At 30.2% G+C, this 133576-nt stretch overlaps 3 protein-coding genes across 8 annotated transcripts; 1 reads left to right on the top strand and 2 right to left on the bottom strand.

Moving 5' to 3' along the window:
• Positions 1-18228: 18228 nt before the first annotated feature.
• Rfx (regulatory transcription factor Rfx) lies at positions 18229-80189 on the bottom strand. The gene is made up of 17 exons (XM_075380184.1): positions 80150-80189; positions 64305-64489; positions 59644-59824; positions 53583-53691; positions 53187-53289; positions 50394-50534; positions 42067-42234; positions 34778-34959; positions 33041-33263; positions 31449-31592; positions 30741-30859; positions 29460-29581; positions 27540-27637; positions 26536-26691; positions 24408-24610; positions 20278-20431; positions 18229-19149 (listed from the first exon to the last, which is right to left on the bottom strand). The coding sequence occupies exons 2-17, from the start codon at positions 64461-64463 to the stop codon at positions 18982-18984; spliced, it is 2430 nt and encodes an 809-aa protein (XP_075236299.1). The 5' UTR covers positions 64464-64489; positions 80150-80189; the 3' UTR covers positions 18229-18981.
• Positions 80190-81401: 1212 nt separating this feature from the next.
• Positions 81402-84129, top strand: LOC142333068 (U11/U12 small nuclear ribonucleoprotein 25 kDa protein). The gene is made up of 2 exons (XM_075379890.1): positions 81402-81959; positions 83078-84129. The coding sequence occupies exons 1-2, from the start codon at positions 81666-81668 to the stop codon at positions 83327-83329; spliced, it is 546 nt and encodes a 181-aa protein (XP_075236005.1). The 5' UTR covers positions 81402-81665; the 3' UTR covers positions 83330-84129.
• Positions 84130-89271: 5142 nt separating this feature from the next.
• Positions 89272-131650, bottom strand: LOC142333153 (uncharacterized). Of its 6 annotated transcripts, none has more exons than XM_075380092.1 (11): positions 131290-131650; positions 127784-127921; positions 124060-124287; positions 120134-120250; positions 115509-115726; positions 114088-114149; positions 110996-111114; positions 105183-105345; positions 97395-97446; positions 95129-95251; positions 89272-89500 (listed from the first exon to the last, which is right to left on the bottom strand). In XM_075380092.1, the coding sequence occupies exons 1-11, from the start codon at positions 131335-131337 to the stop codon at positions 89329-89331; spliced, it is 1440 nt and encodes a 479-aa protein (XP_075236207.1). In that variant the 5' UTR covers positions 131338-131650; the 3' UTR covers positions 89272-89328. The 6 variants fall into 6 exon arrangements, with proteins under 6 accessions (XP_075236207.1, XP_075236209.1, XP_075236210.1 ...); XM_075380094.1 differs by having other exon boundaries at positions 105198-105345; XM_075380098.1 differs by having other exon boundaries at positions 89361-89500; positions 95125-95251.
• Positions 131651-133576: the final 1926 nt, after the last annotated feature.

Here is a 133576-nt window from a genome sequence, read left to right as displayed (position 1 = left end):
ATGAACAAAAAATTTGTTGTTTTAAGCTTCATATTAATTTTCCATTATAAATGGTTTCTGTTTTTTAATACAAGCACATTTGTAATGTTTAAATATGGAAGTAATAAAAAAAGTTGTAAGGCCTGAATCTTCAAACAGAATCCTTTCAAATTCTTTTTATTGATTTTTAACAGTATAATCGAGTAAGGTTATAGAAAAAACTTATGCAACAATACTATTTTTTTTTTCAATTTTAATAACAAAGTGCTTTTATAAATAAATAATAAATATATAAGACCACTTTACAAATACAACTAATACACTTTTCTTTTAAAAATGAACATATATTTTATAATCGTTAAAACATACACGTGCACACAATATAACATTCATACACATTTAACACACCGAAGGCTGATGATTTATACTTATTATTATGGTAACAAAAATCAAAATGTGCTAATAAAAAAATTATAAAAAGAAAATCTGTATCAGTACCAAAAATTTATTCAATTACAATTTAATCGTAATAATTTACCAACTTATGTTAAAAGTGTTTGCAGAGATGGAAGCAATCATAAATAATGAAAACATTTATTTTTAATACAACTATAAAAAAAAGGAATAGATGTTTCTGAATTTTCCCCATGTATTTGTTCGTTTATTGTAATTATTATTAATGGATCTGAATGACCAGTATCACACCATTTGATATAAAATTCATAAACAGTTCTATAAATGACCGACAGGTAGAATTAGAATAGGTGAAAGCATACAAAATACAGGTGTCCTGTAACAAATCATTGTGCCAAGACTTCAGAACACTTTTTTTTTGTGTAACACCATCAGCCATTTAGCTGAATTTATACTTAAAAGTGATTACTTTAATTATAAACAATGATTTAACCACTTATTTAGATCTACTAGAGATATTTATAATGGTCAACCAACAACAGTTGCTGATCTTGACAGACATGAACAGTGGCTCGAGTTACAATCACTAAAACTTGTGACAATAATTGCTTGGAATTATCGTTTCTAAACATAAATCAGATGACGATGATCAGCTATTCAGTCGTATTTGACCATTAACGATTCCATAGGTGAATGTTCTCCATGATTGTCGATCATGTACGGCTGCTTTAAGATGTGCTATCGTGCTGCTGGTGTTGCTTTTGATGAAGTCAAACCAATGCATCCATGGTCGTCCTGTTTTTATTTTTCCACTGACCATAATTGAAGTTTTTAAGCAGTTTGTGCACTTGACATGGCCAAAGTATGTCAGTTTAAGTCTTGTGATTTTAGCTTTGAGTGAAATTTTCCGGACACATTCTAGGACTTTGAGAACAGTCTTTGCCGGCACTACAACTCCAATGTATTGATTTTCTGCCATTCTGATTTCCTGAGAGTCCAGCTCTCACAACCGTACATGGTAATTGAAAAAACTATCACCTGCATGCGACTGCAATTTGTGTCCAATTTGACATCTCTACTTTTCCAAACCTTCTTCATACTAAGCATTGCAATTCATCCATGTGCTATATGGTGCTTAATTTCAGGTGCCAATTCTGCATCATGGTTGATGTTGACACCAAACAGATATATTTTTTTATAATTGGATGTTCTTGATCGGATTAAACTCAAAACTATGTACACTTTGCTCAATGATTAAGTTTAAATTACAGTAAAAAACCATTTACAAGCTTTTACAGGTCAGTTAAAAAAGTATACTAACTATATAGTATATTAACTATTTTGGTGTCAAATGAATAATATAACTACTTAACCCTTTCATACTAGCTAAATAACTATATGGGCATCTAAGAACCAGATTGGAGGACAAGTTCCACTGGACCACATGTTACTACAGTTCTCTCTCTTATTTTTAATTAATTAATTCAACTAAAAGTGGAATATCCTATTATACACAAAAGATGATGGCATGATGTGGAGAGCATTTTTTTAAAACATATTTGATATTTTTAACAGTAATCTCTCAAGATAAAATTTTAATTAACTGAGATGCTGAGTTCAGTCAAACAAATGCACTTGTTTTCATAAATTCTGAATAAATAACAGTACAATGATTAAAATGTTTGCGAAAAACCAGGTTATTATTACCTGAGAAACAAACAGTAGAATATAATTGCATTTTATTAAACTATGGTTTTTAGGGGTAAAATTTTCAAGTTTGTTGTTATTTTTAATACCAACTGTTTATTTTACTGCAAAATCAATTATTTGTTCACAAAATTTGATGTTTTAAAATTACATTTTTCTACCTAAAAGATGCTAATACCACATAGTAAAAGGTATACAAATGTTTTATCAATAAATGAAACTTCTTCATAAAATAAATTCGGCAACTGTATTATAAAATATTTTCTTGACAAATACAATAAAGATCTCAGCTGCAATCTAATTTTATTCAAATAAAGGAAGTTTCCACTTTTAGTTAGAATATATTATAATACATACTGTAAACTATTCTGATCAAGATTAAACATTTTTCACTGAAAAACCATTTTATTTAGCTTCTAAATATCTCAAGTTAAGTTAGCTTAATAACAATTATTGCTACTAAAATAGATAACTATTTATAAATGGATAATTTATATGATCCACTTATTATTTTTTCTTACAGCATCAAAAAATTTTACAAGTTACAGTGAAAAAAAAGAAAATTTAACACTATATGAAGAATCAAAATATTTTTTAAATCTACAATAATTTTCGGAGCACTGGTACCAATACATATAATAGGATGGAATCAATAAATATACATAACAACAACAATAATAAAAATAATAATCACCAGGAAACTAATTTGTACAAACATATAAACATTCAAAAAAGACACATAGATATATACAGCTGTGGATGGAATATATTTAAAGAAAAGCCTCTCTCCAGTAATGCAGTGAAATTTATCATCTAAATTTATGTTTAGGCCAATAAAGTATATATATATATATATATATTAGCATTCTTTTTCACTAAACAATTTTTACCTATTAAAAAAAAGACAAATTTCAAAATCTTTAAGAGAAACTTGTCAAAAAATGTGGGGTTCAAAAAATTAATAGTAGTTAATTTCTTCAGATACTCTGAAGAAATTAACTATTAATTTCTTCAGAGTGTCTTAAGAGGATTAAATTATTTTTTTTGTTCCAAAGGACCTTTAAGTAAATTTTTTAAATTTACACTTGGGATTTTATTGATAATGTGAGTTAAAATCAAATTCACATTTTTATGTATAAAATGTGATCAGAGGAGTCACACTTGAAACAAAATATAATAAATTTCCTGTTTTATACACGATAATAATTATGTTTGAATTTTAGAATTTTTATTGAAACATAAGGGTCATAAAAGTAACTCTTCAATTCATATTGTGTTGATTTTATTATTAAAATTTTATACTTTTTTTGAGTAATTCTTTTTTGTTTCTATTGGTTGTGAAAAGATGGAATTTTTATAATTTAAAAAAAAAAATTATAACAGGGTGGGAGGAAACATTCTTTGTATTTTACTGGTATATGGATTTAGGATTACATAACTTCGATAATGTTAATCAAATCTGGTAAAACTTGCGTGCCTTTGAAAGGTTTTTGGTGCTATAACTGAGTATTTTTAAAGTATATTTTTAAGTATACTGAGTATATTTAGCTGTATGTACACAGCTAAAATGTCCATTTTAGCTGTGTACAGTTATCTTGGTAAATAAAGTATATGTCAGTTCAAGTAAAGTAGTAACTAATTTTTTTTTACTTCCCTCATGTAATACAAACATTTTTAGTAATTTGCAAGAGTCAAAAATATAAATGACAGTTAGTTATTCATAACTTTTATTGAAAATTCATGTATTATTTAACAGTTCAAAGTTTAACCTGTGAATATATTATTTTACCATAATTAATTTGTTAGATGTTTATGTATTAATGGAGGGCTGCTTGGTTTTGTAAAAAAAGGTTTTGTTATTTAGCCCTTACAAACAGCTGCATCTGTAAATTAAGCAAATGAGATGTTCTAATATTGTAATACATGCTGAAAAGTTTAGTGGAATTTATAATTAAACATCTTTCCTGCAAATTATTATTGACTGACACCTTAGAACATTAATGGATGGCATAAATCAAAACCAATATTAAGGAAGAATTTATTATTTATCCTTATTTATATATTCTTGGTGCACTACCACATTTAAAACAGATGAAGTCTAATACTCCAAACATCTAAAAAGCAGAATGTTAGAACAAAACGCAAGACATAATAATATAAAATTTTGATTTTGTGGAGTTCCAATGACAGCAGTAAATAATGGATGATTCTTTTATGGAGAACCTTCATGTGATTTAAATTTCTGGTCATCACCAGTCAACAATAATATAAATAAATGACAAAGTAACGTAATTATAAATTCAATTTACAAAAGCAATTATACAATACACTTAAGGGGAAAATAGCCTCTTGTTAATACATTCAACAATTATATTAAATAGTTTGTTTACGTTCAAAAATCCAAACAAAAAATTTGACTTGACCAATTAACTTGAATTATTGACTTTCTACTATATAAATAGAGGTTCGGAATATTGAACTTATTCAAGAGTTGTTTAAATAAAATTTCTTTTAAAATTTTGAGAAAGAAAAAGAAAGCAGTTCATATGTTTATAGCCATAAACTTCCAACCACAGCTTAATATAATAAAAAATTAACCTATTTAATAAAGAAAAACATTACTACACTTATAATACTACAATGCATAAATTTACATATATTCTAATTATAAATATTTATTATATTGACGTCATATAATATTAATTATATTAAATATAAATTAGAAAATAAGCTGCAAAAAATATATATAATCTTTTAAATCTCTTTATAAATAATTTAAAGAACTATATATATATATATATATAATACATCTAGTTATAAATATTTATAAAACTTAAGTCTACCAAATAGTAAATAATTAATAATGTTAAAATTCACTTAAACTTACTTTCTAATATATACTAAATGGTGATAATGTATTACACAATTAATTATATTAACTGAGATCACAAACATAAAAAAAAATAGATTAATTAATTAATGTGCAGTGCAATTTTGGGTTATAATACTAATATTACAACCAGACAACAACAATATTAATAATAAAAAAACAAACAAACAAACTAAAAAATTGTGCAACACTTGCATACTTATTTTGCAAATAAACAGCATATAAATTACAAAAGAACCTCACTTAAAGAAGACTGTAAATGAAGAACTATTACAGGAATATATACCATCTACAAACACTATTTCATCAATTACAAATGAAAAAAAAAAAAATTTAATTAATTATATAAAACTTTTTAAGGCAACTAGATTTGTATTTGAATACTATAAATTATAATTAAATCAAAGTTAGAAATAACACAGTGCAAAACAAAATGAAATATAATTACAAAAAAATTAATTAAGCAGAAAAAAATATTAATAACAAATCTCTAGGAAGTTAAATGATTTCACATACATTATGTATAATAGTGATGTAATAATATGTAACATTTTATAGCATTTTTTATTAGATTTAAAGGAAATCAAATTAATTAAAAGTTTAACCCTGTACCCTTAATATATACGGCAACTTTGGAAAAATAAAAGCACAAATCCAGTGTGGGATTGATGTTTCATGATTTTTAAAAAATTCCCAACAAAGTTACTGATTTACACATTAAACTCTTTACAGCTAAATAATATCCAAATAAAAGGGTTTAAACAAAACATCCCTCACTCGCTACCTGGTTTCTATTTTTTAGCAAGTCAATTAACCCTGATTCCTGAAGTAGTTCATGAATAGGTTGATCAACTGTCTCACATATACATCATCCTGAAGTTTATTCTTATGTTTCTTCAATCTGTTTCTATCAGCTGTTACAATGACTTCATTTTACTACCACTTGATCACTGAGTAGCAGACACTCATTTCAAGGCAGCATTATAACTAAAATAACCAACAGATGGAACCAACGTTTCATAGATATAGCAGACAACATTGTTGGGAGACTAACCTGTTTATCACTACCAGTTTTCATATTAAGGGACCTGCTAGTGGTGCCCCTGCGTAATGTAAATGATCAACCCAAGGTTTATCTTTTAACATGCTACATCAAGATAGCTTCAAAGAACCTTCCACAAACCAAGAGCTCTGACACTAGCCTCAGATTCCTTTATTGGAATGCAGGAGGGCCTTAGCACTAAATTTAAAAATTTTTTTAATTCAAACAAAATGTCTACCATTTAGAAGTGGATTTATTCTTTATTGTTGAAGCAGTAGCTGCCACAGAAACTGCTGAGTTTTGTCAGATAAATGGTTACGCCATCACAACTATGAAAAGATCCTGACAAATCGTCTCTGGTATATATTCATTGTAGTTAAAAAAATGTAACAATGAAAAATGGACAACACTTTAGTGTGATTGGCCTGTACAACCCTCCTGTTAACGTTCCCTCTTGAAGCGGTTGAAACATCAATCCAGGTTGCCAGTATTCTCATCAGAGATTTTAACAGTCCTTCACCAAGATGGGACTATCCAAGACTCACTGTGTCTGGGAGGACCTGGAGGAAATGACTGATGGTAACCAATTAGAGTGGTTTTAGGTACAGCCCCAACTTTCTATCATTTTTAGGTCAAACGTCAAGGTCGGATCTGGTTGTCAGCCACCCTCATATTTCTGGTAAAACAAAAGTTAAACTTCTCGATGGTGCTGGTGGATGTGGCCATAGAGCCATTCTCATTACTTCACTTACAGACAAGACATTTACAATAACTGCCTGGCTCCATGCTAGAACTTCAAGAAGGTTGATTGGTATAAGTTCCAAATGTGGTTCTTTCTGAAGCACTGATATCTGACTTCCCTAAAAAAACTATCGACACAATTTATAAAGCCTTACTGGACTGTGCACAATAGTGCATATCCTGTGGACAGGTGAAAAACTTCAAACTTTTCAGTAACTCCACATTATCCAACCTGAAGAAAAGACGAGAGAACAGCTGCCGAATAGCCAAAAGAACCAAAGCACCCCAGGGACCTCAGGTCACTTAGGAAACACCAAGCTGAGCTTCATGCTGAAATCAAAAAAGCCAAATGCTCTGTTCTCAGGGACTTTATTGCTACATGCATTTCAGGAAGAATGGTACCCAAGCTCACAAATATATCTTCTGGCATAACAATGACAACCCTTCAGTGCTGCAGCAACCCTTGCAGTGTGTCAATCAATCTTTTGCCGACTCAATAGATATAACCAATACCTTATGCAAGCACTACGCAAATGTGAGCTGTGTCCATGGAGATTGGACACAGTGAGCCAGGACACTGACCAAACATCTATTGACCTCATGCTTGGACAAGAGAACGCAGGTGCTGTCTGATGCTCCCTTTACTATCGCTTTATCTCTTGCAGACAAAAAAAGAAAATCAGCAGGAATTGATGGTATTTTCCCCAAGCTTTAATTCACCCTGGCGATGCTGCCAAGAAAACAGTTATAGCCGCTATAAATTTGACTTGGAAAAGGCACGTGGCATAACAATGGAGAAAGGCCGAAATTGTTCCTATACTGAAAAAAGGCAAAGAAGCCAATAAGGTGGAGAGTTATGGACCAATATCGTTGAGTGCTTTCTGTAAAGTGGCAGAAAGGATGTCTGTACACAGTCTAAATCAGTTGGTTGAAGCACAAAAACTCATTGATGATGCTAAGAAGGGATTCCGCAGGCAGGACCACGTAATCAATTTTACACATGTTAAGGATAGATTACACAGGAAAATGTCGACACTGGCAGTACTGGTGAACCTGAAGGCTGTTTATGTCACCGTCTGGCGGCCAATGCTCATACATAAACTTGCTGCACAGGAAATATCTGGAAACCTATTTAGGTGGGTAAAGTCATTCCTGTCTCAAAAACAGATCCAGCTATGGTATTCTAACATCAAGATTTTGCATTCAACAGCACGGACTAGCTCAGGGAGCCGTCTTGAGCTGTTTGCTACTTGATCATGAAAAATGATATCCTGGATGCGATAAGAAGTGTGCCTGACATCCAAGCTCTTCATTATGCAGACGACCTACTTTTTTGGGGAACCAGTGGATCCATTTCTTTCACTTGAGGTCTGTTCACATGAGGCTCTGATAAAACTAGAACAATGGACGAGGCAATACACAATGACAGCGACTGGATCAAAAACTACCTTTTAACTCTGTCAACAAAAATACCACAGATCTACTTCCAGTACGATGGAATAAAGCAATGTATCCAAATATTTAGGGGTTTAACTGGACAGATATTTAATGTGGAAGTCCCATGTGGACCACTGTGTGATAAAAGGCAGTAAAAAGAACCTGCCTACTAAGAAGATTGACAGCCACAGAGTGGGTTGCAAACTAGGTTATTCTCAAGACTGCTTAAAAGTTGTACATAAGACCTGTGCTAGTATATGGTTGTGAAGTGATGCCACAGCCAGCGCTGGCACACTAAGTAACCTAAGTCTACCCCTATTGCAACCACAGAGGCACAGACTAAGATTGAGCCCTACATTCATACCGAGAAAGAGTAGCATTGATATTCTGGAAGCGTTTTAGGCAAGTCTATAAGCATCAATGGACCGACTAACAGCAAATTACTTCTAGGCTGAGGTCACAGATGGCTCCATGCATGTGAAACACTTATAAGGAAATTCCTCTCATGGACACTGCACCCCTGTGCACGAGCCAGGACTTCAACCACTTACCTTGAGCTCGCTACAAAGTCAAGAACCATATTTGATGCCAAAACACACCTCCTACAACATGAATTAAAGGAGCTCGCCCTACAAACCATCCATGAGGAATTTCCGGAGGATGAGTGGATTCATGTCTACACTGACAGATCTTCAATTTCAGATGGTGGAGAAACAGGGGCTGCGTACTACTGCTGTCTTTTTCAGGTATATATAGTTGTAGGTATCCCTCTTAGCATCTATGATGGCAAAGTTGAAGCAATGCATGTTGCTGCGGTTGAACTAGAAAAGCTGGTTTCTCCTTTGAAGGCAGTGTTTTTGGTTGACTCCCAAGCTGCTATACATAATCTACAGTGCAACATCCAAACAGACTGCCAGAGGATGGTTGAGTGTAGAAGGCTTGAACGCCTGGGAAATTGTGGGTTGACATTGACGTTTCAGTGGATACCCAATCATGCCAACATACGTGGAAATGAGGAGGCCAATAAACTAGCCAAGTTAGGAACAACTACCCCAATCTAGTTGCCCCACATCCTTGCGTTCATCCAGGGCACTGGTTAATGTGGCGGTCAACAGATGGAACGAACAGCACCTCTCAAAGATGGGAGACTTTGGTCACCGACATCCTATCAGTGTAGCTGCCTTCCGACTAAAAACTGGCCACAACTATCTTGCTTGTCACCTTCACTGCATTCATGTGCTGCCATCTCTGAGTGTTCTCTGTGTGCTTGCGGGACAATGGATCCTGATCACCTGAAAAATTGTCTGGCCTTAGACACACCCAGCTGGGTAAAAGCCAGAGTTCACAGACACCCATTTTTACTGGTCAGTGCGTCGCCAAATGGCTCAACAGCCAAGGCAGGTGTTGGCTAGTAAGTAAGTTTTCATACTACAATTAAAAACAAAACATCTAAACAGAATGAACTTTTCAGGAAAAATGAAAGATGAAGAAAGAATTTTAACCAACGAAAACTTAATCAAAAGTAGATATCCAGACCAATCTGTTTTCATGTATTCATTCAGCTTGACTGCAAAGAGATTGTTTTTAAGTCTTCTATACATCTAATATTTTTTGTTCAATAATTACAAATAACATTTTTTTAGGAAAACATTTTTTTTAGGAAAACATTTTTTGACAAGTTACATTGTACAAGTTAAATTGTAGAGTAAGGCTGTCCTTCAACTTGCTAAAAATGTTTAAATGGCAAAAATGAGTTTGTAGGAATTAACTGTAAGTGTTTGTTTAAATCAGCAACAAAGGTAAGTTTAATGGATTATAGCAAAAATAATAGTTTTTTACTAACTATAAATATCTCTCACAATCACTTAATACTTTCCACGTAGAGAAATTATTTGATGTCTACTTGAAATTTCTTTAGAAGGTAGGAGATGTCATCTTATGCATTTGAATTTCGCATTAGTTGATTACTGTAAATAGATGTCAACGGAAGTTTCTTTATTGTTTTTAACGTCACTTTGAAGATTTTACTATCAAAATACATTATTACAATACTTGTTCAATGTTTGGGATTTACAAATTGTCATTCTCTTTTAATGTTTTAACAATTAAGTAAGAACCTGTATTTTCTTCCAGTATTCATTCCAAAAAAATTTTAATGAAATTTTTCATTTTATTTTAATATTTATTATTTAAATATTTTTATTATATTTATTTTTAATAAGTTTTCAGTATATAAATTCAAATTGTAAAGATGTAGTACAATTTCTATAAAAAAAGCAGTGGAAATTTTTGTAATTTAAGAATACTTTTTTAAAAGAGGAAAATTATATCGTTGACTTCAGATAAGTGGCTTAATATTTATAATAAAATTTCAAAAAGTGCTTAAATTGCCCAGTACTTTTTTATTTTTTCAGTTTTGCGGTTAAGTGGCCCTGCATACAATAGTAATCAAATGGAACATATTCGTAACTCTACTAAAAATGGTAATGGAGAAAGTGAAATACCCATAATAAAGTTATTAACAATTCAACATTTTGCGAACACTTTTCAATCAAAAAGTCATATAAATACGATCAATTTAAAAAAATACTTTTGTATATATGACATCTGAATGCATAGCTAAATAATGTCAAGTGAGAAAACATCAATGGAATTATTATCAAAAAGGGATATAAAACAGCAGACAGTAAGATATATAACAGATATAAAACAGCAGACAGTAATGTTTAAGGTACATGCTGAAGCAAGATTGAATTGAAATAAAACCACAAAACCTAGTGAAAGATGACATTCGACAAAAAAATAAAAAATGATAATATTTAAACATAAATTAAACAAAAAACAAATTAAATCATATTATAAATCTTAAAACGAGTACATCTAAACATCGTTGTTTTGCTGCAATTATAATCTAACTATATATTTAATGAAATACTTTATACTATCTGTAGTTATAGTTAATTAACCTTAAGAAACTATAAACTGAATTGCTATGATAATCAAACTCTAAACCTAGAAAATCATGATGATTTTAACATTTATTATTGCAGGTTGACAGGACTGTTTCTCCAGGTATTAGTATTATCTCAACTAACAATATTTTTTATACATCTGTAATTTAAATCTACCTATTCCTCAGACGTGACAAGTTTCTCAGTCATATAAATTATGATGATGAAAACTGAAAAATATTTTTAATCATATGTCATTAAATTACAATATACAGTAGCTGAAAATTACAGCAAAAAAACTATGAAATAAATTGAATTTCTAAAAATGTAATTAATTACTCTCTTCTCAATCTGTTAAATTACATTCTTAACATACATATGTAATATAAAGTTACAAACATTAAAAAAAAAGAAGAAATTTAATCAGAAATTTACCTTTTTTATAGTTAAAACCACATTTTTACAGAACTCTGTCTAGCATTTTCATTTACAAATATATTAATTAATTTTATTTTGAATTGTTAATGCATTTCAATGCAAATAAAAAATGTGTTTTGCCAAACTGTCATTAATGATTGTAAAAATGTAGAAGAATCAATTTTGATTTATTTTTGGTAAAATATTATTCACCTAGTTATATGATAATGGTAGATCTACATGGCAAACCTACAATTTTGTATTTACAGAAAAATATTGTAAGTGAAACTCAGGGATGTGAGCAGGGCCATATCAGTATTACACGTGTCAAGAAGGTGATTTAGGGGAATTACCTGGCTATACAGCAGTGGCACTATGGAAGGAACCTGATAATTTAGAAAATTTAATGATTTAAATGTACTGATGTGGTAGAAAACTGAATACTAGGCAATTTTGCATGAGAGTTAAATGTTGATCAGTGTTTAGAGAAAATGATTCCTGTGCTTGGGAGGATTGTCCTCATCGCACAATATTTAGATGGTACTGAAATTTTAGAAGAAGGAATTTTGGACTTGAGGATGCTCAAAGATCAGGTTAACAGTTTCTTAACATTACTGCAGAACAAAAAATGTTCTGTTAAATGGTGCTGTGAAATGATGAAAAAGATTGAAAATTGGAATTTCCTTATGATGAGACATGGCCGATTTATTATACCTTGTATTGATCTGAGCCTTGTTCCCAACCAAGGTGCTCAGAACAAAGTGTGTGTATTCAAAAATAAGAAGACCCTGGGACTGTTTGAAAATTCAGATCAGTGAAGAAGAGAATGATGGCTGTATTTTTTTTAGAATGAGAGTAGTTTTAGAGCAAGTTGTGTTGAAAACTCAGAAGGCAGGTTATAGGGAAGCAGTATATTTGCTTAACTTGTCAAAGCTCTCAAAAAGCTGCACCCAAACTAAAGGATGGATACATGGTTTCTTCATCAAGTTTGCTAGAGTATTTTGGCTAGGCGAGTATTAGGGAGGGTGCTTTAGCAGTTGAATATAAATGCTAAAGCACCCTCCCTACAGTTCTGACCTTCATGACTTCGTTCTGTTCCCCAGGTGAACAGACAAAGTCTGGTTTCAAAGAATGGAGAAATGTATGTGTGGTGGAAATTATATTGAAAAATTAAAAAAAATGTGCCAAACTTTTCTAGTGTACTTTGAATATATATATAATGCAGATGAACAAGTACATAACTAAAGAATTTTGTAGAATATAATTATTATGTTCTCCAAAATTGTAAGGTTAAAAAATGAAATATATTTATGAGATTTGTACCCATACTCTATTAAATTCGTTAGTTGTAATCAGCGATGACAGCCCAGTCTTTCTTGGAATTAAGTCTACTGGGAAAACAGAATAAGCAAGACAATCTATGTAATATAAACACCACATCAAGTTTCTAGTCACAGAATCTAGAACACACAAATAAGAAAAGAATTACTGTGTACATCTGCAAAGTACTGGAACAAGCATGAATGTTTTATTAACCAGAAGCACATGTACCATACTGCTGGTACAATACAGGAGTATCAGAAATGACAAATCCAACAAAGTTTGGTGCAATGATAAATTATGGTCATTACAGTAACACACAAATCATGTATTTCCATTACATTGCTATATGTAAAATGCAGCTATTTTGTTGCTTTTGTAAGGGAAGACATCCACTTCTGTATTAAAATTTCCTTGGCATTAAAATGTAAATTTTGTAAAGATGAGGTTAATTTAACTATAAAACTCAAAATATGAATAAACATTACAATAGAATTAATTTTTTAAACAATGATGAGTTCACAATAGCACTAAAAGTGTAGTGTTTTCTTCAAATCTTGCTAAATCTAATTTTTCTAAAAAATGTATAAATTTGAAACAATATTGAAATAATTATATTCATAAAATGATTTTTATGTATATATTAGTTACATAATTAAATAACTAAAACATTGAAGAGTTACATTGAAGAGTTGAACATTTTAATTACGCATTCTTTTGTTACTTAACTATTAACTAAACCTAATAAATTTTTCTCTGATGGTCAATTATTTAAAAAGCACTATTAATATTAACATTAAAAAAAAATTGAACGCTAATAAGCTCTTTTTACAAGAAAATTTTTCATAGTACAACTTGTAAAAACATATTAAAACTGATCAGTATCATTAAGATGAACTTAAATTCACTAAAGGTACAGAAAAATTTTAATTCACTAATTTACATTTAGATAAAAGATATTTTCAGAACTTCAAGTTGGAAAAAAATAAAAGTTTTTTTCTTGCAATTATGAGTGAAAAAATTGAGGATATGTTAGACAATAAAATCTGAATGAGTCGATCATCTAGTAAATGTTACAAGTCAATAAAGAAATATATAATCCAAATTAAATAACATACATAATGACTATAATATTTTGGTATATAATAAACTCTACTAATAAGTAGATAAAATACAATATAATAAGCTAAATAAACATAATTAGACAAAACATCTGTCCCAGTATATTACTGCTCTCCACATTTAAAAATATTTAACCATTAAAAATTAATAAAATAAATTGTCAGCAACAGTTAAATAAAGATAAATACTAAATGTATAACTGCACTAAAACTTCGATGAGAGACGAAAATTGAACAAGAAATCTGCATGCTAACTAAACAGCATCCTAATCCATCAATGTAGAAGTTAAATGAAGTTTTGTGGAATAAATAATCAAATATAAAACAATAACAGAAAACACTCCAAAACTGTTTAGAAATCTAAAGCTAATTGTATTTTTCACTCTTAAACCATCATAATAAATACAAAGTTTGTTATAGTAAATCACAAATCTCACAAATTAAATTTATATAAACACAAAACTATTATTTGTTCAAGTGGAAAGTTACTATAAATACTGTTCCCAAATATTAATTTTCTTCTATTTATAACTGTTGAACAGCTATGGAAATTTAATTAGGAAATTAAGTCTTTACTTCATTTCCTAATTAAATTTTACAAAAAAAAAACATTGCACTTTTACAATGTTTTTTCTTTGTTTTGCTTTAAACAAGTTAAATACATGATAAAACAATATAAATCTGATCTTTGGATTTAGAATTAAATCAAATTGAGTTTTTTTGATTCTTTGGTAAATATTAAATATGATCTTTTTGCAGACAAAACATTTAGCAAAAAGAAAGTTATCAATTAAAACTGGACTAAAAAAAAATTGGCAAAAAAAAAAATAAGATTCTCTAAATTTTAACTGATTTTTCTTTGCTTACTTTCCTAGCAAGAGATTAAAAAAAAATGTATTAAATATATGTATATGAAACATCATACAGTGTATCCACAAAATAGTGACTTTTTAAATGGTTATAACAAAGCATTGTAGATAAATTGCAATGTAAAATTGAAATTGAAAAGTTTGTGTGTGAAAACTAGAGCATATATGCTGAGTTTCCATTACACACAAGCAGCACGTGTTAAATCATGTTTGCAGTGTAGAAGGTTCAATGTGTGTTGTGGTTTGCTATGTTTGAGTCATATACATATTAGGTGTGAATACAGTCATGTGTACAATGAAGATCTCTCCACATTAACAATCAGTGATATGACAAACCTCTCTACCATGTATGGCAACACAGTACATTGTCTGCACGGAAAATGAAGGGCATATAGAAATCAACAGATAAAAACTTTTTCACTTAGTTCATCTCTCTACAATGCTTTGTTCCAAAGCTATAACAAATTAAAACTCACGTAAATAATTTTTTCCTTGTATGTAACATGTTTACATTTTTTGTAACTGCACCCCTAGATTTCTCCAAATATATTGCACTGTTGACATGAAATTTGCTCCTCAGAATTTATTCCTTATTTAGGCTCTTCAAGCAAATTCTAGGCAATTTCAAGCAAATATGAGATTATATACAGCTACTCTCATAAAACCTTCCTTACTAGATCTGTATGTATATGACAGATTAACATAAAAAAGTACATATATTTGAAAACTGAGTGTTTTAATTATATGCATAATCCATTAAAAATAAATATTACATTAAAGAATGTAAACTCAAAGTAAAAATTATTTGGCTTGAACAACAGGGATGACAAGAATGGACAAACATTTCTCCTGAATCACTAGATTGAAGAATTAGTCCTAACTGTTTTGACAGTTGTTAGAAAATACAGATTGAAAATCCATCACAGCCACAGTGTTTGGATTTTAAGAACCCAGCATTAAAATGGTTTATAAAGATGGGGTAAATACTTTGCTTTTATGTTAAGGAAAAACAGATTTGTATAAAAATTAACTTGCACAGTACAGTGGTTATGTGAAACTACTTACAATGCGCATTAGCAAAGGAATAAAATTTCAATATGAAAGAAATATTTTAAATTCAAAGCTTTTTCCCTATTATCCCTTACTAGAAAAAAAATTTTGTCTGCAAAAAGAAAACAGAAAACAATACTGAAGGTAATTTTTTTCCATGATTTAAAATAATTTATACTTAGATTTATAAGTATACTTAATTTATATTTAGATAATACTGCTAATAAAACCACTTGAAAGGTCATAGTGAATTTCATTTAACTGCTTATTAGTAACTTTTCATCAAAATTATTCATTGTATAATTATTTTTTATAAAATTCCAATCAGCAAATTGGGAATAAATTTGTCTATTTTGGTGACAGAATGGTTTCAGTCTCTGCATTTCATCCAGAGGCTCTGGGCTCCTATCCCAGGTTTGCTATTTTTCATACAAATTCTCATAAACCAGGGTAAATGTAAAAATTTTATAAACACTACAATCATTTTTATCAACAAATTTCCAATAAATAAAATTTAATATTACTGAAATACCACAATAACGCATTTAGTGTTACGCAATGCTGACTTGTCACATGTTCAAGTACATAAATGTGCTGTAATAATAACAATGTTACATTCAGTATACTCTAGAAGTACGTTCAACAAAATTTTTTTACGATTTCATTCATAACAAAAACCTTCAGAGACTAGGACAAAATTTTGTAGAGTATAAAAATTGCCAAGCCCAGATGGGGGTTCAAATTCAGTAAATAAATAAAAATAACAACTGAGGCATGCTGAATATCAATAAAAAAAAACGTATTGTTGGAAAATGAACTTGCTTACTATATAATCACCAAAACTATAAATCACTTATCACAAAATAAAAACTTTCATCATGGCTATTCAATAAAACAGTGGGATGAAATTCTCTAAACCTAAAAAAAAATTAGAAAGGGCTGAGGGAGCCACAAAATGCCCTATTCCAAAATTGTATGAACAAATTGATGTGGTTCTTTAATTACAAGGGTTATTTGTTTTCAAGGTCCAATCGGTCACGAAATAAAAACCCGTGCAAAAATCAGATGAACCTTTGCGCATATGTGTTGCGCAGCATCACTAATATGGCCTTCAATCACGCCACGTCACATTTAGTTCTGAACACACAGCTAGCACGTATGTCTACAACAATAGCATCTCCTGCAAAGTGTGAAGTGCGTGCAGTAATTCAATTTCTTAAGGCTGAGGGGTGTAATGCGGCTGAAGTTCATCAACGAATAAGTAACGTGTACGGTGAAACTTCAATGAGTGACAGCAAAGTGCGACAGTGGTGCGGGAACTTTAAAGCAGGACGTACAAATGTTCATGATGCAGGCAGTCGGGAAGGAAGTGAGTGTCAACCGATCTCGTCGAGCGAGTTGAAGCAATTCGAGAAAATCATCTGTTCAAAATTTCTGTAATGCGAGATTCATTTCCTTAAATTTCAAGGTCAGTTCTCTACACCATTGTGAGAGAGACTTCACAGTACCGCAAACTGTGTGCGTAGAAACATGGCTGAAAACACAGGCGGCTCCGTTCTATGACAGGGATATGGGAAAGTTGGTACTACGCTATGACAAATGTCTAATCAGAGTGGCGACTACGTAGTGAAACAGCATAACTATGCAAATGCCAGTACTTGTTAGAAATAAAAATTTTTTATTTTGACTATGATTTTAATTTTGTGACCAATCAGACCTTGAAAAAAAATAACCCTCTTACATTATGGTTAGGCTAAGCAATCTTAAATCTTGTTATCCAGAATATTTGAGATAAGGTCCATCTTACCTTCATTTTGAGCACTATTAAGTATTTTTCTACTTCAAAACTGGAGGTAAAATAACTGAAGATGCAGAATCCCACCAAAGTACTTTCATGGTAAAAATAAAGGTAAGATAAATCTTATATCAAATTCTGTACTTCGTTGTTTATATTTTTAAACAAATTTATTATTTTTTTTAAATAGAAAAAAATTAACTACATATTAAAATTACATTAAATAAATTTTTACCAAAAAATTTTTATGTTATTTTTAATAAAAATAATTAATTTCTTTGTCTATAAATATATAATATTTTATTTAATATAAAAATAGATTTAAAAATTTAAATGTTATTAATAACTCTGATGTAATAACAATAAGGCATTACAATTAATTTTTTAATAAAATTAAAACAAATTTTTTTTTCTTTTTTTATGTGTTTACTAAATTAATAAATAAAACAAATTAAAAAATAAATAAAATTAATAAAATCAGATTATAAATTAAATGGTAATAAAAAATCAACACCAAAAATATTTTATTATAGATATACACAATGTATATATTATAATATTCTATTATATATCGTTCACTTCCTTATATAGTATGAGAAAAATGTAAATAATTTTGGAAAACATTCACTGTATATCTACGTAATTAATATATACACACACAATATACAATTATTTATTCATTCAATTAAAAAATAATAAAATGGATTAAAGGTAGGCCCCTTTCGTAATGAAATATTTAGATTAAAAAATGCGATAATCTCTTTTGTTATAATTACACTACTCATTCATACATCAATTTTCAAAATATAAAGATTACATTTATTTTTAATTTATTAATTATCTCTCGGTTAATCAATTATTTCTTAACACTCAGAAATTTCTTCTACTGATAGCAACTAAGAGAAAGAACGAAATTTATGTAATATACCATACCTATTCATTTACGACATTGAAACAACAGGAGTTAAAAAAATATTACAATTTTATAGTAATAATAATAGTAATATAAGTAACAATAAAATAAAGTTGTAAAACAGTGTTGTTACATAATAGTTGTGCAATAGTACTACTAATAATATTACTAATTTTACAGTACTACTGACACTAAAGTTTCTTTCTTGTATTTAAAAGTATTCCCTTGAATGAATATTCACTGTGTTATAATACAGCGAACGTATTTAAATTTGCGAGGTCTTCTGCAATAATTATGCACTGGTCAATCGGTGGTAGCGATGAAGTTGCTGGTGGTTAGCTTATTTTTGCTCTTTTCGTTGTCGGCAAATGTAATTCGCTGCATGTAACATATAGTGCACTATGATCTGTAATCGCGATGCCACCGTTACATGCTACAGTACTGGCTCCAGCACTTTGTGCATCTTCAATTTGATAATCCATTAAACCTGGTGACTCACATTTCTGAAAAAAAAAAAAAAATCAAAGAAAGTCAAACATTTTATACCCCACAACCCTCCAATAAATGTAAATCCGAAAAAAGTTTTTGTTTATTTGGGATAAATGAAAGAACTACACCCCCCACTCTAACACTACTAAATTTTTACCCATGTTTCTTGATTTAACTGAGAAGGTTTTTGGATTATATTTTTTCCTCCAAAAAATATATATGTAGTAGTGAAGGTTTGCCAGTTGAAGGTAAAACTAATTAATGAATTTTGAACTGAGAGGGACATCAATATGTGAGCTGGGTTTCAACTGAACATCTAAAAACCAATTTCTAGATTTTTGTGTTAAATTTTTTTAGTTTTGTAACAAATGAGAAGAAATCAACCTGATTTTTGACGAATGTAATCTTCATGTCAAACTAATTTCTAGATTTTTGAAAACATTGTTGAATATCTCAACACTTCTTACTATGGTAAGAGATATTCAGTACGCAAATTAAATATTTGAAAACCATATTCAGGTTTTTTTCAGGAGTGTGAAAGAATATGGTGTGCTGTAGCTCAATCACCACAGCCACTGCCTCATTTACTGTATGTGTGACACCTGCGTCCAGTTACTTTACTCAAGACAAAAAATAAAAAGATTGACAATGTTAAAAGATTGTGGGATACGCAAGTAACCCTACAGCACAAGTGAAGCTGCGACTGACTGGGAGCTAGTCTTCCATCAAAACAGTAACAGAAAATCTAAACACCAATACAAAGTCAAATTCACAGGATATTGCATCATCAGTCTGTACAAAATTCCAAAATTGCGAGATATATATAGAGAGAGATATAGAGAGAGAGTGAGTGAGTGAGAGTGAGTGAGTGAGTGAGTGAGAATGAGAGAGAGAGAGAGAGAGAGAGAGAGTGAGAGAGAGAGAAGGTGTGAGAGAGAGAGAGAGAGTGAGAGACTGTTTTAACAGATGCCAAATTTCAAATGTAGATTCAAAAGTTCAAAATAAACTTTTTTAAAATAGTTTTTTCTTTAATAGAAAAGTATGACAACAGCAGGTAACTGCTGTGGGATCTGTTTTGAGGTTTAATGATTATTCTATTATAAATAGGCAAAAAAAACAATGAACATCAAAATTATAATTACCTCGCCCATTACAGCAATAGGTGTTTCTCCAGTAGCAAGTGCCACTTGATGTTCAATTAAATAAAACATATATTCATCATATAATAACCTAATTAAATGAAATGATCCAAAACTTGCTGCAGATCTTAAAGTTAAGTCTCTGATAACCATAGAACTGAAAACATACAAAATCACAAACATTTTTTCATTTAAATTACGCTAAATAAAGCATAAATATTCAATGCACATATTATGCAACTACAAAATGTACATAATGTACCATTAAACTATCAACAAATACTGATAGTTTGTTTTAAGATCAGCAGTCAAATTTACAAATGAATTTCATTTATGTACATACTGTCGGTTAAAACCACTTGTATCTATCATTGTAAGAAGATATTTATTAAATGTGTTAAAAGATATCAATTTAACATTGTATTATGATCTTACAATCTCATTGTATTATGAACATTTGAAAACTTAGTTTTTTTTTGTTTGTTATAGTGCTCTGAAAAAAAAATCTAAAAGATTCAGAACAAATATCTGTTCAGTCAAGAGAATGAAAAAGTATTACTATTACTATTAATTTATCAATATCTTTGTATGCCAGTTTATATAAAAATAAGAATGTCCCCATCAAATTCTGTTTGCAGATTTATAAAAAATATCCTTAGGAAAAATGGCAATTTCTCCTTTGTTCTCCCCATGTCCGCCATTTTGTTATTTTTATATAAAAATTTATTTCAAGTTCCGCTAGTTGAATCAATATTTGGTAAGCACCAAATATATTTTTTAAAACACTTTTAAATCACGACAAATACTTTTGCAAATTACAAAATGGTAATATGTGTTTTCAATATTAGTTTCAACAAAATTTATGTTTATTTATGTATCTGCTAAAATATTAAGCCTTTTATTTTGAACAAAATGACATTTTATTAATTGATGTGATTTTGTGTGCTTTCATGTCCTCCACTTTACGTTCAATTCGATTAAATATTGTTTTTATTTCTTGTTAATTCTAGTATTGCAAATTAGTATCAAATTAAGTAATAATTTTCTCACAATAGGATTAATATTAAATAATAAAACAATTAAAATTATTCAAAAGTGAAAAATTAATAACAGACTATTACTGTTGATCATGTTAATGTAATAATGAAGCTAAAGAATCCTCATGGTACCTTCCAAAGTAGCAATCACAAAGATTTTCCCTGACATAATTTTTAATTACCATTGAGTCCTGTCATTTTACCAAATTGTTTAAATGGAGAAAATTATCTTGCTCATTTAACCGAAAATATTCTACATTTTTTTGGAAGATCTATCACTACAATGAAGGGGAAATATGTGGTTTCACTTCTACCTGTGGGGCCATTTGAAACATATTACTGTTTTTATTCAACTAAACATTGAGGAACTTCAATAAAGGATCCAAAATGAGTTTAAAGAAATTAGGATTTCACTGAATTTTTGAACAGTTAAGAATTTCTCAGTTTGAGACGTACAATCTCTAATGGTGTACACACTTTGAAAACTTTTTTAACAAAATAAAAGGCTTACTATTTTAGCAAATAAACATTATGGAGTAATTATAAAGAGATATCCAACAATGTATATATTAAATGATATTGTTAATATGTAAATGGTATGGTATTGTATAGGAGTATTTTATACAAATATTTTATTATTATTTATTTATGGTATTAATCTAGTAATGTATGATTTTAATTTAATCAATGATGTAAGATTTCAGTTTATAGTTTATCTTTTTTTTTAAATATTAATTTTTTGGAACCAAAGATTGTTCTATATGAAATTCATATATATATTTTATATTTCATATGAAATATAAAAATATAAATATAAATATGCATATAAATAGAAAAATAAATTTAGACGTAAATATTAAAATAAAAACAACTGAAAAACAATTTTAATGTTAATATGAATTTATTTAAAATTACTTCATGTTCGTTATTTGTAACTGGTTCATACATATAACTAAAATATCATCCACATATCTGAACCGTAATAAAATTTTATGTACGTGATTTATGCCATAGACTTATTCTACTTTCACAATCTCCTGTAGATAAATTTCTGACATTACAGCAGATAAGGGAAATTCCCATGGGTTAAACATTTTCTTGTATATAACAGGTTCCATTAAATTCAAAATAATTATGCTTACATATATTTCTAATTTTTATTATAATAGTAAAGATTTTTGACCTTCACCAGTTTAACTATTATTGAGATTGGGTATATATTTGGGTACACGTTATATATCGAAGCTAATCATTTTAATAAGCTAATTAATTTTTAATTTATTTAAATTATTATATTTTTTTTTTACTTTTTTATTACTTATATCATTTTTTATTTTAATAAATTTTTATCTGCAAACATTCTTATTAAAATTATTTAAGTTGGCATATAAAGATATAAAATATACTGTGAAAACAGTTATTGGAATATTGTTTCAATCTCTTGACAGAACAAATTTTTGTTTTTAAAACTATCACTAAAGATTGTCTAACATTTTAAAGGTATTTATTTACATTTTCTATCTTAAACCACTAAACATTTTCACCCCAAGATAAAAAATATAAATACCTCACTTTTCATACCTTATAAATTCCACTCATAAAAATTTCAATTTCCTTCAATCATTTAAGAACCACTTCAGTTCATCATCATTAAACACTCCCCTCCCAGGTCTCGCTTGACTGTAAAGCAGATGAAACCACACTAACCATTTCAATTTTTGCACATGAGCTGAATGAAGAGTAGTATTGTCATGAAGAAAAATGAGCCCATCGCTTAAGTCTCACAGTAAAATTCAGCATTGATTGTTGTTCCTCAGGGCCTAAATTCAATATAAGCAACTCCCTCAGAATTGAAAAAGGCTGTCCAGCATAACCTGTGGGGATGTTTTTCACTTTTTTTGGCTGTGGCAAATTTTTGTGTTTCCATTCATATGATGCTCATTTAGTCTCATGAGTGTAATGAAGCACCCAAACTCTCATCCCCTATGATGATTGTTTCAAAAACTGATGGTCCTGTCCTGGAATATAGTTGAGAAACAGCAAAACAATGTGGCACTCATTGAGCATGCTCTTAAAGTAGCCAAGTTGATCATGAATAATTGCCAACACACTAACATAACTGATGTTAAATTCACTTGCAATCTCTCTAATTATAATGCACTGTTTACTCAAGTTAATTTCATTCGTGCACTCCGTGTTACCCATCGTGTTTGCAGTTGGACGCCCAGCATGCAGTTCATCACATTTGATCTTCAGCTTCTGAACTTTTGGTACCATTTTGTGATCAAAGGGCATGGACACTGCATTCTCACCATATACCTCAACAATTTGGCGATTAACAACAATTTGACTACTGGATGAACTTCTACACTGGATGAAACCTCTAGAGGACACACCATATATTGATGACACTACTGAATGTCATACCAGAATTGCTGCTGGGAGAGTATGAAGCAGACAACTAGTGCTGCCACCACAAGATATTAATATATTCCTTTCAGTTCCAAGAACATGACAAGGGTGTAACTTATTTTTTGATCCACCTCTCATATGTAGTCCTGTGGATCACATTTCTAGAAATGTTTATTTTGCATTATCAAAGGCATGTTAAAATTTTTGTGAGATGTTTATATAATTTTGTTTCCTATAAAGATTGTTATGGGTTTGTTTATTATTTCAATATTTATGTCAAGGTAAATTAATGCTGCAATTTATATAATGTTCACATAAAAATTAAAAATTTTTGTTATTAATTTTTTGTTTTTAATTATGTTATATTCATTATTTATATTTTCTCATATATAACAATTTTTTTTCCAGCTGTTTTATATACACTTCCAATAATATTGCTGAATCTTCAGTTTGGTTAGTTATTAGGCATTTATTCAAATGCATATTGTTTATATTAAATAAATAATCGTTTAAAATCAATTACAAACAAAAAACATATTAGCAAGAAATGAGGTAAAGGGGATTTTTATCAATGTTCTCAATATTAAAACTATGGAGACAATATGTAATCAACCTTAATTACACTGTAATATCCTCATTATAAAAAATAAACTTATTAAAATAATTTAATACACAAAACTATACCTGTAAAATGACCACTTTAATAGAAACTGTCTGGCCGCCTTTGTGAAATTCGGCTTACCCTGATATGGTTTTAAGACATTAGCAACAACAGTTTTTAACCATGTTGCCCATTCTTCGAGAGAATTCTGCTGTTGTAATGTTACTTTAAAATCAGTTTCCAATCTTTGTACAAGTTCACTATCACACTGGCATACCCATGATGCCTGTAACAAAACAGCATGCTTATTAATAATTTTTACACAAAAAAAAAGTATTTAAACAAAGACAGTTGACAGTTAGCTTTCAGTTTGAAAAAATAATCTTTTGAAGAAAATCTTGATTTTGATTCATTAATTCTCATGAGTGAATTCATTAAGCATGTATGAGTGCATCAAATTGATACTTTCTACTTTAGGAATCTTTAATATACTGATATTTCTTTTTCACTATAAAACTGCTGGAAGAGAGTTATGTCAATGATTCTTATACTGATGCCTATGTAAATAATTCTTTTACTAAGCAAGTTTTAAAACTCATCCTCTTTACACCATCATTTTTCATATTCTGTTTTAGATACGATTCTATTAGAAAAAGAGTATAATTATTCTTGAGATCAATGATTTGATTAATAGTATCTTTATGATTTTTCTAATAGGAAATTTCAATGTAGCAATAATATATATATTTATTACATTATACATACTGAGCTCCAATAATATAAAACCCAACCCTACTAATAAAAAATGATTTTAAAACAATAATAAAACTGGCTCAAAACAATGAAGACAACATGTTAATCCTAGCTAAATATTTCAGCAAACTCCTAAATTGTGAAGAACCAACAGAATTCCTAAAATTCAACGCCAACACCCCAATAACAATAAAGTCTACCAAGCACTGGGTGAAATTAAGAATTACAAAGCGGTGGAAGATCAGGAAATTTGAGGAAGGTTATGTGAAAAAATAGATCTGGAATCATGTAGAATCAGAAAAAATTGCTATTCATTAACAGCTTATTATCTGGATGAGACCAGACCCTGGAGCTGTCCAGACCAGATCTTGAGTCTCCACCTAACAAATAATGGATTACAACAGGAAAAGAAACAGATGTAATGATAACATGTGTAGATTTCAGGAAAGCTTATAACTGCCTCCACAGAGAATCTCTACTAACAATTTTGACACCTTGGCTACATACCAAATTAATCAACATGATAAAATTCAGAGGCAAGCTCTCTGTCTGTTTCGTCGACTTGACACTGCTAGCAAACTACATTGACAAAGCTAAATCACAGATATTAGAACTTCACAAAATTGCAAATAAAATTAGCCTCAAAATATTATTCAAAAATTCAGAAATTATGCCCCAAAAACCAACACAAAAGAAGTAAACTGTAATAAAATCAGAATACCAGATTTAAATACCCTAATAACTAACTCAAAACTAACCTAATAACCTAACTAAAGCTCAAAAAATTAACCTGGCACACTTAAATGGCATGGTTATAGATTGTTTATTCATCAAAGATGTTTTCAGTTACGCAAATATTACTTAATATTACAATACAGTCCATGTATTGTAAGAATAATTATTTTTACAAAAAATTTTACATATAGAATCCAACAAAAAGTTATATTTCTTGGTAAATATTTCAGTATTCGGGGCGAAATTATAATTTAATAACATTTACTGAAGTACAGTTAATCTCTTTACTATAAAAAAATTTGAGTATCAACACTGAATAATGCTTTTTTAAAAATATTTTTTTAAAGACATGCCTTTGTACTTTTTTTATAATGAACAACAAAGGTTCTGGCTGGACAACCATTGAGTACATGCTAAAGATGTAAAGTTACTGCATTCTTTCCATTTGTGTATTCGGTAAGGTAGGTTTGCCTACGTACCAGAAGTTTTGGAACACAGTACTTACCTGTACAAAAGCAAGACCAAGATTTTAGGATTTTTCAAGTTAAGTTTTGACCATAAATAAAATATTAAGTTATGACCGCCAGCTACCAGAGACTTTGCCAGACCATATTTTAAATGCTATGCAATTTTAATTTCATATTTACATTCAAAAGTTTTAATATAAAAATCATGTTTTAAACTAATTATAATTTTATAATTACCAATTACCAAGTTACTTACTTGTTCTTGTACATTATGAAAATCAACTCTATTGAGATCAGTTAACATCTGATTGATCTGTGTAGAGTTCTGTAACACAGCACGTGCAGCTTGTGCTAAATGATTTAATGAGGTATATCTGCGTAATGTTTGTGCAAAAGCACCTACTGCTGTTACCTGACAAAAAAATTGTAATTAACTAAAATCATATTGATAAAAAATTTCAAATAATGTACAATAATATAAACTAAATAAATATATGGAATAACCAACCTTAGGGTTTATCATATCAAAAATATTTAAAACAAAAATAAAGGGAAGATTGTTTATTTTCCTATGAAATTATTACTGGTCAGAAATACTTTCTGTACTAGAAAGTAATTACTAGAAGTAACTAGCAAGTAATTTATTTCTTGATAGTATATGGTACAATTATGTATATAATATATAAATATACATAATTATTATAATATACAATAAATATACATAATTATTATAATATACAATAAATATACATAATTATTATAATATACAATTATTAGGGGTAAGTTTTTATTAAAATTTGACAAAAATTAAAATTTTATCGATTCAGACAATTATCTGGCAAACTCAAAAGTTTCGTTATTAAAATAAATTTGAATGGATTTTTTTTAAAGAAAAATATTTCAACATATAATTCACTTAGAAATAATAAGATCTAATTTATAAATAAAAATCAGCATTTATAAGATTAAGTAATATTATGAATGTCTTATTGAATAATTTATTGCACAAAAATCCAATACATGCACACTACAAAACCTCAGTACAGGCCAATATGCGCTGTAACGAATAGTAGGTAATTTTTACTATATGGCAACATAGTTGCCATTACAGCAGGATGGTTAAGTTCCCTATATTATCTGCTGCAGCAATCTTATTAATTTTAACATCTTACAAACTGCAGTTTGTAAGATGACCTTGAATGTATACAAACATTATGCAATATGTTTTACATAAAACCTAATAAAAAAACAATTTCTCACCTTTACATTAACCATTTCCTGAGGACAACCAACCATAGCTGATGTCAGCCAAGATTCTAAGCCTTTAGCAAAATTTCTAATAGCTTGAGTTAAGGAACCTAAAATAAAAGAACAGTACATTATAAAGAGTTTCATTTATCAGTAGATATCGTTTGTTAATGATGAGAATTTTTAATGATGCTTTAACACTATTATTAAAAGTTTCCATTTCATTCCAACAGATTATCTACATCACACTCAAGTATAAAATATGGGTAAGAGAAAGAGAACATCTCATAAATAATACAATTATTATTTTTGTTACCAGCAGTACAAAGCATTATCTGCTTTGAGACCATATCCTCATATAAGCAAGCAAGTATTTGACTTATACATACATACCATAGAAAAAATATGATTAATCTCTTATAAAAGAAAAATCTGTACACTAGTTCCTTTATTTTTCTATTTTCCAAAACAATCTTCAAAACTGTAATCTTCAGTTTCTTTGTTTTATGTTAACTATCTATTCTTCAAATTTAGCAATGATTTAAAAAGGTCCAGAACTTATGTCTAGCAGCTTCAGAATTTCCATTACAAAATCCATAAAAATTATATTGGCATATTTCTCGTTAGAAAATTTAAACGATATTTTTACACTACAATATGATAGCACTACAATTCCTTTATCTGAATGGTAATTTATGACAGATTCAAACAAAATACTCACTTATATTGTAAACATTTTTTTTAATACTTAAGTAACATAAATTTCAAGTTATTTTTTTATGTAATTATTTTGTTCTTACCAGTGTTTTAATTATTTAATATATACAGCTAAAATATTGTTTTATAAATTTTGTATAATTTAAAATTATTTTCAGTAATTAGCATTTTTGTTTTTAAAAATAATGTTTATTAGGTGGAAAAAGAATAATATACAATTTTCTGTTTATAATTAAATTTTCTACTAGTTTTGCTACTAAATTTTCCACTTATTGTCATTTAACAAAGTTATTGTACTACAAACCTAACCTAACAAAATTGTTGACACTGAAGATTTTGTTTCTAGTTACAGTTATGAATATTTTTTTAATATCATTGCCATCAGTAGAACATTGTCCTGAAAGTTTCTCAGTTTCTTCCTGGGACAACCTGTGGTGTGTGTGTGTGTGAACAAAACTGGTTGTTTACATTTATAGTTTAACCAAAAATATTTTTTTTTTGGACTTATTGCAAGTTCTGTTTAGAAAAGGGAAAATACAGCCGCTACACAGGTTCTTACTCTTGTTTGGATTGTACATGGCATATAAGGTACACCACAATTTTTTTTTTTTAGTAAATTATTCAAATTTTTTAAATGCAGGTGTGATCAATCATCAGTTCAGTTTTTCTGACAGTCTTACAAATAATACACAGATTCCATATTTGTTGCACGTAGAACTTTATATATCATGATGATTTCTTGATACAATGATATAAATCACCATTTGCTTAATCTTTGTTTATAATATATTATTTGTTGCTAGAAAGGACCACTAGTTTGACTGCAATTTTAACTCTGGTGTAAAAGGCTTAAATCTACATTTCACTAACAGAGAGAATCAAATAGGAATAACACAACCTACAAAGGTTTGTGTTGAAACAAATCCTTGTTTCAAAGACGTTCCACAGCAATATAAGAGAGTCCTGCCAGGTTTGTTGCTCATATCATATTTCATAGAAACCACTATGAATTTCTGGTGGGCTTTTTTCAGACATGAAATTTCCATCTAGAAATGCAATCTAGATTGTATACACTTAATTCAAAATGGCATAACACTAAGTAGTAAGTAACACACTTGCAAATACCTTAAGTCTTCCAACTGTAACAATCAAAATTACATAGCAATATTATCTTTCAGTTTACTTTCACTGTTGTTAAAATAAAATATTACTTACTTGGTATGGGCCTGAGTACATCAGGTATAAGCACTTGGACTAGATTTTGATAAAATAGATAATCAACCCTGCGGACAAATTGCTGGATTGGCAGGCACTTACACAAAAGATACAGCTTTGTCCTGGAAAAAAAATTACATTCAAATGTCAAAGTTGGTTGCAAAATTTTGAGTATGAAACCAGCATTTACACACATCAAACCGTTTCAGGGTGTTTGCAACTCCTGAACATTGCTGAACATAATAATGAAGGAGATTAGGTACACTTCTGGCTTTCTGGGCAAGCCAGCTATGGTGACACACATAGATCATAGGACTCAGAAGATTTTTTTAGATGTTTAGACTTATCAATATTGTGAACTGGACTATTAATTTTAGAGTAAGAAATTAGCATTTACAGTTTATACACATCAATTTATTTTAGGATGTATGCAACTACTGAATGCAGTTCGCATGTTAAAAAGTTCCAGCTCAAAAATAAGTGTTATGTTAAGAGCGCAAAAATAATCTTTTACTATGCTTTTAATTCATTAAAAGCAGTTTAATAAGGTTATCATAAAATAATGATAACCATATGCTTCCTAGCTTACACTTGGCACTGTAGCTTCAATAAAATGTTTACATTACACTGCACAAAAACAATTTACAATTATTCAAGGAAATATCTTTCCAAACTATTTCAAGACCATAAGAATGAATTACTGAGTCTTACTATATTACTATTGCTCTTGCAATATTAGCAACATCATCAACACTTGCCCCTAAGTTATCACATGAAAGAAGACATATCCACTATACACACACACACACACACACACACACACACACACACACACACACACACACACACACACACAACACACACATGCACGCGCACGCTGTGTAAGAATGATTAGTCATGATTTTCTCTTAGAGATACTAGTGTCATGCATTGCACAAGCTGTGGAAATTTCTAATTGTATTTATCTTGTATTTTACAAGCATTAAATTAATTTTACAGATGCCCAAAACTTTCTAAGGAGTAAGAAAATGCATTACTGATGGTGGGGGAAAATGCATCACTGATTTCATGTTTACATATAATTGCTTTTCTACAAAGATCATAATACTTCATCCAACCAATGTTGAGTGCATTATAATTGTATAAAGCAAGAATCTTTTTTACAGAACTATCAACAATACAACAAAAACCCAACCAAACAGCAATTCATTTAATAGAAAATGTTGATGAAAGGTCCCATTTTAGCAGGCAAAAAATTAACATTGTATTTGAAAAACTTACTTAGAAAGGTATTTTTCTTCTTCACACTCATCACCGTTATTATCTTGAGATCTCCAAAACTCTCGCCATAATGACTCAACAGTGCCAAACTCCAGATTAAGTATTGCATCCAGAAAAGCCTATATTAAATGCAAATGGTAAAAATAAATTGGCAAAATACGTATAATGAATATTTTTAAAAATAAATGTTAACAAATTTTTAACAGTTTCCACAGCTTTTAGAATTTTATATGGCCTGTTTGTTTTAGCCAAAATTCTCACTTAAAACAAAATACAAAAGTTTATATTTATGCAGCATTTTTGCCCAACATACATGTAATATAAACTGTTGCAACAGTGTATACCGAAACTTCACCCGATTAAAAAAAAAATTAAATTTGGTCTGGTGTAAATATTAACTATATATTTATATATAGTTAATCATATATAGTTTAATCATGATGAATGTTTTCTTTCATCATGATTATCTAACTCATTTGACTTGACATTACTACAATATTACGAAACAAGCAGATTATTAACTGAACCATGTAATCCATTAATTTAGATGGCAAAGCTGAGTATGTCTTTGTAACAACGTTATTAGTTCTACAACAAGCTCAGTCAGTGACATTGCTGATTCATAATTGTATACTGCAGACTCAAAACTAACAATATTTATAATTTCTGGAAAATTAGTTTTACTGATAATGAATGTTATGTACTGACCTCGCAATGTTCCCTATAGATACTTCTCAGAGTATCTACATCATCCACCGTACAATCTTCCGGTAGAATGACGGGATTAATTTCAATTGATGGAAAATCCGGAATGGCTCCAACCCCATCTCCAAGAAACTGGTTGTTGTGAGACTATAAAAACAAACAATAAAACAACTACACCATTTGTAAAACAAACAAAAAATTTAAAAAGTAATTTTATTTCTTCATATAAAATGTAAAGATACAGAAGAAAGTTCTTTTCTTAAAATGAAATAAAGTCTCTTTACATTTACATTAAAACTTAACAATATACATTCAATAAACATTCAGAAAAATGGACTATAAAAAAGTAGGCTGCTGGTGAAACATGGTCATACATCCATTCAAAATGAATGCTCAGGATGTCCAAAAACTGTTACCATCAATTAATCACCAAAATTGCTATATTAAATGATAGTCAACTGATGATAAAATGAAAATGCTGACAAAAACATCGATAGATGTTTTTTATCTGCAGAAGTCACGGATACTTTTTTTTAGGATGTTCGTGGTATGTTGTTCATAGTAACTGGTGAAAGGCAGGATATTATTATGCTTCACTACTGGACTGACTGAAGAATGCCTATTTCATCACGATAATTTGAAATCATCCAGGGAAGTTATCCAGATGATTTCAAATATGACATTAAGGTTGAGACAGCCACTAATTTGTTTACAGAGTTGGAAAATTGAAGCTATACGAGGGGGTATTATGAATTCTCATTCAGGAAGTTGTTTCCAACTTGTTTTTGCGTTTTTTCAGCAAAGAAGGTCCAATAACTCTTCTGTCCAAATGAGCACAGTAAAATCGTAGACACCAGCACGTAAGTAAAACAGATTCAATCTTTGCGACCACAAAACACATTAAACCTTCCTCACACCATAATAATGGTTGACTAATGAACTATGTGGCTATTATAACAAATCATGTATGTAGGTTCTAAAATTATTTACACTCAAAATTTATGCCTGTCATGCTTTGTTCCAAAACAAAAGATTTTAATTTATGTGCAAGTGATTTCATAATGAATTACAGTTTCTTTAGATGGTATCAATACAACCATAGCTTATTAAAATATACAAAGTAAAATGGTTCAACTCTTTGGTGTTAACAACTGATGGATGAATAGTTATCTCTCATCAGTCACAATTTATGAATGCTCATCCCCATTATCTGTTAGAACAATCATTTTTCGCACGCTAAGTATATATAACCACACCTTATTCTGACTTCTTTTCATAAAGAATTTTATTCACTGAATTGTGATTAATAAGGTGCGATTATACTTGGGTGTGACAATGTGGTTGATCATTCATACTGTTTACAACCATAGTTGATTTTTAATCATCTAAAAAAAAATTACAGTATCTGTGAAAGCACTTTCATCACTCAGTTGTGAAGGAAAGACTGTTTTTTATGAAGTGCTTTCACAGATACTGTCATTTTTATTAAGTGCCTTATTTCATAAGAACATACTATTTCAAGCACTAAAACAGTGCTTAAATAATAATTGAACTAATCACAAAAACCATAAATAATTAAATGGTATACCATTCACCTGAGCAGAATTTTGTGTAGGCGTATGATTTTGTTCCATAGTTGAACCAGACTCTTGTCCTCCAGACTCTCCTTTATTTGAAAATTTATACCGTTTCTGTGGATTACCACCTGAACCACTAGAACGACCAATTGGTATAGAGCCTTCATCTGCCATAGATAACTGATTCAATGAGGAGCCAGGTTTCACTCTAATACCGTAATAATGGTATTTGGAATTACCTCTGAAAAAGAAAATTAACTAAATGAACATCAAAGTTTAAAAATAATTTTTAAAAATAGTATACAATTTTTAAAAATAATTGACTCGCATCTAAGATTGCTTAAAAGGTTTTCATACGAACTAGCCTACAATATTATTTTGCAAAGAAAACAAAAAACGATATAACTTTGCATAAAAATTCTAAGAAACACAGATTGTATGATCACAACACAAGTTGTGATCACAATATCACAGTGTCACAGTGATACAAGTTGTATCACTGTGACAAAGTAATACACGGATAAGAAAACTAGAACCTTATTTTGTGCAGAAAACAATAACATTTACTTGAAAATGGTGTAAGACCATGATTAACAATATAACAGCATTTAGTAGCTCCAAGCTGGAATTTTGACACTATACAACTTATCGAGAAACAGTTTTAAAAGTTGCACAAACATCTTCATATGAACTTGATAACTATTTTGTACAACATTGAACACCAACAAGTACTAATTGTGTTTGTCATTTTGCATAATGTAAGTAAGAACAGGACATGTTAATGACTGCTTGATGCTTGTAGTTGCAATGAGCTGGGCAATGAGGGTGACCACTTCCTGATAGCAGTAAGTATATCAAACATATTTTGGCCATTTCTTTATAATTAAAATTATTAAACTTAATTTGAAACAATTTTTTGCAATTTTTCCTGACTTTTACAAAGTTTATAATTACTGACTTTTCCTGCCTGTGGAAACCATGTTTAATTCATTACAGTCTATTTGGCGGTGAAAATGTTTGACGTAAATGATAAGAAAAAAAATTCAAGTTAAGAGGTTACTGAGGCTTTTAAAGAAAGAACCAGAAAAAGATTCTAGATCCTACACTGAAGGTAAGAATTTGAATTAAAAATATACTTCCAATTGTACCAGTGTGTAAAGTAATATCAATTAAGCAAGTAATATTTTTCTCTTAAAAGAAATTAAGACTTTTCAGATTTTTGCTTTGACAGCATTCTCAACAATTAATCACTAAGAATGTAAAACTGGAGGATAATTGTCCAGTGATGAATTTCAAGTTATTGAAAATTCCATGCTTGACCAGAATTGACCTGGTAACTCCAGATGAAACAACTTCATAAGCAATTAATGTGCAACTAAGAAACTTAATTGTAAACTTCAGTGTACATGACACTGAAGAGACACTGACTCAATATGTTGTAATGTTAGCAGATAACTTATCAAAAAGCTAACATTCAGCAGTAGTGGAAAGTCACAGATTTTCAATATAATTAAAAAATTTAATTGCCAAAAAGTCACTTAGATTATAGTTTAATTTTAAGACTTATTTTAGACTTGTTAATGGAATCATCTCCTTAACAGCTACTCTCCATTATAGATTACATGTTATTAGAATCAATAATTAGAGAGATAAGAGTAATTTCTGATTCACTTTGCAGTATTCATCTTAAAATTCCAAATTCAGGTACTCACCTAGTAAAAGAATAACACAGGAATTGGCTGGTAAATTACTGACCTTGTTCCCAGACGCCGTGTACGAAGACCAAGGAAGACAGATCTTATAAGCTTGCCAAAGGATGCTGCATTGACCGGGTCGAGTTTATTATCATAACAATGCCTTAAATAATGATTGTAAAGCGTTGAACGCGGTAGTGAAACACCTTCTGCAGTCTCATAGTTTTCCAAGAGCCACTGAACCTATTCAAATAAATGAAACTGCATGAATAAACTTACAAAATAATTATCTTCATTTGCTTATTTTGTTTTATTCATGAAATGTACAGATTAGTAATTATAACAGAAAAACTGCAATATGTAATCCTACTCGTGTATTCATAGATTAATAATACACCATTTTCATGACACAAAGTCCCAGTATTAATGCTTCATTACACCAGAAAGAAGCAGAGGCAAAAAAGCAATGAGAAGCTGAATCTGTGGAAACAGGGTTCTGATGGTCCATAAAGGTCATCTATAAAATGGTGTGGTTAAGATAAAGTGGGTTGAGAACACCAACCTACCGGGTTGGTCTAGTGGTGAATGCATCTTCCCAATTCAACTGCAAGAGTTCCAGCATTCAAGTCCTAGTAAAGTCAGTTATTTTTATACAGATTTGAATACTAGATAATGGATTACCGGTGTTCTTTAGTGGTAGGATTCAATTAACCAAACATCTCAAGAATGGTCGAACGGACTGCTATTGAATGATTGTCTAAAGAGAAAAACAAGGATATTGGAAGGTTACAGTACAGATTTTTATAAGCCTTGATTTTTTAATAGTTTGGAAGAAGCTTGAGAAGATAAAGAGGCATAAGTAGGAAGAATGGTACAGATGTTCAACACCCGGCTAGGGTGGTGGCCCAAGCCGGTCACAGACATCTGCAGAGGATGGAGTACAGGTCAATGTATGGTACAAGAGGAGAAGAATGCAAAGTACTTCGGCTTATGGCTAGACCGATCTGGCTGCTTTACCCTCTTGGGTAACCCAAGTCCTAGCTGACTTGAGTGGTCTCCTGGCATCCTGACTGGGGCCAGAAGTAAAAGCAGGTGCTGCTGTCCATGGACACAATGATTGTGCTACATGCGGTCCCAGTGTTCCCAGTGTTCCCAGTGTAAGTTAAGCGAAACGCCAACAGGCTGGCTTTTTTACAACGACGCGCCAACATCAGAGTCTTATCTGCATATCGAACCATATCCAGGGTTGCAGCAGAGGTGATAGCTGGTGTCCCGCCAATCCACCTCAAAGCATTGGAGATTAAGAGTTCATGACAGCACACCGAAGGTGGAAGCTAAACTGAGGAGCAATCAAGAGTGGCAATCCGAATGGGAGGCATCGAATAGGTGAGTGGGCTAGGTGACTCGTACTATGCCTCGAGCCATGGCTCTAGAGAGGATTTGGGAAGTAAACTACTACTTTCTGACTACTCCACTCGTGGACATTGGAGATAGGCACTGAAGACTCAGTCAGTGCCTATCTCCAGGTTTGGTAAAAAGATATCCCCAGATAGTGCTTATTGTGGCAGTGAAAACACGCCAGAGCATGGTATTCTTCCAGTGCAGAAGATAGGAGGGAGTTAGAATGCTGCATGGTCTCAGCTGGATAACCCCAGACACTGGTGGAATACATGCTCCAGGGAAGATGCCAGTGGAGTGAAGTTTCTACGCTTGCAACACAAATTCTGAAAGCAAAAGAAAGAAGCTGAGCAAAGTACATCAGGAAGACCATCAGTGGCAGTAAATAAAAAATTACAGGGAGCTGGCAAAAATTACAGGGAGCCAGAGGAGTCAAGCGCAGAACCGTGCAGGACCAGGGAGGAAGTCTTCACAGCATCTAGAGGCAACCAACCAGGAGGGACCCCGATGGGAAGGTCCAGTGAGTGGACAATGCTGAAGGGGGAAGGTCAACCAATGCAACCTCATTTAGGCAGTTACCGGTTGACCTTGTGTGGTTAAAAAAAATGTTACAACACTAACCCATACGGGATATAATGTGAACCTAATTATCATATTCACAAAAAGTATAAATTTTCATATAGATAATGAGTCTAATGATATTCAATCTGGTATAATGATACTACCACGTTGAGACCAAGGATGAAATAATTATTCCAGTTCCAACAAATCAAGTAAGAGAAATATTAAAATGTCTGACATAAAATAAAATTTTATATTCAAGGTGAATATTCAGTTTAACACTAAAATCTGTTACTTCTCTTCTACATACACTCACTCTTTATATACATTTTTTGAAAATTCAAATAATTTATTAACATATTGATCATTGCACTAATAAAAATAAATTAAATTTAAACCACCAAAACGCAGTAAACGGATAAGTTAAACTTACCACCATATTAATCCCAGAATTGATTTTTACAGGATCATGCATCTTTAGTTAGTGTGATACCCAAGTGTTTCATTAGGTAATAATTTTTTTTTTTCATTTTAGTCCATAAATTTTTAAGTTATGAATGAACTAATAATGGACAGCAGTATTAATAATATATATATGTGTGTGGTCAAAATTTGCTTTAGTAACAGAAAATAAAAATTTGTTTGCGATACCCCTTCACTTCCTTTTGAAAAAATAATAAACAATGAAAATGTTCTGTATATGCTTTGTTTTCAGCTCTTTTAACAAAAAGAAGCCCTATTGCAATTTTTGGTGTGAAGTTGGTGGTTTCTAATGTAATTTGAGCTGGTGAATAGGATAGAACAGGTCTCAGAACTTGAATATACTATTGGAGTCAAAACAGGTATCAGAAGTAACTCTGAATTTTGTGTTTTTAGTTTGATTCAGCATATTCAGTACGACCAGGGGCACTAGTATATAATGAATTTCTTGTAGCACTGGTTTGTCAAAAACATATGGTATTTTTGACAAAAAAATACCATATGTTTTTTTCTCATATATGGTATGACAAAAAACATATGACAAAGGAGATCTACGATTAAGCCACTTTTTCTGAGAATCTGAGTCTTCAGTTCTAAAAATAATCATTTATGGAGTTAAGACAATCCACATGGTACTGTGGAAACTAGTTTCCAACAGACTTTCCCATTAATGTTTGGTGTGGCATTTTTATTATGACAAAATTTGTAACCAGATTGCAAATGATTTTCCAGCACATGGTGCAACTCTACATTTTTCTTAATTAGAAATCACTTAATTATTTGGGTGTTGTGGTGATCAATTCCAGTGTAATTGAACCACCACAATTTGACTTGAACTTATACATGCTACTGAACTCATACAAAACGATCTTGAGATGGTATGGAAACCACCAGAAATAAACAGTGCTGTGTACATTGTGAATTTTTGTTCTGTAACTGAGCTTTGTTACTCTTACAATTTTATCATTTCATGCATTTTACTTTTTATTTTTGCTATATTAAGAAATCTAAATAATCTGTATTATTAATCTGTTGCTGTATTTACATTAATTTTCTCTCTCTAACACTTGTTAAATGACAATTTAATTGAGAAAATTAATAAACATTATTCTTAATATTATAAAATAAAATTACAACATAATAAGCGCCTCAGTTACACTAATTGTTCTAAATTTACAATGTACACACAGCACTATTTATTTCTGGTGGCTTTCCATACCATATCAAGATTATTTTGTATAGATTCAATAGAATTTTTATATTCTAAGAGTAAGATTAACTTTTTGTTTGTATACTGTCGTATTCGTATGGCCACTAGTACTTACTTCACTTGTGGCAAAGTCTAACTGTGGTGATCATGGTGGGTCAATCAACTGGCCCACCAAATTTAAATTAGCACAGTATTCACACTAGTTTCCACAGTACCACGTGGATTGTCTTCACTCATAGATGGAGTAAGTTTTTAAAATTTTTTCCTCAAATATTTTAAAACTTTTCTTTTTAATATTTATGACTACCTATGTAATAATTTGAATTTAATGTTGCTAGCAATTATATGTTAATAATGTTAAAAATGGTTCTATTTCAGACATGCTCTAGTATAAACAGCTTATGCAGTTTTTATATTTAAAATGTCATACAGATTTTAACAATAGGATAATAGAATGTTAATCTATTTTCTTCCTATTACCTAATGACAAGACACGAGAATAGACCCACCAGTAGGGAAAAGAAGGGACAGCATTGCGACAAGAATTTAGCGTGCTTAACGTAACATTTAATAGTTATGTTAATACTATTTGAAGATTAATTTATTTAAAAATCTATTTTCTATTTCCTTATTTCTCTACTTTACAAACATAAAAAAACATGCTAAATGAGTTGTGACAATGACAAGTTGTGACAAGTACTCTGTCAAATAACTAGTAAAAGTTTCAATTAACACTTTTAGTATTCAATTAATTTTTTTACTGCTTTTCTGTTATAACAGAGTTAATTATGCTTTATAATCGATACTTTCCATTTTTCTAAACTTAAAAAATAAATAACTTATTTGGTATGAATGTATTAACTCAACCCCCCCCCTCCCCCGCGACTGTTGATAAGAAAAAAATTAGTAACAGGCCATAACTGCTTAAGTGTGAATCCTATAAAATTAACTTTTAATTACACATTGCACTTATTCCAGCAGTTCTAATGATTGTCACAAAGTAGCCTTGATACACAAACATTTCCTCGTCAAGTAATATTATATTATAATATTTCATTGATTGGAGATATTCAAAGATTTTATTTAAGGTATTACTTTTCATTTTCTTGGGGTGAAGAAGATAATACTCCAAAAGCAATGTCACCAAAAACTTATTTCTTATTTTTCAGTTTGAATTTTATTTCCTATTTAACTTTTACTCTCGATTCATTCACTTACATTCTTTAATGATGTAAAAAGAAAACTCTTCATCATAATGCAGAAAACTTATTAAAATCCTATTTCTGTAATAAGACAACAGAATAACAAGAGTTGTGCGATATCTCTAGGTGTCAGTGATATCTCTTAGGCATTATATTAGGTTGATTGTATGTAAGTATTTTACATTATATTCATGTATCAAACACTGCGAAATTCACTTTGAAAACCAAACTATATTCAGTCAAGATCAATCTGGTTCAACTTTTATGAGCCTAAATAAATACCGAAAATTAAATTTACTTAAAATATTATTTAATTATTAAATATAATTAAATTCATATATTAATTTATATATAATATAATATTATATTAATATTATATTTATATATAAATTTTGAGACAAAATTAGTAAGGATTGTCATCTGAGTGTCTTTCATTCAATCCTATAACTTAAATAACATCCCTAGTGGTACTTAACTAAAAATATTAATAGAATACTGTTATTTTAAAAATAATATACTGTATTTTAAAAATATGAGCATTTTCATCATAGTTTTCTTTTTGTTCATGTAATATTAGAAAATATTAAAACTGAGCAGTAATTTTAAAAAAGATTAAATGAATGTGCAAAACACTTATCCAGCAAAGACTACAAAAGATTACAGCAGTAATGTTTTTTATATTTGTTGAACACATTATCAAAATCAACTGTGGTTATTCTGTGGTCACTCGTAACAAAATGACTGCATTCTTTGAGGTCTATTCTTATATCTTATCAATAACATATTACCATAATAGTTAAATGTAATTATGAACAGATTAGTTTAAGAAGTTAACCCTAGAAGTGACAGTATGAGTATTCAAATTGATCTATATTATTTTTGAAAATTTGACCCTTACAAGCTTCATGCTTTTTTTGACAGGGCTGATAACACGCAAAAGTAAATTTTGAATTGTCTAGGGGTTGATTTATTTGGGGAAAAAAGTATAAACAAATTTAATGTAGGTACTATCTATATATATTTCATATAGATTATGGTATAGATTTCTGAATTAATTAATTTTTATAAGGACAGAGGCCTGCCTAACCCAAAAGGAACTTTAGCTGCTAGATGGACAACCTCAAACCGGAGTCCTTACGACAGTTTCATAGGCATACAGGAGTGTCCACTGAGCCACAACAATGAAGAAGTTTTCTGTTATTAAAAGACAACATATGGAACCAATTGCAGGTTTTTTCACCAACAATCTGAGACTTGTGTATAGGCACATGTGGTGAAAGAACACTTTCTGAAGGTCCTGCCTTTCTCCAGGTAGTTTCATACATATCAGACCACAAGGATCCTAAAAAAAAATATAGCCGTAACTTTTCCTGAAGATTGAATTATTTTCATTTTTTTCAATTTTCCCCACCCACTGTTTGGTCACTGGTACATAATGGTAAATCATCAATGTTTCATCAAAAATACTCTGGAATATTTGCAAAGTCAGCAAGCTTGTATACCTTATTGGTTTTCAGGTTCCCCAAGCATTCATCATCTTTAATGTATGTACAACCATATTTATATTCAGCAGTATAATGTCGAAAACAAAGGGGAAAAATCCTTCAAATGGAACAACCTTTTGTATATTCACCAGAACTAAATCTTTCATAGTGATCTCTCATGGTGATCTGGATAGTAAATTTCAAATTCATATAAGGGGAGACTTGCCACCTACAGTAAGGGTTTGGGCCTTACGTCAGGTTGTGCTTATGGCCCAACAAAGCAATGCAACATGTGTTCAGCTTTGTTATTTTGGAATTGCTGATAGTCTTGTAAAGGATTAAATTGCCTTGTTACCAGGTGAGGGGTATAACTGCGGAAATTTTTCCTGGCTTATAGCTAACACCTTTGTCTTAATGCTGAAGTCTGATAACAGAACCACTAACAAGTTTTTCCGACATGCTAATAAAATGCAATTTACAATTTGGCCACATAACCTATATAAACAGTGAAAATCGCCATTAATTTAAAAAAAAGAAGGTAATTTATAAAATCTATTTCAATTTTAAACGTGTAAAAGTAAAAAACTTTTATATGTGTAAAACGTTTCACTGTTTTTTCAAACTTTTTATGTGGTGGCATTTTTATGGAATAAAACAACCACTCAATACGCGAGATTTTTTTTTTTTAAGTAAATCAAATATAAAAAAAAGAGAAAATCCTAAACAGAAGCATAAGCAGCAATTGATAAATTTCAATTAAAGCTAACTGAGCACCTAAGAAATAAAAAAATAGCGATATATATTCAGCATAGACAACTTTCAAAATAATTAACATTATTTTCTTCAGTTATGGCTTTACTTTGATGCACTGAACTAATTTTGAAAATTAACCATACTTTTAATTTAGTTTTCATGTATGTAATAAAAATACATTTCATGAGCCATTTATGGCAAATAAAGCCACTTCCAGGGTTAATTAACAATAAAAGAAAAAAAAATATGTTATATTACTGACAGTAGCAGGTGAGACACGTGTAGCATGCACTAAACTTGGCTGATCCGAATCCAAACTGTTGCTAGAAGCATTACCGCTACCGGCACTGCTTCCACCACTACTAGCTCCACTTGCCCCACCACCATTACCACTATTTGCAGAATTTACAACGTTCAGGTAAGTCACGTCCTGTAAATGCAACCCATACCCAAAAACAAAAATATAACATTCTCATGCAAATCAAGCAATTCTGTCATCAAAATAAAGCCCATAATATCTATAAAACAAATGCACACATGCTATTATTATATAATGCGCAATAAGAGCCCCTAAACCATTGTTATTTATTTAACTAATCAAATTATTTATTTTTGAAGATCACGACAAATACAAATGCTCAAATGGGCATTAAGTGATAATGGTAATTTCTTTTTGGCGTAAGTCACACTTAGCAACTCACACTGGAATAAATTAATTAGACCATGTTTTAGTACAAGCAGTGCTATTGTATTAACAAGGTGTCTACAGATTTCAAAATTTAATTTAACAAGTGTGAAAATTATGTTCCCAGTACACTGAGGCCATTAAAAAAAAATATATTACTATTACCTGCATCTGTTAAGTCTCTGCCGCTTCAGTAGATTGTTTTTATTACTTGTACAAAGAAACCAATAGTTAAAGAAAATGCTTCTCTTTATCACCTTCAGTTTTTGTTGCAGACTTCTGGTAGAATGGATCTTTATCACCATATTTATTCTTGTAAATAAAATAAATTTGAGTAGGGTTGACAGGTAGGCACACACTGATGCATTCACAAAGATAAAACCTGCATTCATTTTCCGCCATTTCAGGCCTAATGCAGTTATCACTTCCATAAAATTTACAATTTACTTGCATTGTTTTTACTGTGATATTTGCATTCTCATTTTGAACTTCACTCTTCACTCTTTAAGACATTTTGTTATGTCACTTACCTGAAATGTAAATCCTTTGTAGGATTTTTAATGTCACTATTTAATAAATTTAGCACACAATGTAACAAACAAATTTTCTGCTCTGGTATTAAACTGAAAAACTTCTTTTTTCAAACCTTTCCGATACATTTTTTTCTATTAATCCTTGTCATTTCAACACTTGAAACTGTTTTGGAGCAGATTTTGGTGTTTGTAAATTAAACAGCAGCCACTTAAAGGCATTGTTTGTTAACTGTCTTCTACCAACTCTCTATCCTTTCAAACAATTTATTCTCTATAAAAATTCTTCTCTGTATACAATAACAGTGCAAACATTCTAATTATTTTTAAAGAAAAATTTAATCTCATCACAATTTTTAACTCTTAATTCGAATTATTAACATAATAGCATCAATAATATGGTTGGGACAATGCCAGTCTGGGAACATAATTTGTAACACTATTAATAAAACCTATCCGCAGAATATATAATTACTTATAAAAATTAGTTTTTTTTTTAACTTATTTTTTCTTAAACATGTAGTACTGCCAAATTCCTGTAACTGAATGATTTATATGGAAATTAGATTTAAAACATTAAAAATTCAGAGGGACATGTAACAACAAGTCCAGTCAATGGACAATTTTGTGGCATATAATTTCACAAACATTTAATGTTTTCTGTACCTTTATTTGATATATATTTTTTAAATTTATTCTACTTTAATATGGCTTTAGGATTGCACTATTTACTTTTTTATAATAGGTTAGGGGGATAAGCTTCTTGGTGTTCTGCCATTGGATGGGTTTAGGATCTCATAACTCTGCTATAATTAATCAAATCTAGCAACATGTGTGCATTTGAAAGGTTACATTAGTTTATTTTTCTTAATATTATTGCTTTTGAAAATTAATTAAAATAAGAAATTAGATACATTTTGAAATTCATGGGCTTGATATATAGTATCAGTGTATGTGTGGCAACAAAGCTGGTTCAAGTATTTAATCTGAAAAATCTTGATGTCACATATTAATGATGTATATCTCACTCTGATCAATCAATGACTGAAAAAGCAGACAAAATCATGGAAAAAAATGTGCAAGATTAGCACTCATGACATCAGTATAATGAACTAACATCAGTCAACAGTTTTAAACTGTTCATGGCTGATATTAGTAAACGGGTAACAATGAAAAATTTAATGATATAATTTCCATCAGTTAATCACAGTTGAAAGGAAGATTGAACAATTTTTCAAACAGCAATGAAAATTGGATAAGTAAAACAGTACAGAAAAGATTGTGACTGAAGCAAAAGGTGAAGAGTTCGTAGACTGTGGCAAAGTCAGGATTGATGTCAAAAAAGTGATGCTGTGCAGCAGGATTGGAAAGGATCATTCACTATGAGCTCTGCAATTGACTACAACCTCTACTGTTAACTATAATAAGATTATACCAAGCAGTCAGAAATATGACCAAAATTGATCAAAAGGAAAGATGTCAATCAGAAAAAAACAAAACCCCACACATATTTGGTGGCCCGTTAAAAACTGAGACTTGAGACATGACCAGAAAGTTTTGATGCACCCACCATGTAGTCCTGGACATCTTGGACCACCATACAGACTTTATTACAGATTGTGGTATATAATGGAACAGGATGTATTTGTATATCCTGTTCCAATATATACCACAATCTGTAATATAATCAGATTAGTTAATTATAACATTCTGATGAAGCAGAGTGTGAAAAGTACTAAACATACTGGGAAAAATTAAAATTTTAATAAAAGCCAAATTATAATTAATATTGCTAACCACTACATTTTGGAGTGGTTAACACTAATTTTTATGAAATTTAGTAGATTTACATTTTAGGATTAAATCTGAGAAATGAAAATTTTTGGGATAGAAATTTATTAATGGTACAGCAAATTAGAATGCAACAAGGGTGAAGCTATTTAGTTCCAAGACTAGGCCTATAACATGAGTTGAGATCTACCCGTGAAGTTTTTCAAGCTTTCAATGATTTAAGGTAAGATTGATTTTTTATTAACCGATTGATATAAAGGTAGTATAAACCAATTCAGACATACCTTTGTTATTGAATAAAATATTGAGCATGAACTTGAATTTTGACTAAATAACGTTTTTAACCTCAGCCATTCTAACATTTTCCAATGCACCCAACACGTGTAAATCTAGTTTGTTGACTCATTTCAGACTGAAAATTCCTTTAACAACCCCAATCAAAGTGAGTCCCTCTACAGATTACCTGGTCTCTCTCTTGCTTGAAGGAAGCAATTTTATGTTCCTTCACTCTTGGACTAGTACAACAGGTCAGGCCACCCACCTACCTTCTGTCTATGATACCACGCCACTGGCAAGCAGTGAGGTAGTTACAGCTTCACAGTTGCTGAGGGAAGTAGAAGGTCCTATACACCATAACTGTTCATGTCATTTCCTATCCAGATGTTGCACAAAAAGTCAACCAAGTGGCTGAGGTGCCTGCTAGGTAGGTTAAGCCCGTTAAACCTCCTACTCTCTAATCAATCTATCAAGAATGCTAATGCTTACCCACAAAGGCAAACCATGCCATGCCAGTCCCTTCTTGGCGCTCATAATATTATAATAAAATTAATTTCTAAAATTTATTACCTGTAATGTTTTCATAATAGTGTGAAATCGTAAAATATGAAATCAATACCATAGATGGACCCCAAATTAGCCTCATGAAACAACTTAAACCAGTACTAGAACTAAAGTATCTTTACTATTCATATTCTTACTATACACATAAAAATATCCAGTACAATAAAACTGACTTATGATCCTGTAGACATCCTTGTTTTATAATACATACAGTAAGCATCACACAAGCTTCTATGTAAAGAGTTCGCATCTTATGAAGCAATTAATGAAAAAAAAATTTAATTCTAACATAAATTAACATTCTTTTGGACATTATTGTGAGTTGTAAATATCTACATGAACTAAGCAAAAATATTTCTTATTTGCTTGCTTTTCTGATATGTAGTTTAAATGTTCAGAGGTAATATATAAACAAGTTTTAACTATATATTTGTCTTACAAAAAAATTAAATTTGTTTTATCTTCTGATTGTTGAATTCAGAGGATGATTGTTGTTCTGAGAGGATCTGATTGTCTGGATTGGGTAGTGATTATGAAAGAGAAAAAAAAATAAAACAGCACATCAACATTATTTAAAGTTTGTTAAATTTATAATTACACCAGAAACGCAAGAAGAGTTTATGCATCAACTATAATAAAGGAAAACAATATGGTAAATAACATTTATGCTACAAGAACAGAAGACTTAACTGAGAATAACTGAATAAATACTACATTCAAACACATAATTAACTTACAGCACGAAAAAACATAGCACGACCAGTCTTACCGAGCACAACATTTTGCTTAAAAAATAATCTAATTTTAGTTTTTATATACTATATCCGACAATACAGAAACAGCCACGAGCAGTAAGTAAAAATTAAATAAAGTCTTATAACTTAAAACTTTTAAAGAGCTTGACCGATTATTGATAGCAAAAAAATGTACACAACACCGAAGCTAACAACACACCCAACGCACGAAGAGAACTGACCGACAAAAACTGCTAACATAGTCATTCGCACACAGGTCAGAATTGTAATAATAAATAACTTTGGGTTATGTTATAGGGTTTGTCAACAAATCAGTGAATGGCGTTATAAATAACCTAGCCTGTTATTGCGAAATCTGCAAAACTGTGGTTTCTGAACATTGCGTCTGCGACCTTGACCAAAAACTGAACAAATTCAATAAATCATTTAAAAAAAGCCACTAAGAGTTTCATGATTCTGCTGCTGATTTAAAGTTTTACAATTTTAAATCAGTAGCAGAGTAAAGCTGGATTTCTATTAAGACTTTCAGAACTTATGCAGTCATAAAAGTTTATATAGGACCTGTTGTAACATTTTGAACTTTTTTGTAACTGCCGTAATAAGCCTATGATATATCATCAGTGATACTTGTTTTCATTGGTTTCAGAGTAAATAAAATATTAATGAAATTTTTTAACATATAACAAGGGGAAGGGGCACATCTGCTTGAATGTAAAAAATGTAATAGGAAAAAAATAATCATAAGTTATTAGTGAAATAAAAGATTATGCATTTAGAAAAGTGTAATGTAATTTAATAGGTGTACAAAGGAAGTCATGTAGTGTCCATATCAGTTTTTTTCTTTAATTGTAAAATATTGAAAACAGCCGATAAAACAGAACTTACATCTGTTAATTTTTTCTAAGCAAGTGATGATGAGCATTGATTAAATTGTATATATATAAAAAATAACTTTTTATGCAAAATTCTCCAAACTATAAAACTTCATAAATAAACCACAATAACAAAAAAGAGTGACCATTATAATAAAATGTGAACTCAAAAGTTCTCTAAGATTTATTTTTTGTTAATTCAAACATCTGTACAAACTTCTGAAACTTATCACACAATCCATGTAGTTTCAATTATCACTCATATTTTATATATTTTCTTCAATATATGGAAAGTTATTTAAAACAAAGAATTTAAAAACAAGTACATGTTTTTCTCTTATGGATCTCTTGCCGTAATACAAATTATATCAAACACTGAATTACTTATAGTTAATATCACACCTTACTCAAACCTTAAACCTCAATCTTTTGAATTGTTTTCTGTTTAATTTTTCATTTACAAAAAAAATGGTTACATCGTTTTTATAAAGCTCTAGCTGCTGTGGACATATTTTGCAGACAAGGTAGGCGACAAACACTATTTCAAATTCAGACATTTTGCTTAATGACTCAAGCTCTTGGAGTATTTTCCGGTCCACACCAAAAATCAATTTTACAATTTTAAATATTTAACTTAATTTTCAATTTACTTGCAACAATCCGTAATCTATTCATAACTATAATAATAATTTAAATTTAACAATAATCATTTCATTAACAACAATGAAACTTCAGAAGTTTTAACTACAACATTAGACTGCATTCACTTTTGAATTTTTTTGGGAGGGAGCTAGTGTGATCTTCTCAAGGTCTTTCTTGCAATACAAAAAACAATTCCAAGAAAGAAATCTATATTAAAAATCAACATTAAGCGATTTGGTTTGCTAAGCTAAAGTTATTAACAACAATAATAGAACACAACTGAAGCTGCTTTTTTGATCCTGAAGTAGTATCACCACTAACATTGGTGAGATTGGTTTTAATGGTCGACATATTTGAAATTTGCCCAGTATGATGTACAGAATGGTTAATAGCGAGCCTCCTACACCTTTTTTTTGGAAAAAAAAGTAGTTTTTGTTAATAGAAAAATTCCTCTCATCAATACTGAACTGAAGTTTCTACTGTATTTTATAGGTGTATCTTAATGAAAAAAAAAAAAAAAAATCATAATCAGGAACCTCTTTTTATGTCTTGGCAAACTTCTCACAAAATAAACTTGTTTGCATACATACTTATAACAATCCTACAAGGAAAAATTTTTTTTTTAACTTCATTTCTAATAGTTTCCAAGAAAATTCATGTAAAACCCAAAGACAAAATTTGTAGAAAATTTAATTCTGAGAAAAATTACGTTATTGAAGGTATTAGTTAAAATCTGAATAAAATTTAGTAAATTTATTACTGAAAACCAAACCAAACAAAATTCTGAAGGGAAAAAATTTTGATTTGTGCATATATGTGTGCGCGCATGTGCAAGTTGGATTGACCTAACTTCTAATTTTCATGTTATAATATTTTATAATATTTTCATGTCAATATTTGATTTTCTTAAGTTAATTTTTTATATATATAGTAAATATATATAGAATAATAGTTATTCACATTTGTTTCACTTTTTACACACATACTAAAAACTACAAACAAAAATTATATAATTTTATTTTACCATTTTTATGTTATTAAAAAGAACTCTGAACCACTTTTTATTCACAACTTTCTTAAATTTTTCCACGTTTCTGTTAAATCTTTCTAGCAAATGGAAGAAGGTTTTTTATCCAGTTTTTTTTTAATTATACTTTGATAAAGTTATATCTAGAAACTTAAAGCTATATCTAGAAGTAAAGTCCCTTGGTTATTACATGCCCACAAAGGAGTATGTAAAAGCTGCTGATGTGATCCATATGTAACAAGAGCAGAAAAATTAAAAATGAACCCAGTTCAATATTGCTCCACTTTTTTTATTCATAATTTTATACAGGTTTTTCCATGTTTCTGTTAAATCTCTCCAGCAAATGCAAGAAAAGTATTTTTTTATCTATGAAAAAGCAAATTACCATTTTTTTTTGGATAATTATACTTTGATTAAAAGTATATTTAGAAACTTATGTTTGAAATTTGATATTTATTCAAGAAAGTGAAGTCCCTTGGTTATTTATTACATACCCATAAAGGAAAATTGTAAGCTGCTGACAAATCTATATGTAACTCAGTCACACTGCTGTTACAATGGATTGCATTTTATTTTTATGACAAAGTCCTATAATAAATTAACTACAATTAAATGTAATCATATTGTTCCATAATAGATTTTGCTATTTTTTTATTAATGTACAAAAATAGCAAAAATCAGACCATCGACACTCCAAAAGGTGGTTAATATGACCACTTACCAGCCGACAGTTGCATTTTGAATTTCTTATGGAGAGGCGATTCAGGGTGTTTCCAATGCATGTTTTGATACTTGAACTCCGGCTCAAAATGATCACCAAAAAATGACTCCAAAAATGCATCACCTTTATTACTGAAACTATTTTTGAGTTCGGTGCAAATGCGACATCTCTCAGCTTTGTGATGAACGGTATGCTCTCTGGGAATCCACCTTGCAGTCTTATATTAATTCATTTTATTTTGAATGATGGAATGAGTTGTGCCAACATTTACTGACATTTACCAGATAACTGGAGCAGTGCTTGTCAATCATGCCTTTATGGCCACTTTTAAACTATTCCACCCACGCTTAACTCACATGGTTTATGCAACAACTACCATATTGTTTGTTTGGAGACATGCCATCATAACTAAGACTTTAGAGGTTATATTATTAATCCAACAGCTGACAGTTTCCTTCAATAAAAATAACTGTCTTAATTTATTCAATGACTTTCACATTAAATTATAATATTTATACTTGTCAAGTTCACTTCGTTCATACAGTAGTAAAAAAACTGAATGCATAACCATAATATAATCAATTGAAGTATTTTCTATTACTAATTATTAAAAATAATTATATTAACATTTCAAAAGTAATAATAGAAAGGCAGAATTTAAAAGAAAAATCCAACAAAATCCAACAATCACCAGTTACAATATTAAGCAAAACTAACTACACTTACAGCAGATACGGTTTGCGGAGACGATCGATTGGGAGTTATAATAGCATGGTCTGAGCCATCGACACCTTGTTGTATAAGAAAAGTATTGCCTAAGATTTGATTTTGTGCAGATTGACTTTGACCTGTTAGAGTATTAGCGACCTATAAAAACAAACAAAATAATTAAAATGTAAAGTATGAAAACTCCTCAATAACTATAAAACCATTCCAGATACAACAGTCAACTTTCAGGATAATGTAAAAGTTACCACAAAAGAGGTAACACACAAAGGGAATTACCATTTAAAATATTTAATACACTGAGTGAACTTAAAGACAAGAAAAATGGTAAGTTTGGATTTTAAATAAAATTATATTGATAATTGTTAATGCAAATATAGATTTATAAAAATTTGATTAAATAGATATAAATCTGATTTGTTTATATACTGACATTTAATTTAAATTAACATTCAAATGTGTCGGTTGGTTGTAAAAACACACAACACTGCATTATTCAATGATTCTCTAGTGACATTTTGTTCTGATTCTGAATTTTTATTTTGTAAATCATCTTGGGGCTTATTATGATAAACAATAAGTGGCTCCTATAGAAAGTAATCCAATAGTGACAAGTCAGGTGATCTTGCTGGCTGTTCTGTTATGTTCTCATGCTGCTGTTTGAGCTTTTGACACTACCTTTTGAAATAGTAAAATTTAATGTTACTTCATTATGTGACCTAACTATCACTAAATCCCTCATTAAATAAAGTGTGACCCTCTCCTATTCCATAAGTGATTTAGTTTATAGCAATGTTAGCAGTTAACACAGAATAAATTTCAGTAAAAAACCAGAAAAAAGGTAAAAAAAGAATAACAAAAGTGGCTTATGAATGTGGTATTAGTACAAAACATCAATTAGCCAACTGATCACAATAAATTCTCATAAGAAACTAAGTGTAATAACGAAAATTTAAAATTTGCAACACTAAATTTTTGCAACAATAAAAAAAAATTTATAACCACTTTACCGGCAAACAAGGTAGATGTTCTACTTCTAATGTTCTAACAGGTACTTCTAATCATGAGTACAAAGAATCTCTTAAGTAAAAATGCTAGGAAATTTCTCTCCTTAAGGTTGGCAAACTAGTGTAGTTCATAGCCACGCTAGTAATGAACACACTGCATTATTGTCTATAAGTTGTGTTGTAGAATCGTTGATTACAACAAACTTATTACATTATAAAATGAATAGGAAAATCAATGTTGCCACAGAAAGTGAAATATGTTATTTTCAGGTATCTGAAATATGTGTCATATGTTTTGAAACAATCAAAACCTTAAGCCAGCTGCCAGCTGAAATTCATAGGCAGTTGGTTGCTGTGTATGGTAATAATATGTAATGAATGAAAGAAAAGTCTAAAAATGGTGTGAAAATGTTTAGAAATAACAGAATTAATGTGCATGATGAACAATATTCAGGAAGGCCCTCAATCACAGAGGCCCTCGATTTCCAACTTGGCCCTTCTTTTTCCTGATGCTTCAAGAGCTGTTATTTGTCGCATTGTTCATGACAATTTAGGTTTCAGAAACTTTTGTGCATGTCAGGTGCCACACGTCTTAACCGAACATCACAAAAAAATCCGAATGGAATCTGCTTTGGAATTTTTGATGTGCTACACAGAGAAAGTTGATTTTTATGGTTACTCTATATGTGAGATTTTTCTAAATTAAGTATATATTTAATTTATTATTTAGCATGTATTATTATTTAACATATGGCATGTAATCATTTTTTTTCCAGTTTTTTTTTTGGTAATAGTGTTATATTATTTATGGTATTAATTTTATTATTTACTCTTTTTTAATTTATTTACTGTATTCACTTTTTATACTATACAATAAATAAACTGATTTCCTTTATTGTCTTCAGTATACTGTTGACATTCAAACAGTCATGACTGTTTCATTTTAATTTTTAACTTATATTAATAAAAAACTGAACATTTTTAAAAATCTTGAGAACATTTATTATTTTTTTTTGCTGGTAAGGTGGTTATAACATTTAATTATTTTTTATTTGGAAATTTTTATTTAAAAAATAAAAAAATAAATATTAACTAAAATTAAATTTTTCAAATCAGTTAATTTCTTTTTATTATTTGAACTCACTAAAAATTTGGTAATTTTCAAAATCCAAACTTTTTCCTGCTATCATTTTGGGTATAGACATCGTAAAAACATTACCATTTAAAATATTTCTTTTTATTACAACCCCTGGGCCCCAAGAAGGGGTTGAAATTCTATTCTCATCAAAATTAAAGTATACAGTATAAGGTATACTACACAGTAAACAAACAAGGAAGTTTACTAGTACATTTTAGAATTATAGTTGAAATATGGAATGTAAAATGTAAAAGTCATTTTAGAGATAGTAGTTTGTGCATGGTGAATTTATTGGCAATTCTATGAAACAGATCAAGATTAACTATTTTAAGAGATTAGTTCAGAAATTTAGGAAGAATGTTAATGGAAGGAGAGAGTTGATGATGACTAGGTGTGAGCTTTCCATGAATATTTTAGTAAACTTAATCTAGCTAACAAATATTTATACATTACCATCCAGTAATCATCATCTTGAAACTCTGATGGAATCTCTTTAAGCGGATATTCAAGTACTCTTGATTTATAAATTTGTTTAATATTTTTTTATGTCATTAATTTTTTTTAATAAGAAATTCTTATAAAAAAAATCAATGCATAAAAGTCATGCAACTAATAAACAGTATAATTGATATAATCACTTCACTATACCTGACTGTATGTGACTGGAGTGGTATTCCCGGGTGTATAATATTGCCCAGATGCTGGTGTATACATCGTACCAGACTCTCCCACAGTGTACACAGGATATGCCCTAATTATAACAAAAATAAATTCATTAGCTATGGAGAAAAAAAAATCTTTAAATACAAGAAAAATACATTTCTCAGTTAAAAATAGTTCTAATATTTCTTTTATCATTCGTTTATCACAATGAAACCTTAATGCTCTGATAACCTATATCAACCCCACCCACAACTGACAATTAATTGGTTGTTGCAAATTACCTAAAAAGTAAGTTAAAAAACTGAACTGACCCAAATGTAAAAGAAATTTTTTTAAAAATTACTTCACTAGAAAATAGATACTTAAAACACAGCAACTCACATCTGTCCATTAGTTGTAGTGTATATGGTTTGATCAGGTGTGCTTTCGACATACTGAACATAAGCAGAGTGCGCCACACCGTCACCTGTTACTGTCTCAGTATCTGGAACTAATCAAAACAAAAAATTTTGTTCAATTAATTGTTAATCAAAGATACACACACATCATTAAAATGTTCAATTATCTACTGCTACATAAGAGCTGTAGCAATAAATGGCAATAGCTGTTTGTGTCAACTTTGATTCATGACAGAAAAGAGTACAGTTCCAAATGTTATTGTTTGCTTACTTCTGTGGCCACTAATATTTTGCAGTGAGACTATTCAAACTGTTAAATGAGTTTTAGTGTTAAGGTAAACAGAGTATTTGGGTGATCAGGATACAAAGGCATTCCTTGGTATCCTTAAATGACATAAGGGGTAAGTAAGTTATGATAAACTAACTGGAATGCATTAGGCATATCGAAGAGAACGAGGACAAGACTGCAGACTATAAATGCACAGAGCAAAAAATTTTGCTAGAAATACCTGCTAATCTGGCAGAAGCTGCTATTTAAAAATTGCCAAAATTTTATAGAATAATGATAAAAGCACAAAGAACACAGTTTAACTGCAATCTAACTAACCACCATCTGCACTGAAGAGTAAAAATTTCATCTTCTAATGACCTGATGCAAAGATTGACTGGCAAACAAAAAACTATGACAAGAATTTTTTAAGAGATACCAGCTGTTCAAAAAGCAAAGCCAATTTAAATAATCTGGCTAATCCAAATTGTTTGAAAATGGTCAAAATGAAAACCCAGATTGCATTTTTTTACATAGAAATCTAAATTATTTTTTTGTACTTGAGATGTAGAGAGTCTTCTCTACATCTCAATGTAAAGAAAGTATAGTAATATTTACAGAAAAAATATTATTCAACAATTATCATCAGTCCTATCTTATTTTTGTTTACAGGCAAGTACACTAACTTCAGGGGGAACCTTTACAAAATTATTTTTGCAGAGGTGGAACCCACGTTCTCCACTACACCTACTTCACTCAAAATCTTAAATGGCAATTGTAACAATTATAATTGACTACCAAAAAAAAAAAAAATAACTTTGGTGAAAAGTAAATTAAAATCCACCCACCCCTTCACACAGCAGGTGCAAATAACCAGTTAGGATAGTATTTTTAAATTTCATTCCAACTAAATAACTAAAATTATATGACATTACTTCTTAAATCATTTGAAATAATCTGTGGATTAAGTGTCAAAATTATTTTTAAAATTACCAAACACAAAATTTCACCAGCAAGAAGTAGATATAACTGGTCCAAGATAAATTGACACAAATCTGGTGAACAGCATAGTATAGCATAGCATATCTTGCTACCTAACAAGCACAGGTTTAATAATATTACTCGATTAAAGACAGTATGTTTACGGTTTGACTATCCCAATTAATGAACAATTCACGTCTTGTATTTATTAATTATCTTATCCTAGTTTATATAAATAAGTTAATTTATTTCTTCATTAGGTACTGAAATAAATAACTGATGTCTAATGTTTACGCTATGCTTTTCACGCTTTGTTCTGGGAGATAAAGAATGGGGTTGAGTGCACCCCGTGCACTTTAGGCCATTCTTACTCATAGATACGCAAAAACATCAAATTCCTAATTTTAAGCTATGACTTTCACAATCTTATATAATTTCAATTTTTAACCTTAATACTTTACAGCTGCGCTAGCAAACAGGTTTGAGTGTATTTAGTGAAAGAAATTTGTACAGTTCACGATTTAATCTCCAGATAACCTAGATTCAGTCGATCATGAGGTGTATCTGATTAAAATATCATCCAAAAGCTACCATTGGGAGCAGATGCGGTTATGTGCAGGGGGTCAAACAACTTTTAGATATTTGTAATTTTCATCCAAAAATTTGGATCAGTACACACACACACACCCACACACACACACACACCCACACCCACGTCTTCCACAAGTAGCATATTATAAGCCCCATGCTAGCTGGGCAACCATCGAGATCAGTGTCAATATGGTTTGAGCAAGCTATACCTTTTGGCATGCTATACCAAGCTATTGGTTTTTTGTATGTTTAACTGATGTTATAATGCTATGTTTACTGGTATGTTTTTTCAATGCAGGAAAAACCTAAGCCATATTTTTAACAAGAATGGATGATTTCAGATCTAATGCTTTTCATAATGTACCTAAAAAACGTACATTTTTAATCACAACCTCAATACCAATTAATATTTTTTTATTTTATTTGTACCAAATTACTTAATCATTCAAAGGGCCTTCCAATGAGGTGTCCCACAAGCTACATGGGAATATATATTTTTTTAGGACAAAATCAAATTATAATTAAAAAATAATTCAACAAAAGACATACATAATAATGAAAATAAATTATTAAAATGAGACTAAGACACTAGCAGAATAGATTAAAAACAAACTGCTTCTTAAATATGTTGTAAAGTCATCAATTTCAATTTTTGTTATTTAGGAAGTAAAGTTATCAGAATTTTATTTCAATTAAATCTCAGATAATTCAATAAAATCAGTTTTCTTTATTTCTATATACCTTTATCAAAAAAATTCAAAGCATTTTCTTACCACATCAGAGTGATAATTTTTCCTAGTACGAAGTACTAAAAAGGAAGTATTGTGATTCAATGGAAATATCCATATTTACACATCTCGCATAACTCAAAAACAATTAGCTTTAACGATGTTGAAATTTTTAATTTAGAACTGCTGTAACACTAGATGTGCACCTCCCCTTCTTTTGATTGCAATCTACTGAACCAAAAGTGCCAAAAAATTTGGATTTTGGACTTTTTCTGTACAATAAATTCTCATTGAGAGCTTTTCAACAATATATCATAAGTGGTACTTATTTTCATTGATTCCAGAGTTATAGCCAAATAAAATTTTAATTAATGAAATATTTGCATCTTACAAGGGAACACACATCAATTTAAATCAAGACTTCATCTCCTTAACTTTTTTTAAATTTATTTATATATTGGATTTATTAATAACTATTAAACCATTAAGAAACTTTTACAACAAATAATTATCCAATAATAAAAAAAAATCAAACACACGTTATTAGAATCAATTTTTGTGTGTTAAACACATAAAAAATGTACCATATAAATTAAACAGGTATTATTATATTACATAGATTTGATGAGACGTTAAATATCAATTGAAAATTATTATTTTTGGATTTTATAGTAACAGGTGAACAATTTATGTAACAGGCGTATAAGTTAGTCATCTGGTGTCAAACATTAACTGCAGGTAAGGTATAGTTTGTACAATCTTAAATCTAAATTTACTCAATTCAATCTGAAAACCTACACTTACTGTACACAAAGAAGTATTATAATCTAGGAACAAAATACTAAAGACTGCTTAGACAGGTCTATAAACAACATCATTTAAACAATAAATTGCCCCAAATTTATTGTTTACGTGATATTCTGGAAATTGCAAATAACTAGGGCAGCATTCTTAATTTAATCTAATTAAACCTAAAAAGCAGAGAGGGAGAGTGAAAGATTGTTATGTTTTTATAGTTGTACTTCCAATATTACGTAGATTATATGTTTAGTTAATAATGGGTAGTGAATTCACCTATGAATGAATACCATTGAAGTGGTCAAAGTGGATACAGTGGTGGAGAGCGAACTGCTTTTTATCATTGTTAGAGCACGTTCCTTATTCTGTGAATGACTGATTTAGTCTGAGCAGTCAGTTCAGATTCTCTGGAGTTGAAGTCAAATTGTTGGATTCTCCTTTTTTGCGATAAATTTTTTCAGTGTATGTTAGAGCATTTCAAATTTGCTGTTTTTACCGGTCTTTATCTGTTCTAAAACTTAGGTAGAGCCAATTTGTCGATCACTGTCCTGTTTTATTAATCTGCTTCAGCTCAATACAATTCATCCTGGTAATCTTTCTGCGACTGTGGAATGTTTTTTGGAAGTTGAACCATTATGTAGTAGGTATGGGGTGTGTGAGATTTCAGTACATTTTTAATAAATGTCCTTTGCACATCACTACAATTTTTCACACAATTTGATGAAATCGATAATCTAAATTACTAAAACTGCAACCAAAAAAGAGCAGTTTAGCAGTAAAAAAAAACTAAAAATGGAAAAGTAAAATTTTATTGAAGTGTATATTTAAAGTTTTATTCTTATTTTAGAACAAGTCAAGTTTTCTCTATCAACCTGTCACAAATTTAATATGTAAATAAATATCAAACAGAATTAAAACTAAAACTAATCTATGTAGATTTTTTTATAATATTATAACAATAAAACATTGTGAAACATTTAAACAAATTTTACCTTTTGGTAAATTTTAATTTTCCATTTTATCAAAATAGCTTGGAGTACATACCTACAGGATTCACAGGAGTTAATGATGTATAAGATCGAGTAGCAGTTCCTTCTGATTTGCATGTAACCAACAAAATATAAACAAGCTGACTAGCCTTAAATGTAGATAAAAAATTAGTATCATATACACAAGATTCAAATAAGTCAGCAGACTGCATATATAAGTATATAGAGATACTAAATAATCATTATAGATATTAGAATTCCTCCTGAAATAACAAGCAAAACGATCTGCTGACTTAAGGGATCAACTTACTTTTTATGGATAAGGTACCACATAGATTCTTACTGACCAGGTACATGAAATATATAACTGAAAAAAAAAAATTGTTATAGTACTACAAATTATTATCAAACCTTTCCAGTTTGTTTATTTAAACCCGGCAATAAGAGTTTATTTCTTATTTGTCTATTAGGAGTGCTATGAAGCCTAGGGTTTTAACTGTTTAACAAAAATTACCTAGTAGTCAACTAATTATGCAGAAATCTAAAAGATGCAGAATAAATTTATGATAAATTTTAAAGAATAAATTTACGATAGGAGAGGTGAGAAAGAATGAGAAATTCTTAGATGACTAATTCACTGTAGGTAACACATGAGAGAAAAAGTTCAAGGTATACTCTACATGCTTTGAATGCCAATTCTACCTGTAAACCTACACAAAGTTGGAGGATTTTACAAAGGAGGAGGCACATACACTGAACAATAATTTTGCATCAACTAGCTCCAGAAATTTAAGACCCCTTAATATCTCAATAAGAAATATTAATCAACAGATGTATTTAGCTTTTTCAGAACAAGAGTACTGTTGAATAAAATACTCTAGCTATTCAGACTTCTTTAACATATTATAACTGTAATAAAAAAAAAATTTTTATTAGAAATAATTTTTAATGCAGTCTTAAGAAAATAAAATACTTTGTGGGAGTTAATGCACTCTAATATAAAATAAGACATACACAAGACGTGAACTAAGTCTTAAAAATTCACAATTAAAATAAAAAATGAAAAACCTAGTGTAAGATAAGATAATAAAAAGTTACAATCTGCTTTACGGCAAATTGCAGAAATAGCTGAAACACAGCAATTCAAATATTTGAATAAAATATTTTTTGCTATCACAAAATTAGCAAAAACTCACGTGTGTTAATATTTTTCCTGTTAGTATGCATTATTTGCTTTTGACCACTGTGCTAAAAAAATGTATTACATAAAAAACAAATCACCAAAACACAGTAATTAGATTTAATCAAACTTACCAAAACGTAAAGTGTTTACTAATTTCCAATAACCAGTTTTTGCAGTATTGACATCTTAACTAATTCAATTCTATTTTTTTAAATTAAAAATTGTAATATTTTCCATTGCTCTGTCCAGATATTGTATTATTACATTCCACTACTATGAATTACGGGCTATGAATTATTCCAGTATGGACAGCAGAAGTACATTAATGTTTACTACAGTATTTAAAATTTGACAATGGAAAATATAATTTCCGAAACATGGCAAATATTAAAAAAGTAATAAATTTTAATATAAAAAAAATACCAACCAGAAGACTAATCTAATTACTGTGTTTTGGTGTTATGTTATACAAATATAAATATGTACATATAATAGAAATAACACACCTGTAACTGTAATGTAATGAGCAGAGTCCACAATGGTAGCGTTACCAGATTGTGAATCACCAGATGGATTTTGTTGCGAGTCTGTGTCGTTACCACCACCAGCTGATACAGTAACTTGTATTGTTGATCCGTCAGATGAATCACCAGGCGAGTCTAATACTGCTTCAACACTTCCATTTTGCTAATTTAATTAAAAGATAAATAAATAAAAATGTTTATATCACATTTCAACATCACAAAATGTCAATAAACATAGAACATGATTTTTAAATACACTTCTATAAAATAGCATTTATCAAAAATCATGATTCATTAATAAAGGCTGAAGTAAGTTATCTGATAAATAAAACAAAATAAATGATTACTCGTAAACCAACAAGCAACACAAGTGTTTTTTAAAAAGAAAATTAAATAAAATAAAAAAAAAATTAAAAACAAAATATATTTTCTATGGATAAAATAGAGCAAGATCTCTAAAAATGGGTGCCAAAACACACTCTCCACTTAACTGACAGATTATATAGTGTGTTTTGTAAACAGTCTACAATAATTTATTTTTGATAAGTTCCTTCACATACAAATTGTTTATGGCAGTTGGGAACAGTTTTAAATTTCTTTAGTTTTCTACATTTCTTCCACTCATCATATTTCAAACGTAACACAAGACGACTTCTTATTCAGGTGCATTGTTTAATAGAAGTAATATTTTCTGTACACATCCTGCCTTTGTTTAAATCAATAAATAAGCAACCAGTTAAAAATAAATTTCTTCAAGTCAATTTTTTTTTAAATTTCATTTAAGAGTATTTATTTACATTTTTATTCAGTATACCTCCTAAAAATTATTTGGAAGGTTATATTTATGAGTTTATATTTACGAATATGCAATCTTCACTAAAAAAAAGTGTCACTTTTTAAAAATAACCATATCCACTCATCAAATCAAGACAGAGGAACTCCTTTTTGTATAACCAACATTATACTTTGGCTTAAAAAAAAATTATTTTCAGTAAATTGCCAAATCTGAGTAATCTTCACCAGAATTTATATAAAATACAATTTATAAATATTTAAATAAAATTTTATTTGAAATAAAATACATTTATTTAAAATATTAAATATATTTTCTTTTATAGTAACAATATTATTCTCACCCCTCTACACTTCATCTACTACACCCAATCAACTTAAAATATGTGCTCAAAATGTGCAATGTTTTTTTTTTTTTTTTTATAAATTGCTGAAATTTTTACTGTTTATAATCTTGAATTCTGTTATAGACTAACATACAACTCTGCTGTCCAGCACTGGAATAGTGTAATATAAATGTTAATTCCTTTGTTCATAATAGTGACCTGGTGGTTCAAAATTTCAATTTTTTTAAATATAATGATTTCATTTCAAAATGTATCCATTTTGTATTGAATACAAGATGTATTCACTTTAAGTAGTTGTGGAAATTTGCAGGTTGAAGCAAAAACTTTAATGAATTAATACTTACTATTTAAGAAACAGGGGTTTTTTGTTTGTTCAGGATAAACAAACTGAGAAGGGATTTTGGATATTTCATCTTGAAAAATCTCTAAAAATCATATATATGTAGTAGTAGAGATTTTGCCAGTCTTAAAAAAATCTAATTTTTTAACTTCTTTGAAACAAATGAAAAAAAAATCAACCTGATTTTTGATGAGTGTAATAGTCAAAGTCAATACTGGCTGCACCTGCCTCCAGTAACTTGACTAAAAAACATTAAAAAAAATTGATCGCTATGCTAAACAAGTAACCATATAACGCAGGCGACATATTTAATTATAATATTACTTTATTACTTTATAAGACCTTTAATAAATTTTAAAAATTACCTCCATATTTCACAGCTAAAAAATACTAAGTTAATTCTAATACAAAATTGTAAATTATGATAAAATAAATAGTTTAAAATGAATCCCAGAATACTCTAATCGCCATATTTTGTATAAGAGAACAACAAGGATTACCAATGAGATCCACCCTACAACTGTCAACATGTCTGAAATTTTGGTAGTAAAAAATTTTGTTAGCAATATAGTTCATAGTATATTTTTAAATACACACTAAATACAATATTATGGATAAGATATGTAGATTATAGTTTTATTTAAAACCCAACATAAATCTCTTTAAGGGAATGTTTGGGCATTGCGGTCCTCCCAGTACATTTTCGTACATGTCGACAATGTTTATTAAGTTTCTTCCTTGTAGATGGTGAACCAAGTATTTTTATCCTCTGATTTTCTTATTTAATTATCTTGTTTGTGATGTTTCCTGGTGCAAGGCCAATTTCATTCAGATCCTTGAGATTGTACTGTACCAGCTATTTCAGAAATCTCGAATCTTACATCCTCATGACATGTCCAAAGAATCCTAGTCTCCTCTTGTTCGATACAGATCCACAACTGCCAATCTTAAACAAGACAGGGCAGTTTGTTTTGATTTTTTGCCAATTTTTATTTTTTGGGGGCACTTTGAGCTATCCTCATTATCCTCATTAATTTGGGGTTGTAGTTCAAAAGTGTTTTAGAATATTTTGTAGGTATTATGTGTGGGATTCAATCATATCAACCAGGGATATGTTGCTTCTTTTTCTGTTCTGTTAATCCATTACAAGCTTAAGACTTATCTGGTCTGGTCGGCTCCTCCAGCTCCAGCATCTGAAACCTACCTGATATTCTCCTACCTTGAGATATTTGTATCTTGTGTCTAGGAATGAGATATAGTTAGATCTTTTTTATGTGCAGGTGGATGAAGGCTGTCGTTCCAGTGTTCTGGTTGGTCCTTGATCCAGATTTTCACAAGCTGTTTAAAGGGAATTTTCGCTGTTCTTCCTGCATGTTTCAGAAACTCTACTAAGGTCTGATCTTATCCCACTGCTGTTGGAGGGTGATGTTTTCTGGTGGTGTTATTATTGGGGTGGTGGTGTTGAGAGATTTAGGAGTTCTTTCAGTCTTTGCAAATTAGGAGATTATTTAGCTAAGATTTCTGCATTGTCTTTATTGTTAATAGCCAGATTAAGGTTCTATCCATTTACTAACAGAGGTACTATTTTTTGAGTTTTTGAAGGTTTTGTTTCTACTGATTTCAAGTGTCTTTATGGTGTTAAGATTTTGGAAGAGTTTCCACGCTTGATCACTGTTCCACCATTGGTGTTTTTTGTGGTTTTTATTGGAGCCAATTCTTCTGCAATTTGTAGACTAGGTTTTCAAAATCTGACATTTTTTCGGTTTCTTTCTGGTAATTTTCATTCTTGATTAGTTTATTTTCAGTCTTCATTATTTCCCTTTTAGTCTTAGGGGATTGGTTTTGTAGTGATCTGTCTGTGTCTACACCTTGAAGGACTTATGTTTAGCTATTAAGACATGATCTAGTTGCCATTCTCCTTAAGTGTAGTCTGGATGCTTCTAATGATGTCGCAGTATCTTCTCTGTCTAGAGGAGCACTGAAGTCCCTGATTAATTGTTTAATGTGATTTTTGGGGATGTTACTTATGATCTGTTCAACTAGGTCCCAATACATTTCTGTTTCTTTACAGTCTTTTAGAGCTTAGTTTTTATTATTAATGGGTATTTATTATGATGTCGATTTTTATTAGATGCTTTAAGGGTGAATGTTGAGATTCTTTGGGTTTGTGATGTATTCTTGTACAGACTATTTATTCTGAGGCTGATCAAAATACCAGTTTCCAAAGTGTGCAACACTTTTCATCACTCTTCCCACATACACCTTTGTAGGAATATCTATAAATATAGGATTTAAAGCATAAATCCTTGAGATTCCACAGCGATTCTCATTTTCTGCAGTCCCACGATTAGAATTTTATGTTTGTACAAGTCTTATTATTTTTAGTTATGTGTGGCAATATAGGTGAAATTTGCTTCTGTTTGATTTTGGATTCTGTATTATTCTTGTTCACTTGTTATTTAAGTGGCAGCCAAAATTATACACAAAATAGAAAAAATTACTACAGTAGTTGATAAATTAAAAAAAAGGCAAATCAACTAAATAACCACATCATAAAATATTTAAGTAGTAATATATATAAATAATAAGAAAGGATAACACAAAATTTATCTTTACAGATCAGTTAAAAAAATGTATAGAACATTACCCAGCTTACAAAAACAAGTGAGGTTATCTAATGTGACCAACTACTATTAAGAGTTGGTAATTTTGGAATTTTGTATCAATAAAAAAATGAATTACTTGAAAAATATTACATTTATCAATATGACAAAAATGAAATAAACCCCACCAGATTGAAATTGAAGATGTGAAAACATCTTCAAAAGATGCAGAGTTGCATGTTCTTCCATAACAAAATTCAAGATTATATACAGTATCACAATATAACAGATTCATTTTTTTGAAAATAAAAAAATTAAAATTTTCAGTTATGGCATTAACATTTGTGAAACTGAATATTTGATAAGCCTGAAAGTTAATTTTAAAAAAAAGTAACTTGTTTTTAGCTCTATAGAAGTGAATTTTTTTTTTCTAATAGAAACAAATTTTCAATGGTTATTTCCCATTTTATGATATTTTTACACAAGCATTTTCTAAACAATAAATGAACTTCATAGTAATCAAGTTTTTGTAATTTTAAATAAAACATAATAATTACCTACCTGTAAAATGGTAGCTGGATTGCCAGGAGTTGCCGTGACAACAGTAATGGTTGTCGGACTCTGAGCTGGTAAACACTGTGGGCTAGAAAGGCCAGACTGAACAGTACCGACAGCGACAGGCGACTCCGAACCATGGTTTGAGCTCAGGACGGTTGCCATGACAACGCCCTCCCTCTCCCCGAACCCTGGACCAATCAACAAGTAACAGACGCTATATAATACAATAGAAATCAAAACGCAATATATGACAAGGAGGAGAAAAGCGACTACTTGTTGTCCATATTGACTCATCACCCTAGCGTCGGCACAATCTTCTCTCGTCACAATCATCGCAGTCGATTGATAGTGTGCACCTGCGCTTTCAAATCACAAAGTATTATATCACCCTACAACGACAACTACCCTTCATTTCTTCATTTTCTTACTCCCACACATACATGCGTACACATATGCAATGAACTAATAGTATGAAAGTAAGCTTCGTGCAGACGGTCCACTCGCTCATTAAAAAGGGGATTATACATAGAAGATGAAATTCAACAGGTAAAAACACACACACACACAAACATCAGATTAAAAGAACTTAATACAGGTAGGGGATGCTATGTAGTATAAGGGAAGATATTATAGAGGGAAAGCAAATAAGCAGTATCAATACATGGGTTATTATCAATAACTCATGTATTGCATTTAACTCAAGTTAAATGCAATAAACCAAATTATAAAGTTACAATCAATTATCTGCTATGAAACTGAATAAAATAAAAATTAATTACAATGATGAAAATAAAGTATTTCTAAGAAAATAAAATATTCACCTTATCAAATTAGACAAAAGACTTCGACTTTAAAACAAACTTATAAACTTCATCAAATTTCATTAAAGATTTTTAAAATAAGCAGTCACTGAAGACTACTGCAGCAGCCAATCTATATATCTTCATCTTATGAATAAGAAAAGATTTTCAATCAATTTTGCAGCAGTCTTCAGTCAGATTTAAATTTCATCCCTGACCATCAAGAGCAAAAAAAAATTCATCATAAAAAAATTATACTTTGGTAAGAAAGGGCCCTTTTAATTTTTATAATTATGCTTATTAATTAAATTGATGTTTATCAATTAAATTGAAGACTACATAGGAGAATGTTGCGGCTCACCAGAATTCATGAAAACTTGTGTCAATCGTAAAAGGTTAAGCCATCTTCTGAACATTCTTTCAGGCAAAATGATACCCAACTAGAATAAAGAAGTGGTTGGAAACAAAGAAGCTCTAGAAACAGGAGGTTACTTTATGAATCATTTATTTGATATATAAAAATTGAATTTAATATTTTTGCTTCACATCAATAAAGAACTACATTCATAATGAAATTTGAATTTGTTGACAAAGTTAGAATCACTTATTCAATGCATTTATCTGATGCCAAGTAATCTCATTTAATTTCAGTTCAGGTTAATCCAGACTATTCTTACCTTCCAGGTTTTGAGACCTGATTTGGGGTTCTCCATCAATAATGTTTGAAGTTTCACTGTTTGGATGTTTCAATAATGTTCTCCCTGTTTCAGTTGAAACATACCAGTTAGTAGATTAATCCAATCACCAACCCACTTTTTGTGAATTAATAATTATTCAAAATTAATGACCCATGTGACTGTATAATATGGGGAAGTCAAAAGTTATAACAATCTAATCCTAAACCTAATTTATTTATGATTCAGTTTATTTTGAAACAAGTTTAAAATTTATTTTATCACAAGGGACCAGGTATTAATACTATATACACATTTCTTTATTAACTTTTGGTAACTATTAATTTCAACACAAAATACCTTAGTAAAAAAACTGCAGTAAAAGTCATGGCTAAGGTTTTTTAGATTCTCATGGTGTGGTGATCGTAAGACTAGTTAGAAAAAGGCAAAGCTATCACCAGAAGTCTTATGCTTCATTACTGGACCGATTGCTATCGAAGTCAAATATCCAGATGTTACCCAAAAAGAAAGTGCTCTTTATGATATTCACCTGTGCACACATGTCTCTTTCTTGCTGCAAAACACAATGATGAAGTATTCCCACATGTGCTGTATTCATCAGATTTGGCTCCCGGCAATTGCCTTCCTCTTTCCAAACCTGAAGAATTAGGTCCCTGGACTAAGATTCACTTTGACATATCTATAAAATTGCAAGGTAACTAAGAAACATTTCTTAACAGCCCTTATATTCTGCACTTATAATTTACAAAATTTTTTTTCTAAATATAATGATGTGTTAAATAAAATCCAGTAAAAAGATTAAATTAAATAATATAATAAAACAAAAAAATAACAAAAGCATTTAATCAAAAAATGTAAAGTAATTAATACCAAAAACTTATGCTTGACAGTGCCACTAGCAGAGAGACTCCTGAAGCCTTCAGTTTTGCAGTTAAATCTTTACTGTGTAATTTTAAAGGTAAATCTTTATTTTTCCTGTAGAAAGTTTAATTGTGATCCTTTGAATGACAATAGCATTTATTGATGGCATAATCGGACTGAAACAAACTGTCAGGATGTCTTACATAAAAATTTGTTTAATAAGGCAATGTGCAAACTAGCACTGCCGGTGATGAATATGGAATATTTTACGGACATGCTGACACAGATTGGTGTCCAAACAGTTTACAACTGTTACAGGCTTTGAGACATTAACTACACCATGCATGTCGATTTAGCAATCAAAATGTTGCAGCATAATCATTCTCTTAAATGTACGGCGTTTAGTGATGGAGTCAACAGTTCATCTTTTCTAATTTTTCAACTATGGACTAACAGTACTACTACATAACTTACAGTAAACCCAGCAGTAGTTATTCATCATGAATTCACCTCATCTATTTCTATCAAGATTATGCCGAAACTATAGCTGAAGAACTTAAAACAATGGTTACAAGCAAGAATGTGGAGATCCTGTCTTTGCAGCACCATCTGAAAATGAAGTTGCGGAAAATTTATTGGCTACTCAGAACTCCAAGGGACTGCAGAAAGGAAGATCACCGCAGATAGGAGAACATCAAATAAAGGTGTGAATAAATTGTTAAGTGTTAAGACCAATTTTACATGCTGAAAAAATGGGTAAATATTTAATTGGTCTCACAGACCAATGCTTTTGAATAGAGTTTCATCTACAGTGATTACATATCTATGGTCAATGCCACATTATTATTCCTTTGCTACTACTTTGGCCAACTAAGGTTATGCCAAATTACAGTTCTTTAATAATTTTGTAACATAAGAAAAATGTCATTTTCATCTAGGATTCAAACCTAGAAACTTCTGAATAAAAAAGCGAAGAGAGACATTTCTCTGCCATACAGTATCAAGTTTCCTAAGTTATATATTTTTATACCGTGATATGAAAGAAAACCAATACATCTATGAAATACAAATAATTTTAATGCCAAACTTATAGTCTTGTTTGTCCTCTTTTTTGGGAGAGTGGATCTGATAAAACATCTACATAGTGCTACCCTACCCACAGGCATCTAATTTAAGACAAAATTACACGTACAAATATTTACAGCAATACAATTACGTCGTTCTTTACTTACATGTATATATGTAAGTAATTTCTTTAATTCTGCAAAGACTCATCTAACATCAAACAACATCTTGTCTTCTCTAATCCCTTTAAACATTCACAGATGTTTCTTTATTTTAATTGTGAACTATTAAAGGTACATAGACAAAAATACACACGCACACAGAGGGAGGGAAGCGAGATATGCATTGTACATACTTTCAACTATCATAATATAAGCAAAATATAATAAAAAATTAAAGGACCGTGGCTTTAACACTCCAATAACATCATACAATATAATAAAGGATACCATACTAATAATACACCTAAGGGAATGATTAACAACAGGGGTAGAATCTGTAAAAGGAGGGACTTGCTCTACTACACAAGGTAAAATAGATATCAGGTGAGAATAAGTTGGGGTGTATAAGGTAGATGGTAGATCGCATGACTGATTGGGAAGGGTGATTCAAAAAAGAATGACTCATACACCTGACTCAATATAACTGACTACCATTACTACCTCTACACTTCTTTTTTAATCCCTGCCTACTTTTCCACCATCACTCCTGGTGTTTTACAGACTAAAATGTAATTTCCATTCAATTATTTTATTGCTTTTATCCTAATGTACCAAATAGAGGTTATATGTTATGTATAGTAGGTAATATGTATTTTGCTACTCCTGATGTGATCTACCATACATTTAATTATGTTTACTGAATAAAATACTTATTTTTTATTATAAAGTTTATTATCACCTCATAACCACTAAACAGGAATAACCATAACTTTAAAATTTTTTCTTAACATTTTAACATATTGTTAAATATTAACATGAAAAAATTTAGATTATTAGCCATTACATAATAAAAAATACCAAAAAAGACAAAATCATGTAGAATTAAAATATTGTACACTTATTACAACTAAAAAGAATAAAGTAATTTATTATTCTTATATTTCTAGTGATAAAAATTATAATTTTTTTAAACATTTCTTTTTCACCAGAGTAGCAGTGAATTTTACAAAATGTTTTTAATTAGCTTTTTTACTTCAGTATTTTAAAACTAATTTCTTGAAATTATTTCCCTGTAAGAACCAATTAATGTTAAAATATAAAAAATAAATATGGAGATACAAAAATCTGTTTATATTTCTAACAGCTTAGTAAAAAACTCTTATTTTTTAAATTATTTTTCAGTTATATAATTTTTTTTACATTAATCTGTTTGTTAGAAATATTCATTTTGTTTTTAAAAACAGATTTTTGTATCTTCATATTAAAACATTTCTGTAGCACAAATTTTTTTTCTTTAAAGTACTTAAAAGTGTGTTAACAGATACTAAGTTTAAAGCACAAATTCTTAGTGCAGGAAGCTTCCCACGGCAAATTTTTCCAGGGCATTTCCAGAACATGAAAAAGATTTTCCAGATGCACATGACTACTAAACTTATTCCATATCCTTCAAAGCAGTTTTTATATTCATCAAAATACAGAAAAACAATATTTTTAATATTAAGACTATTACACAGGTAATAATAATCTCCACTTGCTCTAATATAAGGGGGGGTTTATGTACGTTTTAATCTTACCCGAACTCTAATCATTACATTTTAGAACCTGTCTGTAATGCTATGAACGTAATCTGTTTACAGATTAAAGGCAATCAACAAAGAAGAATTATTTGACTTCTTTATATTATTCGATTATAAATATCGTCAAATAAAATTCTTGGTAAATTTTATTTTCATTTTTAAAAGTTCTGAATTCATGTTACCAAGCTCAAATAAAGGGCCCATTGATATTTGTTCCCTAAATATAATTATCAAATTTTATGAAAATAGCTGTTTTTATTTTACTTTTTTTAACAGCTAATGAGATTTTGATTTCAATAAATGATTTAGTAAGGATTCGGTCCTAGAAAAAACTTCTTTACAAAACTCAATATTTTATTTGTCAAATATTGGTCTCAACTTTCTCTTTCATGACTGCAGAACTCACACAGCTATCAGCACTATAGATAAGAAAAAAGTAAACTGGGGAAACTTCAGTACATCTTGCTATATAGTCCAGCTTTATACCCCTACTTTTTTGGGTCACTGAAGGAGGCAGTGAGTAGACACTGATTTTAGAGCGACAACAAACAGTTTTAATAATCCACTAAATTATATAAATATACAAATATATAAATACAAATGATGTAAATTAGCAGTTAAAAAAAAAATTAGCAGTTAATTAAAAAATTCTTTAGAATTTCTTTCGGAATTCTTTTTCTGTATTTGAGCATTGACTTTGCTTTTGGGCTGAAGTTGTGCCTTACTTGTTGTATGAAATCATATTTGTTATATCTTATTATTATTGACATTATTTTATGATATTACTAATAAAATAAAAAATTTACAATAATTTCAGAAATATTTTTCGTTTCTAGAATTCTGTTTAATAGTATAGTTATTATAAATTTTTTTACAAATATTTTTGCTATATCTTACTTCTATATAAAAATCAGAAAGCGCACAAAAATGTATTTAATATTAATAATGTTTTACAAAAATATCCATAATCTAATGTTGGAAGCTTTTATAACAATTAAGGTCACATATATCATTAATAAGACTATTACAGTAACAAGCAGAATCGTATTCATGGAACTTACAGATTTAAGTAATATACAGTACATTAAACTCTAATAAAAGCATATAGGGGGCTTTACAAACATGTTTTATATAATATATCCACAATGCATCCTACATATTTTTGATAAAGGATTATATTCAGAATTTGTTCCTTCTACACAATAAACCAATCTAATAACACAAATGAAATAACTGACAGTAAGATGAATTTAATCACCATTAAAGAGATCAATTTTATTAATAACCAGCACAAATATTAAACATTAATATATTTGAATATTAAATCTATTAATGAATTTTGTTCACTATAGGTAAACAATTTTACTTCTTTGTTTGCTATTTATTTAGTTAAAATTTGAATTTGTTTAGTTTATTATACAAACAAATGATTTTGAATGAATATTAAATAGCTGATGGCATACAGCACTTTAAATATAAAATGGAAATATGAAAAACTAAAGTAATGAAAGTAAACAAAGGATTTAGTGGAAGGACAAGCGAAGGAATAATAATAAAAGTAAAACTATAGATATTTGGGGACTACGGTGACAAGAGGTCTGAAGAGTGCAACAGATGTGGACATGGAGAAAGATGTAGAAAGTAAGGTGGATGGATAAAATGAATAATGAAGTAATGATCAGGATATTAAAGAAGAAAGAGCCCTTATGAGGAAAGTTCACGAAAAAAGGAACCAGTTGAAGTAGAATTTTAGAAACAACATCAGAAAAAGTCAGTAGAAGGAGAAAGGAAGCTTAATAGACTAAGTTAATAGATGATAAGCTGGAGAACTGCAAGGGTACAAAAGAGAAGGCAGACACCAGTAGTACTACACTTAGCACTAATATGAATAATATCATAGAATCTGGTTTTCTTTACCAGGCAAAACCAGATTAGTAGTAACACATTAGTAACACATTCATTAGTAGTAACACAGGGGAAAAAAATTCCAGAACAAACAATCAGCAGACTATAAAATAAAGCCAACAGATTCAACTCTACAAAAACACAAAAAAAATTAAAGAAATTGTAAAATTTTATCACAATTATTTCTATTTACTTCATTACTTTACTTTTTTGATTATTCACTCACAAACCAATATGTAACAATAATTCATACCACTTTTTTCATATATTAACATACTATTTTTACTGCCCAAAAAGGAGTGTAATGTATTTGTTCTACCGTAGCAGCTCAATGGCCAAACTGATTTAGATACACGAACTCCCCCTCACACCATGTTGGAAGCCCTTACTTTATCAAGAGTGTCATAATTTTATATATATATATATATATATATATATATATATATATATAGGTAGGTTGAAGGCTAACTTTTGCATGTATCAGCTACATTCTCAATCTAACAGATCATGGTTATTCAGAAATGTTATATCTTTGTAATCAATCTTCTGATTTTTAAATTCAAACGGGTATTTGCTAGTATAATACAAAATCATGATTGCACCAAACCAGAACAAATATTATTCTCAGAAAAATCAAGTAGCTTGTGCTACGCAGAGACCAGCCTAAGCCCAGTGAGCTCCCACATACTGACTTTTTAGAGTTTGATGACAGTACAATTAGAGGTAATGCTGTTTGCATCTGATTAGGATCAAGCCCACTGTTGATGCTTTAGGAGAGCAGGACAAATTGAGATGGTATATTATGCCACTAATATTGTGCTGGACTGTGACAAGGGAAACTACAACAAGGGACTATCCTAGATATAGCTGTCAAGGATTTGAGCACTCACATCTTTGTCAAGGGCCAGGCCTACATAGCACTAAGTCATGTGAGACAATTGGAGAGTTCAATGATAATGTCGATTCAGGAACTCAATTGCTTGAGAAATCATAAGTTTAGATTTGTATACCCCACAAATAAATTGAAATGTTTACAGTCTCCAAATTTGTTTTTTAATTTTTATAATTGATCATCAAGAAAAATTCACAACTACCACAAAATAAATCTAACTAAAAAAGAAACAAAGTTTGGAAGTAAAGGACTAAACATCGTTATATGCAGTATTTTAATAAAATAATGGGTAACTAATCAAACAAGCATTTAAGGTTGTCTAATAATAAGTTCTCATCAGGTCTTACACAGATTTACTTTGTGTTCTTCACCAAATATATTTAAATGCAGTCAGGGGGGCTCTGAATAGTAATTATTCTATATTAAAGAGATCTGAATAGTAATTATTCAAGAAAAAAATTTCTTATTGCAAGACCTGGTGAGAACTTATGCCTGCTATTTATACAACATGAAAAATATATTTAAACAAATTAAAACAGTCTGAAAGCTGATTAGCACTTTTATTTAATTTAATTAAATACTGTGTTAAATGTTTTGTCCTTTATTTCCATACTTTCTTTTAGTTCAATTTATTTTTGAAACAAAACTTAAATTTTAATAATCGTTACAGGAGGCAAAATTCTATAACACTAACATGTAATGTACAAATTCACATGAAGGTATTAACCATAGCAGTATAAACTTTAAATCATCCTATATCCCACAAAGTAAACCACTAGTAAAGGAAATATCCATTTTCACCATCCCTGAATCCATTTTGACTAGTTTTGGCATGACATCTGTACATATCACACATTAACTAAAACAATTAGCCGTAGGATGTTGAAATTTTGGATTTAGCACTAACATCTAATTGTGCATTACTAATTGTGCACCTACATTTTTGATTGCAATCGAAATTATAATTAAAATTTTAATTAATGAAATATTTGGATCAAAGGGAAAGCACATCGGTTCGAATTAAGACTTCATCTCCTTTTGTTTTAATTTAAATATATTGATTTAATAATTATTAACCAGCGATTGTAAAAAAACATTTACAATAAATAATTCAAAAATAAAAATTAGTGAAATATAATTTTATGTACTTTTAAAAATGTGTGTAATGTAATAGGCATTAGTATACTTGTATATGTAATACACATTTGGTGAACCATTTGATTAATAATAATTGAAAATTATAATTTAGAATCTCATTTTTGGATTATCTAGTTTTAATTTCTGTTTAATTTTATTTAATTATTCTGGAATTTCTGTTACATTATTTATTTCTGTTTTATCTAAATTCAAGTTAACTACAGAGTGACTTTATCTTTCCTTGGTTTTAACATTTTCTTCCTCTATATTTTCTCAATTTTTTATTCTTCCTTGTTCTTAACATTTTCTTCCCCCTTCATATTCAGCTTCTTGTTTTTCTGAGATATTTTTTTACACAGTTAGGTCAAAATTAACATTTGTAACCAGTATAAAGATGTTCACTTAATGGAATCTAAAACTTTTAATCAGCAACTCATAAAGATACGAATAATACTGATCTAGTAATACGAGTAATAGACTTTTACTCTATCCTAATATTTCATATTAAGTTTGCTGAAAACTGCATAAATATTTGATGTTTAATATTTCAGCAATTGTGTAACTGTCCACTTTATTAGAATTAGAGGATCTTTCTCATTTTCAAATGAAATAAGTTTAAATGAAGTCCTGAAAAAATATGTGTATATGTAATTTAATATGCATACAAGGAAGTCATGTGGTATTGACTCAATTTTTTATTTTTGGGATGTGGATGTGTAAGTAAATCATATTTATGCTAGTATGATTAGCACATGTGTGTGTATACTTACACTTATCTGTGTTGGAGACAAAGATCAATCCATATTACATCAAATAGACTGGTACTGATCCTACAAACCATCACACAGTGAAATTCTCAACCTATTCACATTTAATTTCAATGCAATGCTAGTCTCAAATTTAATTTTATATTACAACAAGAAATCATTTTAAGCACAAACATTTTAATCAATGTCTAAAAAGAACCAAATTCATCAAACAAATGCAGAGAATTTTTTTTTGTAAATAAAGACTTTGGGAATTATTTTTTGATTTAATCTCCCATTCCTTTCTGTTCAGCATTTAATTTTTCAGAAAAGTTTCTTTTAAAATATGAACTGTTATTGTCCATGAGTCAACTGTGAAAGTTACACAAAACAGAATTTGTTTGGATTTATTCTATCATAAAACCAATCAAATTTATTTTACTAAAAAGTTAAATATATATCATTAACATCCACAACTGATTTTATGGCAATCTTCGTTGAATGCAAATATTACATCAGATGATTCAAAGACTGGAAAAACTGTAAATTGAGAACTGTCATAACAGCAACAAAGAATTACAATATAAGATTAAAAGTAATATAAATTATATTTGGTTCAGTGTCTAATTAAAATTTAATAAGCTTTTTATTAACATAAATAATCAGCCTGAAGCAACATTTTAAAATAACCAAATATCACATTCAACAAATTTGTTATACTAAGATAATCAAATAATTCACCAAACTATTTCATGTAAATAAATCAATTACATTTTCTTGAATAAAGATCCTTTTAAACTGACAAAATATTCAGATTTATAATATTTTCACACAGCTTACACTGTCCAATTATATTTCATTTAAACATGCAACACAGATTCTAAAATAATTTTGTCAAAGAGCAATGAAAACACAATCATAATTTACATACCTACGCCAGAATCATACCACAATGAAAAGAAACATTTCTACCTAACAGTAAACAATAGGAAACTAAGAAACTTGTGGAACTTCTAGAAGTTTGCAGAACAGACTGAAGTGTGGTATAAACATGATTAGTTTTTAATCGTTGGATAAAAATTATAAATCCCTCATTAAAAGGCGATTGGCAAACTTTAAAATGGAAAAGAAAAAATCTTGGTTGAGATGTTATCTTAAATAAAAATTGGCTACAATGAATGATAAAGGGGATATAAAGAAAAGAAATTTGGTTAGACATTGTTAAAGAGAAGAAAGACTAATCAAAATTTACTCCACATCATGTTATGTCCAAACAACACAATAGACTTTTCCATACCCACATGTTCATATTTAAAGCTATTCTAAACAATTCCTGGAATATGTCCTTTAACACAGATTTTTTGAATGGAAATAATATTTTCTTGTCAGTTTAATTTCTATCTTCATTGCCAAGGAAACCAATATGTGACAGGCAACTTACAATTGAAAATTATGTCAATTTAATCTGTTACAATTTTTGTAACATGTGAAGATGCTATGCCTGACCGGGATTTGAACCCAGGACCTCCAGATGAAAGGATAAGACTACCACAGAGGCTGGAAATTTTATGTCATTTTTATTTCTGGTATTTACTAAACTGCACACTATTTTATTTATTTTTATTTTTACACAAAAGCAAGTGGGAACTATTTTTTCAAAAACTTTTATGACTTTTAAAACAAAACAAGGTAAAAAAAATTTTCTTTAATAAGGTAAATTTATGCTATTTTAGGTAAATAAATTTTACTCTCCTTAAGTAACGCAAAAAATCATGCAAGGAACTAACAAACTAAGTAACTCAACAGTGCAGGATTGAAACTTTAAAATTAGCTGAAACCATCAAAAAGATTCATTAAAGAATGACCTGTAACAATCACCAGACAAAAATGAAAATTTCTAAACTGGAAAAAGGATAATTATATGTTTATTAATATCATTAATTGATGCAGAATTCAGTCAATGCCTTAGTTTACTTTAATGTCATACAAAGTTTTAATGTCATACAAGTTTCATTACCATTGTTTTGAATTTCTGTGCTTTTAAATTCAGTTCTAACTCATTCTTAGTTGGTTACAAACAAGATAATGTAGCCTGTGAACCCCAACGATTTTTTTTTTGTCATGGGCTCATACTGTAGGCACCCTATTCTCTACTTTTTTATCCAGGAAATCCTATTTCTACCAGACCATAATTTTATAGTGTTACTTGTACAATTTTCATTCCTCTGAACTATTGAATTCTGCTACTGCTACATTCTAAAAAAAAAAAAAAAGATTGTAGAATTATCCTTTTTGCAGTTTATTTTTTATGGTTTCAGCTAATTTTAAAGTTTCAATCCTGCACAGTTGAGCTAATTTGTTTGTTAGTTTTCTGCGTGATTAATCAGGTTAGGTTCTAAGAATGAGTTTCTAGTATTGAATAGCACTGGTGAGGTAGAATTAAGATTTAAAAGCACAGAAATGCAAAACAATGGTAATGAAACATATGACATGAAGAGGATAATGAACATTCAGGTTCAAATTCAACCTATCAATCAATCAATCAAATAAGACTATGATCTAGCTGCACATAAAATGTTTGCAATTTACAATGAAACTTATCACATTAATTGTCAGAGCACATAAATATAATCTTGCGTATTAGAAAAATTAACTATATCCAATCAAATGAAAATACTGTTTTACCATTTTATGAGATAAATGACAATTAACTTTAAATTTATACTTCAAAGAACTGCACCATACACAGAATATTTCAGGAAAGTGTTTGCCATACTTTCTTTATATTTTTCTTTGTAATGCGAGTTATTCAATAGTAAATTTACATCAAATCTAAAAATGGTTTTAACTTTCTGTAATACTGCTTATAAAATAATGTAATAGGTAAATAATTTATGTAGGTAAAGAGTCTTTGTGCAACATTATTCGGTCTTTCGATCAGAATTATGATGTTACATTATTAACTTAAAAACAAAACCGAGAAACTTAATAAAAGTTTATAAAATGTAGCAGAAACTACATATTTTATTTTTAGATGGCAGCTTTAAATTTTTTCAAAGTATTATGAACAATCAATACGTTTTTTAGTTTATTTTAGTTTACAGTTATATTTTCTTAATTACAATTTCAAAAAAAAACAAATACTGATCCATTTCAAACGAAGCTGTTATTTCAAACTTTTATTTTAAATGTAATTAGTAATTACTCCACGGCTACTGCTGATATTTCTGCTAGACTTTTAAAGATGTCTTATGTAAATCTATTTACAGATTTTATTAATACATTTTTCACTAAAATATTTTCAGTGAAATTTAGAATAAAATTGTAGAATAAATTTTCTTAACTAGGTTAAGCTTTAAATGTGTTTTTTTGGTAATGTCCAATATACTTTGTTTATGGAGTAAATTTGGTTCAAGTGCAATTTGAGTTTAGTTAGGTTTAGGTCAAGGTTAAGGTTGGGTTTGTTTATAAATAATTTATAAATTTGACAAACTGTCATTTATACGATGAGTCAAAATTCAAGACTTCTGCTAAACTTAACCTTAACACCAAATCTAACCTTATATTTAAACAATTTTTCTTTTACTTCCAGGTATAATACATTATTTTTTCAATTATTTCTATTTCTTCAATTTCTCAAAAAAAATTAGAATATTAAAAAAATAAAAATAGAATATTAATTAAATAATCAACAAGAAATTTGAAAATATTATTCCAACATATTAATACATACCCATTATTAAAAAATGGGTTAATAGTTTACCTAGGTATAAAGTTTTCATAAAATCTGTTTTTAGAACATACATATATATATATTAAACATTTTAATTGTAGAAATAAACTTAATATAATCTAACCAAACTTAACCTATACTTGCTAACCTTGACTAACAGCAAGTTTTTCTTCACAGCACTTCATCTTATTCTGGTCTTATGAGGATATCATATATTAAAAAATTGGAGGGGGAATGACAGAAAAGGAAAAGTACCTTACAAAATACCAAAAGTACCTTGCAAAAAAAAAAGACCACTAAAAAGCATACAATTTGGTGATGCCCATTTTATCACAGTAAAAATACTGACAAAACAAAAATGTTTATTTTTCTAAGTCACTTTTTTTTCCTGTATAGCCGATATAGGAATCACAGTCAAATATTACTTAAGAGGATGAATGAAGGTGATATGATAATATGTATGAGTAAGTGTAGTCTCGTACAGTCTCAGGTCGACCATTTCTGAGGTGCAGTTAATTGAAACCCAACCAAAAACACCACAATCCACGATCTAGTATTCAAATCTGTACAACAGTAACTGCTGAATGTTGGAACTCTCAACTCAGCTGATTTGCAAAGACACATTCACCACTAGACCAACAATTAGATTTTTAAGTCACCACCTAGTTAAACGGAATCAAACTATCATTTACATGGAACTTACATAAAAGATAATTCTAAACAATTATTTTATCAGCTTCAACTTAGTTCATACGTAATATATACCACAGTATGCTTAGGATCAGGAAATCACAAGGTCTAAGTTTTGGCAGCAGGTGACCTGGGCAAAGTCAAAAGTCTACACTGTTATCAATACTCCAATGAAACTGATCCAGTCCATCTGTTCAGTGGGGAGAGTGGTTCAGGTTGAGTTAAGGTTCAAGTAATGACTTTCATGGAGAAAGGTTAGGAATAAATTAAAGGTATAGCATTAGGAATAAATTACAAAGGTATGGCAATACTCAACACAATCTTATATAACACTGCCAAATTTATGTAAGAAATATAGTTACTTCAGAGCAAGGCTACACCACATATTCTGTCCAATTAGTCTGTGTATTAAAATCTCCTAACAAAGAGCACAGTCTGTCACAGCAGACTTTGCTAACCTAACACTAACCTTAACTCTGCACAGAATCTCTGAATAAGCCAAATTCACAAAACTGATTACTAATTGAGAGTACCAATAACGCAGCATGGACTTTCAACTTTCAAGAATCACTCTGTCCAAAATTGCTTTTTTACACTCAGATCTAGTGTTTTCCTAATCCTAAGGATATCTACTATGGTATATTAAAGTATGAAAAAAATCTAAGTTAAGCAATTGCTCAGAATTATCACATACTGGAAGCTGGATGAACAGCATATTTGATGCAAAATACAATATTTAACAAACTGGTTTCTATCAACTCTGTTTCTATCTACTATATACTCTACCATGATTACTGCATTAAAATGAAAAATAATAAATTTTCCTTTACCAAGTAAATGTCCTAAAATGAAAATGTAACATAACCAGTCAAGAACAACTAAGGAACTAAAAATTTGATAAATTGGTAAATTTTTTTTATAAAACTGTCAATACTAATAATGACCACTGCTCAAAGCCTACTTCCAACTAAAAATTCCCAGTTATAACAATTTCATGCATTTATAGAAATGTTCTCGCATCGGAAAAAAATTAAAGTAGTTTTAAAAAAGGTTAAAAAAAGTCAATCAAGTAACAAAGCCAGTAACTGCAAAATAAAAAAACCGGCTTTTCTTTACGTACACATACAACTCCTACTGAAAACAATTTTTTTTCCTACCTACGATTTCAAATAAAGCATTCTGAGAATAACTGCCTAAAAAACTGTTATCAATACTATTCAGTCAAAAGGCAGACGACCCCATTAACAGCAGCATCGTTATATAGCCCCTAAGCTTAGCAGCAACCGAGAAAATTAAACCGTAACATCTAAATTTAAAAATAGAAAAAACTAATGCCTTTCAATAATCATGTATTCTTAATTGTTAATTATAAAAAAAATAAATTATTTTTATATAAATCGCCATTTTGATAAGGAGTGCACCTTGAAAATAGGAGATAACTACAGTTCAATATTAGATAACATTTTTCAGAAAAAATTAATCTAGGCAAGTACATATTTTGTTAAAACTTTTCTTTAATCAGCGACAACAACCCTCTGAAGAACAACAGATCAAAATTTAGAACGTTATAAAATAAAAATATTCACCTTGGTTTGTTGATGAAAGAGGCGTTTCGGTGTCTATGGCTACGGCTTCAGCGGATTGATGGTTGCTAGGCTAGGCCGCAGTACTACAACGGCGGAATGATATTTTACTTTTTTAAATTTATTTTTCATTAATGGACATCAGCAACATCCAATCTCACGTATAATATGAAAACAATATTTTTTTGGTAAATTTAAAGCAGAAAATTACCACTTTCAGCCATTAGTAAATGTAATATCGCATAAATTAACCGAGAACTATTTTATCATACTAAAATTGCGCCAATTCAAGGAAGTTAAATCCTCAGACATTCCACTTCGTTCACGTTGTAGTTTACATTCACTCGCGGTTCTCTTCCTGGATAATATACAAGTAGATTAACATATTTGGATAAAATAGTTCGACCTTATACCATCAACTGCAGCACTTTCTTAAGTAAAGTGAAATCGATACTTATAAAACTACCAATCCCGCGATTTTCGAAAATTATTTTGGATATTAGAAAGTGTAGAAAAATAATTTTGAAACATTATGAACTTTAACTCTATATTGGATTATAAAGTGTGTAATTTAATATTGACATTCAACTAATCGAGTTGAATGACTCAAGAGATACGTAATTATTAGACAAAATGTAAATAAAAAAGTAAGTTATTTTTTAACGTATTTTACTTCATTTCTAAAACTACGAATTTTCTAAATTTCTAAAGTGAAAAATAGCATTCGTATAAAAATGATTCGTACATACGTTAGTAAAAGATATACAGATTGAAGTTGAAATTACCTGAATCCCGTTTTCTCTTTCTCTGCTTTCGGGAACGCTGGGAAGATACAGGTGACAGTTCGCTATAGACATCTTGAAGTTGTATAAAATCTTCCTCATTATTTACGACAAATTCTACATTTTCTCCATCAAATGGTTCTTGTTTCACAGAAATCATTCTAACTCTAGTAATCCTAAAATCATCTATATCACCAAGGCAACTGTCGTCAGGACTGGACATTAAACAACAATGTTAATGTTGGTTGCCATAGCAACAAATACACTAGACACTTTTTATTGTGATATATTCCCCGAATTAATCAACTTTTAACATTTTTATTGGGATATATTTAACGAATTAAACAACTTTTAAACTTGTAATTTTAATAACCATTTAGTAATTTTTAGTAGTTATTTATCATCATAATAATAAGCTTAACATTTTATTTTTTGATTTCAAAACTGAAATTCTCAAAAGAGGTTGTGAACCCTGATTTATCATATGGTCTGTCCAAAAACCTGTAAAAAATTATTTTTGTAACAGATTATTACTACACAAGTGATTATATAAAACGATTTATTTTTTAAATGTGTATGATTTGATTGAATTAGAATTATTAAAGGGGTTATTTCTATTTGTACTCATGTAGTTTGAGGTTATGTCAACAGGACCTATCATGGAGGAGGTAGTTGTTATACTGTATTAACGTGGTGCTTAGTTCGTAAAGTCCTTAAAGTGCTGTATTTTTATCTATATGGAAGACGTGAATTTTGTTAATGCTAACAACAGTGAGATTGAGACTGTGTTAGTGGATAGTAAAGTAGACAGTAACATTCGAGATGATAGAAATGAAACTGATATCAGTCATGAAGAATTAATGGATATTACATCAAAAACGTTAAATGATATTTTAAAACAAGATACAATTTTGCGTGATTTACCATCAGATGTAACATTAGAAGAAGTGACGTCCCAAATTTCTGTTCAATATGGACAGTCTATGACCATTTATGTAGTGCGCGATGATGGGGAAGAAATTCCTATTGTGGTAATTTTTTATTTGTAGTTCTATCAAAATAACTTCACAAAAACGTGATTTAACGAATTAGGACCAAACGAATCTTAAGTTACTTTAAAAGATTTGTTTTTAATTTAATAAAAAATTCTTGCTTTTCGAAATCACTTTGAGAATTATTTTGTTATAATACTGCGCGATAGATTGTAAGGAAGACTTACTTTTTGTCACTTCATTTTAAACACTATTACTAGAGTTTTAAAATTGTTACTTATCTAATATTAATAAACATTTTAATTGAGCCTTCTAGATTGTTGAGTAAATTCGCAATATAGATGTGTATTTCTAAGTTGTTTGATTGGCATTGAGGATCATATTTTGAGTAAAATGTGAAAGAAATATTCAAATATTTTGTTTTGTTGTATATTTCAATTAAACCACAGTTCTACATTCATTTCCCTTTGTACATTATTGAAATGTATTTGTTATAAAACTCTAAGCTTGCTTTATAACTTTTCATGTTTTGGGTATCTGAATAGCATAATATGAAACATTTGGTATAGTTTGAAAATTGTAATAACACTTAGTATTGATGTAACATCAATACTAAGTTTTACTTTTATACTGATTTGAATATAAGTTATTTACATTTACTTTTTTAATTTGTACGACATTCCTTAAAAAGTTCTTTGGTAAGGAAAGTTTTTAGCTATTAAAGGAAAAACTACACAATCTTTAATCCAGTTTTTTTTATTTGGATTTTTTAACATAGTGTAACATGAGCAACTTGTATTGTAAAAATAGTTTGTATTAAATTAACAGGCAGTGATGGGGAGCGCCAAGCATATTGAAATGCTTTTGATAAATGAAAAAACTAAAAAAGCTTGGGAGAGATTTTACACTATTAAGCTTCAAGTAATCTACTAAATATTTTAAATGGACACAATACATACTGAAAGCCTAGTTTAATTGCAGGATGTGTTCTGTCATACATTTATGACTTAAAGTTTAAGCCTGTAAGTGATTGTAAAGAAGTTAAAAGCAGAAATATTATCTGGATCCCTTAAAATAGATAATTTTATTAACATCGATTTTAGAAGTAATAGGAATTAACTACTTAACTTTCTTTAATGGTTTTAATTCTGTTTCAGGTTCATCAAAAAAATTCCAGAGTGATTGATTTAAAAAGATCAATTCAGCGTCATATGGCGATGTATTTAAAGCGTAAAGGAATATCTAATAAAATAAGTTGGCATTATATCTGGCGAACTAATCATTTATGCTATGATAATGAGCGGTTAAAAGATGATAAAAGTTTATTATCTGATTTCGATATTAGAAATAAATCTAGAGTTAGATTTGTAAAAAGACTTAGAGAAAAAAATACATCTGGTGAAACATAATGTAGTGGATGGTGCATCAACAATTTATGCAGTGTCTATTGTTTGCCTCTTAAATGATTTTAATTAAGTTTTGATTGCTAGCAAATTTTAATAAACTATTTCCCTTGAATTTCCAGTTTCTAAACTTAAAATGAACTTGTCTCACTACCTCCCTTCATTGTTAAATTTTTCATCAGCTCTGCTCTCACCATATATTATTTTCACACACCCATTTCATACTTTTCTGCAGGATTATCTAGAAGTAAAAAGTCTGATGTAACATATCATTTCTGTGCAACCCTTATTGGGAAAAGAATAGTCTATTTTCAATTGGATACCTCCACATTACTCACAATTTCTGATTCATTTGTTCTTAGAGCCATCAAAAGAACAACCTCCAATTAGGCTTTTGTTCCTGCAGAAGAACCATTTCATGGTTCTATGAAGACTATCTTCTTTTCCCACAACCTGCAAGGGTTCATACCCTTGCAGGAAGACTGAATCAGTCTTCCTCATAATCAGTTGTGTGTGCGGGTAGTCTGATACAAGATGGGAATTTTTCTAGATACAAAGCTTTTCCAGCTGTTTGTTGAAGCCATCATAGTCATATTTTTTTATTTATAATGCACATCTTGTTTTTATAAGAATTTTTAAAAAAGATGTGTATACAATTCATTTACTAAATTAATAATTTAACCTGAGAATTATAATGCTATATAAAATCAGTTTGATTTAAATTGTTGTAAATTATTAACTTGACAGGATTTTGTAATACAGTGTTTATGTTTATCTCTATGCAATAAATTTTTATTATTTCTTAATGTTTGTCTAATTAATTAGTAAAAAATGTTTTCCACACTATCATTGTCAATGTATTGGTACTTCATTAGGAACATCCACATAAATAGTAGAAGATAAGCTTGCTCTTAATTAATAAATTTTTTTATTAATTTGAGCCCAGCAAATCTAACCTTTTCTGAATGAATGTTTTTCAATCTGAACCTTTCAGGGTAAAACGAAAGTTCTGTTTTGTCTGGTTCAAATATTTAATATTAGCAGGAGGGAGGGAATTTTTTCCAATAGCCACACTTAAACAAACAAAAAAATGTTACTGATTAGCAGTAAAAAGTCAGTGCATTGTGAGCGACATACAGATCATTCAAAATGAATCACTCTGGAAGAAAAAAACCTTTTGCCTATTAATGGAGGGAGGGTTGTGAATGAAAAATCTATGTAATTGCTGATATTTACATTTCTAATGTCATGTGTCATAAACAATTTAATTGTTAGATAACAATTGATGTATAGTTAGGCTTACCATATTTTTAAAAACTTAACAGTTTACTGAAACATTATTATTTATTCAGTTGTATTTTTCACTAGACATGACTTTTTTCAGAAATGGCTTGTTTTAATTACATCATAAAATTCACAAAAAGAAAGTTCTGAATTAATTTTAACATTTAGCAGATATTAACAGTAGATACTGAAAGTCCCCTACCCCTTTTTGCGACCAAATGTTCTTCGTAATTGAAAAACTCTCTCAACTGGAACAGATGCCCCAGGCAAAGTCATCACAAAATCAACAATTTCATAACTATAGCAACATGAAATATGTCTTTTGAAACGCCCTAAAAATTGTTTCCATTTCTCTTCATTACTATTTGGTACTTTTCAGAACTTGAACCACAACCCACTCTTTGGTTTTGAATTAACCTGGTTTAACAACGTACATTCATCAAACTGGTCATTAATATTTAAAGAATCTTTTATAATTTCATTAACAACTTGTGCACTCTTTTAAATCAGACCATGCAGTTTCAGTTCATAAATTTATCCACTGAAACTTACTAACTTTATCAAAATTGGTTCTTCACAACAAGTATTGGATACTAGAATTTTAAAAGTTCACTTTTAACTTTTCTGAACACATTTTCATTCCCCTTTATCTTCACACCATAAGAATTACTGTTAATGTTATCAGCAGTATAATAAACAAACTTTTCTTCGTATTATTTGTATTTATACACACACTGCAAAAGATACAGAGTCAAAATTTAAGAAGTTTCACCTGACACTTCATTGAAATTTTAAAGTTTAACTTGAATTCCCTCCTCCAGACTGAAATATCTTACAACAGTCAGAAAAAGTTTTACTTCACTTCTGTTTGAGCTATTGTTACTGTTACATAATTAATATTTTCCAAAGAATGCAATACATTTCAAATATAAATGATGAAATAGCTAACAATAATTGCTTCTGTTTTAGTTATAACAGTTGAAAATTTTGGATCATATAACTTTTTAACTAGTTTTGATGTGCAGTCTGATAATTTAAAACTGAGTTCGTGTCTAGTAGTGTGGTATGAAAATGTAGCTTCTTTAGCAGCACACTCCAGATCACTGTTATAGTTATTCCCATCTTTGGCTTTAAAAAAATCTCTTATGTTTGCTGAAGCAGTAGCATTAATAGCATTCCTATGTTTAGCTGTTCCCTTTCCTTTATATGCAACAGAAAATTCTCCAGTACATAATGTGCAATAAACGTTCATTGTTACTGTCATTACACAATTTAAAAATTTGTATTCCTGTTGTTGGTTAACATTAAACACACATTTTCTTAATAAGGATAAACAACATATTGCCCCTGCTGTGTTGCAGAGGCATGACTAAGTAAAAAGTTGTGGCAAGACCGGGATGGACTTCAGCACTTGCTCCAAGGTCAGCTGAGAGATGCAAAGCGCCATAAGAGAATGTTTAAAAACACTATGTTTTACATGGTACCACCATGTAAAATGGAAATTTAATGTAATTTTTTACATGGAAACATTTAAAAAATAGAATGTCAACAATTATGTCAATGTGTTATTCATATATGCTTTTCATGTGAAAATTAGTTGTAAAACTTAGGAAAAAAAATACATATTTCACAATCTACATAGCCTTAACATTCAGTAGCAGTCTTCTTATACTGTTTCTCTACATTCCTTTTTTACTTTTTATTAAGTAGGAGAATAAATTAGTTGTTTAGCATAGAAAACACCATTTAAGGAGTTAATGTAAATTCATTCATTCTACACTTTTCCTTAAGTAATATTTGTAGCTAATTTTTAAATTCTACACAACCTTACGGTTTACATTATGCCTTTCTTTGCATTTTTCACATTTTATTTACAAAAATTATGAAAATATGTTAAGTTATAAATACTTATTTCAACAGTATATGAAGTAATGTGCAACATAGAAAATGTGTGAACTTTTTGCTAAAAAATTTATATTATACAGATTTTATTTGTCAGAATGTTAGTGTTTTAACAGTATTATAAACATGGGAGTCAATAACTGGCTTTACGATTTGCAATTAATATACATTACATTGACATTTAGTTACGCATACAGACTGATCTACAAAGTTTGATAAAAGAATAATATGGAATTTTTAAATTTCCCTCAAACTGCCAATTTTTTTGTGTTTGTACACATGTCCCTACGTATGTTCCATTGGTAGTCATATTAGATGCTTAGTTTATTGTTGAAAAAAAAGTTGCATGTGTTTTGGTATGGTCGGCTATTTTTAACTTGTGATTAAATTTTTCTTTAAGAATGGATTGAAGTGCATACCACTTTGGAAATGTTGAATGTTATTTTCAACATTTTGCATGTTATCTTCTATGAATAAAAGATGCATTTACAAGGGGTATAAATGTTTCCAAGAGGGCTGGTTGAAGATGACGAATGTCCTAAACATCACACTACAAAAAAGTTAAGGAAATGATTATGGAAAATCACCAAACCACTATCAGAGAGATTGCTGATGATGTTTGACCCATCCTAAGCAATTTTTTCAGATGTTTTGGGCATGAAACTTGTGGCAGCAAAATTGCTGAATTTCAACCAAAAGCAGTGCCGAATGAACATTGCTCAGGAGTTGCTAAATGAAGTGGAACTGCTTAAATGGGTCATTTGGCCCAATCATCCCAATGAAACCTTCCTGTAGAAGTTCAATAGAATGTGAAGGTTCTGATCACTGTTCTTCAATTTCAGTGGCTTAGTGTAACATGAGTTTTTTACACAGTTTTGTGTGAAGCAATCTGGATTCACACTTCACTACTTGTTCATAAATGTTTGGCAAAAAACAACACACTGTTATGATGTCTCAGCCTCACAGAAAAGGCCCCCTGTGACTTCTTCCTATTCCAACTAATTAAGGATGAAGTTTTGTCAATATTGAAGCAATAAAGACAGAATAGCTGAGGAAGCTAATTGCATTCCAGAGGTGCTTCGAAGATTGGAAAACGTGCTGGTACAATTATATCTGAAAGGGAGTACATTGAAGTGATAAAATCCAATATTGATGAGTAAATTCCATATATTTTTTAATCAAACCTCATATAAGTCAGGAACAGCTTCAAGGTGATAGAAATATAGCATAAAATATATATTTTTTTTGTAGAAATATAGCAAACATCTAGTAGGGAACATAGGAAGACTTATAATTCACATTTGTGTTGCTGTAAACAGAATTTTCATGACTGAAATGCCCAACCAATAATTTTCTGGTGAAAATTAGCAATCATGTTATACCTAGTTATGTTACAACAAAAAGGGTTACATTACAAATGTCAGGATTTATGGTCTGTCACTTGTTTTAATTTCAAAGACCTGGAGTACAGGGTCCATATTGAAAGGATAAAAGCCATAGTTTTTTGTTTACATTATCATTGCAATTATTTTCTAGATATCTTGTTAATTTTGATAATGAAGTTATCCACTGCACAGATGACAAGACAGGATTAGATGCTACACTTTGATATTCTAAACTGTTAATGCATTGGAGTTAAAAATCCCAGCAATTAATTGTAGAAAAGTTATGCAATTCATTTTTGAATGGTGGGACTAGTTTGGGGCTCCTGTATTCAACGGAAAGCACATTCTGGTAAAATTAGTTTTTAAGAAAAAAATTTTGGTGATAATTTAAAAAATACAAAGATAATTATTCTAATTAATAATAGATAATTATTCTTCTAGAAAGAGGGTTAAAATTTTTGGTTAATTTTTTTTCTTTTCAAGTGTAAGGGCTGTAAAAAAAAAATTTACATTTTAAATGCAATAGTTAACTTGCAATATGAATTTAAATTTGAATTATATATTTTTTGTTACCACAGATCATCAGAGTGCGATGGGCCAAAATGTTTTATAGTGATTTAAAGGCTTATCGATGAGTGAGGTGCATATTAAATAAAAACATTAGGTAATTTGTGAACTTGATAAATTTTTTTTAAGAACTTTTAGAAGAAATGGTTTTGTTAAAGTGGCCCAGTAAAAATTAGAATTTTATTTCGACCAAAACACTCCCACCCCCTTTTCCAATCTTTTCAAAAATTCAATACATGTTTTTTCCCCCATAGTACCTGTCTACCAAGTTTGAATAAAATTAGTCAACAGGGTCCAGAGTTATAATACCAAATACAGCCCAACATATGTTCTAGAAAACTAGAGCCTCTGGAATCACTGTAAGGTATTTCTTCAGAGGATGATATGTATGAATGTAAATGAAATGAAATGTATAAATGTAAATGAACAGTCTCATCAGGTCGACCATTTGTAAGATGTGTGGTTAATTGAAACCCAACCACCGAAGAACGCCCATATCCATGATCTAGTATTCAAATCTACCTCAGACACCCTATACCACATCTAGACCCACTCAAAACCTTTTAAGAATACAACTGGGCAAAAGGTGAGTATTTTGAAGGGGAACAGAAAGTGATTGTAAACAGGACATTTTAGATATATATACATGTTTAACTAGTAAGCCACACCATCCTAAAGTATCACATTTATTTATTAAAATAAGTAAAATATAATTTAAATGATTTATATACAAACTTAAAAATTTATTTAGATTTAAAAAAAATTGTCTATATATATATATATATATATATATATATATATCAAATGCACTTCAAAACCACACAAAAAAAGATTAAAAAATAATTACTGTTAACTAACATGTGTATTTTATGCAAATGTTAGAACTTCTTCCCTTGCTAAACGCTCTTGTGCTATATTATACAGCTTGCGATAATATTCTTCAAGCTGAGAATAAAAGATTTGACGGTGAGTTTTTCTGCGAGGAACATAATGTATTTTTAAATCTGCAAATATATCTTCATGAAATGAACGGGATTTACTAAAACAATAAAAAAAACAAATCGGATTAAAAATAAAACAAAACCAACCAATTGATCCTTGCTGGTAAAAATCTCAAATTTATTTTTTTGGATAAAGAAAAACTTAAAATAACCAAAAATATAACTTAACCAAAATATTTCTTAATAATTATATCAAAAATTCAAAGACACAAATACAATGAGTATAACAGATATTGTATTTACCAATCTAACTTACAAAACGTAGTTGAATAAAACATAATACTATTTCAGGTTTCATAATGTTTAGGGAATAAAGGAATTAGCATTATTTACAAATATAATGCAGATCAAAAGTACTATTTTACCAAATAGTAAAGGAGTTTTCTCCTAACTACTACAAATAACAGCACTAAAAATAAACATAACACTGGTTTATGAAAAAAAGAAAAATATTTTGTGTAACCAATGAAATAATAGTGAAAACAGTGTAACAGAAAGAGTAGTTTGTTATGAGCAAATTTTCATTTATTATAAAAATCGATACTAGTTTTATTAAGAATATTATATTAATCATAAAATAGGCCATGCAACTACATGAATACTGTTTACAGTATTATAGTATTCTATTTACAGCACTACGAGTGGGTCCCCATGATTATAATGTCCTGGTGATATCCTCTCTCCTTATTTATTGCTAATTGTACTACTTCCTGGAATGAAATGGATATAATTTAGAAAATGTATTTTTAGCGACACCCGTTTTTGTAGTTTTCTTCTTTTCTACCTAAGAAGTAAATCTGCCACATTTATGAATGATTTCCATGCTTCTCTTCCTTCTGGTTGTTTTTCATCTTAAAGTTTGATATTTGAGTTTTAAAAATTTTCTTAAATGTTAAAATCCTTCACTTTCTTTAAAAAAATTTCTCATAGATAGTACTTGATGTGAACTGGAAGAAGAAAAATCCTGTGTTCACCTTACGCCCATTTCTTTTTTTTTTTACAAATGCTGCTCTGCTACTGTATAAGAATCCATGAGGTCTTAATGTTGCACATTTGATGTAGATGGCACATTCAAAAATTCAATTTTTTCTTCTGTTTTTAAGACAAAATTAGTAATTACTAAAATGATTCATAGGCTCATGCCATACCATAGGATCAGGAAAATCTGTTTCCTTTCATCCACTAAATCCAATTTTTAACTTGATCACCAATTTTACATCTCTGTTGTGAAAATTTGACATTTTGAAGGTAAAATTCACTTATAAAACACATGTTAAAGACTGTCTCTCTATTGATTTAATCTCTGTAGATTTATCAACTAAATGCGGTGAAAATAACAACTTAGAATAGAGAGTAAAAACAAGCAATTATATTGTAATCATTTATTTATCTTAAAACTGCTTACAACAATCCAGAATTAAGCCTTGAATGAAAGGTGTTCTTTAAAAAAAACTTGAAAGAATCAACTCTATGTTACAAAATGTCTTAAATACATGACATTGTTGGTTGATGGTAATGCAACTGGAAATCGCAGATTAAATCTTATGCTGATAGGCAAGTCAAAAAGACCACATGTTTATGAATGACCAAAATTTTCCAGTTTACAAAAACCAAAACAAACCATGAACAATGAGGTTAAAAAATTAGAATAGCTTACTGGTAAAAATGGGAACATTTTTTGATATTAGATAATGCACCTACTCATCTCCTTCAGTTAAGCTGGTTAGAAAGAGGAAAGAAAACTCAGTTCTGTTTCTAACTCCAAATATCATTTTACAACCTGATTATTGAATGCATTCATGCAAAGGTTAATCAGAGTTCCACTACTAGCCAGTGAATAAGCTGTATATTTTTAACTGACTTCAAAAGCAGTCTGTTCTTATTGTCATCTTTCATTATTTTAGCCTTAGTCACCACCAAATGCACTATTGAAAGTTTCTTTGGTAGTTGAGTGTAAGATCTTTAAAAAAATTATTTGACCAAGTGGACAATTTGACGATGTTCTTAATTTTGTTATCTTCACATCATCACTACGTACTGGTTTGTTACAGTGTAATAATGCAAAGCCTGAATTCATTATAATATTTAAATTATCATACTTTACAAGAAATGAGAAATTTATTACTAGAAATTTTATATTATAAGATATATACATATTCGTGAATTCTAAACAGCTTAAGTTCACACTCACTAATTATTATTTAATATTGTATCTTTGCATTAATTTTCATAACATAAAAGAATAAAATTTCAAAATTTTCTTAAATCATTTTATGCATCAATTAAAATTTTTCAAGTAGTTAGTTGTGCTTTTGATTTGCCACTGAAAAAAAGTAAAAAAATATTATTTAAGTAATATTTTCTTTAATTTTTAGTGCATTTTTTGAAGATGTAATTTATATAAAATTATTAATTTGTTTTTTAGTACAAGGGACATTCAATAATTAACGAAACAAACTGATGTAGAGAAAAAACAATTCATTCAATGACAATGAAACTTTTTGAGGGTCAAGTTGGCAACCTTGGGAACACATTTAATCAACTGTTTGATCATAATTAACCTAAACATAACCAGAAGAGCAACGTTTAGCAATAAGATTTTTACTATCATAAAGTGTGAAACCAGTGGAAATCTACTCAAGAATGTTGAGACAGTATGGTGAAAAGTGTTTAAACTGCAGTAACATGTATAAATGGGTGGAACAGTTTAATTTGGGCAAACAAGTGTGACTGATCTCAATCGCTCTGGAAGACCAGTTGAAGTTTCGACAACTGCACTGCAAAATCGCATAAATGATCTTATTTGCGAAGACAGGGGAGTCAACATTTCCCAAACTGCCAGCTTATGTAATATTAGTGCTGGAACCGCACATTCAATTATTCATGATGTGTTGAATTATCGCAAAACATGTTCGAGATGGTTTCATGAGAACGTGCCCCCACATTGCTCAGAGAATGGGAGAAACGCTCAAGAAGTTGGGTTGGGAGGTGATGCCACATCCTCCTTACAGCCCAGAACTTGCCCATCCGATTTTCTTTGTTTGGCCTGCTCAAAGATGTTTTAAGTGGCAAGAAGTTCAACCGACAACAATCCACAAATGGTTCAAAGCAAGGTACAGACTTCTACGCTGCAGGTATAGAAGTCTTTAGAAGTCAGGCGTCCAAATGCTGCTGGAGACTATGTTGAAAATTACTGTAAGTTTCATTGTCATTGAATAAATCATTTTTTTCTCTACATCAATTTGTCTTGTAATTATTGAATGTTCCTTGTTAATTTAATGTTCAATAACACTAGTTAATATGATTTTTGTCCCTAGTACAAATGCAGTTTTTTATACTGTTTTCGAATATGTATTTAAAATTTCTCCATCACCCATAGTTTTTATGTTATTTTAATTTTTTTTTAATATTTTAAAACATTTTTCCATCCATTTGTGCATTATCTAGTCTAGTATACATTCATCAAAACGATTCCAGTTATGAGATAGTAGTGAACCAGTAAACACATAATTTGAGTGTTTACTGAATTATTATGAGTGTTTTGTGTGTCTGAATTATTGTGTATTACATACTAAAACTTTATTTCTTATAATTAATTGCTAGTTACAAAATGCCTAGAGTTTTTTTATATCATCCTAACAATTTTTGTTATCTATGTGGTGAAGCGATGCTCAAGTCCCACAGATGAAACCTAACTCCATTATTAAAAATGCGTTATGAATTTTATTTTGGATGTAAGTCGGGAACCAAACAAGGGCCTGGGTCTCAGCCTTATTTACTGACAAGAAAATTTAACGTTGAGATTTAAAGTTACCCAAAAAATAGTCTGAAATGCTTGCTTCCCAGCTAAAAGGATGAAATCTTCAAAAGAATACAAAGATATGATCGTAATCATCATTCTGAATTTAAAGACTTATTTTTCTATGATATTTGACAAGAATTGACATCTCTTCTTTATTGGAGACACTTTGTAACGAACATAACCCAACAGAATGGTGCTTGTTCACAGATTCCTCTAAAGTTAGTTTAAAAGCTGTGCTTCTGCATAATTACAATAAATTTCCATCAGTACCTGTAACTCACTCTGCTAGTATGAAAGAAATAAATGAAAACTTCTAATTTATATTGGAAAAGCTTCAATATGCTGTATATGAATGGAATATTTGTGGATTTGAAGGTAATTGTACTTATCTTGGTTTGCAGCTTGGTTATACAAAGTACTGTTTTTTGTGTGAATGGCAGAAAAAACTGTAATGTGTACTGTAGGGGCAGAAAAAACCATTTCATTAGAAAAGAATGGTCTGAATGCGAACCACTCATTCCTGAACAGAAAAATGTGAAACATGACCCTTGTGTAATCCTAAAAATGTGTTTCTACCTTAGTTTGATATCTAACGAAGGTAACTAGGATTAATGAGGAATTTTGTCAAGGCCATGGACAATACTTCTGGTTTCATGTACTTATGGACCATCAAGAGGGATACTCCATAGGAAAAATACAGTAGAAAATCATCATTTCTTACTTTCTAGGTTAGTCAAATGTTTGAATATTGTATAGTTAAGAATGCAGAAGGTAATAAAATGTTTGAAATTATAAATGCCTGTTTTTCAGAAACCTTGCATGATGGGGAAAAACAGATATAATGTTTGAATTTAGGAGAAAAACTATTATCAGAACCACATATTTTTCTTCCTGGGACAAAAAAAAAGTTTTTTTTTGTTCCCAGTGCAATCAGACACAAATGATTCTAGAAAAATTATTATTTATTCAATGACAATGAAACTTAATACTACTTTTTAACATAATCCAAACTACATTTATACATTTGTCCCATCTTTCTGTGAGCTTTGTTTATTCCAGTAGTATACAATTATTCACCAATGTGCCCAAGCCATTCCTGACCCACTCATTACTGAACTTGGTACAAAATAAAAACTCTGAGAACAAAAAAAAATCTGATAGAATGAGATAGGGCCAATAAGGTGGATAATGTGAACACCTCTTGACCCAAACTTTTCAATATCTTCCATATCCAAGTGGTATATGGGAGAACATTGTTTTCCTAAATAATTGCAGTAAATTGGAGCTTATAGTCCAAAATGCTGTTAGCATCACCTTACTGGCTGACAGGGTCAGTTTTGAATTTTTTCCACCAATCTTCAATTATCTTCAATTAACTGGTGACGTTCTGTCAGATTTGTTTAATCTACTTATAAAAATTTGCACAGTTAACACATTTTTTAACATCTGTGAGTAAATTTATCATATCATGCTGTTCTTCCATGGTACAAGTTTCAAGCATAGCCACAATTTTGAACTAAAAAAGTTGATAATGTACATTCTTTTTCAACAGCTGATATTTTCCACGTCAATGGTGCTATTGCCATTTGTTTCTTTAATTATTGAACAACTATTAAGTATAGAATAAATTAATTATTTATAACTGCTTGTCTCTGGCAAGAGTTGTGGCATCTCAACTTTTCAACTGGAGTTCTCAGGTTCGAATCCCAGTCAGACGTGGCACTTTTCATAAGCTACAAAATTTCCACTTAAAATTCCCGCGGCATAAATTTCAAGCTTTTGAGTTGAATTAATCATAAAAAAATACATTGTACGCAAATCTACCTATATAAAATTTTAAGAGATTAAAAATCTACTTACTTACCATGGCTTATTCCTTTGCCATTCTGGACAAGAATATATACAACACTTACATCTATTATTTTTAAGACTTTCTAGATCGTAAGAAGTCATTTTAGAATTGTAATGTGGATTACGTATTTGTACCCTAAAAAAATTACAAATAAGTTTAAACACATCCCTCATTCAACATTTTTATATTTAATTTACTTCTCTATCTATTAGTAAAACTAGAAATCTGTTAATAGAATACTTTTTTACTATCAAATTATTTATATAATATTTTTTTATATTTGAGCAATTAATTAAAATATATGATTTTTATGATACATAAAAGGATATGATTACATTTATTTCTAACTAATCTATTATCTGGGTGCCATTTGTACCTTACCTTTATATCAGTTCATTTGTAATATTCATTCTAATGCTAATGGTAACAATTATTAAGTATATTCACAAGATAGTAAAAAAAATTCATTATCAGTGCATCTGTACAATAATTAATGGCAAAATATGGGATTTATCCTTTCTAATGAAGCTATGAATTCTGCAGTGTAAGAACATATCAGGCAGCAAAAACTTATCTTAGGGTTGCAAAGATGCAACCCAAGATTAAGAAAGGTAAGTCATGCATAGGTAAATTTTATTTCTCGCTATATGTCAGTTGGTAACACTGTACTCAAGGTTATCAGCTTGAACTGTTGAAATGTCCTTCTTATGCATTAGTGCTATACCACCAGTATAAATTTGTCTCTACTGTGTTAACTAACTTTTCCAAGAACGAATGTGTACTTATTATTGAGTCTTATTGCGCATATAAATCTTATAAAATTGCGCATATAAAAGAATGAACCATTCATTGTCCTGCACAAGTCCAGATGGTAATCCAGCTCTTCCCACATACTCACCAGCAAGTCAAGTATAATGAATGCTACTCCTCTCCTGTAGTTAGTTGATGTCATGGATTTTCTCCAAATAAACAATGTTTGTCATTGACTTTGGAAGAGTCATGCTGATGTTTGATAATTTTATGCGGTGGTTCTGATCTCCAAATCTGCAACTGTCGATTTACTGACCCACTAATGTGGAATATCGCTTCATCTGAAAACATGGCATTTTTCAGGTAGTCCTCATTTTCATCAATGTTATTAAGCATTAAAACTGCAAACTCCCCAATCTTTTCAGTTTGTCATCAGGTTTGATTTCATATAAAAGTTGTATCTTATATGCACATAGAATAAACATTTTATGCACCACTTTGTACACTGTAGATTTAGGTATACATAACTCTAAAATGCACCGTAGCATGAAAAAATTCCAAATTCTGTTCAGATTAGACAGTCTGCCTGGTGAATTCCCCCCTGATTAAAACACTGGAGGTGGCACTCACATCGATAATTATGCTGAACTGTGATAACTGATCTTGTTTCGACAAACCAAATCACACACTAAGCTTTCTGCTGTGGTGCTGTCATGACAGAGTGAGAGTGCCGACTGGATACACAGTGGTCACACACAGTGGTGCCAACCGTGACGAATATTAGCAATGAAAGATATAGTAATATAACATAAATATGAAAACTGGATACTTTTAACTGATTCCATTATTTCATTATGATTGTTTTGGATCCAAGGAGTTGTTTTATAAACCCCACATACTGTAGGGCAATGAAATATGGACTGGTGACAAAGCCAGTAAGGTAATTAATAAACCTTCAATATGTGGTGATAAAAGAGAATGTTGAAAATAACAGTAACAAGTTAATAAGACAAGAATCAGGTATATAAATCAAATAACTTAAGACAAAGAATGTAATAAATATGTTGCAAGTTAAGAAATTGCAGCCGACTGGCCAATAACAAAAAATATTTATTAAGTATTGCTTTAAAACTGGAAAATATAAGAAAGCAAAAAATTTAGACTGTTTACACATTGATAGATTACTATCGGGGTATATTTTTTAATGACACACTCATATTCAATTAACTTAGACATATTCTTCATTACTGGACTAGGAAGTAAATTACCTTAGTCACTTTTGACAGTCAGTTTGTAGGTTAATACTGTTCCAAAATACTACCAGATTATATACCCTAGATCCATATAATATGGACTATGGGGGTTACAAAACAGGATATCCTACTAGAGAGTCAGTTGCTAAATGCTAACTGGATTTATATCAGATGCTTCAGTGGCTGCATAAAATAGCAACTAACATTGTGAAAACACTACTTGTGGGGGCCAGTCCAGTTTAATTAATAAAAACAACTCTTCCCACACAACTTACCTGTGAACTGGACAAAAATATTCTTCTTGGTCAGAGGTACTTAAACCAGGCTCTAAAAACAAGATCAGACTATTATAAAAAGAAAAAAAACATTAAATGATAATAAATAAAAGCATAACTTAATCTGCTAATAAGAACTTAACCCTGCTTAAGAATTAAACATTACTGAACCTGAACTTAAATGAACATAATTTAAATGGACTTATCTGAAACCCTCCATCAAGATCTCAAAATCTCTTCATAAAAAAGAGTTTAACATATTTACCCTTTTGCAATACTGTCAACTATGTATTTTTATATTTCTTTTTCATCTGGAAGGTTCTGGGTTTGAATTCCAGTCAAGCTTAGAATTTCTCACAAAAAAAAAATCATCTCAAATCATAGAAAAAGAAAAGAGCAGTTTATGAGATTAAATATGAGGGATGATCAGAAGGTAAGTTACACCCCTCTATGAAACAAACAAATATTTATAAGACAATTATTTTTTATTGAACAAAAACTACATATTTTTATTTATTTTTCAACATAATTACAAAGTTTTTCTAAACCCTTTTCATACCTTGTGACAAGTTTTTAAATTCTTTCATAAAAATTTCCTTCAACCATTTAAGGACCACTTTCTTAAAGTCATCATCATTAGTGAAACGCTCCTCTCCCAGGTCTCGCTTGAGAGGATCAAACAGGTGGTAGTTGCAGGGTGCTAGCTAGGTCAGATCTGTAAGGCGGATGAGACCACACTTACCACTTGAATTTTTGCAGGAACTCCTTTGTCACATGAGGAGTAGTGTTGTCATGAAGAAAATTGACCCCCATCGCTCAATCTTCCAGGTCTTCGATCTTTAATGGCTTCATGCAATTTTTTTAAAGTCTCACAATAAGATTCGGCATTGATTGTTGCTACTTGGGGCATAAATTCACTGTAAACAACTTCCTCAGATTTGAAAAAGACTGTCAGCATAACCTTTCGAACATGTGGGCATGTTTTCACTTTTTTTTGGCTGTGGCGAATTTTTGTCTCCATTCATGTGATGCTTGTTTAGTCTCAGGAGTGTAATGAAGCACCCAGCTTTCGCCTCCCATGATGATTTGTTTCAAAAACTGTGGACTAGTCCTGGAATAATGTTGAAGAAAAGAATGAGAGCAGACGCAAAATGTTGATGTTTGTGGTTGTCAGTCAACAGATCTAGCACCTATCTTACGGTAATCAAGCTGATTGTGAATAATCGCAAACACATTACCATAACTGATGTTAAGTTCACTTGCAATCTCTATAATTTTAATGAGCCGGTTACTCAAGATCATTTCATTCACGGATTCTACCGTTATCCATTGTGTTTGCAGTTGAAGGACGCCCACCCACACACACACACACACACACACACACACACACACACACACACACACACACACACACACACACACACACACACACACACACACACACACACACACACACACACACACACACACACACACACACACACACACACACACACACACACACACACACACACACACACACACACACACACACACACACACACACACACACACACACACACACACACACACACACACACACACACACACACACACACACACACACACAGTTGAAGGACGTTACTCACACCTGTTATTCAGTTTCTGAACGTTTCGCACCATTTTGTGATCGTAAAGCATGACATTGCATTCTCACTGTACACCTCAACCATTTGGCAATGAATTTCACAACAATTGTAATTTTTTCCCCACAAAAATCGGACTACTGAACACACTTCTATGTCGGACGAAACCCCTAGAGACACACCATATTGACGATACTACACATGTATGGAAACATGAAGACAACAATGCAACCAGTGCTGCCATAACAAGACATTAATATATTCCTTTCAGTTCAAGAACACAGCAAGGGTATAACTTACTTTTTCCACCTCTCAGAGATCATGAAAAATGAATATTTTTTATGATGAAATGGTAAAGTGAAATACTTTATTGTAAGTGTAGTGCATAAACTAAGAACACTTTTATTGATATCACTGGTCTTGTTTTCTAGAGTTTATTAACTTTAATTAGTAACTGAAAAGCAAGTATAAAAGCATTGTAAAAACTGAAAGAACTAAGTAGTTTTAAACATAGAAGTTTCTTGCATAAATTATCCAACTTCCTGTTTTCCAAAGCTTGTACACAACTGCTCAAAACCATGATTATGCCAATCATACTATATCTTAAACAAGTCTGAAACTTGGCTTTTTAACTATGTTAATTCAATATTAGGTTTTTTGAAAAGATAAAAAAAAAAATGAAGGAAATGTGTGCCCCTTTTTTGCATCTTTTTGATTTAATAAAATTATGAAACATGCTAGAAATTTTAAACATTCATTTTTGCTTTATTAACAGCAAATAACTGATCCTTTCTTTTTCTCATTTTTTTAATGCTGTTTTTTTAGTTGTAACAGTAAAACAGTATTTAAGTCAGTAATAGCTACTTTTAAACCTTGGAATGGAACACAAAAGTGGCAGGAGTTTCACAGATTTCTCCCTTCGAATCACAGAGCCTGGATAGTGTCCCTTGCTGCTGTATGATTTCTGTTAATCGGGCGTGTTTAAGGGTTTATTTTCATGTCGGGTCTAAGTTTTAAACCTTAATTCATATACTCATTTTGATTCACTGCAAATTTGTGTATATAATAAATAAAAATTAACCATTCCATATAAGTAAAAAAAAGGGATTACATTTTTTTCTGTGCTAGAAATTTTATTACAAATGCAGAATGTGTTGCAATACATGCAGAAAAATCATGTCAACATCGCATAATAGTTTAAAGCAAATGTTATTACATGATGGGTTAAAGTAACTTTTCTTCTCTACAGCACTTATTTTTAAAACAACTCAATATTCTAACTTTTTTTTTATAGCTGACAAGAATTATAATGTTAATCTTTATTTAATAACAAAACTGATTTTCATAAAAAGTAAGTTGTATTTTAAAACGTGATGTATTTTAAAAATGGAATCAGTCATAATTTTAATAATATGATTCCTAAATAAATATAATTTTTATAGTCCATAGAATATTATTTAGAAGACTTTTACTATAAATATGAGGTGTGACTGAAAGGTTTTAAGACTGGGCCTATAATTTCAAAATTACAGCACTTACAGCCTATCGTGATGGATGTCCTTCAAAGTAACCCCCTTTTGACTGAACACACTAACTCCCAACGATTTTTCCAGTTTTTGGAAGCATTCCTGGAAAGTTTCTTTCGTAAGGACGTTAAGGACCCTATTCATATTTTCCTGGATGCCTTCATTGAGTCAAATCTGTTCCCTTTCAATGAAAATTTCAATTTAGGAAACTGAATTGGCAGGTACTAAATCAGGGGAATAGGGGGGTTGTGGAAGCACAGAAATTTGGCCAAAAATTCCATAATCAAGAATACACAATGAGCCAGTGCAGTGTTGTGGTGGAGGACCCACTTCTCGTCTTGCCAGAGTTCAGACCTTTACTTCCACACCTCCATTTTTATGCAAACTCTGAAGGACACTTTTAGAGTGTTCCTGGCTGACTTGTCTGCCCCTGGAGACAAAATCGTAATGCACGATACCCATAGAATCGAAGAAAACCACTAATTGTCTTCACATTTGAAGACAAGCAACTGTCATGCTTTATTTGGTCATGCCGAACTTTGACTCTTACTGCAATGACTGTCCCTTTGTTTCTTGGTTATACCCATAAACTGATGATTTCTCACCTGTAATTACCCTATTTAAGAAATCTGGGTCAGCTTCAGCCCGATTTAGCAGTTCTTGGGGGATTTCCAAGTGGGTGTTGTTTCTGCTGGCCTGACAACAATTTCAGAAAGAATTTTGTAGACATTCACCTCATTTTCAAATCTTCAATTAAAATTGACTATACTGCTAGAAACTTTAAATTCAGTCCATCAGCTATCTACCTAATTGTTAAGTCTGTAGTCAGAGCACACTAATTGCGAACTTTGAAAATGTTGCTGGCTTCTTTGACTGATTCTCTAAATCTGTTGAATCAATTAAAATATTAAACCTTAATATTGTTGATTAAAATATTTGACCAGCTCAGACATTATCCCCGAAAGCCATTTTTGGAATTCATAAGTCTCTGTTTGTGTAAAACAAAGTTTTACACAAACTTGTTTTGTTTTTCATCCATTTTGCAAAATTAATAAACTGCCACAAACTGAAAACATGTCTTCATTCACCAGTTGCCATTCTCTATAGAACAAAGATATTGGGGTGATTTTTTCAGGACGTTTCAAGGACAAAAAAGCTTCCCTTTCCACACCTCTGGGCATAGTACCCCTCCCCACTGAGCAATGGTGGCACCTGTCTTAAAACTTTCCAATCACACCTCATATATATTCATATCCAGAAATATGTACAACTTTTGACAAGCAGTTGCATTATCAGCAAAAAATTATTATTTAATACAAACATTTCAATTTTAACAATATAAATATATAATGTTAACATTTAAAAAATAATTGGACAGATGTCATTGGCTGTTTTTGGACAGTGACCTTTTATTTAATCAGTGCTTTATACTAATTTTATGTAGATGCAAGAGTATTTTCAAAGGTACCACATTTTCTTGTAGAATTCTTTTAAAATTCTCATAAAAGCAAAATTCTTTTGATTTTTTGTACTGTACGAGGTCACTCAATAATTAAACAGACAAATAGCTAAACGGCAAAAATGGTTAAATAAATAAATACAACTTTTTTATCTACTTAAGTTCTGGCTCAAAAAGACATATCCAAGTTTCATCACAGATCAAAATCCTGTCCAAAAATGCATCAATTTGTTATGTGATGAATGGTAAGCTCTCTAGGAACCCACCTTCCACAAGTCTTACAGTAGTTCAGTTTGTTTTGAATGATGGAATGAATTATGCCAACACTTACTCGACATTTTTCTTCAAATTGTTAACTGTTAAGTCATTGATCTTCTTGGATAAGTGAATCAATATGAGAATCTAACCCCAAGGTCGGCACTATTACTGGACACCTGGAGCGAAGCTCATCGGTTATGCTTTTGCTGCCACTTTTTGCGTAAAAACTCACACGGTTCATGCCAACTACTGCTGTATTGTTTGTTACACTCTTTGCAAGGTTGCCAACTAACACTTACAAAAGTTTCAATTGCCTGCATTTAGCATTTCCTTCACTAAAAATGTTTGTTTAATTATTGAATGACGATCGTATTTAGTAGTTAATATTAATTTTAATACACACATTTAATTTTAATATAACTCTAATACACGTTTGAAAACTGTACCAGTCTTTACTTTCTGATGTAAAGAAATAGAAAATGCCTTTGTTTAAACAAATGGACAAGAATACAATGTTAATACCCTTATACAATGTTAAGGCATGAAATTCAGTGCAATTTTTTTTTTTTCTAAATTTAACTTTGTTCTAAAACATACATAAACAGTAATTTTTTTTATAGAATCTTAACAAAATTATAGAATATAAAATTATACTACTGGAAAAATCAATAAAAACACAGTTTTTGTCAGTTTAAAATGAATAAAATGGTATTTTATCCACTTTTTATCGTAATACAAGGGGCATTTCATAATTAGAGACAAACTGATGTAGAGAATAAACGGTTCATTCAATAACAATGAAACTTTTTGAGGGTCAAGTTGGCAACCTTGGGAACACATTTAATTAGCTGGTTGATCATAATTAATCTATACATAAACTCTGTTGTTGATTTCAGAATTCAGCTCCGCTTAAAACGTGTATGTTAGAATGATAAGATTTTTGCTAAAAGATGTGAAACTGGCAGAAATTTACTCAGGAATGTTGAAACAGTATAGTGAAAACTGTTTAAATTGCATTAATGTGTATAAGTGAATGGAACAGTTTTTTTTTTTGACTACCATGCTGCAAAATTGCATAAATGATCTTATTTGCAAAGACAGGCGAGTCAAAATTTCCCAAATTGATAGTTTGTGTAATATTAGTGTTGGAACCGCACATTCAATCATTTATGATGTGCTGAAATATCGCAAAACATATTCGAGATGGATTTCAAGGAAATTGAGTCAACACTGTAAAGACACCCAGATATGCCTTTGTTCTAAGCTCAAAGAATGATTTGAAATAAAAAAATAAGTAATAAAAAAAAACTGTGCATTAAAGTTTCTAACAGCAAGGTAACTTCTACACTGTGGAAATCAGAAAGCTCACAGAATGATGGGATAAGTATCTAAATGTTGCTGGAGATTATGTTGAAAAATAATGCAAGTTTCATCATTGAATACATAGTTTTTTTCACTACATCAATTTGTCTTGTCAGTTATTGAAGTCCCTTGTACCTACGGGTTTTTTCAAGTAAAATCAAACTTGTAAAAATAACAGAGAATAAATAAGGTTCATTTTAAAATTAATTGTTTTCATTCACTGGTTTATAAAATGTTGATAGTTTTCCTTTAATGATGTATACGAGGGTTTGATAAAAAAATACAAAAAATTTTTTTATATCTTCAGACCGTATAAGTACAACTGTCACAATTTTTTTTTTGTTGTATTGGTATACTTGTCCCTAACATATATTTACACTGGTAGCCAGACTGGATGCTTAGTTTACTGTAGACAAGGCTGTTGAAAAGGTTGCATGTGTTTTGGTATGGTTGGTGATTTTCAACTCAACATGTAAGAAAATGTAAGAAAGAATTTATATTAAATTTTGCTTAAAGAATGAAATACGAGCAGTACTGTATTGGAAATGTTAAATGTTGATCTGGCAAATCTTCTATGAATAAAACAAGCATTTACAAGTGGTACAAACATTTCCAAAAGGGCCATGAAGATGTTGAAAATTATAAGCGCCCTGGATATTCTAGCATCATCAACAGATAACAACATCGAAAAAGTGAAAAAAAAAGATTATTGGACAGTTGAAAAAACTGTCGGAGAGGTTACTGATGACATTGGCATATCATCTAGCTCATGCCAAGCAATTTTTCAGATGTTTTGTTCAAAATTGTTGAATTTCAACCAAAAGTGGTGAATGAACATTGCTCAGGAGTTGCTCTGAATGAAGTTAACAATGATCCAGAACTGCTCAAAGCATCATAACTGGTAATGAAACAAGGATGAATGGGTATGATGCCAAAATTAAGGCCTAATCGTAAATTCATGAAGGGCCAAGACTGAAAAACTCATTAAGTTCGATCGAATGTAAAAGTTCTGATCATTGTCTAAATTAGAACACCTTAGGGTAACATAAGTTCTTGCCACCTGGTTGTACAATCAATAAGGGTTACAACCTGGAAGTTCTACACAGTTTGTGTGAAGCAATCTGAAGAAAACGTCCAGATTTGTAGCATAATAATTCATGGCAATTGCACCACAATAATGCACCTACTAATACTTCACTGCTTGTTCATGAATTTTTGGCCCATAAACAACACCATTATGATGCCTCAGCCTCTGAATTTTACAAGCTGAAAAGAATCATGAAAGGATGATGTTTTGCTAACATTGAAGAGATAAAGACAGAATTGCTGAAGGAGCTAAACGCCATATTGAAAACTGCTTTGCAGAGGTGCTTGAAGATTGTAAATGGCACTGGCACAAATGTATATATCTGAAGGGGAGTACTCTGAATGTGACAAAATCAATATTAATGAATAAAGACTTTTTAAGAATAACTATAATTCCACATATTTTTTTATCAAACCTCATATACTAAAGAGCAGTCTTAGTAAAAAAATGTATACATAAAAATAAGCAAACCATTAAAAAATTCACCAGATGGACTGTCAGGTCTTAAAGTTTGTTTATTCAATTTTTCTAATTGCTCTTCTGACAAATCTTTTTTGTCTTTAGATTTTTTCTTTTGTTTTTTATTAAAGCAACTAAACCTTTTTTTTCCTTTGCTTTTTGTAGATGAAGCCGGCTTAAAAAAAAAGATCAAAAAATTATAACATATATTAAATAAATAAAATAACTTATGATAATCAACACACATAATTTACAAACACAATGAATGTCAAAAATTAATAATATAAAACAATACAATAACAGATAAATTATAACTACAACAGAAAAACTATAATTATTAACATTTTATTAGCAACTGCAAGAATAAAATACAAATTGCTATTTTTTGTCCTTGTTTTAATTTAGCACTATTACATGAATAAAATAGGAATAAGTTTTACTCCATATACTGACATGGAAACTTAGAGAAACAGAACAACTGAATAACATAACCAATACATTTTCCAAAGGTTCTGTATCAAATACACTGAATGATATGAAACAACTCTTCTTTTCCTGCGGCCTTAAAAATGAATATCAGATTTCATGGGATGTCTTCAGTATCACTAAAAATAGATAACTTTCCTTTTCAACTTTAAATTAAACTTTAAATTAAACAGGAAATAATCTAGGAATATAAATTTGGGGGAAAAAAGTGGAGATTGAACATTGACCAAATGCTTCTAGACAACTACTTCTTAGTGAATCAAGCACTACCAAGAAGGAATAAAATGCCTGATGCTACATGCTTGGGCATTACATAAAGTGAACCACCTCCATAATCATTTAAAAACATTAAAGTAAAACCTTTCAGTGATAGTTTGTCGCTCAGAAAAACAAAGATTAATTCCTTTGCCTTCATGAAAACAAAAAAATCCTATTTTAATAATCCATTTGAATTATATTCATTATTTTGCAGTTTGATATTCTACTTTACAGTTTGAAGGGTATCTCTTCAAGCATAAAGTCATGTTTTTTTGATGGACAAAAGCATTTCGATCTGCAGTCGAATGTTCTACCACTGAGCTATACCCCCTGTTATATACAAAAAAGTATTTCACTGATTTTGAGAATTTTCAAAATACTACTACATTACTGGATATCTCTCTTCAAACTAGTCACAATTGCAGTGGTAGGGAAGGAGCACAGGAAGGAGGTATTAAATATGGTTGTGAAACAGGAGGGAGTTTCAAACCATGTTATAATGAAGTCATAGTAGATTCATCATGTGATTTTCATAACTGGTAGTTAGTTATTAGGTTCTGTATATGCATACTCATGTGCAGCCTAAATTTAGTTTGAACAGTTGTACTACATTGATCAAGTTTTCGTCCTTTATGAATTATATTAAAAGACTATATATAGCTCCTATCACAGCTTCACCCGCACTAAATGATTACTTGCATTTCCCATAGCGGTCAATCTTTTTATTTTATGTTTTTAGTTAAGTAACTGGAGGCAGGTGCAGCCAGTCACACATACAGTAATGGTGGCAGTGCCTGTGTTGGTTGAGCCACTGCACCATATACCTTCACACCCCTTAAAGAAATCTGAATTAAAAAATGGTTTTTAAATATTTATGTGAAGTGTATTCGCAAGCCCAAATCTACTGAATATTTTGTTTAATATAGTTGGGATTGGAAAAATTAAAAATTGTTGTTCAAAATTTGTTTTACATTTCTTCACTATTCTTTCAAGGTCGAATTTCAAAAAACCTAGAAATTGGTTTACTCAGATTGATTTCTTCATTTGTTACGGAGAAATTAAAAAAATCCATTTTAATCCTTGAAAATTGGAATTTCAAAAATCAAGAAATTGGGTTTTAGACGTTCAAATGAAGATTACACACTCAAAAAAAGAAATCAAGCTGTTATCTTAATTTGTTATAGAGAAATTAAAAACATATTATATTTCAATATTATTCCACTTTACCCATTTAAACTCAGAATTTCAAAAAAATCCTTTCTTAGTATGCTAGTTACACTGTAAGAACATGTATACAAATTTTCATTAACTTATCTTTAGTAGTTTTTGTTTGGCGTTGAATATGAATCATTCACGATGTGTTGTCTTTAATTTCAATAACACCTCTATTGAAAATATTTCTACTGAAAAATATATTGTGAGCGGCTCACTGTAAGAAAGAAGCAAGAGAATTTAGCAGCTTACCACCCAGTGGCCAGAATGAGAAGTGTAATTATTTTTTTTTTTAGATAACATTTATGAATAACCATGTTAGGTCAAGATACATGAATCACCCCTGTACCTTGACTGTTAGATCAAGAATGTAAAAGTTAACCTTGAACCTACTAACAAATACCCTGTTTGAATTTTGGAAATTGGACGATTTTTTATGAATATATTATAGCAGTGCCCCAGTGGGACGTTGTTTGTTACTAGTTAATGGTGATGATCGGTCTAGCCTCCTACGAGGTGGTCACATACCTAATCACTCTAGACTCATACGCAGTTCATGTAAAGCTGATTACTGTTAAAACAAATTTTTTAAATTTATTTAATATTACTTTGTTTAACGTAAATTTAATTCTATTATTTTTGTAATATTATTTATTCAATTGATTCGAATCATTCAGTTCAAACCCAGTTCACATTTCATTAATTCAATCCATTAAAGTTTGTGCTTCAACTGGCGAATCACCACCACTCATATATATATACACATATATATATATATATATATATATATACACACACACACACACACACACCTTTTTTTTTTAGTTTTTTCGAGATGATATATTTAAAAATATTCTCAGTTATTCCGAGAAACATGGGTAAAAATTTGGTTGCCTTCAGCGCCTTCAAATGTGTTACCCATGTTAGTCATTGGGCAAATGATATACCTTGAAATCTTACCTGCATGCATGCTTCAACTGGTTCACCATATAAATACATCTGGGGATGTTCCCTCAACCGGGATGCACATGGTTTTTTCCAGGGAAAACGTGAATCCAACAGATTCACACCACAATTCTAAGCAGGTTATTGTGTTTTGAAGCAGCCTCTCACCTGTAGCTAACATTCTACCTGCTACTTATATTGAGAAATCACCTACAAATGAAGGACACCCAACGGGTTTTCACATGCCGTTTGTTATACTATTTACGGCATATCTTAGCTCATTATAAGAAAATGGAATGTTTTATTCATTTAGCAAGTCTCTGATCACCAAAGGGATATTTCTACCTGCAACTTATCTCACAAACTTAGGACAGTATGATGATGTAACTGAAACTGCCTTGAATGACCTTGCAAATGTGGTCGCTACATCAACTGTCGCTATAACAAGGTCTCCACCAATTTGCAGTAAAATCAACTGTGGTGAATGTACCGATTCACACATGGTTCAGACCTTTCTCCATGCAACAGATGATGGTGTTGCACGAGAAATGGATTGGACATAATTCAACCAAAATTTTCGCTTAACACATCGGAAAACTTGACGGCAAACAGTCCTCAGGTTGAGGAAGGTGTACAGCATTTCAGTCATCAGATTTTAATGTTGAAATTACGTAAATCCCTATGCTGATATCTTAGTGTCCACTTGCAGTCTTCATCATCCCACCAAGGAACAGCAAGCCACCTTTGCTGTTATTGAGAATCTGATGTATAAACTTGGCAAATTGGTGAATCGTGCTACCACTCTTGTCATAATCGCCAATCCAATACACTCCACTCCACTTTCTGAACCACCCATCTTCATGGTTAACTTAGAGGTAAATATAACAATTACAGACTATGATTACAACCAGTTTATGATCGCTTCCAAAGAAGTTTTTTGAAACGCACCAGGTAAGACATGGAAGCAAGTTTGCTGAACACAACAGATCGAGGCAAGAAGTTGGAACTGATGAAGCGACATAAGAGTACACGATCCATCGTTCAACAAGAAGAGAACTTCTGCCTCAGCCAATCAACCTATATTGGCTCTGAGTGAACATGAGCCCCAAGACTGAAGATGGGTGTTGAAATTGCCAATTATTGGGGATGGTGTAGAAATCAGGGAAAACAGATTGGACAGATATCTTCACTGACATATATAAACAGATATCTTCACTGACATATTGAAATGTGGGGAAAGATATAAGTTGCAGACATTCATTTTGAATGGCACAAATATTTTCAATGTGACTACAGGGATATTTGTCGCTAGTGAAATACAGATGGCTATTATGATTTCCTTCAGAAAAACAGCTACACCCTCATGTCCTCTACCCTATTTGACAGTCATGTCTTTCGCATATGTATCTGGGAAAGGACACATGATCCTGGGGAAGAAGGTAAGTCTCCTGCAGACACAATATTAAAGGATTTTGTCCTTTTATTAGGATTTCAATATCCTCACTGCGGGAATGGAGACTTACAAACATTCCACTGAATAATTTTTGTACCAATAAACAGTCTTCTTGTTATTACAGAACTGTATGCATATTATCTGTCAAATACAATGCGGATTTTCTTTTTGCTGTTTATAACTTCTTTTAGGAAGTGCTTTGCTTCTTTTGGTACTTCATCGGCCTCTAAATTCTCGATGAGATATCGAGATAGTGTTGTGGATTTGGAAGTCTGGGAGACCAGAGATACCGTACCAGGCAACAATTTTTTAAATGTCACTATTTCACTAACTGGTATAATGGGATGTCTGCACTTTAAACCACGAAAAAAGAGCTGCATCCAATACCACTTTTTAAAATTTTTACAGTTTGTCTGATTATTTCTAAACGCTACTAATACTGAGTCCCGATTTTATTCAAATTGTAGAGGTAATAGATCATGATAAACTGTATTTTTCTGACATCAATAAGTTTGAAGAACCAGTTTCCAGCTAATGTAGCACTTGAATTTTTTTCGAGGCAAAGAGAATTCAGTTTCAACATTTTGAATACACTCACTCAACTGCTACAGACCTTTAGATATGCCACTTCCATAACATGGTAAAGATAAGTTAAATAAAAGGTGTAGCCCACTAAATGAATCCAAGTTAACCAGAGTACAAAGATCAGTGGTCAGTACAAGACTGACTGTTTGGAAAGCCTATACTACTAAACATATAGGCACATTAGTATTCTGCATTAGTTGGCATTTGTTAATTCACCTACTTATAAAGTTGTGGTTATCAAAATACAAAACAGATACAAAAATACACTGCAATAAGAACAGAAGAATTTATACAACGCATAAAAGAACAATAAGAATACACTGCAATAAGAAGGTAGTTGACCACAGAGCCTACCTTAAACAATGTTTTGTGCGAATCCCTGTGAATGAAAAATGTAAAATTTTTCTTCCAAGTACAAAAAATATTAACACGTGGTTATTATTAGCAGAGTTTGTTCAGTTTATATATTTAAAAATTAAATTCCCAAAACTAGTGCAAAATTTAGTTTGTTATGTCTGTTATTCAAAATTATAATAAGCATTAAGAAAATTTATAAAGAAAAACCAAAATCAAACTTATTAGACTAATTTGTTCTGTGTTCAATTCCATATTTCAATTTTTTTTTTAAAACGTAGTAATTAAAGTTCTATGGTAATTAATAATAAAGCACTCACTACTGCTTTCCTTTCCATTCATATATTTTTTACTTTCTTTCAATCTTTTTACTCATTTTTCAATCGGGCATTTAATTTTTACTATTCATAACATATCAAATAATAATGTCTGAGAACCATGGTTGTCAATTACCACATAAGCTGATTTAATCATGGAATATAGATTAAAATATAAACTTTATCTAACATAGCCATTTGGAAATTTTACATACACTGTCAGAATTAGTTGTTTGAAAGCAGTCATTATATTTCTGGCAAAGTAAGCAGTCACATGCAACAGAAGTATTACTCTCTCTTGCTGTAAAACAACTGCACGGTTGAGGTGATTCAACTGAAAACATTGGTAAAATATACATAAGAAAATTACAAATACAATGTCACTAGATTGTTACAGAAATATATTTTATGAATATTAAGAAAAATTAAATTAAATTTTTTATAACTTTTCTATTATTTATCAGAATTTTATTTCAATTCCATTAAACTATTTAATGAATGATATTTTTAATACAAGTACACATAACTTTTTTAATGTAGTCATCTTGGAAATCAATACATTTAGACCAATGACTTTACAACTTTTTAATATCCTTAATGTGATCTGTCCAATTCTGCAAAATAAGCAATTGTCTCACTTAGACCTCATCATTTTAAGTGATTTTTGTCCAGCAAGCCAGTTCTTCAGGTTTAGAAAAAGGAATAATCGCTGGGAACCAAATTCAGCACATGTGGAAGCACTTTAGAGTTTCGTAAAGTTGCAACGGATGAACAATGTAATAATCAAAAAATTCATTAGCAAAAGTAAAAAACAGATTTCTTGAAAAAATACATCTGCAGATATGTTACATAAATGTGTAAATAAAGAAAAATCTTTAGAAACATGTACATAAAATATAGTAGTGTTTTACACATATGAAATATGAATAAATTTTTTTTTTTAAATATAGCATTAGAAAAGAAAAGTTGAAATTGTTTTGACACAGATTCGTTATCAAAATTTTCTTTCAAAATTGTTTATGATTCTTGGATTCTTTCATGGTTAACTCTCCACACTAATCTATCCCCAATCATTGCCTCCTCAACATAGCCAGATCCTCCTTCACTTAATTTAACTATCATTTCCTTTGTTGACTCTTCCTTCTCCTGCTAATCTCTTCCTGAATATCATTTTTAGTTGAATAGTAAGAGTGGTAATATACAAAAGGCAGCTGAAATGTAATGCACACTGCAACATAACAGAAGTACAAAATGTCACAATCTTGTATTTTCATTCCCTTACCATTAATATTCCAAAACTCACTGACTTACATTCTCTCATTTTTCATCAGATGCCATTGTTAAGGAGTTGAGTACAGCTCTTGCTATGTTACACCCCCATTACTATGTCAATGGGTTTAAAACACAAAATCAACGAGTGAATTTTTAATAGTGGAAAAAGAGAATCCTAGTGGCATTCTTTGTTGTCTAATTGCTGTTCCACTGTTCTTTTTTATAAGGGCAGATATTTGTTGAATTTTATGTTCACCTGTAACTACTTAATACAGTAAAATTATAGTCATAATTGTAGTGGATTATTTCATATAAACTCTAACTATTTGTTAAATTAATACAAATTTCATCCATACACTAACTTTAATAAAATTTAATTTACGAGAGGATAGAAAAAAGTTTTGAAACTAATTCTGTTTACAAGAAACTACTTTATTTAGCAAAATGTACACACTGTCACTTTACACAGCAATACAACGTTCCCAGTGTTCTTGCCACTTATGGAAAGTATCCTGAAAGTCCACTTCTCAAAGTATGACAAGTACCTTCTGCAATTCGTGCTGTATCTCTGCAATGATGTCAGAACAGAGAGCGCCCTTTAAGCTGGATTTTCAACTATGGGAAGAGGATGAGATTTTTAGGAGCCACCTTTCTGCACGTGCTATACTTCAGAGAGTACAGCATGTGCCGAAACGAGCTCATGTTGTATCTTGCAACAAATTCACATGTGAGAAGATAATTGTGACAGGGTGAATTGTTGATGGACTTATGAAGGTTAGTGCTCTCTGAGACCCTGCGTATGGTCTTGTACTGCCATCTTTTGGCATAATACAAAACTAGTCTCAAAACATTTTGATACCATCTCTTATAGCTTTTAGTAGTTTTTCTACTTTCACATGCATGCGCATACACACACAGACACAGACAGAGAGAGAGAGAGAGAGAGAATGAGAGAGTCAGATATAGAGTAAGCATGATTTCAATACATAGCTATACATTAGACAGTGTTTATTCAACAATTCTATGCACACTTCTTTGTTTAATCAATAAAAAATAATCCCATAAAACAACAAGAATTATACAAGCAATAATATATGAATTATTGCAATGAATTCCTTCCACAGTCACTGTTCTCCAAGTTTAGTGCTGTTTAAATTTTTCCTATTTCTACATATAAAAAATGCTTTTATCTTTTTATTGTTTCATATCAAAACATAACGAAAAATACATATTTTATAGGTTTCAACAAATTATACTTGAAATTCTAAAAAATAGTAAAGTTTAAATATTGTTGGAATGCTAAGATGAAATAAGTGTATTGAGCTAAAAGAAAATTTAAGCTGAAAAACAAATAAAAAAAAACCATTGCAAAAAATTGTTTTTGTTGCTATTCTAGAAAATTATCAAACCTTCCATCTAACTGTATTAGCACAATTTTCTTTTTTCCAATTATTAAATAAATTCAAAATCCTTTAATTTATTATTATCCAATAATTCTTTACAATAACTGAACTAGTTTCCATCATTCCAGGGAAAAAAAAACATACAAAATAAACTTTGTTAACTAATTACGAGTTTAATTTTTAATAGGAAGTTTTCTCACTTTTTTTTATATTAATGAAACATGAAAGAAAAAGATGGGAAACAGAACACGTAAAAATCCAACCAGCAACAAAATCACCTAGCAAGGGGAGGCAGGCTACATGATACACTACTCATCCAGCACCAAAATAATTTAAGTATCAGGCTTTGTTAATTGAAAAATGGGATTGAATTATATGATAAACATTGAAAGAGGATGTAATGATTTAAATACATAATAACAAAATGTTGAGATTAGAAAATTGCAAGAGCATAAAAAATATTTTAACATTCAAAATAAACGCAAAATAAAAGAAAACTTAATTCTGTTACAGTGCATGGTACTGGGCATGACAATGAATAAAAATTGTCACGTTCTGCATGAAAATATTTCATTTAAACTGCTAATAAATTTAAGACAACATTAAAGTGTGATTTATTTTCTATTACTGACGTTGTTGGGCCTCTGCATTACTTTTACTTCTTTGATGTTTCTTCACTTTAGATTTTTTTTTTCTGAAAAAAAAAAACACATAACTGCATAAATGTCTTTAAAAATAAAATAAATATACATTCAATGGAATACATAAACATTTTTCGAAACTGAATCATAATGTTTAATATGGTATTTAACCAATTTAACCAACTTTAAACCAAACCAAATCACACAACTACAGTTGTTTGAGTATCACCTTCAACAATGAAATGACTAAAGTCACTATTGATTACGTACATTACTATTCTTGTACTTTGTTTTCAGTTGTCAGTAATTCATGCTTCAGGTTAGTATAGTTTTTAATCTTCACTAAAGTTTTATTTTTCTAAAATGCCTTATTCAATTGAGGAAAGGGTTTTTATAGTGGAAGTATGTGTACATTTTATTTTCCTATAAAAATACTTATTTAAAAACTAGTGAAATGAAATGCCAAAATTAAAATAACTTTTTTGAAAATAATTCAAATAATTTCAACATACTGACCACTGTGCAACTCAAAAAACAACAACTTAACCACAAAAAATAAAGAGGAAAACCTAAAAAAAAACTAACAGTCGACTTTAGCAGGATCCCGCATCATCAATTGGTACATAATTCTACAATTACATAAACAAATAACAAAAACCAAAAAAATAAATAAAAACTTAGAAATTTAGAACTAAAAAAAACATCACACAACTATGTTTGTAAACACTGTTGCCAACTACTGTAATCCACTATGTCTAATTAAAACACCATCTTCAAAAACAATCTATTGGTTAACAATTTCATACTTTAATTTAAATTTATTACAACAAAAAATGAATAGAGGCTTCATCCCTACTGGGGCAACTACTGTAATAAGTGTATCTTTTGCACTTAATCCTAGTAGATTATAATGAGAATGAATGGTAAAAAAGTTGCTTTTTTGATTTCATTTAGAAATTATTCTAGTTCAGTTTATGGCATTTACAAAACATCTATTATGGTGCATAACCTCTTGCTTGCCCTATGATTTGAATACTATTTTCCTACAAGCACTAAATTCTTACATTTCAATTAAGTAATGTAAAATATCTGGCAAAAATTTATTGAGAGGTAGCAAAGAAATCAAAATAATTTAACATGAATTTTTAACAAAATTATGTTACTAACAATTATCACATAAAGAAACTTTAAAAACCAAAAATCTCATCCCTATTATCCCAAATAATCTTTTGGAGTATCATTTCTTGAGCTTGTCATCAAAGCCACTAGTAATTTTTAGTACCCAAGCTATCGACTCTCACTTCGATTTTCTTTTTTTTTACGTAAAGCGGTAAAACAAACAAATACACACACACACACACACACACACACACATAAAAAAAAATTACGATAAAAAAGTTTGTTTAACTAACTCATGCGTACTTCCAGGTTTTAACTCAATTTTATGTTTTTCTGTACTTTGAGAGTTTTTCAGAATACTCTTATTTTCACAAAAATCTTTATTATGCTGACCGTAGCATTTGCAAACATGGTGATCAGATATACCACCTGATGCACCAAAACCATCTGAATGACAAACTGGACGTTGACGAATCACATTGCTTTCATCTGATCTACTTCGTTCCAATTTCTGCAATAGTGAATAAAAAGTATCAGTATATTTAATTAAAATTACAAGTAATTTAAAACACCCTTACTCACTAACTCATAAACTTATCACTATTTTTCCCAAACGGATGGAAAACTGAAATTTAGGTTAATGCAAAAAGACAAATGAATGAATGAGGTAGGTTTAATACCGATCTAAAATATAATGCCATCTAGTGAGCAATGCTTGAGATGTTTAGGTTGTGCTCTGTAATCTAACAATACTGTGACCTGACAAAGTATGTCAGGGCATGAAGGTCATTTACAAGTTTATCATTTTACTATTTTTTATCATTTTACTATTATTGTTATAAGCTCATATAAATAAATTTAAAAAAATACTGGTGGAGAATAAAATTTGGAGTTTTTGTTTTTGTTACGATTCTACCACTTTTGCTAGATGCACAGACTTTAACACCACTTGTGCTACAGTCCAGAAGTGCTAGATGCAAATTTCCACTATCATTGAAACACAAGAAAATTTATCTTGAGATAATACAATTAATTATTGTGAGTTTCTACAAGAGGAAGGGAATTATCATGAATAATTATTTATGATTTGATATTTATGTTTCATGATTATTTATCATGAAACTGTCCCAGAGGGACAAAATGTTACAGCATTAAGTGCTCTTATAAAGAAGGATTCTCCATTTCTGTCTGAGTACTCAAACCAGTCTTCATCTAGTAACAGTTTAGCAATTTTTGGCCTGAAAACAAGCATATGTGTACGTTCATGAATATGTTTGACATTCATTCTATTCTCTAGTTTTGTCTTCCAGAATTACTTCTAGTTTCCAAAATAAAACTTACAGCTGATTTTCAACAACATTGAAAATATCATATAGAAGTCATATCAAATAATGTGAGAGCTTCTTCCAATCATTACTAGGTTATGCTGCCACCTGTTGTATCAAAGTAAAAGGACTTTGACGCTGAAATATGAGTTTTCAACAACAAAATACTAATATTCAATTCCATAACATCTATTTAATTAAATTTGTCAGAATATATAAGAGGCATTAACACCAATGAGAATAAACATTATTGTACCTTTAAATTTTTTATAGCGTTTACTGGAGTAAGAAATTTTACAATCCTACTTATTTGTTAAATTTATCCATCGTACAAAAATATTACCATAACAAGCAGTACTTATGGATTAACAGAAAGTCAAATTGTTATAATATTTTACAATGTGGTTGCTGTTATTGATCTCGCAAACTCTACAGCCACAGTCAAATACTTTACCAGATTAGCTGTTACAAATGTAATAAATCACCTATAATAGAAGGTAAATTATAAGATGCAGTTCAAAAATAAGGGCCGATGAGTTATAAATAGTAACTGGCAATACTGCTTCATGCATGTGTAGTAGCTTTAAGTAGTCTGCTGAGCATGTAACCACTACATTGCCATAAGTTCACTGTTGTTGGCCTTTGTGGGAGAGTGTGGTAAATGAGTGCAATAATAAGAAATCTCGCCAGTTGTGAAATTCAATCACAACAAACTTCATTAGATATCTAAACGCGTGAGGACATAATGCTGCTAAAAATTCCCCATCAATTGTGTGAAGGATATGGACCTTCTGCAATGAATGAAGGAAAAGTGAGGCAATGATGTCGTAAGTTTAAGGAAGGCTGTTCAAATGTTTACAATGAACAGAGATGTGGTAAGCTTAGTGTCTGGACTGATTCTCATTGAACCTGTGAATGCAAAAGTGAGAAAAAATTGTAGCTTTATGATTAGCAATCTTTCTCTAGAATTTCCAGAAGTTTCAAAGACAACATTGTTGAGAAGTGTGACTGACACTTTAGGCTATATAAGCTCTACTAATACTGTGTGCTCGATTGATGCTGAAATTGACTTAGATCAAGATGGGTGCTCAGAAAGATCACAGAATGACATCTGCACATACTTTTCTAGACAGTTACACCACAAGGGAGACAAATTTTTCTCATACTGTCTCAGGTGACAAAATGATTTTTACGTCAATGCTGAGATAAAACAATAAACAATGCAATGGTGTCATTCCGATTCACCTAAACTGAAAAAAATTCAATTAAGCCCAGTCTCAGGGGGATTCATTCCATGTCAAATCAACTAACCTCACAACTTGACAGTCTCAAATTTCAACAAAATTCACAGGATTGTATCTCTAAAGTGATGTAAAAAAAAATTTTTTTTCCAGATTTTTTAGTCACTCAGCTTTTTGTGTAGGACTGTAAAAAAAGTGGAAAAATTGCAAAAAGCAAGGTTCAGGTAATTACAAAAAATTAATTTTCTTAGCTCCTATAAGAGGCTAGAGAGCTCAATTTGGTGTCACTTTAAAGCTCTTGGAATGGGCTTTCATGTGATATATCACTTGGTAAGATTTTGTGACAATAAAATAGTTCAAGGTAATCAAAAAGTTTATTTGACCTTGAATATATCAAAGTGTATTTTTTTTAAATTTGAAAAAAAATGTTGCTTCCTAATGTGTTGTACATGTGATAAACATTTCATAATGGGATTGCAATGTGATCATGGTGAAATAAAATAAACTTGTACATACTCACCACTTAAATGCAATTCATATAGCTCCCAAAGATAGTTACAGAAGAATTACACAGTGTACACTTTGTACAACTTCTGGTTAGCATTGTCCACTTCTTGCTTTGAGAGGTTATAAACTCTTCCTGTTAGATTTCCCATGGGATCTACTTTCAAAATACATCACTCCTATGTACATCAAGAACATCCTCAAAGTCTGGGTAGTGGAAGGAAGGTGAAGCTGGATGTGGATGTAAGAACTTTACTGTTTGATTTTCCTCATTTGAGTCTAGAACACACCCCAACCCACAGTGTCCATCATATCTGCAGATCAAAAACCCAACAATTTCTATGAATTCAAGATCATCCTCAATACTTGTGCTTACCACTGTTTAGTTGTTAGAAAATGGAAACACCCTCACTTGTACTTGATTCTTGTTCAGTGGAACAAAAGAGTGGAGTTTCTGAGTACCTGGTATAGTTTTTCCTGTCACTGTCCTACTCTTCAAAGCCTGTTCTCCTTTATGCTGTTCAATTGTACTGTAATGGAAGTGTGTTGACTCAATGTGTCCATTTACCTAGTCATACAACTGTAGTGGAGTCATGATCTGGTCATTGTAGGTCATTTGAAGACTTGCTCTAGCTACAATTCTTTTAACAGTCACTCCCACACCATCACATGCACTTTTGCCATGAGATGTGCCAAAAAAATGCCACTCTGCTTAACCCAAAGTCTGAATTATGGTAACAGAAGCTGAAAAAATAGAGTCTGTTTTTGTACTGAGAGGCAGCACCATCACTGTAGTAATAGATCAGGCTTGGTTTTAAGGTAAAATGAGACTGCATGAAACCAATTAAATATTTCTGAAAAAGGTGCACTGCTATTGTGTCATGTGTGAGAAAATGTGTCAAAAATTATGTCAAGAGATGTATACATCAATTTTTTTGTTGCTGGATCTCAAAAATATATTGTGAAGGGGTGAACTGCTTGTTACCTATGCATTGTTCTACAAGAAACCTTGGGCTGCATCCTAGAGAATGAATGAATAGTTCTCAGCAAAGTCGCAGATTACAAGATATTCACCTTCTTTCAAAGATTGCTTCAGATGGGTGAGGTAACTGGACTGTTGACTAGCAAGGAGTGTTGAAGTTTTGGAAGTTTTCAAAAAGTATACTGATGAATTCTTCAGTAGGTTTGACTAATATCTAGAGCTGTTCTTTTTTCAGCTTGTATCCACTGTTTGTTGGTGAAGTTTTCAGTGCAGTTGAGCTCGAAAGCTTCTCAATCCTACCCTTGACTTCTTCAAACCCAGGGCAATTTTTGCAGTTTCCGAAATGGCAATCTTCAGTTGGATTAGCACACGTTACATATGTAATAATATCGTTGTAAGATTTAATTGGGCTATCACCTTCCATCAGTTCTTTTATTCTACAATGCATAATCATAAGCTTTGTGTTTTGGTGCGTTGTACATACACAATCACTGTGAGTTCCACTTGCACCTGCAAGAACACAGTACTTAGGCCTGAGTTCTCAGAACTTTGAAAATCCTATTTTCAGCTATGGATACATTTGTTTAAACAATGCAAAAGCTACACAGAGCCTACACAGAATTAATTTTTTCTGAACATGCTCTCGCCTTCCATTTATCTTAAGAGAACCAGAGCAAAATGAATCTATCAATAAATTATTGCTATAAAATTAAGTTTTATTGTAAAATTAAGTAAGTACTATTGCTATTAATTTAAATTTTACACAATTTTACATATTAAAATAAATTACAAAACCTGGATTTATATGTTTTATTTTAATGAAATATATAAAAAAAGTAGCGCATATTATTTTGTAAAATACCTGCCTTAGATGTAACAACAACAGGGTTAATAATCCAAGAATCTTCATGTGCTGAAGGATAATTGATAACTTCTTCAATAATTACTCTAGTTGATACTTCAACTTTAGGTGATAATATACCCTTAAAATAAAACAATCAATACATAAATACAGCATAGTTGCATAGTTAACACATTCATTGCTGTACCCTTAAAATAGCAAGATGGTTTATTCCAGCATGCTAAGTCCATAAATCAATCTCTAGAATGTTTATATGGTAACTGTACGGATTAAGCAAAACGCAACCCATATGAAAAAAAACATACATGCAAACCAATAAAGGTTTTCAAATTGCATGGCAATCTCTTGGGAAATGACTACAGCCAAAAATAAGAAAGAAAAAATCATTATAAACATAGGTCAGAAAACGGTTCGTTAGCAAGTATTGGCTCATGAAACATTTAGACCTGCTTTCCACTCCTACAAAATTGTTCGAATACATATTGAGCATATAAATTTGGAGCTTCCTTATGGTTTTTGATCAAAGAAATTGAATAAAATATTTATTAATATATTAATTAATATTTTAATTTGATAAAATATTTATCTTATTTAAGAAAAACGGGGCAAAACATGAAAAAGTTTTACCAGAAAATACACTTTTTTTAGGTTTGGAATAAAATAACTTTGTTAATTTTCCAATAAACAAATAAAAATTTCTAGTTCACTTTGTAGAGAATTTAATTTTGAGAAAATTGATATAAATAACATATATTAAAATTAAACACAAATTTGAGAAGTTCTTAATTAGAAACAAAACACACACACACTGGATCAGAAAAGTGATACAGTTTTAAACAGAACAAATTACATACAATTGCTAAAAATTATAAAAATAAATTTTAAAGACATCCTTCTTAAAACATACTAAAAATTTTTATTTTTTCAAAGGTTGGTAATAAACAGCTGATCAACAATTAAGTTTGGTGTCTAGTATTTTATTATTCATTTGAGTGGTATTTGTGCTATTACTGTTTTGTCAGTCAATCACAATGGATGATACCACAAATTTATTTTCATTTGGAGAGTTGATGGACAGGTTGTTAATTTATGGTAAAGTAAATAAAAATGGATTGGTTGCTGTGTCTGAATATTGGGAAAATTATTCAGATAGAAGAGTACCAGATCGTAAAATATTTGAGGCTTTCGAGAGGAAAGTTTGAGAAACAGGGTATATGCTTAAACCACAATGATTCACTGCTGGTCGTGAACGTTTTGTGAGAAATTTCAATGCTGAAGAAGCAATATTGAATAAAGTATACTGGTACATGTAACTCCCACCACAACCACACCAGAAAGTTGTCGCATCATATTCATGTTTCAAAATCAAGTGTGTGAAATGTTCCCAATCAAATGTTCCCATAATCAACATTATGGGAACAACAATTATACCTATTCTATACGTGTGTACAAGATTTATTACCACTGATTTTGATAAAAGGATGAAATTCTGTCTATGGTTAATTAGAAAATGTGAACATCATCCCAGTTTCCTAAGTAATATTTTAATTATTGAGCATATAAGTAATATTTTAATTACTGATGAATCCTGTTAAGAAATGGCATTGTAAATTATCAAAACACTCACGCTTGGGCAGAAGAAAATACCCATGAAATTGCTACTAGTTATTTCCAATGCACTTTTTTGTTTAATGTGTGGTGTGGTCTTCTTGGTGATAATCTCATAGGCCACTTTTCTTACTGCCAAGGCTCAATGGAAAGAAGTAATTGCATTTTTTGCACACAAATTTGATTGAACTCTTAGAAGATACATCCCACTTGCAGATGTGGTTTTTCAATGATAGTGCACATGCTCTCACTACTGTTGTGATATGATGAATCATTTAAATAACACATTTAGTAAGCAGTGGATTTGTTGAAATGGACCAGTAAAATTGCCAACTTTATTTTCCATCTCATGCCGTGGATTTTTTCCTTTAGGGTTGGATGAAGTCGTTAATCTATTATGTACTGACACAAAAGAATAATTGTTGAGATATATTATAACAGAAGCTGGAGCAATAATAATGAAGCTATTAGACATGCCTGACCAGCATGGATTCGCCAAGCTGAACTATGGAATGAACAGAATGGCGGCCACACTGTCCACTAACCATTTTGATATTAAATAATTTTAGAAAAAAACTAAAAAGTAGATTTTAATTTTTTTAAATCTATTTTTTATCATTTTTTCTGTTACTTATAAGTTTTCTATTTGTTTTAATTTACATTATGTAGTTCAAATATTGATGAAAATTGTTTAAAATCTTATCACCTTTCTGATCTAGTCAAATAAACAAGGCATGAAAACTATGGAATTTCTGTTGCCACTTATGAATGTTACAACTTTACATATACATTTAAAATTAGATCTGATTAGCGGTTATGTTGGTTTATTTATTAACTTAATATTATTATTGGAGTTAATATTCTTAACTAAATAATAATACCACTGGAGAACATAATGTTATGCAGCCCTGAATTCATTAATTAATGAATTATTTGATACCTCAATCTTTATATTGAAAAGCATGGTCATCCTTTTTTATGATGTATCTTTTTAAAAACTAGGAGAGCTTTCAAAAACTTTGTTTATGTATTGGTGAGTTTAGTTTTACGTAGTAGCAAGAAATCTTTGTGATTTTTATATCTAGACTGACATAATTTATATATATTTTTATTATTATTGAGACTCTTGCACTGTGCCAGCCAAGTGACCAGAAAATATTTACCTCAATTCTTCTAAGATAGACCTTGTGGATGTATGGTCTTGTCTTTTCACACTGAATTGCAATAATACTGAAATTACTAATCTGGCTTGAGGTATGTTAGGATTTATATTTTTAGTAGATAAAAATTACTGCAAATACTTCTTTGTTTACAGAATATTTAAAGAATCAGCAATAAAAAATTGTGTATTTATAGTGACTGAGGTGGTTAACATATCTATCTATAGTTTTAATATTTAAAATTACATTTATAAATAAAACATATTCAGATGATGCAGAGATCTCTATCAAAAGTAATAAACATGGAAGAAAAAATGCTTTAAATGTAAAAGATTCATTTTATAAAAAAACTATTTTCTGCTGCTAGTAATTTGCTAAACCATTTATCTATTTATTTACAAAACAGTCGTATAACTATAAAAAGAGAACAGATTACAGATCTTCTAAATTAGAAAGTGTTTTTAGAGGTATCTTTTGATTATTGATTTCGACAAGTTTTACTCTGTTAAACGAACGTAATTTTTCGATTTGTAAATCTTAGAAATTTTTTTTATAACAGAAACAACTCAATTTCTTTTCAATACATTTTTTCTAATCTTTTTAATAAGTTTTTTAGATTACACTTTCTATAAAACAAAAGGGCAGTAAATTTTAATTTCCTTGATAATTTTTGTAAATTTCGATTCTTTTACTAGAAAAACTTATATTCACTGAATTTTTTGTAACATATTTACCTTTTTTTTTATTATACTCTACGCATGTTCTGATATTTTTTTAATTTTACCGAAATACATTTATTTTTTTATATTTCATTTTTTTAAAGTGTTATACTTCATTTAACAGTAGAATGATATGTTCAGAATTACAATTAACAATTCACAATTAATAATTCTTATTAATTGTGAAAATCTTCTAAATAATTCGGAAATCCTTATTGGAAAATTAAGGAAGTTTTATTATAATTAATAAGAATTATGTGTCAATAGTAGGCGTTGCTATTATTTTATTTTGGGCCCAGTGACCAACAACATCCTTTTTACTTTGGATCTCAATACAATACTTTGGTACAAAATTTAAGACAAGATTCTTCAAATATAAAAAATTATAATAAGAGATTAAAAATACAAGCTTATTTATAAAAAGATAATTATTTGAAACTTACAGGAAAACTAGGTGTTGGGGTAAATAGTAATTCTAAATCGACACCTGCATTAAGACCACGATCCGAAGAATTTGGATAAAACACATCAATCAGTGGAGATTTAAACTGAGCTAAAACAGTAGCAGGACAGCAAGTCGGACCAGTTGCTAAGTGTACCATTTGCATGTGTAAGTGGCGAGACTTTAAAACCTCTTGTAAGCATGATAAACTGTTAACTGATTTCAGCAACTACAAAACAAAAATTTACATTAGTCGAAGTTTAAACTTAAGGATTATATATTGTACAAGTATAAATAAAGAATTAAAGAAAAAAGGACTCATTATATTAAATGTTATCAATAATATCAAGGGGGTATTCTATTTTAATTCAACAAATTTTCAAAACTTTTATTGCATTACTATTTTTGATTTTGATGATATTTGGTATATGATAACTACCAACCTTGTGGCCAAAAAATATTTTTTTATATTTTTTAAAAACTTTTTTCTTGAGTAATAGACTATTTTCTAATTCGCCAACAGGTAAAACAGTAATTTTTGTCACTTTTTCAATGAGCTGTAACATTCGTATTTTATATCTTACAGAGGTCAGGCTTTCTGGAAAGAGTAAAGATGTAACTTCATCTTAGTGTACTCAAAATTCATTTTGTTAAATAACCAAATCTTGTAATGTTTACTGTAGTTACACTTCCAAATTGTTTTTTTTTTTTTTTTTTTCCAAATGTTGGGCTCAAAATAAATAATGAAGGGCTTAATGAAGGGCTCTTCATTATTTATTTTGGGCCCAAAATTTGAAAAAAAACAGCATTTAGTCAAAATCTTTGACTAAATATGGATGTTTCACAATTTGAATAGCGGGAAATAAACAAAGAAACAATGCTCATAATTCATTCAAGAATGATATTTAATAAAACAATGAATGGACTGTAAATAGATTAGAATACTAATTTATACATGTCATAAAAAGACTTGAATGACATGATAATAAGTTACATAAAATAAAACAAATGAGATATAAAATTATTAATAATGCTGCTAGACGGGCGAGTTTCTTACACGGCTGATATTGCGCGAGAACTGACGACACAGCAGTTTGCGTGTATAAATAATTAAAAAAATTTGTTTTAAATATAAAAAATATTTTTTGGCCACTACAAGGGGGGTAGTAGTTATCACATACCAAATATCATCAAAATCAAAAATTGATAAATGGAGGAATATAAAGGAATCACCTACGTCGATGCCATACACAGTGTGTAGTATCATAGTACCAGCACTAAAGCGTAAACAACGCTTTCATTCAGCCTAATACTGAATATCATTGTGAATGGATAACAATAAAAAAGAATATTGAAAGTGAATGTGGTATAAACAACCAATGTTTGATTCAAAGTGAATTAACGTGGAGAAATGACATGCTCTGGATATCAATAATAAAAAAATGCTATCCAAGTAGGAGGATGAGCTTCTAAAGTAGGAACCAGCTACAATTGTAATGAATGTGAGTAGAATTTTATTTGTAATTTATTATATTTAATTATTAATATTAAACTACAATATTTTCAGTTATAAAACAAAATCTAGTAGCAGATATATAACAAAAAAAAAACCTTTTAGATTTATTTATTATTCCAGGTGATTTAAAACCAAAAGGTAACTTATAACTGAACCACTACAGACTAAATACATTTGTATTATGTAAATTTTATAAATGAAATTAAAAATTGATAATGGAAATTAAATTAAATTCCTTATTTACGTTAGCAATATTTACAATTTTGTTATAAAATATGTTTGAAGCGAGCGCCCTGCACCATAATGCACTTCTGTGCAAGAGCAATTGAGTCACCTGAAGCAAAATTCTGTTGTCAATGCCATAGATTTTCTGTTGAATGTTCACATTCAGTTTATAAATAATGTAGGGAATCATTTAATGTAGGAATGTAGGAAAAAATCACAACTAGACGAATCTGGTGAGCATGAAGGCCACTATCATCTTTTTACAGTTTGTTCTTCTGTTAAAGCCAAATAAATATGTGCTAATAAAATGTTTGATGTGTAACAAGTTTTTATTAGAAGAAGCTAATAATAATTAAACTAATAATTCTTAGAAAATTATACAGTACACTTCAGTATTGACAACCGAGTCAAAAAATATTGGCCCTGCTATATGATTACTAGAAACATCTCACCATACACAGATTTTCTCATCGTAGCGGTTGCTCAAACATATGGTAAGGATTTTCAATCATAAATACCTGGACGTGTATGAATTAACATGCCAGAAAATGAAACTATACCTCATCTAACATGAAATATGGCATTGATCTATCTGTTCATTGGCAATGTTTTCGAGAAATCAATTGCAATAATTCAAAGATTAAGGTTTTAAATTTAAATCATGAAGAATGTTTAGGCAAAATGTGTATTTTACACCATTTAGTTGTGATAAGATTTTTTGGTCTGGCAAAAATACTTCTTTAAATATCGGCTATGGTCTCTGGAGTCCTAGTGGAAGATTGCTTATTTAATTTTATATCTGAAAACCGACCCCAGTGATACACCATTTTTAACTAAATCATCCTAAGTTACGATTTGCTGGGATGTTGGCATTTGGAAATTTTCCTCAAATATTTGACAAATTTCTTGAAAGGATTCAGAACATTCAAAGTTTCTGCATATAGCAAGCCTTTCCTTGATCAAATAAGATATTTTAGAAAAACAAAAAAACAAAGAATGAATCTATACTGCACAATAGCATAAACAGTTTTACCACTGACAACAGATGAGAGCAGTAATATATACAACTGAAGCATATACAGTTTCACCACTGACAACAGATGTGAGCAGTAATATATACAACCAATAGTGGCCTAGTAGTAACAGCTACTACAGTAGCATTTTTAAAGGTAAAATCAATTAACTGCAGTTGAAGCTAGTTCTGTTCAGTTTTGTTGCTCACAAGTTATGCAATATATATCTATAAATAAATATATTAATCAATCAGAACGTCTATTTGATTGTTTATATAATATTCACCATTACTTGCTTAAAACTAAAAAATCACTGAACCAGTATAAATAATTCTTTTACAAATACATTTATTGAAATTTAAGACTATTTTGTGCTGGAATTTATCCAGAAAATTTCAACATTAGGTAAACAGTAAAGCTTAACAAATAAAGATGTCGTATTTTAAAGAATCATTTTTTTATATATTTTGAATTTATGATTAAATCACACCAAAAAAAATTACCAATTTACGAAAATTAAAGCAAATCAAATTGTACTAGATTTAGAGAGGCTTATTTTTATACTACAAACAGATATTCCTTTTTTTCTTTCCTCCATGATGTAGAAAACAAGAATTAACATTATTTCATGCAGAAACAACTTTCACATGAATTTTTTTCTAATTTTAACTGAAGCCTTCCCTTCTGGAACAAATAAAATCTGATACTAGAATGAACACCTATAATTCTGCTTGTAGAATATAGGCAAAAGTACACAAAACTATTGAAATCAACGAATACAAAATTTCTAACATGATAAAATTTGATTACATGTATCTTAATAAAATAATTAGGAAAAAAAATGGACTAAATTCTTTCAAAGTGATATTACTTCAGGCTGCACGTAACAGACATATTCAACTATTTAAGACAGGTCTTGCTTTTTTCTGCTCTACAAAATAATAAAAAATAAATAAAAATGTATTATTTACCTTTCTAAAACGAAATCTCTCATGAAATATTAATGGGAAGCATGGTTTAACGGTTTTTGTGTTTTCTGATAAACCAAACATGGCAACACGAAGTAGTACAGCCCCTTTTGGACAAAGCCATACTCCTGGACATGATACCTATAAAATAAAATAAACAAGACTGTTAAATTTTTAGTGATAGTGTCACACTAAGTAAGGCTGGACTTTTATTAAGCTTGGATCTTGTTAAAATGATAAAAAAATCTGCTTAAACCTAATTTGAAATAAATGTGAATAAAAAAGGTAATTCTGAACAATTACTTGATTAACTTAAATTTGCTTTATACTTCAATATACCAAAGTAAATTTTGGTATACAAAATGTCAAAAGTGCAGGTATGGACAATGAGTGAATCCATGCCTTGTTATTAGTACTCTAGTCAATTAGCAATCATTTTTGTGAGTTATGGTGACCTGTTCAGAGATGCTAATCAATTCTGCGGAGAGAGGTTAAGGTTAAAGTGAGTTAGAATTTTGTAAAAGGAGATTAGGTGTTACGTACCAAGATAGGGCAATACTAAATACCACTTTGTAGGACACTTGGCCAAATTTATAATAAAACAAAAGTATCACTGTAGAGAGACTACACCACACATCTGTTAGTAATGTGTTTGATGAACAATCATCTTCAGCAGCTGACTTAGAGTCCAACTCAGACAATTTAAGTTAATCAAAAATTTTCTGTAGTTAACATAATCATATGTCAGAATGGACAAATGGATCACAAATTTCTCAGTATTACAGTTTTTCTTTTCTTCCTGTTTGTCCTCCAGGAGTTACCGTTCAGGTATTACTTCAAAAGATGAATGAGGATGATATATATGAGTGTAAATGAAGTGTAGTCTTGTACAGTCTCAGTTCGGCCATTCCTGAAATGTGTGGTTAATCTAAACCCAACCACCAAAGAACACCGGTATCCATGATCTAGTATTCAAATCAGTATAAAAGTAACCTGCCTTTACTAGGACTTGAACACTGCAACTCTTTGACTTCTAAATCAGTTGATTTGGAAAGACATGTTCACCACCATTAGACCTACCTGATGGATTCTCAATATTACCTAAATAAATTTACCTAATTTTAATTTGTAAAAATAAAACAATTTTCAAATAATTTCTACCTGTAACTAAAATAATTATTTGGGATGTACTCTCCCTTTTCAGAAACTAATTCCTTTCATTATGACTCTTTTGGATATTTGAATCTGCTTACAATTTAATTTATTATTAATTAATTTTTGTTTTAATCTTGGTAGTAGGATCAATGATTGTAGTCAACGTCTTTACAAACATCAGAATAATGGATCTTGGGATTCCTCTAAGAATTCTTTTATGACTAAAAACTTTTATTTGTAGCTCAATGTTGTCTAAACATGTGTATGGGGGCTGTAAATAAAGTAGAGACTATTTTTTTGTTGTTGGTGAAACAAGTTTTGTATTAAACTCTGTGAGAATGCTACTAAAACTTTTTCAAAATTGAAAAGAGTGTATGGAGATGATACTCTGTCATGAGCCCTAGTTTTTAGGAGGTGGTTTAAAGCATTTTCAGACAGCCGGAAATCAGTTGCGGATGATCCATGCTCTGGAAGATCATTAATGTCAAAAAGTGACGACAATGTTGAGCAAATTGGAGACTTGATACGGTACGTCCAGTGATTAACTGTCAAAATGATTGCAGAACAATTGAATTTGAACCATACCACAGTTCATCAAACTTTGACAAACGAATTGGGCATAAAAAAGTTGTGCAAGATTGGTCCCAAAAAACCTCACTGTTGAACAGAAAAACAACAGGGTGGATGTGCCACGATCTCCTAGGGTGAATTGAAACTGATCCTGATTTTCTAAAAAATGTTATTACTGGTGATGAATCTTGGAGATTTGATTATGACCCAGAAACACAACGCTAAAGCAAGGAGTGGCACACTTCAAACCCACCACGTCCCAAAAAAGCAAAAATGAGCAAATCAAAAATGAAAACCATGCTAATTTGTTTCTTTGATAGTAATGGCATTGTCCATAAGGAGTTTTTGCCTACAGGACAGACTGTAAACAAATATGTTGAAGAATTTCTTGGTAAACATTTCTCAGTAAAGACTGCGGAAAAGAGTTGCCCGTGTGATACCGGCCATCATGACAACTGGATGCTGCATCATGACAATGCACCTTGTCATACTGCACTCTCAATTAATTAGTTTTCGACAAAGAAAAAAACACTCCTGTAGTTCCTCAACCACCTTATTGACCTGACTTGAGTCCCTGTGACTTTTTCCTGTTCCTGACTTAAAAAAAACACTTCAAAGGACACTACCTTGCAACAGCAGAAAACATGAAAAAAATGTAACCAAAAATCTGAAGGATATTTCAGTTTCTGTGTTCCAACACTGCTATGAAGGGTGGGAAAACTGTCTGAAGCATTGCGTGGCTTCCCAAGGGAACTATTTCAAAGTTGATATAGTCCATATATAATTGGATTGTAAATAAAAGGCTTTCTGAACCAATTTCATTACTTTACTTACAGACCTCGTATACACACTTATTTTAAATTAGTAGACAACATTAAGCTTTGTTGGTTTTATATTTACAAGCTAGAGTGTACAAAACGTAGAAAATGATCTGAAGCAAATGACTTTCATCTTCACAACCACTCTTTATTTAACATCTGACATGAAAAATGATGTAAACCAGTTCTGAAAACACCTTTTTTAATATCAGACATAATTTTTTCATGTCTCAACATAGACACCAATGTTTGACAATTACAAAAAAAATGGCAAGGTAAAGTTTTACAAAATTTAAGACATTTGTCCATTGAAAACAAACTCTTGCTGAACTAGAGCTGATGGAAATATGGATGGAAAACTGTTAATAGTAAAAAAAAATATTTTAAAAACTATTCAATTGTATTTTTTAAGGCAAAACTTTTGATTTATATCTGATACAGATTGTTTGAATATTACAAATTGATTACAGTCTTTAATATTAAACAATCAATATTACAGTATTACAGGCATAATTAAACTATTTTATTAATTCATTAAAATAATTTACTAGGATGAGATTAGTGTATTTGGTAACCCTTGGAAATTTACTCCTGGTAACATCTGTAATATTTTCAACTAAAGCACTGTTAATGAATTTTTATTATTCATATATATATATATATATATATATATATATATATATATATATATATATATATATTCAACTCTTAACTCCACTTCACTTTATAAAATAAGAACCAAAAGCATAATACAAAGTTGAATGGAATGTAAATAAAGTACACAACATAAAGAATCCGATTACATGCATAACTGGTAAATAAATAACTTAATTTCGTAAAAAAGGAATGTTGCTTAAAACAAAATAATTGAACAAGACAAAGTTAAATTAAGAATTTAAAAGCACAATCAGTTAATTGATAACCAAATAATACTTTGCAATATTTTTTTTATAACTGATTACTTACAGCATGAACGTCTAAATCAACAGATATATGAAAGGCTTTTCTTGACATCCTTTCTACGATCGCAACACATACGTAATCATACGTACCGTATGTGAAAAATAGGTGTTAAAGAATGCAAGAATAACCTCCAATGTTTTGCACTATGTTCCTATGGTTACAATGGACGCAGAACCATCTGATGGCGATTTTATTTAAGTAACTGTAAATTCAGTAGGCCATTTCTGCAGATAATTCGTTATAATGAATTTTGAATAAAATTACAACGTTAACGCATTCTAATTTCCATGAAGTTACTTTTGATTTCAAATTATTTACTTATCCACATTTCTGATTCACACTCTTGTGTACTTAGTACACACACCGCGACTATCGTAGTGCGTATAAACAACATTGGTAAGCTACGACTATTGCCAACAAAAGATCTGCGTATCCACCACATTATTAAATTTCGAATATAGTTAATTTAAAACAATGAACATTTATGTAATGGTGAATTTAAAACATTTATCGTTAATAAAAACTTTAATTCTAAAATATAAATGTCAGCTGCTTAGAAAAATAATACTAAAAGATTTTTAATTTTTGAAATAGAGATGTATTAAAAAACTATGAACTTGAAAATTACAAAATTATTAAATCCGTATTTTTAAAAATAATTATACAGCTGTCATTCTGATTCTATGCCGCTTTAAGTATGCGTTTCTTCATAAAAACACCGTTATCACAAAAATTTAAAAAAATGAACATTAAATTTTCTAGATTTTACATGTTTACACTCAAAAATTAAAATTTATTAAATTATCATTAAACAAAGTGGAAATAAATATACTTAAGAAGGATCAGAAAGTAAAGACGATAGTCATCATATAAATTTAAATATATTTATTATATTATGTATGCATTAAATTATTATATTATGTCATAAGTACCATTGCAAAAATCCATCATAGTGTTGAGAACCATTTAGTGACAATATTTTTACTTCATCATAGCTTCTGAAATGATTGCCGCCTAAAATTTAAAACAAAATTGTTTTTGTATTTAATATTTATATGAATCGCATTCAGTACCTTTTTTCTTATATTTAAAAACTGCATCAGATTTCAAATTTTACTTTTAGCAAGATTGTCTACACTAATGTAGCTTAGGTAAGTAATAAACGAATTTAAAGTTTCAAAACATGAATCAGAAAATTTAGTTCTGAATATTGATTTTACATTATTGATGGAAGGTAACCTGAATGTTATACACAAACTTTCTTCATAATATGAATGACTTGTCTATTCAAAGTTCCTTTAATATGCACAATTGATCATTAACTTGGTGGATTACACTCACATATTGTAATATGTCTTCATGGTCTATGACAGTACCTTCTAATTTTACTGAATGCGTACCACTATCAGTCTCCCTTACTCTCTACAGATTACAGTATACACGTTTCATATTTACAAATATACTGGTATGGTCAGTGAGTTTGTTATAAATATGGATCATGATTTCGGGTTATAAGTACCAAAATAAATTCTTCTTTTTTTTTATTAGTGGCATACCAATTAAAAGAAATAAAAACATGAGGGAGAAAAGTAATTCCAATGAATTTCTCAGTCAACCTTACTGGTGATTGAGTGGAATGTAATATACTTAATAGCTCGTAGTCAATATGTCTTCGTAATACTTTCTTATTAATTGTCACATTTATATTTCAAAATATCAACGCTCTAGAAAATGGAAATGCAATCTTATGTTTAATCTTTCAATAGTTACAAATACCTGCTAAGTTAACAAGGATTATACAATAGAAAGTCATTGTTGGGATTCCACATTATATATGCAGGTACTGCAACCCTCTAATACACTTCTGTTCTGCTCCAGCCAGGACCAAGCTCTGTCGAAAGAGGCCTGGATGGTATCGAAAAAGAAGAACAGCATCAGACATTCAACAAGATAAGTTCATCTGCCTCATCATTGCCAACTTGTGCAGTGATTCTTATTGACTGCTGGCGAGTGAAAAGTGTACTTTTTATAATCATTTTAAAGTTGAAGCCAGTTGGCTTACTATCATGGTCACACTTGACAACATGCTGACCCAGCCATCACTGTTACCAACTTTGAAAGCTAATAAACCAAATAACCTTTTAGAGCCAATCGATAAATGTTAATTTAAGCTTGCCTCACCAGCACAACTGATCAACTCTGGAACCGACTTAACACATAGGTTGAGTGTCATTGTTAACACATACCATGCAATTATAGTGAGTAAATATCCTTAAAATCTTATGAATTA

This window comes from Lycorma delicatula, chromosome 12, assembly GCF_047948215.1.
Source record: "Lycorma delicatula isolate Av1 chromosome 12, ASM4794821v1, whole genome shotgun sequence".
In the NCBI taxonomy this organism is placed as follows: Eukaryota; Metazoa; Arthropoda; class Insecta; order Hemiptera; family Fulgoridae; genus Lycorma; species Lycorma delicatula.
Note: the sequence above shows the minus strand (reverse complement) of the source record. Positions and strands in the feature narration are given on the sequence as shown.

Bases quoted from the DNA above. Each gene is read 5' to 3' on its own strand.
- Rfx (XM_075380184.1), bottom strand. From the start codon at position 64,463: ATGGCAACCGTCCTGAGCTCAAACCATGGTTCGGAGTCGCCTGTCGCT. The intron at 53,692-59,643 runs GTGTGTTATTTC...TGTTTTGATTAG, and splicing joins TCATTACATTACAGTTACAG to TTCCAGATACTGAGACAGTA. The intron at 50,535-53,186 runs GTATAGTGAAGT...TTGTTTTTATAG, and splicing joins CTCCAGTCACATACAGTCAG to GTCGCTAATACTCTAACAGG.
- LOC142333068 (XM_075379890.1), top strand. From the start codon at position 81,666: ATGGAAGACGTGAATTTTGTTAATGCTAACAACAGTGAGATTGAGACT. The intron at 81,960-83,077 runs GTAATTTTTTAT...ATTCTGTTTCAG, and splicing joins GGGAAGAAATTCCTATTGTG to GTTCATCAAAAAAATTCCAG.
- LOC142333153 (XM_075380092.1), bottom strand. From the start codon at position 131,337: ATGTCAAGAAAAGCCTTTCATATATCTGTTGATTTAGACGTTCATGCT. The intron at 115,727-120,133 runs GCAGGTATTTTA...TCACTATTGCAG, and splicing joins CTGTTGTTGTTACATCTAAG to AAATTGGAACGAAGTAGATC. The intron at 97,447-105,182 runs GTTTGCTTATTT...TCTTGTTTTTAG, and splicing joins ATCTGGTGAATTTTTTAATG to AGCCTGGTTTAAGTACCTCT.